Consider the following 144179-nt stretch of genomic DNA (forward strand, 5'->3'; position numbering starts at 1 on the left):
TGGACACGGTCTGCAGCAAAAGGTGGCTAAAAGCCACTTAAAAAAAATCAATGTCAGTGTAAATGTACAATATATTAAGAGTATTTTCACCACTTTACTTTATCATCAGACAGCCTTTTATAACAGGGAAATGGTGTTATATGAGTCAAATATCACCCTCTCTCCAAACCAACCAAACTCCATAGATGAAATCACTAATTTTACCTCACAGACCAGGGGAGTTGCTGATCTACTGCTGCCTCAATCTTTTAGTAGATTTGTGTTCTTATGTGACTTTAAAGTTTTAAGATGGTAGTTCAGATTCATCAAAGTGGCACAATAACCCAAATAAACTGACAGATCGAGGCAGCAGTAGTCCAGCAACACCCACGTCCTGCAGGGTAAAATTACTGTTTTCGCCTCTGGAGTTTGGTTGGTTTGGAGAGAGCGGTATTTGGCTTGTATAATGTTGATTTCCTGTTAGAAAAGATTGTCTTACAAAAAAGTAAAGTAGTGAAAATATTCCAAATACAGTGTACACTTAAACTCATATAGATTTTTCTAGGTGGGGCTTTTTTAAGTGCCTAAAATACTTTTTGCTGCTGACCCTGTGCACAGCAGGACATTGCTAAGCTTCTGTGCTGGTACCTTGGATAAGTACCTTATGCAACCCCACTTCAAAGAATACGTACTATCCCTTTAAGTTAACAGCCTTGGCTTTATCAACAAACAAGAGTATCGAACACAGAGCAGAGAGGGTAACATCAACAGCTTGTTTACTGACTCAGACTGTGGTGTCACATGAGTCACTTGTAGGACTTTTTCCGTGTTTTGCTCTCGACAGAATTAGGTAAACTGTTTTACTTTGGGAACCACACACATTCCTTTTCCTCAATCCCTGAAATATATTTTTTGCATTCATTACTCCCTGCTGGCAAGGTCTTTGAAATATAAGAGCTTTGTCGTGCTCTTAAGAGTGCATTTGGGTTCACTGTCAAATCCGAGCCAATTTAGGCTCCTTTTGAACACTTGATGGAGTACACATTAGAAATGCAGCAGCAGCTGCTGAGTGACCACAGCAGTGTGGTATTCATGCAGCGCCAGGCCGAGCAGGACAATGGTCTCATCTTAAAAAATGTCTCTTGAAATAGCGTTTGGATGTGTTTTATGACGGAAAGCCTCAAGTCTGACAAATGCCATGTCAGATGGATTTTCCTTTTTACAATAGAGTATTGTTTCCCTCTTGTTTTTTGGATGCATTGCTGCTTTTAGTTTGAAATATTTTTAACCAGCTGCTGAAGTATGTCCAGGATTTCTGTGATTTATTGCAAAAATATTTTCCTGCCATGGACTTGGAAAACATAATAGGAAACATCAGCAGGGGCCTAAATATAGACGGAGCAGACGGCGCTGTTGCACTGGGGCCCCTGGGGTGGAGGGACCTATGGAGAGAACAAGCCCCGCAAGTGACTGAGACTGTCACCTCAGAAAGACGCCTGTGACAAAGAAGAGCAAACTAAAAATGGTGCCATTTGCTATGTATGCCCTCGAAAAGGAAAACGCATCTGAACACTGTAAACAATCATACAGGAACTTGGTGGAATTATCTGTTAACATAAAAATACAAGTTTTATTTATTCACATCAATCAAAGTATTTTTTTTCAGAACTTATAAACATGAGTTCTCCTAACATGAAATCTTTTGACTTGAAATGATGAGTTGAATGAATGAATGAACGAACATCAAATTACATTAAGTTTCTAAAGAAACATGACTGGCACATCAGCAGACTTCCCAGCATGCATTGTTTGAGAGTTGAAATTCTCCCGAGCCTCTCTTTAAACTTAGAAAATGTGAAAGAAAGTCTATTTTTTTGGTTACGTTTGTTGGTTCAACTTAGTATCTTAAGCTTATTGAACATGTTTTCTCAAATACATCTGAATTAATATCAGATTTATTTGTTTAGAAAAATTTGTTTTGAATCATTAAAAAAATTACCTCAGCTTGTCTTTTCAAATTCAGTCAACTTAAAATTTTAATTCAGTGCTGACACAAACTTTTTTTTAATTATTTTTCTACCTTATGGATTAATACTGGAGACATCAACACTATGACATAATGGAATTACATGAAGCAATTTAGTTCACTAAAAATGTGAAAGCAAGTCAAAATATATTTTATATTTTATATTCTTAAAAAGCAAAAAGACTTTTCGCACACTTTCCTCTGCACTCGCGATCAAAGATTTAATAACATCACAAAGGTTTTTTGCTCTTTGATACTTTAGATCCTTCAAAGTAGCCAAGTTTTGCTTTGATGGAAGCTTTGCGCTCTGTTGGCATAATCTGAACCAGTTCTTAGAAAAAATAAAGAAAAAACACTGAATAAAAACAGAAAACAGGCCCTTTTTTCTTTTTCTTTTTTCAGAGTATCATGGTTTTCATTTCTTGGTCAAAGAGTAAGTAGTGATCTATAAAAAAATATTTAATTAAATTTTTTTTTCTTGGTATTTTTGTCATATTCAGATATGCATGATGATTGCTGGGTAGTATGTATGATGATGTTGTCTCATGTCACATCTCTGTTTGATCATGTGATCAGACGACCTGATATATGTTAGCTAGTTTGGGTGCAAAATCCAACACATTGTCAGTAAAGTACATGTATGCATAATGGTTTGTGGTTGTATTTTTGTTTGTGCGTGCTTCCTAACTAGTACCTAACGTGCACCGGGGCCCGTTGTAACCGCCTTACGCCAGCGAACATTTCTTTGTTCTCGCTGCTACTTTTTTTTTAGGTTCAGTTCAACCCAGCAGCATCAATTACTCAAAGAGCACCTATCCTGACACTGTTATTCCTCCTCTTGTCTGCAGAGAAGCCACTGCCGCAGGGTCCCCCAGGTGGTGTTATCGGGATCCTTGGCGGTGTCGTTGCCATTGGACTCATCATCGGTGTGGCTGTTACTGTTTTCATGGTCCATCGGCGGCAGCAGAAGACCCGCACCGAGACAGATAATGACCTGTGAGTACCGAGCCTCTGCCAGAGAATATTGCAGGGGGCTGGACAGGTGGTAAGATTAGGTGTGCACTCTTGTCAGCCCACGAGAGAGAGAGAGAAGCACTTTGAAAAGGACAAAACGCCTTTTTTTTTCGGGGGGAGAGTTAATGTGTTCAGAGACAGAAGAACACACTGAGAACATGTCGCTGCCTCCTTGTCGTTCATTCTGAGAGCAGGTAATCTGCTTTCCTGCAGGTCCCTTTATGAAAAACAATCTAATTGCACCCAGACTTAAAGCAGCTACGAGGAACTTTCATATTGTGTTGATTTTGGAGGCCTCCGTGGACAAAAACAGTGTTTCCACCACAATAACCACAAAACATAACGTCAAAAATAAAGTTAGATAAAGACAAATCTCCTCCTGCTTCCTTTTAACATACTACTCACTGTAAGTCAGCCTTGGAAAATAAAAACACAGGCTTGTCTTATCTGATTCAAAGACAATCCAACCCACTGGCAGGAATTAAAGGGATAGTTTGGAGTATTTGATGTGGGGTTGGATGAGGTTCTTATCCATAGTGAGTATATTATCTACAGTGGATGGCTGTCACCTCGCCTCCAGTTTGGAGAAGTTGCAGGAGCACCAGCATGGAAAGGCCCACCTACCAGTGCACTCTGTGTTTAGCATATTTTCACCGCTTTATTTTGCGAGCAGACAGCTGTCTCCAATTAAATATTTATTGAACAACAGATTGAAGTCAGACAATTTCCAATTAAATAAATATTTTCCTTCCATTACACTTTTCCAGCAACAAACAACCCTCCCCACCTCCTACTCATCCTCCACCAGCCATTACTTTGAGTGTCCATAAGGTACAAGTGCAGCATCATATAACACTGATTTCATGTGAGAAAATACAGCAGAGTAAAAAGTGGAAAAGTGTGGAAAAAGTTGCAGATAAATTACAGTGACCTTTGCTGCCTTCTGACTGTTGTTCATAAGAATGGATTTATAGATAAAAATTAAATGGTAGTTTTACTGAGGAGATAACAATAAGAATGAAAAAAAAAATGATAAAAGTAATGATGACAGAAAAGGGAGAAAAAAAGAGGAAAGAGAAGAAGAAAAATACAAGAGAGATGTTGATGGCCGACCTAATGTACGATGCATTTTGTGCATGTGGTGCTATTCAAGCAGGAGTCTAATCACTAATAACTGAGCATTTACTGAATAGACGTGTTGTGTTTTCATAAAGATGTTATCTCTATAAGTAAGCCTGCAGCAAAGTGTCTCCATCAGACAGCCTCTTCTGTTGGGAAACCGTTACATCAGCTGAATGTCTCTCTCTCCAAACCAGCCAGACTCTACAGACAAAATCATTTTAACCTCGCAAATCACAGGAGTTGCAGGTCTACCGCTTGTTTATGATGCTGTGTGACTTTGGTGAATCTGAACTGTCCTTTTGAAACACAGAAGTCACAGCATAACACAGGGCGAGGTAACAGCAGGGGGTGTCATAGTGGGGGGTAAAAGTGGAACTGACTACCCAGGGCCCCAGTGGGAAAAGTCCTCATGAAAAGCCTGGAATGAAAAAGTTGTTTTTCTTTGATTTTTTTTTTTTTTAATTCAAAGTAATTTAAGTGTAATAAATAAATAAATAAATTAAAATGGGCTTAATAGATGAGTTGAGTGACTAAACTTTGTATAAAAAATGTGGAGCCTCTCTGAGGCCCCTCTCACACCCCGCAAAAGACACAGAATGGTTTAGTCCATCGTTCCTGCAGTGGGATTCATCTCTAAACACAGCTAATCAAGCCGGTGCCTACTGATGTAAAATTGACTTCACTTATTTAAAATAAATAATGTTCTCTTCTGCATGATACTGCAAGCACATCTAACCATAGTACAGTGCAGGCAGTGACTGTATGATACAGTATGATAAGATGATAAGAAAAGAGGGTTGAAATGTGGTGAGACTTCAAACTGTGCAGACTGAAGCACAGATCACAGGTTATTATGACTTGGTTTGTGACCAACGACCACGACGGATTCATGTTAACTTTTTTGGCTCAATTATTTGTTAAAAATAGCACGAGATGGCCCAGAATTCAGTGCTGCACACCCAACAGCAGTACACGAGAAAAACCCAGGTAAAATAACCGATTTTGCCTGGTTGGTTTGGAGAGAGTGATATTTGGCTTGGCTTAAAACAAAGGTTTCCAACTGGAAAAGGCCGTCTGATGTCAAGGTAAAGCAGTGAAAATATTCTAAATATAGCTGTTCGCTGAAACTGATACTAATTTTTGTAGGCGGACCTTTTTTTTAAGTCGCTAAAACACCTTTTGTTGCTGACCGCGTGCACAAGAGTTCATTGCTAAGCTTCTCTGCCTCTCTAAACTAGGGGCACGCCAACATAATACACCGACTATCAATAAGTGCCTCAAACAACCCCAGTTCAAACAATCCAAACTATCCCTTTAAGAAAAGCTGTATAAGAATAATCTTCTCCCTGATTGTGTCATAAACTTATGTAGGTCATACAGAGGCATCAGTATTAAATTGAGACTGTTTCATAACCAGTTAAAAACTCCTTGTAGTATGTTCACTTTTGCAGATAGAGTTGATGATTATCATTAAAGCGGCAGCTATGAAGCGATTGCTTGATTGTAATGTTGCCATAGTGAACCCGTTTCCCACATTAGAACACTATTCTTTTAATCAGGACTGATTGCAGGAGCATGTGCCGCCGTCTCTTCCTGGGAAAGTTTCGCCACTTCTGTCAAATCTGACGCTGAAGTGTTCAGCTCAAGTCTGAATGTGTTTGTCGATCGTTTAAATAGAAAAATTACAGCTCAGAATGAGTTTTAGAATAAATAACACTTAAAGCGTTGCATAAATTAAGCCAGGTAGCCTGCTGGTAAAGATAGATCCTCTATCTGACTTTATTTACTCCTGCCTTCCCTCCTTTGGCCAACCAGGTAATATTGTTCCACCTGCAAACCAGGGGCCATGACAGTGTTGAACATTGCCAGCTGCTGCCCGATCACAGAGGGGAAAACAGACGATGCAGAGGATGCAGCTGAGGGAATCACAATCAACAGAGCTGTGAAAATCTAAAATATATTCTTGTTTTATTCCGAAGGTGATAAAAGTCTCTGCCATCTGTTTAGGAAGAATTGCAAGAAATCTGTTTCCCAAGAAGACGGAAACAAGCGTTCAAGTTGAATCCAGCTAATTGCCTTTGTCTTAAACACCTGGCCACGACAGATAGCTCAGCGGTTGCCAGGGTTTCCACGATGCTCTTGGCTATACTGAATATACAAACCACATTCCCAGTGGGAATGCTCCTGCTGTGTGTAGGGTTTGGCTATTTTTCCTCTCTGGGAATATAACCAAAACAACTGAGGTTGGGGGTGTGCAGAATCTGGCTGAGGGTGCACATGAGCCTTTAATCAACTCACATGATGAGATTACAATGCTTATTTTAGAGGTCTCCCCTCCAGAATCATGTAATTGATTTGATATTCAAAGCAGCAATGCTAACATCAAGCGTCAACGAGAGACGCCGTGCCAGGCAGAGATGGGCATAAATACATAAAAACTATCTGGTTACAAATAACAAATACTTACTCATCCAATGCTGCTGCTATGAGAAGCGTATTTCATTAGAATACAAGTAAATGTCATTCAAAATACAAAAATACACTATACAAACTGATATTATCACATTGTAGGGATTTTATAGCCTCGATATGGGTCTGACTGTAAAGTCTGGCCTGTCGTGCTTTTTATCCATCTAGATTGTTTTGGTGTGAGCTGACAAGTTCAAGTAGAAATGTCTGCCTCCTCTCAAATATAACGGGACTAAATGGCACTCGGCTTGTTGGGCTCAAAGCAACAGAAGAGTACATTTGAAAAATTTAACAGCAGTGTCTCTTTCCAGAAATCATGACCTGGTTACTCAAAATAATCCACAGATATTGTTGTGTTGTTATTTTATCTAGGAACTACTTTCTTTCACTGGGAGGCTGCTGAGTCTGCTAGCTAACGGCAGCTACAGTTAGCAGCTATGGGTAGCAGCTAAAGTTAGCAGGAGTATAAATTGACCACTTTCCACAACTTGTCTTTGGTCAGTTCTTAAATATTACACTTTTGACATATTAAGTAACAGCCCATCTTCAGAAGAATGTGCGTGATGGTAGAAAGTGCAAGCAGCTCATTCTGACTGATATAACCATTTATTGTGTGGCGGCGCCCCCTACTGGACATATTATGCATGACAGGAGAAATATAAGCAGTGAAAAATTCGACATTTGGAGGAAGTGAGGTGAATGAATATGTCAAACAAGCACAGGACTTACACCCAGAAGAGTTATAAAAAGTTTTGGGTAACTCACAAACATGCTACAACCTTTTTCTAAACCTAACCCACTGCGATATCGTATCGATTCATTGTACACCAATACAATATTTGAAAAGTCAAAAAGTCTCTGATCAATTTCAGATAATATCATCTGTGCATGTATCACAATCAGTTATATTTATGTCAACTCAAAAAAGAAAGTGAATTATTTTTTCACAGTTTTATGGCCCCACACATTTGTGACGCAGACATACTACAGGAATTTCAAAAATAAAGGCGTCTTACAGATGATGGTATAGATCGATATTGTCACTTTGTCTCAATAATATATAGATCATTGAACATTAATTTGATCGCTATCAATGTATCATTACACCCCTTGTAAATGCCAACTCATGTCCTATGATTTATGTACAGAGTTATGTACGAGGATGTGTTTTAAATAATGCAAATACACAAACACAAGTGTTTTGTTACAGATTAAAGAGGCGTCTTATTTTTTCTGCCCAGCACAATACAGAATACTCAAAGGTAATTAAAAAAGTGTTATAAATTTAACTGAAATTCTGCCCATCTCTGGTGCCAAGTTTTTGGCCTTCGTCTTGGCGCTCTGCAGGTCCTCTGCCAGCCGAGTCCGCGGAGACCCAGAAACCACGCTGCCGCCACCTCTCAGGAATACTTTTTAAGACAAATGAAGCACACAGACTCTTACCTCTCCCGATGCTTTCTGTCTCTTTCTGCCTCCCTGCTAATCTATCTTTCTTTTCTCACTCTGATGCCAAAGTAACTGCTCTCTGTTTCCCACTCCCCTCCCTCAGCATTGCTGTTGCTGCTGTTGCTGATAGTTGTGTGACACAGGCTCCAGAGAAGCCAGAGTCCCCCACAAGGAAAGTAGAGGCACCTGACCCCAGTCTATCCCCCGCTGAACCCTGTCCTCCTGGATCCTCTATTCTATTGCCTGCATGTAATGGTGGCCTGCAAGTGACATACTTGAGCACACCATTGTGAGCGCTGAAACGTTCATCGACACGATCATTTTACTAGACATTCACGCTGGACTTTGACGTCTGGAAAACTTTTAATTTCTATTTTTTTTTTGATAGCGCTCAAACAAATTGAGACGTTTGAAGTGGAATTCAAACATCTCTATTTGGTGCGTGATAAAAAAAAAAAAAAAAAAAAAAAAAAAAAAAAAGCATCCAGCTCCATCAAATAATGCAGTCTGATAAACAACTATGAATGAAAATTAAGCTTGCTGAAAAAAAAAGGGCCAAGATAATTCAAACTTAATTAAAGTCTTTAGATAAAATATCCAGCTCCACTCAGACTTTATCAGATCCGGGGAGCTTGGACACTTTGTGACGAGATTGAACATGCATATCAAATTGTTAATCAGAGGGAAATCTGTGAGCTTATAGAGGCTTTGTTTTACAAAACTCACTGATAATGTCTTTGTGAACAGACCACATTGTGCAGCCTCCCTCCTCAACCTCTTGCTCTTTCCCCTCCTTCTTCTGTGCATGACTGTCGTCAAATTATATGCATGACAAGAGTTATGGCCGTGTCAGTGCTGTGTAACTGTTGTTGGTCGCACTTTATTTTACAGCACACTACTAAGACGTAACAAGCTGTACTTTTTATTAAATTAGACAACAACTGGAAATAATATGTTCTTTCTAAGACAGAATTAAACCTTTCATTAGATCCTTATTAGATTTTATTAGAGTGTAATTTGAGTTATATTACAACAGAACTGTACTGTAAACTAAAGTGAAATCACATATCCACTACTTCAAGACAGACTACTTCTCTGATCAGATCACTTTGTCTGCCTAGAATGTTACAGTAAATCTGTGCAGTCACCCATAGACGACATATTCCTCTACCTCCACAATTTTGGCCTTTACTTGGTAGTTCTGGTTAACACATTGCTTTGTCAATGAGGAAGTGGCAGATGTGTGATTTCACTTTAGTTTACAGTTCAGTTCTGTTGCAATGAGTCCCTAATCACCCTCGAATAAAGTCTAATCAGGGTCTAACATTGGGAAATGACACACTTTAGTTTACTGTACAGTTATGTTGAAATGTGTCCCCAGTTACCCTCTAATAATGGTCTAAGAGTTGATATATGTTAGTTTATAGTTAAGTTCTTTTGAATTATGTCTCCACTTACAGTGTAATAAAGTCTAACAGGGAAATAGTACACTGTAGTTTACAGTACAGTACAGTAGTTATGTTGTAATGCATCTCTAATTACCCTCTGATAAAGTCTAACAGTGGGACATAATACACTTTAGTTTACTGTACAGTCTTGTTGAAATGTGTCCCAAATGACCCTCTAAAAAAGTCTAAGATTCGGTGATATACACTTTAGTTTACAGTTCAATTCATTTTTAATCCATCCCTCATTACCCTCTAATAAAATCTATTAACGGTCTAACATTGGGAAATAATATACTTTAGTTTGCAGTGCAGTTTTATTGAGCTTATTGTGTAGCTTATTACCCCTAAATAATGGTCTAAGATTGGAAGATAATACACTCTAGTTTACAGTTCAGTTCTGTTGTCATCTGTCCCTAATTACCCTCTAATAAATCCTAATAAGGGTATAACATTAGAACACAATACACTTTAGTTTACCGTACAGTTCTGTTGAAGTGTGTCCCTTATTACCCTTAATTGACGGTCTATGAATGGAAGATATTACACTTTAGTTTACAGTTCAGTTCTACATCCCTAATTATCTTCCATTAAAGTCTAAAAAGTGTCTATTAAAGAGCCTAATATTGTATTAAAAAGAGCATATTATTACTAGTTTTGTATAATTTGATACAAAGTCCTGCTAGTTGTGTCTTATTAGTGCACTGTAAAATAAAGTGCAAACCTGTTGTTATTGTTTCCTACTTGTAGCTCGGCATGTATATATTAATGTAGTGAAAATGTGATTCAAAGCTCTTTAATTGTCCAGATGAATATTTGTTTCCATTCTACTGTGGCAGTTGTCATCAAACATGTTCAGTGTCTTATGAAGAAAAAAAAAACTGTTTACTTTCTTTGAAATGTTTAATTATGTGAATGCAGTTGAGTTGCAAGAGAATGTGTTGGAGATTTTTTTTTTTAATGTAGAGAAACAGTGTGAGAGATTCATAGTTTTATATGAGTGTGTGATGTCAGGGTAAAAGGGGAAGCATTTAGCCAGACTGTTTAATTCTGCATGTTGATGAGCCGTTAATCAAGCCTGGGCATTTGATAACATGCCTGACTGCACCGCCAGTCACGCCTCTGTTTGCCCTCACAAAGCAGCACATGATGTGACTCAAAATTGGTCAATCCTAATAAATCACTGGCCCTTTAGAGGCTGCACTGGCACAACAGTCAACTGATTATCAAAATAGATGGGCATTGTCAAAAGCGATGTTCTAGGAATAATGTGTTCATCGCTCTGTCTTTTTGCCCGAGCGTGATGTATGACCTCCAAAATGCCGAAAAGCACTGCCAATCGTGGCGCCGTTTCCCCCACCAACCCCCTGCAAAATGAATTCACTCGCTAGTGCTCCTGACGTGCAGCTGGTGTTGACACAGTTGCAAATACTCGCTGGTATAAATCACTTCGGTGCCAACTTGCTGGCTGTATTTACCGCCATATCTGAAAAGAATCACATGCAGAATGTAAAAGGATGATGGATTTATTATGAGCTGGATGTCATTGTCACCAAACACATTTTATTTCTCAAGCGTTGGTACGAACTGTTCCACCTAAGGGGATGGAAATGTTTTTTCAAGGACTGAAACGTTGTGCCATTGGACGACACTTGAAATTATTGATAAATTCTGCAGTGAAGTGAAAAAAATGGGACATTGCAGCTATGAAAATAGATGTCTTCTTGGAAGAAGTGACTCGTAGAGATAGAATTTGTTCCCGTGTACCCTTTGATTTATAAACCGGTCACCAGTGCTTTTCACCATTGCTGTGTGGAGACCTTTAAAATGTGATAAATGGTAGATTCAATGTTGGACACCTTCTAGCTTTAAGCTGTAACCAAAGTAGGACTGTCTTTCTTGTCTCTCTTCAACATGGACTTTTATTGTGAATTGGAATCATTCACTGTTGTTTTTTGAGTAAAGAATGGTGCTTGGTTTTCTCTGTACAGAATGTGCAAATGTCTGCAAATCACCTTTATTTTCATGTTTTGTTTTTTTTTTTGTTTTTGTATAGCAGTGTATGTAATCTAGCATCCATGCCAAGAAAAAAGGCTGGAGACTGGCAGTGTGTGTATAATTGTAAAGTTAAACGTTCTAAGAAGCGACAAACCTTCCTCCAGCCACAGAAATAGTTTTTGATAAACTTGTCAAAGAACAAAAACAGAAGTGATTTTTGTTTCTTTTCGTGTTTTGTTCTTTCTTCTCTTGTGAGAAAAAAAAAAGCTGAGCTCTGCAGAGTAATTGTTGTCCGCCTTTTGAAAAGATCGGAGCGAGACAAAGCATGAAAGTAATTGCCTCCTAAAGATCAAATCACATTTATCCCGTCTTGCAATTAAAAGTATCATTAGCATTTAAATTGCCAAATAAGATTGTGATCAACAGAAATCAATGAGAGCACCGAGGATCAGCTCAAACACTTCACATTGTTTTCCACGAGCAGGGACTGTGGTCATATGGCGGCTCTTTAATCCAAACGCTTCTGGGGATGCGACACTTCACTTCTTTTTCTCTCACGCGCAGCAGCAGCAGGAGTGTTTTCTGACTGTCACACTGCAGGACGTCTTAACTCTGATTATCTGCAGCTCAAAAACCGCCTCATTGTTGCAAAAATTTCTAATGGAAAGGTCACTTTTATGTGAGTGCATTGTAAAAGTCATTTTCTGTTGCTGTAAATCTTCCCCTCACAGATTACTCTTCTCAGTTTAAGGATTAGTTATGTTTTCTCCTCGCTATCCCCCTTAAATCTCCCCTTAAGCTGCCCTGAGCCTTTTGTAGCCAACAGAGCGAGGAGGAGCGAGGTCTTCAAGGTGGATGTCTGAGTAGGAAACAGTGCAAACTTGAATGTAGCTTATGGTTCCCTGCCCAGCGCTTTCTGCTCCCCACAGGCTTGTGGTGCTTGTCAGCTTTCATTAGTGTCCGCGTCTCACACAAAGCCAACGCCCACATGCTGCCTGCATCACATTCGGCTCCGAGGAGGAAGCCTGTGTGTAATCGCACAGCTGAGACGCACACGAGGTGGTCATCGTGCTGCATCTGACTAATGACGGATCGGGAAGACATTAAGTGCAAACTGCAGAATTGGTTAGACTGTAATGCGTCGGGGGAGATAATGCACGAATTCGGAGGTGCTGAATATTTTACTCCACCATATGGCAAAGCATACATCATGGCAGAAAACAACCTTAATGCATATTTAATGTTACACGGCCAATCAACCCTGATTTTAACTTATACTTATTCTTCATTTAGGTTAATACGTAACATCTTTTTACTCTCGATGACAATCCCGGCCAGTGAAAAGGTTACATCTCCGCAGTCGGGCGCTTAGAAATGTTAAAACAAGAGAGGCTGCATATATTAATCAACAACATTCAAAAGAAGCAAGAAGAAAGAAAGAAATATATATATTTAACATCAAAGGGTAATCTTATTTAGCTTGAAAGCAAGCTTTGAATGAGGGAGAAGTCGTTTAATTATTTAGCAGGAGCCGTTGTACGGTGTTATTGCAGAAAAATGCATTCACCTGTGAAGCAAACATCAATGACTGCTGCCACTGTGACGCTTTTTCTAATGAATTATTCAAACAATAAAACCTCACATTTTATATCAGCATTTCAATCCAGCTCCAATTAGTTTGTCACATGCACATGAGCTCATTTTGTACGGCTCGATTTGCATGTGTTGCTCACTCTGTGTCCCAAATTCTACATGCTAATTCTGAGATACTGTAGGTCTGAACATGTTGGGTGCTCACAGCAGAGAGGTGGCAAAAGAACAGGGGGTGTCATGACTCTCCAAATCCATGATTCGATCCGACTTTGGTTTTGAAGGTCATCATTCGATTCAGTGTTTTGTTTTTTTGGACATTGGACTATCACATCTTGATTTGCAAAGATCAACAGATGATTGTCACGTACATTTTCAAATTCTTCTTTAAAAACATAGTATATATGGTGTCAAGTGTGATATAACAACTAGTAAGCTACACTGTTTTCTCTTTTAAGTGTGTGTTTTTTCTTCAAACATGCATAAGACACCACAAGTAGGTGAAAAGTATTGGCAGAATTGATTCTGATTCTGGCTTTGATTTGGAATATTGGAATTGAGAGCTAATTTTGTAGATTTTTAATATCGAAATTGTGACATTTCTATAAAACAGTGTAGGTAGTACTGATGAGAAACCTGCTCTTTTAAATAACCTGCTATACATGCAATATAGTTCAGGGAATATGATAGATCACAGATAAAAACTGACAGAAAAGTGGGACTGAGAGAAGAAGTGATAACGGTGGCAGATTGAAACTGGGAGTAATTGTTGAAACATGAGGTCTGTGCTTCCTTAGAGACATAAACAAAAGCAGCTTCTCATTTCCAGCTGATGATGGTGGATTTTTTTGGCTAAAATAATGACTCACAAGAAAGTAAGTGTTGCTGGCTGATGTAAGCTAATGCTAATGCTAAGTTCTTGAGTCAGCTGAGATGTTTTGATGTTTCATTCTGACACGTTTTCACAGAAGAACCCTGTGAAAGTGTAAATGTAAAATTGTGTACATGAAATAACGTTAATGCTAAAAAAAACCCAACTGAGGCTAAAACTAGCTTACAGCTCAGCAAACATTGATCGGATGATGAAAGACAGCAGGTATATCTACATGACAGATGACAGAAATACACTCATTAACATGGGAAAAGGAAGCACAGTGGACTTTGACCCAGCTGGACCGTGATCGCAGAAGACAGCAGGGGTAAGAGCTAAGCTAACCCCGCTTAGTCCTGAGACAGCGAGGCAGAGTGAGATGAATTGTTTGACTCTGCATCAGCCCACATCCTCCTCCTCCTCAAACGCCCACGTAACTAATACTAAACCTGTGGTATCTAACAAGTTTGTCTGGAGGTCTGGAAGTTACTGCACTTAGTTAGCTAGCATTAGTCAGCTGGATACGCTAACGTTCACAGCTGAGGTTAGAGCAGATGAAGACAGAGTTTAGTCCGTTCCCCAAATGTGTGCTCTTGTGTTTCATGTTTCTGAAAGACTACAGAAAAGACATCGGTGTCCAGACTCATGTAACGCCAAGCATCACTCTTGACAGCTCTAGTTACCATTGCCAAGCTATGATTGGACAGTTATTGTTTGGAGATGGGTCAATTACAAATCTGTCTGCTACTTCAGTACCACGGAAAGCACCTGGGATTTATCAATACACGGCACAGTTAGACTGCTGATGTTTCAGAGCCACGGTCGGGTCCATAGATTCTAACTGTCACAGACCTCAGACAGATTAGACTAAACAAGGTGGTCATTTTGCTAAATGCTACATGGCGTCCCTCCTCATCCTCTTTGAAATTGCTTCCTGCGTTGACGTCCACTCGAAGATGTCTACATGTGTACTTTTTGAGTGCTCTATCAATTAACATTGTTTCCCACAATGCATTGCAAAGGGAATGGAGGAGCTGCTCACAGCTTGAAAAGATGAAAACATATTGAGGACAATGTTCATTTCAGCTTCAGGAAAACCTCAACAAACAAAAAATATGGTTTTATTCTGTTTTAGCTATTCTCTTCCCATCTGTTGTAATTCTCACCTAGTTTTCTGCTGCGATCTGGCAATGTGACATCAGAATTGAAAAAAAAGGGTAAGCTGGGACACTTATGTCTGGCAGACAGACAATCATGCAGGTTTTATTAAAACTTTCAGGCTACCTAAACTTAAAATGGCATCCTTTTTTTTTTTATTTCCTTGAACTAAACCAAGGAAGTCAGTCTTTAACATTTTATGCTCTGCTTGGTGCCAGACTTTGGTGCCAGTTCTATGAAAGCCTGTAGGAGATCCATGAGGAAGCACTAAAACCTAACAAATGAAAGAACACACGTCAGAGAATAGCAGATTTTTCCAAATGTGCGCATTTGTTTATTTGTTTTTGGTCTCAGAATAGGACTCAAAGCTTATCATAAGCCTTTTTTAAAAAAAATATTGTTAACAAAATCTGTATTATTCCTTCTCTCTTCCTTTTATTTCAATCCAGAGGCTGCATCACCATAATTGACAGTGCTAATAGTTGATGTTGCCCATTATTTTAAAGCTGAAGGTTAGTCTGAAGGCTACCAATGCACAATTAATAATCAGAGAAGATTTGAAAACATTTAATTTAACTACCTGATATTAGCCCTGTCAATCACGGTAAAGCAGCCTACAGAATTAAAACGAAGAGAGAAGGAAAAATGCAGACAGTATTAACTTATCCTAAACTCAATAGCCTTCAACAGCAACTTCATTGCATGGTGAGCATTTTAATCTGACTCACCATGAGCCCTGGAAAGTATACATATAATCATCTTTGGATAGTATTTGGAAAATGCAAATAAACAAATGTGCACATTTGAAAAATCATTCAGTAAGTTATTCTCTGAAGTGTGTTCTTTTGTTTTTTTAAAGGCATTACTTCATCAAAGGTCATCCAACATAGATATGTTAGGTATTTGTGTGCTTCAACCAAAGTCTGGCACCAAGCAGAGCATAAAACTTTGTAGTTGTATAGTTTTATATGTAGTAAATTTGGGCTCACACACTATTAATAACAATACTGTTATTTTGACAAACTGCTTGCCTAAGAGCCTTATTATGCTACGTTTCATTATACTTTTAATTGTCACCTGGTGCCTGATTTTTGTATTTTCTTTTAGATAAATAAAAACATTTCCACTATCTTGAAAAGACACAAATTGGTGCATTTAAAAAAAATCAACAATTTGCAGGAAATTAAGTGTCTGATGCTCAAAATTTCCTGCTGGATGGACCCAAGCTTAGCAAGTGTTGAAACAAAACTCACGCCCTTGATCTGGCTAAACTGTCGGCTTGTTCAAAACCCCGTCTGATCATCTGACTGCTCGTTTCTCAGCACATCAGACTCGTGGAGATGTTACTGTGTTAGCAGATCTCAGCAATTACTTTGGTGAGCTCAACATCATCCCCCAGGTACACTCAAAGATGTCAGCGTGGATGCTGAATTCGCTTGTTGATGGACGTTATAGTCCCACAGTTCAATACTCACAGCTGGAAAAATGAGCCTCTCTGAAAATAAAACATGAAGTATTAAATCTTTGGAAAAACATTTAGCTTTGTTTTTTTGTTTTTTTTTTAAGGTTAATTAGCAGCACTTTTCCAACGTCAGTTTGTTTGACTTTTATCAGTAAAGTGCTGTATATTTTATGCTTTGTTGTATTATTCTGTTGTATAGAATTGGGACACAGCGTGAGCGACTGACACACAAACATACTGTATGTTTGTCTTGGTACATGTGTGCCTGAGCGCTCAGCCACACTGTATGTTTGCGCGCTCTGCACACACGCCACTTCATCAAACACGGATGCTACATTTCGCCCTGTTTTCCTGCTGTTGTGTCAACCAGCGGTGACAGTCTATACGCTGACGGCCTCCTGAGGCTGTTGCTTGTGCGTAACGTGATTACAAACGGAGCTGAATCAAATCAGGAAAGGGAGCTATGACAAGGGGGGGGGGGGGTTACCGTGGGGTGGGAGTCACGAGACGAGAGAGTTTCTTCATGTTTGGTCAGATATAATAAACCCACTCTGCATATGGGACCCCGACCACACTACCTGTTTGAACAGGCTCCTTCACGTAATGTGCAATGAAATGCAATCATCAGGGGTCCTATGGGATCAGATGTAAGTTGGAAAATGGAGCAGGATCTGAATGCAAATGCTGCATCATACATAAACATGGTATGATCTCATCCTGCTTGAATAAATCCGCTCCAACATGAAGATGTTGTTGAAAACATAGTAATCAGTCAGTCATTCTTGAGAATTGGGACATTAGGGGGTTTTGTATTTACTCTTCAATAATGCTGGAAAATATATTTTAAGAGATCAAACTCTAATGAAGTATATTTTTTTTATTAAATGTAGACGTCAGCTCTGTCAGGTGGAAAATCTAAAGGAGTTGATGTCTGACGGAGTTGACCCAACATTTCTTATTTTTTTGATTTAGAAGGGCTACGGTGTTGACATGCAGGGACACATTTGATGGCAATGTTGTTCAGTAAATTCATCTAAAAAATAACGTTTGCCAGTGCTTGAGCAGTATTCCCACCTTTTTTCAAAACAGGAAGTGAGACAGGGGTCTTTAGGGTGGAGCTAACCTTTTTTGATGCCTGATTAAATGTTTGTGTTTTTGTAAAAATCTGCCAGTTGACTGGAAATCTGAACTTTGAAGGGCCAATATTTTCATGAAAAATCTATTTTAAAACAAAGGTGACTATAATAGCACATTTTTACACCCATGTTAGTAGATGTTCTTAGTTTTAGATTTTGCAGATTTGCAACACGTTTAAATTGTTTGAAGTTGTGAATTTGTCTGAGATGAGTTAAGTTAAAGCAAACCAAGACATTTAATTAAATTACATCTATATCATAGTTATACATCCTTAAAAAAAATTTTAACCCACATATTTGAATTAGATTGTTGATATTAATGTTTTTTATTTACAGGTTTTTTTGGTAGGATATAGAATTGCAAACCACTAATCGATTATTATTTGTTTATAAAATTAATCTCCAACTACTTTGATGATTGGTTAATCAATTTGAGCAATTTTTTAAAGAAAAGTTAAAAGTTAAAATTCTGATTTCAGCTTCTTAAATGTGAATATTGTCTGGTTTCTTTGGTCATTGTTCATTAGGAAACAGTCATTGACATTTTTCATCATTTTCTGACAACTTATAGACCAAACAACTAATCCATTCATCAATAAAATAATCAACAGTCAACAATAAAAATAATTTTTGGTTGCAGCCCAAGTGGGACATGATTTATCCCAGTTCTCAGGAATGGCTGAAATCTGGTCGAAAATGCCACATTTCTGTATAATAAAATGCCAATTAGCTCAATGCACGAGGTTTTCATCAGCTTTTTATTCCAGCAAATTGAAGAAATGTCATGATTTGGTGTCACGGTGTATGCACAGCGCAGAGAGAGGCTGAAAATTACATTTTGTCTCATGAATTTCTTGAAAGCAAATGATCTTGTCGGATGTCACAGCTTTCTCTAAAAAAAAAGTTCTCACCTGTATCAGAATCCAGTCAGTCATAAGCAACGGATTACAATACTTTATAATGAGCATGCCGCTGTACCTGCGGAAACTGCATTTTCCACAAGACTCGTAATTATCTGTCTCAGAGAAAATGGATTCCACTCATGTGAAGGCCCTGCAATGGAAGAGGTTATTGTAGACGAGCTGCACGCTGCCTCCTCTCCTCTGTGAGAGCGTGCCGTGTGCCGCTCTGTGCTGCAGGCAGGCTGAAGAGGGTGCCACATGAATCTGGCAGTGGCACGGCAGCCCCTGTCTGGAGACAAGGTGATACGGACTGGAAATAATGAGCGTGAAAGAAAGAGTTAAGAGGTGCACTCATGCACAAATTTTCTGCACATTAAAACGCCGGCTTGGCCTTGCGGAAAAGGTCATGTTATTCAATAAGGACGTGAACCAGTGCGAATGGGAGGCGGGGAGGAGCCGGAGATAATGCGTGTAGGTACACAGCTCAGTGTCTGTGCTCCACTTCATTATCTTTGATCACTCCTGATATCATGTCAGAATGCGGCAGATGACATCTGACTGCCAGCGTGTTTGAGGGAAGGGCTTTTCTTTGTAACGATTTCAGAGCAACAACCCTTCTGCTTCCTTGTCTGAAATAATTATCCGGATGCACTTCAAACGATTTCAGCATCAAGCTTTCAATTACTGCTGTCTTTCCTGTTCACGATTTAATTTTCCTTTTTATTATCACATCAACGACTGTGTGCCGGAGTGGCCCTTTAATGCCAGTGAAAATTCGTTCCTGATTTGAAGAAAACGGTTGTTTGCTGTTCTGTTAATGGCGGCATGTGAACGAGCACAGGTGTTCGGCTGTTTGTCCCCAGGTGTGTCAGCAGAGGGGCGGGGCCAGCGCCTCGGGATTAGAGCCATGTTACACTCTTAGAAATAAAGGTGCTAACTAGAACCATAAAGGGTTCTTCAACACTTTTTTGTTTCTGTTGGAATCTTTTATAAAGTTTCTGCTTGGAACCCTTCCAGAGAGTTCTACCTAGAATCCAACAAAAAGGGTTATACCTAGAACCTGCTGTGACAGGTTCTACCGAGAACCCTTCTGTGGTGTAATGGTTCTACCTTAAACCCTCTGCAGATGTTCTATCCAGGACCTTTCCACCTTCTAAGGGTGCTAACAAGAACCCACTCAAGAAACCTTTTATATTTCAAGGGTTTTATCTGGAACCCACTAAGGGGTTCTTCCAAGAATTTTTTTGTATTTCAAGGCTTTAGGGGGTTCTACCAAGAACCTTTTTATATTCCAAGGGTTTTATTTTGAACACACACAGATGGTTCTACTAAGAACATTTTTGTATTTCATGTATTTTATGTAGAACCCACCAAGGAGGTTCTACTAAAAACTTTATTTATCTAGTAAACACTTAAGGGGTTCTTCTGAGGACCTATATTCTAAGGGTTTTATCTTGAACAAATTCAGGGGTTTCTGCACTACTACTTTTTTGTATTCCAACGGTTTTATATTTAACACACCAGGGGGTTCTAACAAGAACCATTATATGTTCTGAGGGTTTTATCTTTTATACAGTCGAGGGTTCTACTAGGAAAACTTTTTATATTCCATGGGTTTTATCTAGAACATACTTGGGGTTCTACCAAAAAAACTTATATTCTAGGGGTTTTATCTAGTACACAACTAGGGGTTCTTCTAAGAATCTTTGTATATTCCATGGGTTTTATCTAGAACATACTTGGGGTTACTACTGAGAACCTATTTAAAGTCCAAGAGTTTGATCCAGTGTACACTTGGGGGTTCTACTGAGAACCTTCTTATATTTCAAGGGTTTTATCTAGAACACACTGCAGAGTTTCCTACTGAGAACCTTTTTAAATCCCAAGTATTTTATTATGAAACACTTAAGGGTTCTTCTGAGAATCATTTATCGAATGCACACTTGGGGGTTCTACCAAGAATCTCACTTAGAACCCACTCAAGGGGTTTTTATATTGTGGTACAAAAAAAATCCTTGACAAACCCTACCTGAAAGATTCTATAAGGATTTCGACAATCCTTGACGAACCATTTCTTAAAAAAAGCTATTCTTCAGAATTAAATGGTTGTCGGTGGAACCTCAGCCCTTCAGGGAGAACCCTTTTGGAACCCTTATTTCTAAGAGTGTAGTCCCGGGGATCCAGAGGGAGGTGGAGAGCAGCAGCCGCCTGTCGAGCTCTGAGTCTCAGCTCAGGACGACATGTCAAACAAACAGTGGCAGCGCAGTAGGCAGGCAGGGTGTTTGTCCGCGAGGCTCAATCCACCCTGAGGACTTGACTCACACATGCCCTTCTCCCTGCCCTCCTATACCCCCTTCCATCCCTATCCCCTCACCTCAGTGTCCAATTACAGCCCACTCTCATTAGCACAGTGTCTCTCCAGCGAGAGCCTTTGAAAGGGCAGGGGGAATGGCTGCCGCCGCAACAAAGCCCGCAACACGAGATCTATCAAAATCCAAGGAAAGAGTGAAAAAGGCAAGTGCAGGCAGGACTTCTCATTATAGAGTGCTGTAGAAGGTGAGGGACGTAAAGAGTGACGATCCCTCGCTGTGCTGAGTGTCATGTTATCTTTTCACTCTCTTAACAGGACCGACCTCCCACCCGCCCACAAACCGGCCCCTCCCCCGCCCAAAAAGAAGAACAGCGACATGAAGGGACACTTGACATCCGATGACATCCAGGTAAGATCCTCCTTCGCCTCCTCTTTTCTCATTTTTGTCCTCTCTGGCTGACACAGCCTGAGATTTTTCCACATTCCTTGTCTAATATTTCTGGCACTTTGTTACATTTTTGAGTGAAAGTGATTCAAGCCCCAATTATATATTAACCCTTTCATCTCTGCAATAGAAACAGTCCTGTGGTGTCTTAAGACGCTTCATATCCATAAAATCTGTACAGCCTGAGGGAAAGGTGTATGTAATTACTGAATTATTGAAACTGTGTCATTAAAAGAAAATCCATGAAATTTTGAATAAATAAACACAAAACTGGTCACCACAGTCGTACGGAAACTTTATATATCCAATGAAGACTGCAATGTCAAAGTTGGTAACTCTTTTTATACTTTTCATTGCTTAAATATTTGTAAAACCTGCAGACAGACATTTAAGGCGACTGGAAACATGAACAATTATTTCTCAACACAACTACTACCTCAAAACTACTGTCTCAGTCTCTCTCTGATTTGAAATATCGGCCTGCTTCTCTGCTTTCCTCTGCTCCGCTTTCCCCACATTTTGCACCGCATCTAACGTAACGTAACATAATCACGCCGTGAACTTGTGACATGAGCGTAAAACACAATTACACAAATGACGGGAGCCTTTGCTTTCAGCTGCAAAAAGAATTAATACTCTTTTATCTTCTATTTTAGATTTAGTTTTAAACTCGATTATCCAAACAAAAACCTCCTGAGCTCCATTTTGAAAGAGCTTAACAAAAAACAAATCAGGGCATGCACAATTCAACATGCATGTGCACAACATTCATAACACGTCTATAAAACAGCCATTTGCTGTCTGTATCTGACGTGGTCGGAAAGCCATTTTAACACCTTAATACCTAACAATAGCGCATTCACACTCAGGTCATAACGAAGACGTGCAGTGCAGGCCATGAAAATAAAGAGAGGAACAGCACTGAGAAATGTATGTAGGGCTTAGAGTCCTTGAACGCCTCCCGTTCATACCCCCTAGTGTGGCCCTCTAATGTTGAGCAGGTAACGCTCCCATTTCAAATGGAAACTTCCAGCTGTTTATCAGTCGGTATGTGACTGTGCAACAGATTCTGTTCTGAAATAAGAAGCTTGCAACCCATTCTGCATCATGGGATGGGAGGTCCTTAAGTAGAGCTGGATCCCCCAGGACATACATCGTCTAGAAAAGGGAGCCCCGTGATTTGTGAATCTCAGCTCCACAACATATGAGTCGATGTCCCCTCCTTATTTCGGCATCTCCAGCATTCTGGGTTTTGTATTAACTTGACTCGTTACGGATCGGTGGGTGTCCATTAGACTCTGTTCAGAGTCTTGAATTTGGACGAGCCTAGTTTTGAGTTTCCTGGATCACTTTTTAAGCTTTTGTAAGATCCTGCTATGTCGAGGTCTGCCTCCCAAGTCAGTTCAAGAGCGGATGTGCCTGTTCATTACAGCTTTTAATAATGTTTTGGTTTCACATGGGACATGAACCCCGCTCTCCTGGGTGAAAGTCCTGTGTCTGTTTGAAACATCCACCCCCACCCACCTTCTTTATGCGTAGACTGTCTCCCTCTTTATTCTACGTCAACACCCCGGGGTGCCTTCTACAGCCATGGATGGGTATACATTCATCGTCTGATCCGTACTCGTATCGGTCGACAAACAAAGTTCAGGTATCGAAATCAGTTATTGGGAAGGAAAGAATTGTATCAGAACATACTCTTTTTTTAAAATTATTTTCTTGACTTGACAGTTGGACTTTCTGGCTGGTGTTGGGATATTATTCATGAGAATACAGTGAAATGTAAGTGTGGTAATGTAAGTTTCTTGCAGAGCTGTTTCTCACCCTCCTCTCTGGACTGCTGCTTGTCACACAGTTCCTTCAACAATCCAGTCACAGTACAATTAGCCGAGGGTGCCTGAACATCTAAATATAGAAATTGTCTCGTTCTCTAAGTGAAGCCGCTAACACGTAACGTAATTACCAATCTGACGCTAATTAATATCCCTCTTAATAAAGTAAAGTCATGGTAAGTGGGTCATTTCTGTCACATAAATATTAACCTCATACTGCAGCATTTATATTAAAAAGAACCTTTTTGTTTGAACTCAGGGACTGGAATGAATAGGCAGCATTAAAGTCAGCTCCTGAGTTTTATGTTGGGTAAATGCACCATATGTCTGAGCTGAGATCATTGTGCATTATATTGTGTTATTTAATTCCTCTATATTTAGACCATGTTAGATAAGTGGTGTAGATTATAAAATGCAACTTACACCTTCGTTTTACAGAAGTGTTTGTTTTTTCTTCTTCAACCGCGAGACTTGTTTTCATAATTTGAACAAGTAGTTTTAATTATGAATCAGAGACAAACTGAAATGTCAACAGTGAGTGGATTAGTGAGGAGAATCAGATCACTGGTCTGCGGCGAAGAGGCGAAGCACTCACCAGCCACGGCGAAGACCCGCATTCAGCCCTTGACACTGACAGTGGCAGGCACTCAGGTTCAAGGGCCTAGAATTGGGTAGGGATAATTTGGAACCAAAAATTAAAAATACAATCACTGTCGGTGTCTAGTCAGTGCTGGTTGGGGAGACTCAGTGTTGTGACAAAGCGCGTGTGCTAATCACAGACAGAAAACAATGTGTTTTTAAGCTTTGATTTGATTGATTGAGTGATCAAGATTACGTTCTCCCCCTCAGATGCTTCACATTGGTTCGGTCCACTGCCTGTCAATAGCCATGAATCTCTTTTTACTGAAAAAAATATTTAATATATGAATTAACTGAGTTATTTTATTGAATCTCATGAGTTTTTCAGAGCATCAGGGATGCAAAGAGAAATATTCGTAGCACTTATATTGCCTGTAATAAGCATTAGTTAATAGGTAGCAAGGCCCTTATAAGGTGCTTATTAATATTAATATGTGTTAATAAGACTATATAAGTGTTGATAATAACATAATAAACATGCTTATTGTAAGATGTTATAAGACTAAACTTGTTTACAGTTTATAGATTGCATAAGAATGTTCATGAAAGACTTATGAATTTCTTATAATTGTTTATAACAGATTACAAACAAATTTATTGAATTTAATTACCTTTTATATATCTTTCTTAAACCTTTACTAAGCTTCTGTTGTTGCTTTATTAAGAGTTCTGCAACTTTATTATGCACTTATTAAGAGTTAACTACACATTTTGGGGGTACCATACCTAAAGTGTAAACAGTGCTTATCAAGGTTAATTGATCCTTTAATATGCACTTACTAACAGTTAACTAAACATTTTGGGGGGGCCTGATCTAAAATGTGAATAGAGCTTATGAAGGTTGATTATTCCTTTATTATGCACTTGTTACCAGTTAACCATTCTTAACTTTAAGGAGGGAGGAGAGGAGGAGAGATTAAGAGTAAGGTGTTACCAAATAATAATAAATAATGAGTCTATTTTTTGTCATTTATTCCTGTACATGCAGTAATCTTAGTCAGCACTCCTCTGGCAGCAGCTGCACAGTGTCTCCCCTCGCACACACACAGTTACCGATATTTAGTAATTAGTTACAATTACTAGTTACTTCTCCAAACATAACTGTGTTACTTTACCAATTACTTTTGCATTACTTTTAAACATCTGCTTCAATTCTCTTATTAATGCATACATAGCTTTGAACTGTGGTATAGCTATGATATTTTATTTGAGCTATATTAGCCTTATTATGTTAGTGTAGCTATAATCTCCTCTATTGTAGCTCTAACTGGGAAATGTTTATTGTCCCCACCAACCATGGCATGAAATATTTGCTCCTGCTTTGGTGTGCAAACATGCAGAGGCTGGAGTTAAAAAAAAAAAAAAAACCTCCAGGTGAAGTTTCCTCCTGGCAGGTGAAAAGAAGCAGAAAACACGATTGACATGTCCCAAAATCCACACCGCACAGTCATTCTGAGCAGGTCTGAGCAAACTCAGACTCAGACTACACTTGAAAACAGCCAGCGTATACTGTATACTAAATATGGTTGATTTTTGAGTGTGTTCACAGCTGGGAAAAATCAAACCTAATTGGTGGTGAAACAGCTCTGGTAACTCCACTGAAAAAAGAAGAAATAACAGCTGCATTTTGAAACAAAGCATTTTGTTGTTGTCTCTTTGCTATGTTTGACTGACGGTGTCAGTCTCAAGTCACAGTCTGATGGTCTTTGCATCATCGACGTCACGCCATTTCCTGTATAAAGCAGTCAAGTCTGGTGATTTCTTCTTTCAGACAATAAAGATTAGTATAGAGTTCACAGTGTACACAGATAATCTGCAGCGTGGAACTGGGACACAGCTTATATGTCTTAGAGGAGACACATGGCTGTCCACAGCAGGGTTAAAGGACAAGTGTGTAGGATTTAGTGGCATTGTGTGTAGGTCAGGCCTATTCAATTACTTTGTTTTAAAGGGCCAGACTTGAAAAAGAGGTCAGACATTTACATTTTTCTGTCTGACCTGTAAAGCAAGGATTTTTTTTCTTTTTTTTAATTTTTATTTTCCACTTTATTCATTTTTACAGTTGGAAAAGAAACATTTTGGACAATAGTACAGGAAAAAAAAAAACAAAGCACCTAATCTCTCCTAGATTAAAGGTGGCTTGTTTTAATAAACACAATATTGCATTGAACATCTGTTCTCACTCAGTTTGACTTTACTAAAATTGCCTCAGTTTAAACAGCCTGGGTTAACAGTTTTTAGAATAAATCGTATCTCTGTGCTTCATAGTGGACTTACACAAACAATGAATGGACTAATTAGCCTGCTAATAAAAAGATGATCCTCTCATAAACAATAAACACATCAACTTAGAATAATAGCAGGTTATTTAAATAAAATGATCAGAGTTTTAATCATATGGTGGCTTTCAGGGAAGCCCTATTTTCCAGTGTGCACATGCATTCATGTATGCATACAAGTGACAAACGTACTGTTACTACTACGGACAGTTAATATTGTTGATAACGTTTAATAGAAGCTAAATAACAACAACACAAGGCTGCTGTTGCAAAATTAAAGAATATATATATGTTAATCTGAGGAACAAAAAAACCTCCAAAAACCAGAATCAACAAGGGGAAAAAGGCAGCATCTTTCTTTTTCTCACACACACCCCGTCATGAATCATAGCCTCCATCACACTTCATTTAGCAATCTTGCGTTTTTTTTTTTATCTACATATAAATAAAGAAACTTTTCCTGTTTAAGGCTTTCATGGAGCCTGGAATCAGGTATCAACATTATCATCTGATCTTTGTGAATGTAAACTAATGAGCTGTCGAATCAAACTTGACTGTTTGTTTTTACATGAGAAGACTTTGCAAGTACCACCCAGAAACAGCTGTTTTGCAGCTTGCAACTCACTCTGCAATGAGTAAACAAAAACATAACATTGATAGATTTTTACTGTTATTATTTATTTAAGGAACCTGAGCTCCTCCTAAATGTCTGAAAGTAGGCTTTTGGGTGATCCGAGCTCCCCTGTAATTCAAACTATGACATTGATCTGCTTTTTTCATAACTATAAATGATAAAAGGGCGGGATTGAGGTTGTTAAAGGGCTGGATTTGGCCCACAGGCCACCAGTTGAATAGGTCTGGTGTGGGAGAACATGTAGTGCCAAACAAAACACAAAAGGCCCCATCTAGAGCCAGTGTTTGGGCTGCTGTAGAAACATGGCAGTGCAACACCATGGCCTTCTTGGAAGAGGATCTGCTCCCTCTGTAGATAATAAAAGGCTCATTTTAACATAACGAAAATGCAACAGTTCTTATTTTCAGGTGATTCTAAAGAAGGCAGCTGCACTGCTTGTTCTTGTTCTTCTTTAATAACTTTAATAACTGGATCCTCGTCTGTGTGACCAACACTTTTTTTTATTTTATTTTATTTTTTTTGGAAACACTATTTATGAGTTTTCTTTTATAAGAACAAATGACAAGGACAAGCAATGCTCCCCTCTCACCCCACTCCACTTTTCCAGACACCTCCTAATAACACAAAAACAAAACACTAATGTGTAACTAACAAAAGATGAATCTATGACAGAAACACACAAAAAACAGCAGCAGCGCTACTGAAATAAATAGACAAATAAAAACAACTTGTCTTATGCTATGTTAGTTCTAATCTTTGGAGGAATGTAATAAAAGAATTCCAGATTTCCTCAAACACTTTTTGTCTATTTCTCAGTATATTAGTTATCCTCTCCAATACCACACATGATGCCATTTCATTTGTCCATCCTTTGATACTATTTGTTTTCTTCCAATAAAGAGCAATAAGCTGTTTGGCTTGCAGGATGCACATATCTATAAGAGTATATTTTTTCTTCCTGTGAGCATTGGTTTTAATCAGCTGGTGGAAACAGAACAATATTATTTTGTCAAGCCTGCAGGAGAACATCATAAACAACAAATAGTATCGTATAATGTACGAATCAGGAAGACTTTTCTGGTTTTGCATCAACCTATCCCAGTGGCTCTCAAGTGTGCTCGCTATATATTAGCCCGGAACACAAACAAGTGCAGCAGTACTGTATAGATATCAAAGGTAGAGTACAGTGCTCATGAGTCTGCAGAGGTCCCAGTGAGCTCGCAGAGACCTTTACTGTTGTCAAGGACTGCGGTACAAAATAATTGCCCATTCCAAATTGGGGAGATAAAGTGTGGAAAAGAATTATTAGAATCTGAATAATTGAAGATCCACCTAAACGGCGAGTGGGCCACCGCGTATCAGCACTGCTGAGACTTTAAATCCAACTTTATGATATTCTTTATGGCTCCAAGGTCAAACTGCCGGACATCTGGGCAGAGGAAGTAATGGAGGGAAGGGAAAGTAATGTGCTCTCCTCCACACACAACTGCTGCAGAGGAGTGCTTGAGCAAGGCACGCAATGCCGGACTCACTGGTGATTAGTGGAAAGACGAGGCCGTAATAGACACTTAACAGGATTTAATGTGTTCACTTTTATGGCTGGAGTTGGTTTAAAAGAAGCTGCACGCTCAGCAAGCTCGCATCTGGAAAAATAAAGGTAAGCAAAAGAAAGAAATATCACAGCAGGTTCATGACAGGATGGGTAAAGTACGCATGAATAAACAATAATCACTGATGCATAAACAAGAAGCATCACTGCTCTGTGAAGACGCATGTACCGACCGAAATATTGAGTACTAACAGACCAAAACATTTCAACCTTTCGGGTTTGCTGGTATTTATGGCTGCAATTCAGTCTGCACAGCAGGTCGTGACGTAACAGCGGCTGCACCTTCAATGTTCTGTCACACTTCATCATCTGACAGGACAAATCATCCACAATAAAAAGAAATTGTTGGGGTGATGATCTGAACCGCAGCTTGGAATGATGAATCAGGAAGTCTTTGGTCTCACCATCCACCCCTCAGCTGGACGACTTCCTGCCCTAGAACCCGTCAGTCATGTCGATGAGCTGCTTCTTTAATCGACACTGAGATAATCAGCATCTGTAGAGCCACCAGACAATCTGTAATAATAACACACCTCTATTATTTCTCCTCTATATTTGTAAACTGCTGCAGGTTTAGCTTCGCTATGCTTCATTTTAGGACTTTTTTTTTGAAGACTAATAGGGCACACACTTTCCAGACCTGGTTTCATTTTGACTGACTGTGACAGAGAGAGTACATGCTGGCCTATATGATCATAGTCTTTTATAAGAAGGAACACGTGTTCACCATTAACTAGTTGCTTATAAGCATGCACATTAGTAGCATCTTAGCTCTTTATTAGTCATTATAAAGAACTTATGAATGCCTTATTCTCCATGAGCATATTCTAACACCTCTCACAACCTTTTGCAATTTAAAACCTGCTTGAGATTGCGAAAACAAAAATAAGATGAAGACCACCTTCATAAATAAATGAGAAAAAAGACATTTCACCACAGCCAAACTTTGCTCTGCATTCGGCTCAGCATCTCTGCCTGCTATTATGAATCCAAATTGAATGCATTCCGGGTCATATGTCTTTGCGGCGTGTTGCGGCGAGCTTTTACTGGCGCACGGTTGTCTCCCACCTCGGTTTTTCATTTCAAAAATGATCCATTTTTGTGTCAGCCCTTTAACGACCTCAGTCCTGCCCTTGTGTCTATCTACAATGTGTTGTGATTAGTGTGATGCTAATAAAACATAGCTGGTCACTGAAATTATTTGATAAATTTGACGATTATTTTCATTACCCCTTAATCTGATGATTAGTTTCATCATTAAATCAATTAATCTATAAATGGTCAATTTTTAAACAAAGTGACATCTTCAAATTGCTTATTTTGTCCGACTAACTGTCCAGAACTCAAAGACTCTTCATTTACTCTTTAAGAAAAGCAGCAAATCCTCACATTTAAGAAGCTGGAATCAGAAAATGTTTGACATGTTTGCTTGAAAAATGACTGAAACGATTAATCGATCATCAGAATAGCTGGCAGCTAACTTTCCTTCCAGTCAACTAATCGACTACAGACAGCAACTGATTACTGTCAAGGATGGAGGTGTAAACCTGCCACTAGAAATGTCTCTCACATTAAAAGCAAAAACAAAAAACAAAAAATGTAGTTTGATGACATCATGAAGTAGAGTGGGATCATGGGAGTTGTTGTCTTTATTATTAAACAATCACCACAGCTGTTTAAACTATGTACAACATGGCTAAGTCTGAGCTAATGTTCAAAGACGGGGTAATTAAACACGTGTTTAATGGATTTCTCTGGTTACGGGGCCTTCATATGATAAGAAATTTGTTCCAGACTCACCGCGAGATAGGGCAGAGCACAGTGCTACAGCCACTACGTCCTGTCTGCCTGGTATACAAATGGCTAAGCTACCTTTAGCTCTGGATGTAGCAAAGTTCATAAACTATATGAACTTATAGCCTGACCTGACTGTTCACATTTCACCAGGCATTCCATTTACTGGCGAGATCATAGTCTGTTTTTAATGTTGTGTTTTAGAGTTTGGGGAACCCTGAAACACTTTTCTGTGGTCATGTCTGGAAGGGAACCCTTGATTTGTAAAACCCACGCACGATTTTTGTATGACGTTCCTTCATCGTGACGTGAAAATGATCGCTCTCATGAGATCGTCCACGGGTCTGGGGTTCCCTTCGAGACTTGACCATCAGTCTCTCCCTCCTCTGCTTGTGTCACTTCCGCACATCTGTGGTCTCTCCTGGCTGCATCGTCACATACAGCTGTTATGTCACTGGTTGCGCTTTGAAAGGTCAGCGGCAGATCTGAGGGTAGCGGTAGTGGACGCCACCTCTCTGTCCGTAGGAGAGCAATGGGACAGCCAGCGCAAAGCGTTTTTACTGATGATCGTGTGTTGGAGCCTTTAGAACATCACTGGAAATGTTTGGGGTAATGTAAGCACACAACTCAACAAAATAGGTCCAGTCGATTTTAGACATTTTAATACAGAAATGTTAACAGCTTTTTATTTACAAAGAACAAAATATTGTTTTTTCCCCCTGTTTTCTGATAAGTTTGTTATTTTTATGGCTTTTAGAGCCTCCGCTCAGCTCTGACCTCTCAGTCTAAATCTCCCTGAACATCAATGAAAACCCAATTTTAGGAAAAAGCCTGGATTACAAATAAAGAGCCTCACAGACACAGACAGGTAATGCAGTATATTCTGTTATTGAGCTGGAACCTGAAAGTGTTGGATATTACAGCTTTATTTCAGGGCAGGTTGCTAGGTGACTCTGCTGGCCTGAAGAAACGGGCAGCATCATGTTTTTATTATCACCCAATGCACAGAGCAAAAACTGACAATGCAGCTACAGTATCAACATCTGCGCTCGCTACATCACAAACACGCCGTCTATGTGTGGCGTGAGACAGACACACAGAGACAAACAACCATCCAGGGGAGCTGATGTCTTTGTGCTCCCAACAAACACCCCCTCCAGCTAATTGCATATGAAGCCTTGTGCTCGGCTCACCGTTCGACCACCCAGCCATTAAAATGTTCACCTTTTGATGTAATATGAATGGAGAAGCTCACAGCAACCAAGTGCATATTTACTGGCATTCAGCAGCTATTTTAAAGTGTAAGAAAAATGGGGATCAAACAGACTTTGGCAGCTGTTTGATCTCAGCAGCACAGAGGTGCAGAGGGGAAACACAGTGTTCGACATCTATAATATAATTCTCACATTTATTACACTGATAACTTCATTGTTCCAGATGACTTTGATTGCTTTCATTCACTCTCTGATTACTTCTCTTTGTCCAATGTGCAGGTTTGACAGGTTTTGTGAGTGTTCATTCGCAATTACAAAATTATTTCTTTCATGTCGTCAAATGACTCCAGATCCCGTTCAATACTGTAATAATATGGAAAAAAAAAAAAAAAAAAAAAAAAACCTCTTTAAAGGTACTTGAGAGCCAGAGGCATTAAAACTTTGCATTGTGATTGAGTTTGACAGATCAACAAAGCCTGCTTTGAGGAAAGTTTAAGACTGAGGACCTGTTGAAAGGAAACCATAGAGGAACTCGTTACCCCCTCTGTCCACTCTTCTTACATGCTGCAGAAAACCTCATAGCTGCACCTTGAATTTTAGAGCAAGAAGCTTAGATGACTTAGCCCCCAACTCGTCTGCTGAATGGTGTACGAAAAAAAACAAAAAAAAAAACAGCTGTCACGATGCTGTCATCTGTTTTATTTTCATGCTGCTTTCAAAAAAAGAGCCTTGGGTTGCAAAAACTGTGTAAGTGTAGTTTCATGGTGTGACTCACGTTGTTTTGAGATACATACTGTATATATAAAGTGAAACAGGATTGGTTCCATCAGCTTCACCCTTCAGTTCCTTTTTAATGTGCCCCGCTCTCATTTATCATGAATTGCTTTAATTTCCTGCTGAATTTTCTGTAAAGAATTTCTTCTCTCATCACTGCAGGAATAACATCTTTAACTGGTAGATTCTGGTAACACTTAATTTGAAGGGGTATAGATAAGAGTGTCATTATAATGTCATAACCATGTCATGACACCTGTCATATACATGAAGGAGGTCTTTATGATTGTTGTCATTCAGTCCATTATGTCATTTTTAATGCTTTATTCAAAGGGGTGTGCATAAGATTGTCATTTTGCTGTCATAACCATGTCATGACACCTGTCATAAACATGAGGAAGGCTGTATGAATGTTTATGATTGTTATCATTAAGTGTCATTTGGACAATTATGTTATTTTTAATGCTTTATTGTAGGGTGTATGAATGTTGTCATCAAGTGTCTTTTAGTCAGTTTTGTCATTTCTAATAAAAAGTTGACATTGTTTGAGATGTCTTTGTCATGACAACCTGACATAACCTGATAATGTCTGTGTAATGACAACTTGACTTTAACCAAGCCAGTAATGTCTTTGTTATGGCCACTTAACATTAACCACACCATCATGAGACCTTCATAAGTATGTCATAATTATTTTCCACAATCCTCAAGTAAAGTGGTACATTTTTGACTTTTCATAAAGATGTTGTTAAATGTTATAAGGCTAGGTTGATGACAGAGTACAGTAAGTCAAGCAAGTCCAAATGGTACCAATTTAGCTGGAGCGCAGAAAACGATTCCAGAAACTGTTACAAAAGCATTTGACAGTGTAATAAAACCTAATGACATCTTTATGACAAGTCCAAAAAGTACCACTTTCGTAAAGGTGGAGGAAATTATTCATGATACTCTTATAATGGCCTCATGACAGCCACTGTCTAAACCAACCACATATGACAGTTTAATGTCATGTCAAAATATGAAGCTTAACAGTTTCTTTAAGTTTGATCATGTTAATGTCAGCTTGTCATAGTAAAGACATTTTTAATTAGTTAATAACAAGTTGTCATACGAATTACATCTCAAATAATGTCGACTTGAAATTGAAAATTACATTGTTGACCAAGTGACACTTAATGACAATCATAACAACATTTGCAAATACTCAATGTCATGTCATGGTTATGACAGTGTAATGACAGTCTTATGCACACCCCTTCAGATAAAGGTTAACCTCAATATTTAAGAAAATAACATGTAATAATCTCTTCATGATGAAATTCACAAAACACAACATGCAACACAAAATCCATTGAATAATTTGGCAGCATTATTGTTATAATGTATTATGTATTATAATGTCATGTTTGAACATAATCCTCTGATAATCTAATGTAGTTTAAAGCATAATTTCTGCTTTAACTCACAAGCTTCTCTAAATATGAAAATAAGAAGTTTAGACCTCCTGTTTGTTGTAATGTTCAAACTGTTCTCACTGAAATAGTAGCCTGTGTATTTTTCATGAGAATATCTCTTAGTTCTTGTTACAGAGAGTAAATAAACATTTCACACATTAAATAGCCTTTTTCGCTTCTGAAATGTGAAATTTCGACGTCTGAGACTATCTCCAGTTTCAAATCCTTGAACACTGAGTAGATAGTCCTCTGGAATATGACAAAGCCAAGGCACAATTGAAGAAAATCTCCATTCAAAGGCGTCTCTGGTGGTGGATGAGTCCAAAATTCGGCTCAGAAACATCAAGCCATTGAAAAGAAACGCGCCAAGTAAACACCAAACTGGGATTTTACATCAAGACATTGAGTCCAGTCTGTGATGCTGTTGAAAATAGTTCATATTTTTTTGAGCTTATTCTAAAAAAGATGAGGCAAGATATTATTTCGAAAATAACATTAAAATATAAAGGTTATTTCAAGGAGCCCCATCCATATATCAACAACCAGTGTTTACTAAACCGTAATTAATCTGCAGCATATCTATTTTGAAATCACATGTCACCTTCATGTGTGAATTACCTTTTCACTTCTTTTTCCTCCTGTGGCTGTGAATCATAGCTTCCTTCTTCCGCTCGAACATCTCTGCTCCACTATTTCAGAAGTTTGCATCATCACCTTTGTGTTATATGGAAGTGATTAATTTGACAAAAATAACTTTGATGCGCACATAAAGTTCAGCAGAGCAGCTGAAGTTCAAACTGCTGTCAGGCTGATTTGTCACATTTCAGATCTTATTTCTGTTCATTACCACTGAGAAAACAAATGCGAGTAAATTAAGTAAAAAAAAGCCTTTAGAACATAATGTTCTGCTGCTGAAGTGTTGTAGCTCTGAACTAAAGTGCATGCAACAAAGGTAGTTCAGCGACAGGCAAATTTAAGGATCCCCTCCACTCAAAAATGTGTTTTTTTATGTTTGTGTCTCCTAAAATGTCTGATCTTGACTTTACTGATTTGAGTCTGTGCACAATTTGTCACTAGAGAGGTGTTTTCACATCCCTCTAAGGAAGAGATGTCTGTGCACTTTACTAAAATCTGAAATTCAAACTAAGCGTGCTGTGACTAATTTCCCTGTGGATTAAATGGTGACTAGTTGACTGGTCTAAAAGTAAGGAAACGGTCAATGTTTTGACAACTCATCAAACAAAAAGGTTGAACATTGTCCAGAAAATGTGGTGATGATACAAATCATTCGTCACAGACCCCTCAGTCAACTCAGTTTCTTCCAGTGGAGCATTTGTTTTTTTGTTTTTGTTTTTTTCTTCTTCAGAAGCTTACAAAAATGCAAAGGGGGTACATGTCAATGAGAATTTAAAGGGAATCATAAATATAATTTTATATTAGCTGGTGCACTTATTAAAAAAATTCTCAAGACAGCACGTTCTGGTGGTTAATTGATGAGAGAAGGAGAAATGAAAGGAAAGAAAATGAAATGTATTTATTAGATAATGTATATATATAGATAATGTATATATTTAGATAATTTGAAACACGTGTACAGGTGAACTTTAACCTTGATGAAGATTGTAGAGCAGCTCCAGTGCAAACTGGTTGACCTGCCTGCTTTGTGGAGCTCATTCTGAGTCTTGCTGAGCTCTCTGTGTCTCCTGTAGGTGGTTCATCTGGACAAGGAGGAGGAGATGCAAAAGCTTCCTCTTCAGCCTCCGTATTACGACATGGCGCCCTCTGAGTCGACCCCCTTCACTGATAAACCGGTGAGTAGAAATGCCACGAGCGGGTTCAAAGGAGCTTCTCTATGAAGAGGGGGGCGGGGTCGTCCACAGCCGCTGCCTTTGGCCAGCAGTGACCGCTGTTGAACTCTGTGTGCCAGTGTGCCTGGCGGTATTTGAGAATTGATTTTGCAAATGCAGTGTAGCGCTGCAATGCTTCCTGAATGTCATGCAGAGTCTTTAGCGTGGCTGCTTCCGTCTTTGCTCACCTGGTATTAAAAGTGGACGGCGGCCTTTTCTAACAAGCTGACCAGTAAATCCACTGGGTGCTTCCACTAAGCTCCTTATCTCATCATTTACATCACCTTCTATCTAAACCTGGGCTGGCTGGCGTCCTCCCTTTGTGTGTGTGTGTGTGTGTGGACTATTTCACGTTCTGACCCCGCCGCTCACCGCCCGCTCTCCCCTCTGCCTCACCTCCCCTACACTTCCTCTAATCCGCCGTAATGACTTGTGTGTTTGCATGGCAACTGTGTGCAGATAAATTGCAGTGTGATGCTCGACAGTACATCATCGCCCCTGAGTGTTAACTGTTGACTATGAAGTGTTTGCCTCGTTGTATCAGATGCCTCTGCTAACTGTGGTGAGCCTCCCTCAGTGGCACACATGCTTGAGTGTTTTTTGGGGCTTTATTTGCTTTGGCTGGAGTCTTGGCTTTGAGTTAAAGAAAATAAAACTCTTTTGGACTTTTTAGACAGCATTGTGCGCATGTGTAAGCTTGTGTGTGTGAGAGCAGACAGGAAGCCTTTCAACTGTGTCTCTCCGTGGTAAATGTCTGTAGCAGCCATACAGTACAGCAGTAAACACGAACAATCTGCTTTAAATTGGTTTTACTGGTGCCGCCTGCATTGATAACGAAGGTAAGTGGTATGTTGCCTGTGACAAACACCTTCTGTCTGAGTAAAACAAAAAGTGCAATTTACAGAGGGACTGAAAACACTGACGTAACAGGTGTTAATCTCTGTTCCTGAACCTGCCATCTGCTCTTTGTACCTGCACATATAGTTTGTATAAACCACAAAGTGTGTTGAGCTGTTTATCAGTTTTATCCTTTATCAGTCAGTCAGTGCGATTAGATATCACCTATTCTTGAGAAGTGGGACAAAAACATACTTTTGATTTTACTCTTCAGTTATGCTGAGAAAGTATGTTTTCAAAGATAAAACTCGTGGCTATTAAACCTTGTAATCAACCAGCCTCCTAGTGATTAAAGTTTTTATTAAATATCTTTTTTTTTTTTTTTTGCAGCTGTGGACTTGAATTTTGTCAACTCCGTCAGACACACAAAATCTTTTAAAGCACAAAGAACACACATTAGGTTCACCATGGATTTTTGTTGTTGTATAAACTCATTTTATAAATCCTTTATGAACATACTATGTATTTAATGACTACAAAAGAAGTTGACATCAGATACTGGGGCTTATCCAGACTTTTTTTTAACTGGGTGGTCCAAGTGGGCGCTGACTTATTTTTTATTTTATTTTATTTTATTTTTTTAATTAAGTACAATGACATTATTCAGTTATTAAAGAGAACTGAGATTTATGTCGCCTCCGTCAGCATAAATGTCAATTATGAGGGGAGGATTTTATTTGATGTGGGGGGTAACATGATTAATTTTTTCACAATAGACACAACATTTTTGTTATTACAGAGAGAGTAGAGTATCGAAAAAAGGTACTGTTGCGTACCAAATTCCAGATACTGGTGTCAGTTCAAATGTGAATGATATCCAGTCCTGTATCTCACAGAGCTGACGTCCTGTGGAGTTGACTAAATGTTTTCATTTCAGACCATAGTTGCAGTGAGCAGCCATTTTCTTTTTTTTTAAGTTGCTCAGAGTTCCCAAGGGTGTTTTCTGGCACAGAGCAAATTCAGAAATTGAAAAACTGAAGCATACATTTTATAAAGTACATATTTCATGTATATAAATCCTCAAATAATATGTTTTCATTAAAAAAAAAAAAAAAAAGAGTAAGTTTTTTTTTTTTCGTAGGACATGATTTGTCCTGATTCTCAAGAATGGGTGAACAACACATTCAGACTTGCAGGATGAGGTTGGTATTTTTTTTACTGTCAACAAATCCCACAAAAAGACCAAAACTCTTAATTAATTAATTAATTAATTTATATATTCATTCCTCTGAGCAACATCGCTGTCCAAAAACACACACTCTCACACGTGTGAAATGTTCCTTTATTACCAAGAACATGACTGAGTCGATCCTTCACACACCGTCCTGGCAGCCCGTCCTCACCAGAAAAACAGCCGTCTGTGCGAGCGAGTTTATTACGACTCATATTTATGTTTATTGTTAGGAGATGACACCAAATTTGCTCAACTGTTATTGGAGTGCAGAGCAAAAAAGGGGTGGGGCTTAGGAGGGGTTAATTAAACATTTTTTCATTTATGTATGAGGTGTTGGTCCCGCTGCCCGAAATACTCCCTATACCACCAAGTATTGCTAAAAAATAGTCCCTAAAAATGCAGTGTTGCTTCCTGTTTGAGTAACATTAGAACCACATGTATCCATTTGCTTTATTTAGAAATGATTTCCCTCTCTTTTTAATATATTTGTTAGCTGTTTTTAAAGATTCACATCTTCAGCTGGTTTTGGTCTTTTCGTGGGATTTGTTGACAATGAGAAAAGCTTATTTTGTCAACCTGTATTAAACAAATTTTACATCCAAACAAGCACATTTTAAGTTGAATTAACCCGCTTTTGTTACAGTGTACATGATTACTGTGTAGTCCGTTTCATATTTCTCTGAAAGCTTTTATGTTGAATCACTTACAAGCATTCCTTAATAGCTGAGTGGCTGAATGCTAATTACTGTCTGCTGTGTTTGGTAAAAACTGATGCACACAACATTAAACTAAACTTCCTCTTTAACATCACATTAAATAGAGAACTAACTGTTTTGTTGTGCTTTACTGATGCTCTTGATTAACTGCATCCTTTGCGTTTTCATATCCTTAAAACTTCTGTTTTGCACTAATGGTGTGGTTTTTAAACGACTCATATTTCCTCACCAGACTTGCAGGGATAACTCAATTACTATCACCGTTTTCCCTGGACGAATTGATTTTGATTTGCTGTGTAGTCATTCAAGGATATTAAACTATCATCTTCAATTCTATGCTCAAAGGAACCGGATGTTTAAGTCTGATAATCCTTGGACACAGAGGGTAGATTTTCCTCAGATTTATTTCTTATCTGTGAGAACATGCCACTTAAATTGAAGTTTAGGGCTGCTCTTAAGATGAATAGGGTATCAGTGAGGTTTTCAAAACACTATTTGTGGGAGACATGCATTGACTGCTGAGCGTCGAGTGTTACTAATGATGATTCTCTAGGGGCAAAACACTATCTGCCAATTTTGAATGCGATGTGGCTGTAATTTTCCCCCTGATTGCACTCTGGTCATGACAAATATTCCAGATATTTAAATATCCAGCGAGTGCGGGGTGTGAGCGGTGGGGAAATATGCGATGTTGGAACGATTGCACAGTAGATTTTAAATTATTTATGTGGAAATTCTGTAAAAGATTCAATCGTTTCTGTGTAATCCTTTCTCAGGTGGAAATAAGGTGCACTGATGCAATGGGGGGACAACAGGTATCATTCCATTGCATTCCCCTGCCTCACATCCCCTCACCGTCCATCAAGAGATGCTGTTTACGTAGATACAGGACGGCTGACATCTCTGCTCTGCATTTACTTTATCAGAATGCCTCTTTTTTTCTACTCCATTTCCGTTACTGGAACAGGCAAACGGACTAAAAGGAGAAACATTTGGTCCAATTACTGACTTTCTCATGCAGTCTTTTCACTCTCAGAACAGAAAACAAAACAAAACGGGACATTTGTCCATTATCTTTTGATTCCTGTCATTGTTCATCTGTAATTCTATTTTGTTGCTATTAAATATATTTGTCCTCCTGTGTGCCAAAAACCTTGATACTCCATCACCATGTTAACATCCATCTTTGGTCGGATTATTAAAAATGGATAAACCTAGAAAAAAAAATTCAGCTGTGACTAAATCAGAAGCAATTATTATCATGCTTAAGGAGAAAAGGGCAGATGAAATCAAAACCTCATTTGCTTTAAAGGGAAAATTCAGCACTTTTGTGGATGTCCAGTCAGGTCTACTGAAGCAATAAATTCTGCTACAGTGCTGCTACAGTGGTCAAGAAACCTGCTGACAGAGCAGTGCTAGCGGTACCACTAGCATGTACCAGAATGCATTGCATGTGAACTTTTGACGCCCACGCACGTTACCGTGTTTCACCACCAGAGCCTATTGCCATGGTGCAAAATACAGTGAGTCTCAGGGGGATCAGAGATGCCTTGATTGACACTTGAGACTCCCTTAAGTCTTACCAGCAAAGGGGCTCATCTGAAAAAATCTTTAAAATATCCCGTATTTCAAGTATTATCAGTCCTGTATTTGTTCACAAATGTGAATACAGAAATCCAAATGATGTTCAGTTTATAAAACCTAACATTACCCTGAAAATCAATGGACTTTTTCTGCTTCAACATCATGGTTACACTCTTAAAAAATACAAACTCAGCATACATTGAGTCAAGAAAATGTCCAAGAGAAAGTTAAAGTTAATCACGTGCTAACTTTGGATTCACCTCAAGAGAGCTCAGTCAGAATAATCACAAAAACGTAGCAGAGCTAACACTGGTGCAACGGCAGCTACTAGCACATGAACAGGCGAGTTGGTGGCTCCTTTTCCACCCGTTCATTCGTCAAATTCAGGAGCTGAGAGCTGCTCTTAGGGGTGCAGAGGTGATGCAGCAGCAGCTAACATAAGTGACTAGCTGTTGACGAAGCAGGTCGATGAATGGAATCATAGAATATTTTTTGTTATTTTGCTATTTTTTGCTATTGTACTTTAGCTTCAGCCTTCTTGGTCAATATAGCCAACACTGAGAAATATATTGCTTCAGTTGACCTTCCTGAGTCAAGTGCTAAGTCTTCAGTTAGCCTAAGTGTTTCTTAAGTTAGCAAGGGTAGCAAAATGCTAGCTAACTAGCTAGCTAACAGTGCATGTAGTTATAGTTAGTGTTAGTTAATGTTATCAAAGTCCTAGCTAACTAGCTTGCTGGTTAATAATTGATCTACATTAGCTAACAGGTTAGCTAGCATTTTGCTAACATTAGCTAACTAAGATGTGAATATTTGTTGCTTTTACAGGTCCCACAGAAACATCTGTTAACCATCTTCATTATTTTTTTCTTCAGTGTAGACAAGTCTAGCACATAGCATGTCTAAGTACAGTAAACAGGAAAGGAGAAAGTTGCTCAACTTTATTGGGAGCACATAGTAAAAAGGGGCGGGTCCTAAGAAGGGTCAACGGGCTACATTAACCCTCAACTCTGACTGGACATCCACAAAAAAGGTGCCAAATTTTTCATTTAATGTTGTCATGTTACCTTGTTGTTTTATTTCGTTTTGTCTTTCAAACCCCGGTTAACATTGTTAGCTGCTACAGGAACACATCACAATGTATGTCCACCAGTCTATTGTCTTATCAGTGTTATTATCGTTACTATTGTCTTTTGAGTCTCTCTTCTAGAGCAGAAGACAAAAATCCAAGGAGTATTTCTGAATTGTATAAACGGTGTTGAGAGCCTTCATTGTCCTTTATCGATTAACCCATTAAGGTGATTTACTCAATCATCCACTCGGCCAAGTGCTCATCGAGTCAATCAGTCAGTCAAACATTGGACTTGTGTTTGTGCACGGCGGTCAGATGCTGGTTAAATGAAGGTCTTTGTCTGTGTTTACATGCACGCTGATATTCCAGCGCTGAGGCAGCCTCTCCAGCATCTCCATGATTGTGTAAATCACCTCCATGTGCTGCACAGTAACTGTTCCAGCCATAATCAGTGGATTCATACAGCCATCAGGACACATACATTAGTCATAGTTGTAGTTTTTTGAAAGACCGTGTGGACACGCGTTCACCGTAATCCAAGCATTAGAGTTTGCAACACTGCCCGGTGTGTGTTTGGTTTGTTTAGTTCCAGCTATTGTTTTGTTTAAATCCAGTTTTCATGCCCATCATCTCTGAGCGTTACATAATTTCTGAGAAATGCACACACGAGGACCAAAAATCACAAAAACAAATTTGAAATAAACTGAATAAAAGCATCTCTCTGTTGCACATGTAAACACTCTCTATTATCTGACTCAAAATAATAGAACAATGTCATTATGTGCATGTAAACAAAGTCTGGAGTCCTTCATCTCTAACCTTTTATTTGTGGTCTTGTATTATTTTCTGTGTGACTGTTATTTTCTTTCTAACATCACCATCTTTCTGTCACTTAATCTGACATTTTATTTACATGTTTCCATGCTTTCACATCTTTCTTTGCCATCCTCTCCAACACCAAGGAAAGTAAAAAAAAAAGAAGGAAAGGACATTACATCACTTAAGAACTACAAGTCTTTCTATGCTCCAGACTTTGGTATCAGTTCTATTGAATCTTATGGGACATATAATGTCAATCATACTATTTATACTATACTGTCAGTCAGTATGCTCTGCTCTGAAGTGTGTTCTTTCATTTCTTTCTTCATCAAAGGTCGTACAACGTAGATATGTAGGGTTTTAGCGTGCTTCTGTAGGCTTCAATAGAACACCAAAGTCTGACAACAGAGGTGGCAAAAGTACTCATGTTCTTTCCTCAAGTACAAGTACAGATACAGAAAACTTTTTTACTCAAGTAAAAATGAAAAGTACACACTCTGAAGTGTACTCAATATATAAAAGTGAAAGTCACCCTCTGAAGGGGGGCTGCTTCTGTAAACGCTAACTGAACGTCACCTTTTCTTCATAATTGAGTCGTCCTCCATCTGTTTTGTCTTGTTTCGACTTTTTCGTCTTCTTGATCTGCTACATCTTGTTACGTCTTTTACGTGGTTTGTCTTGTTTATCTTTTTTTGTCTTATGTCTTTGACATCTTTCGTCTTGTTTCATCTTTAAAGTTGTTTTTCATCCAGTTACGTCTATAAAAGTTTGTTTTGTTATATCTATTTCGTCTTTTGTCTTGTTACGTCTTTATCGTTTTTTGTTATCATGTTACATCTTTTACATCATTGTTCTCCTCATTCTGTCTTTAACGTCATTTGTCTTTTTACATCTTTTGTCTTGTTACATCTTTGACGATGTTTTTTGTCTTGTTAGGGTTTTTTTTACGTGGTTCTTAGTGTTACATCTGCTTCGTCTTATGTTTTTTCTTGTTGCATCTTTTATGTCATTTTCATCTTGCTATGTGTTTTACATGGTTTGTCTTTGTCATCTTGTTACATCTTTTACATCATTTTATCTTACGTCTTTTACACGTTTTTTCGTCTTGTTACATCTTTCACGTCTTTCGTCTTTTCACGTCTTCTACATTGTTTTTTGTCTTGTCACATCTTCTATGTTGTTTTTGCCTTGTTGTGGCTTTTACATCTCTTTTTTGGCTTTTACATAATTTTTTGTTTTGTTATGTCTTTTTCATCTTTTATTTCATTTTCATTTTGTTACATCTCTCGGGCGTGATATGCCTTTTCTATGTATTATTGCCCATTCATTTAGGTTGAGCATTACTTACATACAGTTACTAAGTATTTTTACTTAGTTACTTCCCACCTCTGTCTGGCACCGAGCAGAGCATAGACTGCTCTATGGTGATGTAATGTCCCTTCCTTCTTTTTTAGCTTCCTTGTCCATCACCGCTGCTCACAAGCTCAAAATATCCCCATGACCATCAGATCATCAGTATTTTCTCTCATATGTCTCTCACACACTCTCAGTCTGTCAGTCTCACTTCTCTCTCTCATAATTTTTGGCTGCCTCACTCCTCACACACCTTTCGCCTCTCTTGTCTCCAGAACTCTGGCCACAAGGACTGTGATGTCCAGTATGCGGAGCTGGATACTGCAGCTTTGGCCTCCTCTCCCAGCCCACGAAGCTCTGCTCACACTGGCCCTGGGGATCTTGTCGAGTATGCAACCATCCAGCCTAGCTCACACTAGCGCATGCCATTATAGGCCTTTCCCCTCAGACTTTGGCCTCAAGGTACACAGACTGATGCACTCCTTTCCCTCGTTCATCCCCCTTTCACGTGCACAGACCTCCCTTTATGTGCTCCACATGGTTCCCTTGTCTACCTTCCTCTTTAGTCTTGGCCGTCTTTTGATTTCGCCCTCGCTGCTCTGCAGAATCCTGGATCGAGGCGGAGATATTTTCAGGCTGTTATTTCCACACAATATAGCACTCGTGGCAGAGACGAGCAGCTCTTTGGCGCAACAAGAGACACAACACCTAAATCAAGCCTGCACATTGTTGTGAGCAATCATAAGATCAGCCAAGTGCTCTATTATTTCCAGAGAATGTCATGTAAAGTGTGACTCACTGGCAAACAAAGAAGCTTTTTCAAACTATTTTTTATTTTTTTAACACTTCATCCTTTTCTCGTCTCTCAGTCTCTGTATGCATGAATCCTAACCGTAGAGGAATCTGTAGAGATAGTGCCATGTGCCATGTAAACGTTTAACTTTCTCTACTAATGGGAGATGTAGCTGCATGAGTCTTTTGCATGAACATCGTAGAGGAATGTTGAATCGTTCTTCGTGCATTTTTAGTTAGAAAATTTAACGCTGCCTTAGGGTTTTTAAGTTGCACAGATTCTTAAAACTAGAACCGCCTGGGGTCGCTGTGCACATGAATCAGCCAACAGGTAGAATTTACTCACTATTAGAATGCATTGATTTTCAGGGTCTGAGTAGGTGGTGATTTGTCCATTTTTAACGGGGGGGTCTGTCCGTACAGCACAGACGCTAAATGATTGAAGAAATATTATAGGACTATTGTGGGAATACTACAAGCAGCAGTGTGTTTACAGATGATTTTCTCACTCTTTTTGGACCACACATTCACACTTTTATCGTGAAGGTGACACTACAGTGTAGAATGGTGTATTTATAATATATACTTTATAAAGATCCAAGATGAATCTGATCATCACACTCTACTTCATTCAGTGGATACGCCGAAGACTTGATGATGCAGGTCCATCATGCACAGTGGTGGACAAAATATGTTGCCAATAGCAACATAACATGAAAATGATGCATTCTCTGTAGGGGTGAACTTTACTTATTGGCTCTTCCTCTACAATGTGTATTGTTAAATTAACTGTAACTTACTGGCAACAGTAATCCAGAAGTTGCTGTATTTCAGACCACAGTAAAGTCACTGTGAAACAAACAACAGTAGTTTTTAGAATACTGAAAATAGTGCAGTGAAGCACAGTACTATACTGAAAATGTTACTGCAATGTGTTTGAGTGTTTTTTCTATAATCTACAGTAAGTTATATACCACTGTATTTATTACAATAAAATACTGTTATTTAGCTGTTGATCTAAAATCAGAAAAAGGACATTGAAAACTGCACAAAAAGCAGAAAATGTACTGTGCAATTCGAACAATACAGTGATAATAATACAGACCAGTAATACAACAATACAACAATATAGACAGACCAGACTTAAATCCAATAAATTACTAGCTAAATCTAACTAAAGCCAGTCATTTTAGCGGGGTTTATGAAAAAAAAAAAAAAAAAAAAAAAGGGCCATGATATTGTAGTTAGCATTAATGGGCACACAGTGTTGTGGGTTTGAATCCCAAAGATGGTCTTGGTTCCACCTTGTGGACAAAAGAAAACACACAAACCAGTCAAAATAAAATCAAAAACACTTCCTGATATTAATTTTATGCAAACATCCGAAGCCAAACTCAAAGCTCCTTTAAATAACTTAAAGAAACTTTGGCCTTCAGCCTAAATATACTATCAGACATTACAAAATTAAATGTGCAAAACAGGTATTTTTGTTTAAGCTATTTCCATGAATTCAGTCAGTTTCTCATTTATTGACAGGCTAACAGGACAGCTATGCTACGCTAACGTCAGCCAGGTAACATTAGTTATGGGTCATTTATTGGTGACTTTGGTAACATTAAAGTCAGGAGATTTACATTATGCCAGTGCAATTCCTGTTTGCATAAAAATATTCAGATTCACCAGATGTTCATCAGATATTAATGATGAAGCAGATGTCAGGTCAGCAAACTGAAGTGAGTCTGAAGTGAAATCTGCAAGGAAAATTTCCTGAGGTGTTAAAATTTACAATGAAACAAAATCTTGCACTCAATCAGGGACAGTATTTCCTTTTCACGATGGAGACCTGTGGTTATTTTTCACTGTCACAACACAGTCTGGAATAACATACTGTACACAGCTCATACAGTGAAAAATACAGTAATAATACTGTGAAAACAACAAAAATCATTTACAGTGGGGTATTTTCTTGATTTATCTTTTCAACAATGGCGGTGCTACATAACACACTTTCAGGAAAAGGAAAAGATTGGGGGACTTGACTGTTTTATTAAAACAAAGTTACATACAAATTTTACCCATCGGCAGATGCAGTGTTAACGACAATTTAAGGCAATATTGAAGCCATCTGATGTAAAATATTTTTCATGAACAGCCACAAACAAAATGCGTTTCTCAAGTGATTATTCCACTCCTGACAACCTTGATTGGTTTGCAGGGCAAAACAAGCGCTCATCTACGAGATGCCGCTCTGATATTTCATCTGAAGCCTGCGGGAGAGAGCCGCACAAATCCTTTCATCACACACAAATACAGTCCTCTGCTCCTCCCGAAACAGCCGTTGTACACGTACAGCAAAGTGGGATATGAGGGGGCACAAATCGCCACCTTGCTGCCCTGGTGAGACTGGTTTCTATGACAATTCCTGAAGGCAGGCAATTCTCCAGGCAATTCAAGAGGCTTTCTTGAGGCAATTGTTGAGACATGCTGAGGCGCACGGCAAAGAGCGTGTCATTGAAATACTGTAGCAGCAATTCTCTTCTCATTTACAGACACTTTTATCCCGGGGAAGTAAGTGTAGATGGTAAATACATTATTGCACATAAAGCCTTAAAAAAATCAAATCTATCACTGGAATTAGTTATTTTTTCTTGAAAATATTATGAGTGATAGGCAGAGGAGCGACAGGATGAGCAGGAGAGACATTATGACTGTTTGTCATGTTGACCTGCAGTTTTGGATTCACTGTTTAGGAGATTTGCAGGTTTGACACCATCAGACAGGCAGCAAGAATTATAAGCAACGTTAGATTTTCACTCGCTGGCGGCTGCAGGAGATCCTGCTTGAATACTGACCAGCGGAGTAGCCAGAAATGTTGATGTCAGTGAACCTGCAAACACATTCATCAACCCAGCAGCTGTGATGCTTTACATGTAAAGAAACAAAGGAGGCGACAGGTCAGTGAGTCCATCGAAGCTGCTGGTTGCCAGGAGACAGTTCGTACTCCACTTAGTTTTAACTATCTTGTAATTTAGCATCAATAATACAGACTAATACACAAAAACTCAATTCAATTAAAGGTTCTTTGACCTTCTTTATGAATAATAAAATCATCTGTTGTTACTGATAAGCTTGAAGTCAGTTGTTCACCAGATAAATGCAACAACAAAACAGAAGAATAGGTTTATTTTTATCTCTTTATAAATGCAGATTTTGTACAGTCTGACTTTATCACTCGCTGGAAGCCATACTTGCAGACCTTGAGACCTCAAAAATGAGATAGGAAGGATTTCAATAGCCATAAAAAAAAAAAAAAAAAGCGTTTCAGACTTTGTTTCCAGACTTTGTTTCCTATATTATGGTGACTTTTAAATGAAAATAGATAATAAGTACACTACAACAGCTTTTTTTAGGTTGAATAATTTTAGTTTCATGTTTAATTCTCAGGAAAGAATGCAGAATAATTTGTAAATGTCCGGCATAACCTAAAATATCATTCATTTAGTTTTTGCCCCTAAAAGAAAATTGGCGCAGGAGATTTCTTTCCTTAAGAAACAGAAATTCTTCTTAGGTCTGGTTTGATGAAGCTGTATTGTTATCCAGAGAGTCCTATAAGGCTTGTACAGTGTCAGAAAAAAAACAAGGTGTGGAGATTTGGCAGACGTTCGGAGAAATGCAGGAGAACCGTGATCCAGGGAGGAAGCAGGGAGAGGCCAGTGAAAAACCCATGAGTCTCATGGGAAAATCGGGAGGGTCTGGCAAGTATGCTGCAAGCTCAGTACAGAGGTGATTACAGAATGACAACAATAAACTTTTCCCATGACTTTGTCTTCTAGGAATTACCTCTATGTATATATTTATGTGCTAATTAATTTTCCCACTTATGTTGTGGTAAAAAGAACAGATAGCTGCGTGGAATAAGTGCTATATATCTGTAAAACACAGGAGTCATGGGGAGGAGGGTTCGGGTGGATGATACTCTCACAGCACAGACTGTAAAACTCTTTGCTTAAAGTGAGGGAGAGATTGTGGTTTTGGTTAAACATTAATAAAGTAAACATGTCAAATGTTACGCGTCAACTCACTGTTGACATTTCTGATATTTAACTAAGACCACAAACTTTCCTGAACGTGAACCGAGTGCTGCTGGTGCCTGAGTATAACCTTTAAAATGTCTCGCTTTTAGAGACTATATTGCAAGAGAGGATATTGCAGGGAAAACAAATATAATATGTTGTCAGTGAACATTTTGCTGATATGTACAGTATCATGTTCATCAGCTATTTAATTGACTTCATATTTGCATCATGTTAGTTTAAAAAAAACAACTAATTTTTGTTGCTTGCATAAAGTTAAATCTTGTAAATTAGCTATCTAACGTGTTGAAAAGAAAAAGTCCCTTTTCCCTTCATTTCACTGCCTTAATTTTTCATGCAATAAGGGTAGAAGTGAACATCATCTTTAGTGGAGCGGAGAACAGCCTCATTTCGAAATACCGTCATGATTTTAGGACCGCAGGTAAAAGTGAATTAGAACAAGAGATATCTACATTTATTGGCAGTTTTTAAACCCTTTTAGGAACATTAAGTGATGAAATAGTGAAATTATGATGTCTTTTAACAAGCATGCGGGGCATTTTCCCTTTTTCCTTTACAGAGACTTTAAGTAACGTGCTTATTCTAACCTGCCTGCAGACCGATGCACGTGCAAAACTGACACTAGAGGTGTAGCATCACAAGCTGCGTTTCCACCCAAGGGACTAAATCCACCACAGTGACCAAAAAAGTCCTTGCTTGCAGAATTTTTATTTCAGCCAACATTTTTAAAAAATCTGCAGCTGCAAACCAGCTTGTTTTTTGTTCATTTTGCTTCGACTGGTGTTGTCAAAAATATAAATTTTTTGCAGGATTGATGCTCTGTTACCAGCTATTTCTGCTCTTTTTTCTGCTCTTTCTTCTACCTAACAGGGAGATGACAGACACACTGCTGCTGTTCACATGTTTCTGCCTCCTCTCATTGTACTCACAGTGCTCTTCTTCTTCTCACCACTCGTCTCATTTGCTCCTGTTAAATGTCCCTCATCATGTTTTAACCTTGTTATATTTATCTTTTGATAAAAATCGAAAATATTTTTTAAGGTATTGTATCAAAATTAGATATTCCAGTGCCATGACAAAAGTAGATTTGACTCAACATGGCGTTACAGAATAAAGCTGACAGATGGACGGGCGATGAGGTCCAGGCATTTTTGAGCATTTAGACTGATGATCAAATCCAGCTGGAAGCAGAAACAACAGCCCACAAAGATAAAGTGTATGCAGCATCATTGTTGTATGGTCACATGCAAAGAAAGACGGCGCTTTTTCACATGTAAGCGTCATGACAGATTTCCAGAATCCCAATGGATCTTCAGACAACAACGGGCTGGATGAACCTTAACGTTCCTTGAAAAGTAGTTCTTCAGACTAAAAGTTCAAGATGCTTTGCGAGGAAAGGTGGCTTTAATTTGAAGCTGTGGGCGACTGACCAAGCTGCCGTATTTGATGAGCTGCGAGTCAGAACAATAATGGGAATGCTGTGAAGCTGCTGTTTGAACGAGAAGCTGCTGTTTCAGCGGCGGCCGTGGCATCTTTGGATCGGTTTTACAATGACGCGCAGTGTAGCAGAAGCATCAGCAGCACTGACAATTTAAATACACCGTTTTCTTATTGCTAGGCTGCACTGATTATACCATTCAGCAATAAGGAGACAACCTCATGTATGTCAAACAGTACATTCAGTCTAATTATTGAGACTAATGCTTAAAAATTAGGCCTGTCCCGATTTAATCAAGACATTAATCTAAATGTTTCTGTCCAAATATACATTAAAACATTTCAACTATAAGGGAAGACATGCATGTTTCTACTGCCTCCCATTTTGAAGAAATGAGCAGATTTAAATAATCTTGCATACAGTCAAAACCTTTTTGCAAACAGTCCATATTAACATTCCAGACTTATCTTTGGTATTAAATCTCTGGCAGCTGCATGAGGGAGGAAGTCTTCCAAAAATATCCATAGTAAAACATAATTTATTCTGGCTTTGGATCTTAAAAAATCTTCATTTCACTATCTTAATTTTTCATGAAATAAGGGTAGAAGTGAACATCATCTTTAGTGGAGCGGAGAACAGCCTCGTTTGAAAATGCCGTCATGTTTTTAGGACCGCAGGTAAAAGTGAATTAGAACAAGAGATATCTACATTTATTGGCAGTTTTTAAACCTTTTTAGGAACATTAAACACTTTTGCAAAGTGATGAAATAGTGAAATTATGAAGTCTTAACAAGTAATACAGTGGATATGAAAACCTGCATTACAAAAACGGTGTATAATAAACATTTCTTTGAGATTTTCATGCTATAAACACATTTTTCTCCAACACTGGGCTTTAGCAATGTTTGCAATCTGATACCTAAACTGGAAACATGTTCATCCATCAGATGACACAGTTCTGCGACAGAGCAGACAAATTAATGAATATCGATTCGATTCTTACGTCAGTTTCACAAGGTGTTCAGTCAGCAGCTCTGTAATTGATGGGATACTGTGGCAGCAGACATGAAAGTGCTCCAGGGAATTGCCTGTTGACATCCCCTGTTTGTAATATGGCATTAAGCCTCATCTCGACGGGCTCCAGTCGGCAGGTTACACCATTCAATAAAATCTTTGTTTGCTGAGCCAAAGACTGAACGACGAGTTCATATCCGGGGTGACAAAACCCTCATTTTATTCTCTGAGAAGAGAAAGGCTTTTAAGTTCACCTTTGGTCAGTTTCTTAAAAGTAATCATTGAAGTAAATCAGCCAACTTTTAATCACAGCCTGACTGTATTTTTCGAGCATCCATTTGCTTTGACAGAGTTATTACATTATCAGATATGAGAACCTTATTTGGGCCATACTTTTCCAAGGTTATGCTATCTACCCAACATACTGGTGCTTCAGAAAAGACTTCAAGGTGAGCCAGATTTCATTTAGATTAACCCTCAGTTTTAAATTTATGCATTTCGGGACATTCTTCTCGTCCTCTTTTGCTTTACATTTGTATAAAGTTGGAGAAAAATCCCAAAGCTTTTATTTTAGCGGGAGAGAGGAGACCTGCCAGAAAGTGACATGGTGGCTCAACTGACCTTTTTGACCTTTTTTACTTTTTGAAAGACTGCTAAACTCAGGTCTGAGGCCAGAGTCAGAGAGAATCAGGCATCTCATTTATTTTGAATGGGGGTAGTCCCTTTAGGCTGCAGCAAGGGGCGCTGCAGAGGATGCTGGGGAAAAAAATGCAGCAACATGCAGCAGAAAAGTTTAAAGGGTGAGATTTTGTTTGGTTTATTCTGTGTAACCAGCTTTGACGTCTGGGCTTGATTTGCTGTTATGCTGCAAAAAAGCATCAGCAAGTCGCTTCTTTTGGTTTGTGTCCATTTTTTTAGAGAGAGAGAGAGAGACAGCTGTGGTTCTGCAAGGTACACACTGACTGTGTCTGAAGACCCTGGTCTCCTGGATGAAAGTCATGTGCTTGTTCCACTTCCTTCATGTGTGGACTTTCTCCCTCTTTGTACTACGTCTCGAGTCTGTATGACCTGCAGATGGGTGGCGACGAATGGGAATGTAATCAGGTTGTGTTTGCAGTTTCATGTAGGAACTATTTTCTTTCTTCTGAACTACACCTGCCTGTTTTCTCACCTTGCCAGCTAACTAAGTGGAGCTAACATTACAGCTTAGCTGAGGAGGACACCATTAATGTTTACATTTTGTGCTGTACTGAGCTTCTTGTCCATTAGTAGATGCACATTTCTGTGCTGTGATATGTTTGACATCTAGTTTGTTTTTATATCCGAGAGAAGGCAGACATATCTCTGGTCAATATCTCCAAAACGTGGCAAATCACACCAAAACAATCCAGGTTAGGGATGCACAATATTGGATTTTTACCCAGAAAAGATATGCAGATATTTTCCAGCTCATTTTTGCTGATTGCTCATGCAGATGCCAATATATGCACCCAGTTTTTTCCAGCTAATTGCAGAGAACATCAAGTCTCTTACGTAGTCAAATTAACATAATGTCTACCCTTCTTGTGATGGTCCACTGACAGATGCAGACGTAAATGTTCACATTAACTGGGCAACATGACGAAACTGACAGCTGACAGTTTTTTTCCCCCCTTTGTTCTTCACACATTCGCCATAACGATCAGGATAATGGCTCTTAATATGGAAAATAGCCATAGATTTGTACTGTTGAAGGAATGTGATTTCATTTCATTTATTTATTTATGTAGGGAGAGTGTGTATAAAGAAACATTTACATGTAAAAATGCAAACATAATAAACATCACAAGAATAGAAAATAAGTAAAACAAGAAATAGACAATTAGTAATAACAAAAATGTACTGTAACTGACAAAGACACAAACAGTACAATAAATGATAATGAGATGTTGCTTAAGACAAACCAGGAGAAAAGGAGAATGTAGGAGTTAAAGTGCTAATTGTTGAAGTGACCGGTAATAAAGTGCTGGTGTTATTGTACATTGTTCTATTGCACAAGGTTAGCATAAAAAGTATTTCCCAAGTGCTGTTAAACAGAGCTAGGAAATTTTAACACAGCTTTTCCAAACATCCTAGTTATATTTTGGATGCTTACATTATTTTACTTTGCACACAGAAACAAAATTATTTCACAAAAACCAAAAACTACCAGGGTCAAAACTATTATTCCCCTGATGCTAATAGTCAGTTGTGTATCCTTTTTGCTGGATCACAGCCTGCAGTCGTTTCTTGTAGTTTTCAACAAGTCTCAGACACGTCTCCTGAGGAATCCCAGCCCGTTCTTCCTTGGTGAATCTCTCAAGCTCCTCCAGATTTGATGGTCTTCTGGCATGGACCTCGGTCTTCAGTTCACCCCACAGATTTTCAACGGGATTTAAGTCAGGGTTTTGTGCAGGCCGGTCAATAACGTCCTTCTGGAGACAGTTCTTCACCAGGAGTGACGTATGTTTTAGGTCGCTGTCGTGTTGGAAGACAAAGCGACGGCCCAGACCCAGTTTTGCTGCTGACTGCTTGAGGTTTTCTTTCAAAATCTTCACATATCCTTCTTTCTTCATGATTCCTTCCACCTTGATGAGATTCCCAGTTCCAGACGCACTGAAGCATTTCCACAGCATAATACTCCCACCACCACGCCTCTCCCTTCTTTCTCCCAACATAGGCAACATCTCTGTGGCCTAAGAGCTCTAGTTTCATCTCATCTGACCAAAGGACATTCTTCCAGTATGCACTATCTTTCTTCAGGTTGTCCTTAGTGTACTTCAGTCTGGCTTGAAGGTGTCTCTGCTGCATAAGGTTTTCTTGGTGTGCACCCTTGCAGTCCATTCCTGTGCAGGGCTCTAGTGATTGTCTTCTTTGAGACTACAATTCCCGACTTGGCTAAGTCACTCACTAGTGTCTGGGCAGTTGTTCTGGGTTCTTTAGACACATCTCCCACTAGTTTTCTTTCCAGAGTCTTTGAAATCTTTCTCTTCCTACCTCTGCCAGACTTCTTCTGTACTGTGTGGTTCTCTTTGAATTTCTTGATGATACTTCTCACTCCAGTTCTTGACACTTGGAAACACTGTGATAACTTTGTATATCCTTCTCCTGCTTTGTGAGCATCAACAATTCTTTTTCTCATGTCTAAACTGATTTCTTTTGTTTTTGTCATGATGTTTTCTCAAGAGACAGCTGAAACCCTTCCTGAAGTTTTTATACTGTGTGTTAATTTTTTTTTTTTTTACAAGCTTTGAGTATTATGGGAAAAAAATTAAATTTCATGGGGGTAATAATTTTGTCCTCAGGTGTGTGTACAGTATGTATGCTTTAACTGACAAGACTGACACTGAGCAATTACTGCAAATAGCAACTTTGCTATCCATTTCAGACACGTGGAAAAAGCGCCACATCACGGACACAGAGTTGTGATATTTTATTTTAAAGCCTTTGCATCATGCATCCCTGGTAAGAGGAAAAATATAAGTTTTTGATTTTGGGAGGAACTGTGGCTTTAACTGACTCCATAATCAGATTTTTTTTTCACGCTTTGGCCGCTTACTATTCAGAAACGCAGCAGAAAATCCACAAGTACACAAGAGAAGCACCTGTAGCCTTCTGTTGCTTTTGTTTGAATACTTGTCAGATCTTCACAGAGGAGTTTTGATGCCGCTGTCGTCTCTGTTCCTGCTGCGAGAGCAGCTGTGAAAGCTGAATGGACATCCTGAAGCACGTTTTGTCTGACGTTTGATTTTTGACTGTTGTTTGGTAGAATAAACGCCACGGTTGAGACAGGCATTAGGTAGTAAAATTGTGTCAGAGTCATCGGCACCTTGTTCATTTCCTGCCACAATTTTTGTTTATTAGGTAGGAGCAGCCTTGGATAGACGACAAGATTCTGTCGTCTTTTATTGTTTTTGGGACTTTTATGTTGTTTTTGAAAAGACAGAGATGTGAATATGAGAGGAGAAGTGACAAAAGCAGGCAGGCTGTGATATCCATTCATTTGCATAACATTATGCTTTGCTCCTGAGTAGAAATGGAAATAAATTCAAATTATTACTGGATGAAAATAGGAGCACATTATAACAAAATTAAAGTTTTTAAAATTCTGTTTTTTTTAAATTATGGTGCTCTTTGACATGTCTTTTGATGATTGATTTCTGGGTGGATGTGACTTATACTGTAGCTGACACTGAGCCTCACGTGAATAAATCAAAGCAACAGCGCCAACAAGTCCAATCACTGTTCAGCTAAATGTTGAAACAAGTGATACACTTCATTTAGGAAACAGTGGATCGATTGTGATCGATGGTGCTAGTCTCAGAAACAAAGCATGCACATTTTTCATTTACAACCGCTTCCTTAGGACGGCGCACAAAAGCGACACACATTCACTCAGCTACAAGTCTACAAGAAAAAAGCTTTTGTGTCAAGAAGTCAGAATTGTTCATCAAGCTAAAAGGCAGCACAGGTGCATGCGAGGATAGCGCGACAATAGTGATGTTCAAATGCCACAGAACAGGAGATTTACAAGAAGAAGTGCACTAATCCAAGGAGTGTTGGTTTCTTCTATGATACACTAATGGAACAACATCAGTGAGTAGATCTATCATCCCTGATGTCTGTCAAAAACACAGGTTTCTCCATGGAAATACATTTATAATTATTACACTGTAGTGATGTGATGTTATGAAATAATGAGTATTACACTATCACACTTTAAAAAGCCACTTCTGATGCTGTGCAAGGTTCATCTAATAAAGTCCAAGATGGCAAAAGTGTTGAATGTAGAGGGAGAGTTTGGATTATTTTAAGTGGGGTTGTATGAGGGTTTGGAGTAGCAGAGAGGAGCACCAGCTCAGACGTTAATTGATGCACTGCTGTGGACAGGGTCAGGAACAAAAGTTATTTTGGCCACTTAAAAAAAAAGTCAATACCAGTCTAAGTGTATGTGTTTTTTTTGTTTTTTTCAAAACTTAAAATATGTCTGAAAATGCACATTAAGATTAATGTAACACCATATTAGCAAAGATAAAAAACAACAAAATAAACAAAACAAAATATTTACTTTACACAACATGCAATCATGTGAGCTGGTGGCAACTCTGAACTATTATATATACACACTGGCCAGTTAACCTTATCATTATTTATTAATATATATCATATATTATTATATTACTCATAGGTGACCTTGTGAAACAACTGGATTCTTGAGATCATGTGTGAATCCATATTGTCAGGCTCCAAGCTATCTGTTTGTGTTCATACCTGTGGTGGTGTGAGTCAGTCAGCGTCCTCAGAGGGACTATCGGTTTCAGGTGCGCTGACAGCAAGAAGTGTCCATGGAAACGACTCATCTCGAACAAACAATGGTGGCTCCTGTAGGGGTTAGCATTTGATAGCATCAGTTATGCCAGAACGGAGAGTATTTCTTCATTGAAAAAAGAGCACTGAAGGCTTTTATCTTTTATTTTATTTTTATTTTTCACTCTTTTTCCTGCCGCCTTTGGTTTGGTGAGTTGATTTAATTGGTTAAAGTTAGCCTGTGTTAGACGTGACAGATGGCTCATCCAGTCACCTGCCGTGTTTTGACACACTGACCAGCCCTCCACCTCAAAAAACTGCCTCTGAAAGTGCAGAGGGTGAGGCTAACGCACATTAGCCACGCTACAACTCTGATGTTAGCTAGTGCAAATGAGAGAAGACCCAAAAATATTCAATGGTATATATGTAGTAAGGGGTCCCTGCTCTGTGTCTCTATCAGATAAAAGATCCATGGCCTGAAAAACACTCAAGAACCCTGGTGTATATTATTGTGTGACTTCAATGAATTCGAAATAACCTTTTTAAAACACCAGAGTCACACAATAACTTAAACAAACAAAGCTATCAAGGCAGCAGTAGTCTAGCAACTCCTGTGTTCTGTGAGATTAAAAAAAACTATTTTGCCAAAGGAGTCTGGCTGAGAGAGAAAAGGCTTCATTTGCCTTTTATAAGAGGATAAAAAAGGATGTCTGACGGCAAGGTTAACTGGTGAACTTCAACCAGGGATCAGCAACCTTTACTCTAAAAAGAGCCATTTGTATCCAAAAAGGGGAAGAAGAAAAATCTGACTGGAATCCCAACAAATTAAACTCTGTTTTTCTCTGAGACTGTTTTTTAAATTCAGTATCTAGCAAGCTTATGGAGTTTCACGACTAACCACTGGCAAAATTGAGAGGAAAAGGTATCGAGCTGTGGCCCATGACGCACATCTTAGTTGTTGAAATATTAAAAGCTTTTTTTAAGTTTAGTGTATAGGCTAGACAATTTAAAAACTTCAGAATGTGAGAACCACTTTAGGCCTTTAATGATGAATGAAAATTAAAAAAATAGCATTTCAATATAATATGTTTTTTGTCAAAGCCACAGGAGAGGGGCAAAAGAGTTGGATGCGGCGCTGGAGCTGCAGGTCGCTGACCCCTGACTTAAACTAATATTGATTTTTGTAGGAGGATCTTTTTTTAAGTGGCTAAAATACATTTTGCTGCCAACCCTGTCCACAGCATCACATTACTTCGCTTCCAACAACGTTACTAATGCGGTACGCTGACCTCATACAACCCCACTTCAAAAAACCCAAACTATCCACTTAAAATAAATTATGATAAAATGGGGACACGAAACGCGAACAACAGGATGCAAACTCAGTTCATGATAGCATCCTGCAAAGAAAGAGATGCATTTGTGCTCCAGATGTTTGCTGAGCATCTCTGTGTCAGCAGATGTTGCATCTGTAAAAGTGTTCAACGACAGAACAAAATGCGAGTGAGAGCTGTGGAGTTAAGTCTGTGTGTTTAATCAGCTTCTGTCGTCTCTTCTCAGTTTACATTACAGAGCTTCTGCTGAGACACTGGTGAAGAACCGAGGGCTCAGTCACTGTTGGTTTTTCACCTCCTGTGGGCCGAGATTATTTCAAACAATCTCTAGTCCTGACATTAATTTAAACATAAGGAGAAAATCCAGAGGGACGGGACATTCCTCTCTTTGTTACCCTAATTTTGTGACTGAGGCAGATAAGATGTGTTTAATTTTACATAAAACTCCTGACTGGTGCCGCTTTAATTCTTAAGGTCTCAGAAATTCTTCCTCTTTTCCCATTAGTGCCCTTCTGTGCATTAATTTCTTCTTTAAAAGCAAGCATATTTCTTTAGATAGGCTGTTATCCTAAATCATCAAAATCCTTGGCACACAGCCCAAAGTTTGATGTTAGAAAAAATGGTGGAAATGCAGAACAGAAACAGAAACAGACAAGTTCAGCTTGACTTCTGCTGAGGTTCAGCCTGTACACAGTCATGAAAAATGTATTGATTAGCTAAAGTTAAAGGTCAAACTTCAGCAGTTGCCAACTGGGGGGCATCAGATTTTAATGAAATTTGGGAATAAAAACAGATTTTTAAAAATTATTTTTTGTCAGAAGCCAAAAACATGCAAATAACAGGCTGAACTTTTCTAAAAGTTTGGAATTAGATAGCGATTTAAGGCCAAGAAAGGGGACAAGAAATGTAAAGCCTCAATGAAATGTCCAACTGATGACCTGAGAAGTAGATTAAACAAAGACACATACTTCTTTGTAAGTATAGTTCTTTGTTGAAAGTATTTGTGGAGGAAAATTCTGTTTCTCAAAATCATCTATTCTTTGTCTTATGAGAAATAAATGAGATTATTATTGTGAGCTCAGTGAAGTCTCATCTGTTTGTCATAATCCGCTCCTCAGGAGAAAAAAAGGAGCAAAAGAAAAGAAAAGCAGGAGGTCTTTTGCGCAGGTGTCCTGGAGGTTTTTCCTTGAAGACAACCAGACTTTAATTTGACCACTGAGACAAATTTAAGATCTCGTTTAAGATAACCGAGTTTTCTTTCAGTTCTCACTGTTTCCTCAAGAGCTGATTATTTGAGACATATTTAAGATCAGTGCAGTCAGACGAAAAACATTTTAAGATCTGAAGTTGAGCTCAAATTAGTCTCGGGCTGAAATGAGACAGAGGTGCAGAGGAGACGAATTTAAGAGGAAATAAGAAAATAGTCAAAGTTTCATATCGGTCTTCACTTGAGCTCATTTATGTCTAGGAGACACTGGCTAGACGGAGACGATATCTCATTTTGAACTTTTCCTTTCCTCTGGGCTGCTCTCAAATAAATGTAAACAGAGTGTTTGTGTTCGGTCAGTGTAGCAGATATTTTTCTCACAGCAGGTATAGAAATGTATGTGATTCTCTGCAGCTCAAACTGCACTGTGGTGCCTCCTGGAAATGTATTTGACCTTATTCACTTAGTGTTCCCTCTCTGGTGGAAAGAACCCTAAATACCCCCCGCGCTCGAATTATATGACATGTGTATACACACACACACACACACACACACACACACACACACACACATATATATATATAAATATATATATATATATATATATATATATATATATATATATATATATATATATACACATATATATACATATACATATATATATACCTTCATTTAATAATATATATGCCACTTACATCAGGCTTGGTGTAACCTAATAAATTAATCATCATGAACTGAACAAATAACAAAACAAACATTCTGTGGAAAATCAATTTGTATGATCTGTTTCTATTGTAGTTATCTTTGCACTGCACTGACATAGTAATTTCAGTGCAGTGAAGATGTTTCTCTTAAATGTCAAACACTCTGAAGACAAGGCCTTTGTTGGGGTGGGTCGGTCCTGGGTAGGTTTAGGCCTGAGGAATCGGACTGGGTATTGTTAGTGTAAGAATATCAGGGTGAGCCAATCAGGCGCTAAGTAACACCAGCCCGTTCACACTAGAAAACATGCACGTGGTCGATTGTGCGAGCACCCTATTGTGACCCATCTATCAGTTTAATTTTTGGTGGCGACCTCTAGGGGGTGCAGTACATATGACAAGAGAAGTGTGAAGAGCTAGAAAATCCACATATGGAGGCGGGGTAGTTGATGGATGGATCAAACAAACAGTTCTGCGTGAAACTGAAAGTAAACATGGAGTTATTAAAAGTTTTACTCAAGTTTTTGTTATTCATGTGATTTCCATCAATATTTTTCTAAACCTACACACGTAGTTTTTATGACTAAATCAAACCAAACTGCAACAGGCTTACAACACGTATGTGTAAGTGTGTAACGTCACGTGACTTGACTTACTTAACATAGTCAACGTCCAGTAAGTCACTGCTGATATTCTCCACTGGTAATATTGCATCATCTTACGAGTCATAGGTAATAAACGTACTCTGCTGTTTATGTATGAGGATGTGTTGGTAGGGTGGATCACGCCTTCGCCATCCTGGGGGGGGGGGGAATGTGGCGTCCAGTAAATATACAGCTGCAGCTGCCAGTGTTAGCCCGTGTTGTAGTCAAGACCACCTAAACTGACTCAGGGGTTGAGACCAAGTTAAGACCAAGACCAAGTGCTGTCACATGACTCATGACTCGTTTTCTTTTGGGCATTGTGGTTTAGGAGCAAAGTTACATAATAAAGGGGGGCAGGGAGGGGTGACACCAGTTAAGAGTAAGAAAATTTCACATTAGAAATGAGTCAAGTTATTGGTTGCATTTGTAACGGGAGGATTTACATCGAGACACACTAATGATGTTAACGAACAAATCAGACAATGCACAGGCAATTTAGTCCTCACATCTTGACCACTCTTGAGTTCTCTTTGTCTGAGAACGAGGCAAACCAGAGTGAAAAATGCGACCAATTCAAAGTAAAAATCTTCAAAAAGTTGTCTCGAGTGCAAGCACTACAACACTACGGTTAGCTTAGCTTAACATAGACTGAAAATAGGGAAGACAGTTTGTTTGCTATAACAAAAAATGACAAAATCTGCCTAGTAGCACCTTAAAAGATCATTAAAGAAATAGCCATACACATCCATAAATCCACAACATGTCTTTTTTAGATTGTGTACTGAGTAAATGAGATATAATTTGTTAATTTGTGAACCTTAATGGTCCTGATAGGCACATTTGGTTACTGGGCTAGCTAGCTTTCCCTCTGTTTCCAAACTAAGCTAACCTACTGCTGGCTCCAACTTAATATGAAAAAAAGGCAGATTTTCTCTGACATTATTTGCTTCTTGCAACTATAGTTTTGATTTTTAAAATGACCAGACTTGATACATGCAGTCACTGGTCTGAGTGTGGATTAGTTAAAGCATTTCTCACAGTTGACTGGATTTTTCTTCAAAGTGACACTATCTCCCTGACATGGAGTCAGACTTTTATCTGCAGCAGTTTGCTTAAGTTTCAGGCCTGAATCTAAAATATCTTGAGACAAACTTATAAGTTAGGAAAAGTGTTCCTCAGACTGTTGCTTTTAATTTGACTTGAACTCACTGAAGTCCTCTCAGAAAGCAAAGAAATTATTAACCTGACAAAGTCGAACATTTTCCTCAGCTGCCTGAGCGGTCCTTGATACTGACCTGAGCAGATCACGATTTTCAGATGCTTCCAGCATGTGTGTCAGGACAGGTTTACTTGCATGTCTTCCGCTTTGAAAACACCAATTCACCTTCACACAACATCACCGCTCACCCTTTTGTCGCCCTGAGATCTGCTGTGCTTACCGTACCGTTCATCCCTCACAGTGTCAGTTTAAATTAGAGCCTCTGCTTTTGGGTACTGTTTCAATCTTTTTATCACTCAAAGTGCATGTTGTTAATGCAACTGGGGGCTATTAATTTATATGAAGATAGATTTTCAGTTGAGATGAAATAATTTGAATTTTATTATTCATAAGTTACAACACACTTGTTTTGTTGGGCTTTTATTCATAAGTTTGTTTATAGCCTGCTTATTAAAAATTCCTTGTTTTATTCCCCATGTTTTACCCATTAAATAGATATTTGTGCTCTGACAGCTTTATTGTGTAATATAAACATTCACAGTTTTATATTTTATTTAACAAATGCAACCGTTTGTAGGCAGATTTAAGTCTGTTTGTGGTTTTTGTTGCTCCACCAAAACATTTTCAGAGTTGGGATCATCGTTTTCGTAGATGTAGAGATGCTTGAGGAGGATTCGTAAGTTCCATTTTCACTCTCATCCTTTTCTTTTTTCTTTTTTGTTGTTGCATGTACTGTCATCTCATAATCATGTTTCAATCATAATCCTTTCTCTTTGAGAACATCAAACACATTCAAGGAACTCTTTCAAAAGAAATGCAGAGTGTAAAGTCCCAGAAGCAACGAGACTAAAACGGCTTAATAAACCTAACAAGACAAAAACAAGGTAACAAGAGATAACAAGACTAAAATGACCCAATAAGATGAAAACAACGTAAAAAGACCTAACAGGATGAAAATGAGGTAACAAGATTAAAACAGCACAAAAAATGTAAACAGACTGAAATAATGTGACAAGATGAAAACAGCATAAAAAAACATAACAAGACTAAAACAACGCAACAAGACAAAAACTGCATTAAAAGATGTAACTGGACTAAAACGGCTTAATAGATCTAACATGAGAAAAACAACTTAACAAGACAACAAGACTAAAACATCGTAATAAGACTAAATCAGCATAAAAAGACCTAACAAGACAAAAACAAGGTCAAAACAAGACTAAAACAGTGCGAAAGATGTAAACAGACTCAAACACTGTAACAAGATTAAAACAGCATAAAAAGACGTGACAATACTAAAACTGTAAAAGAAGTAAAGAAACTAAGATGGTGTGAAAGACATATCAAGACTACAACTGCGTAAAAAAAAAGAAAATGACTAAACGATGTAACAAGAAGAAAATTACATAAAAGGAGTAACACGACTAATACAATGTAACAAGACGAAAATTCCATAAAAGACTACATGAAACAAACGTAAAAGACATATGACAAAAACTACAAAACAAGACAAAAACAACGTAACAATACATAATACAAAATGACGTAAAGATGTAAGAACACAAAAACTGTAGAGAAAAGACGAGGTTCAGGAAGTACATTTCAGCGCCTGTTCTTTTTCACTTTCACTTGAGTAAAGAAGTTGAATCAGTACTTCTACTTTTACTGGAGTCATTTTTACCCAAGTATCTGTACTTCTATATTTGTAAAAAACGTCTGTGCTTTTACCACCTCTGGCAACACTTACAATAGTGGTAAAAAGCAGATATTAAACGGTTTAACAGCGTACATCATAATTCCATTTTAGCAGCAGCTTAATTTTTTTAACATTGTCCACAGAATTAAGTTATCGGTCCAGAAATATTTGCCAAACAGTTGCTAATCAAAATTGTCAGGATTTTGCTCTGAAAACTATGAAATATCATTAAAAATAGCAAAATAGACTGTGCAGTGAGGCTTTAAACCCTAGCATCTCTTATTCAGAGCAGTCATTGTGTATACTTCTTAGACTGTTAAGTTTTGAAAAAGTCAGAATATTAATTTTCCAAAAAGCCAACAACTAAAACCAGCGGAGCAGTTTAGGACTGGAGGCACTATATTCTTGTTTGTGCAGATGAAGATCAGTGACCTTACACTGCCACAAAGGTAATTTAGTTTCTCTCCTGCATAATATAATAATATCACTTGTGTTGGAATGAGCAGGGAGCAGACTCTGGATAGCGATGTCAATACAAATTTAATTGCAGAGTACAGTTGTGCTATTTGGAACTTGACTCTCCACCCACCCAAAACACATGTTGGTGCATCATTTTAATTCAGTAAATGCATTAAAGCGGAGTATTCATCAAGTCAAATCCCATGTCACATCAAGTGGGATGTATGATTGCTTCTTCTTTTAATGGATTAAATCTATAACTGCTATATATCTGTAGCTATTTGAGTGTGTTGTTCACCCACAAATAACAATTTTACATTCTTCAGCCAGTGCCAGAACCTTGATTAACAACTTGTACTACTACCACCAAATGATGAAAAATAAATACATAAGCCCACGCACTTCTCCACAAACTTGTTGAGTCTGACTCACAGCTGGGTAACATCAGCATTTCCAAGTTTACCCAGCATGATGGGTGACACCACGAGGACACGGTGTACACAGCTCCATTAAAGATCTTAAAGCTATTAAAACTTTCAGGCAGCACTCGAAGCTTTGTGTTTTGAATTCTAATAGATGAACACTCAGACAATGGAGACCTGGAGCGACACAAAGTAACACGTGCAGCAGAATAATGGCCGCCGTTGTTGAGGTTTGGTCTGAGTGAGTGCGACAGAAAAGAAACAAACACATTATACAAAGTGTGCTGTGAGAAGAGCTTCTCACAATTCTCATATTCAGTCAAGAAAATATGATAATTACTATAATATCTTTAATTTATGAAATCATGTAAACAGCTTAAAGGAGCATGTCACCTATTTTACACAGAGACCAGTTTACTTCCCACAAGAAGTTCTACTTTGCCTGTGAAAAAAACTGACCCTTTTGGAACCTTCAGCTTTCTCATTTCCTGTTTCCTGTCAAGTAAACTAAAAAACAAACACAAACAAAACTTTGATTAGTTTCTTTGTTTCCTGTAATTATATTTGCCATGTGCTAGGCTCATTTAAGACATCAAATTTGTTGCTGTTGGACCTGTAAAAGCTACAGTCATATATGTTAATAATATTAATAGCTAGCTAATTTACATCAGTCATTAGTTAGCTACTTAGCAAGTATTTTGCTGTGTAGCAAAATATTAAATACTAGCTAGTTAATCTGCATCAATCATTAGGCAGCTAGTTACATCTGATAAAGCTAGCAAAACACTAGCTAACAAGCCAGCTAATCTACCTCAGTCATTAGCATTTGTAAACAAGGATACAAGGTGATTTATTTATCATTGACAATAACGTTGTTAAATTGGAGTTTGTTGTCATTCCCTCCTTGATTGATTAATAATAACTGATTGTAGAAAAATATTGAACAGATTAATTAACATGGAGGAGTGCTGTGGATGAATTAAGTCTCACAGCCTGAGGGAAGAAGCTGCTTTTCAGTCTGGTAATACAGCAGCGGATACTTATGTATTTCTTGCCAGATAGCTGCACAGTGAACAGGCTGTGGCTGGGGTGGGTGCTGTCTTTTAATACCCTTTGGGCTCTGCTCAGGCACCTTCTCTCCCCAGTATCACTGATGCTCAGTAGATGGGTACCAGTGATGTTCTGGGCCGTTTTAACGACCTGCTGTAGAGTTTCCCTGTCCTGGGCCCTTCACATCTTGTGCCAGAGTGTGATGCTTCCAGACAGGAAGCTTTCAATGGACATTAGCTAACAAGATGTGACTGTATGTATGTCACTTTTGTAGGTCCCTTAGCAACGTCTTTTCACCATCTGCAAAGTTTGGTTTTCTTGTCAATAGAGACGAGCCAAGCACAGAGCAAGAAAAAAGTTGACAGAGGTTCAGCTGGGTACCAGGTTTGCATTACTTTATTGGCACAGAGAGGAAATGAGCAGGACTTAGAAAGGGTCAGATGACCAATCAGAATCAAGTATTCAACAAACCTGTAAAAAATTAACAATAATGTCCCACTCACTGTACATGAGGCCAATTCAGTTGGTTCAAATCTGGCTCCGTGATCATTTATGTCCCAGCTTTATTAAAGTAATTATTAGACTGCTGGAGTGACCCTTTAAATACACACTAGCTGTGGTTATTTGGACAATATTCCTTCAACCAGATTGCAATGATTCTGATTCAACTTAACTGTTAACATGGACACCAAATAAAGTGATCAGATAAGATGTGTTTCCAGGCCCCAAAGCATTTATTGAGAATATAACTTTTATGATGTGTTTTAGTGGTTCCACTCCTTGTTAAGTGTCTAATCTGCTGGAAAAATAACAGAAGAAGTTGTTCAGTCTCTTAATACATATTTCAAGATCATCCATAAAACTGTAAAATCAAAAACTGGCTGGTTTGGTACCACTTTTGTCATTTTGACTTTTAGCCTGTAACTGACTGACTCCAGCTTAATCTTTTTTTAAAAACTCATTGTTTTGAGCCAAGGTTTCCAAAAAAAAAAAAAAAAAAACAAAGAAAGAAAGAAAGAAAGAAAGAAAGAAAGAAAGAAAAGAAATGGCGAATGTGCAGAAAGAAACCAGATTTTAAAAATTTTCTCCGATATGGCCAGATCAGTCTGGTCCATTCCAATCATTTTATTCTGATTGAAGTATTATTCCAATTATTGGTGGAATTTTAGGGTCCATATAAACACAGCTACTCCTTTGCTCCAAATATTGATAGTATTGATTGCATCATTGTGGGTGTTTAAGTGTAACCAATTGATAAAAGTGATTATTTTGTATGTTTATTGCTAACAGATGTAATATCCAGATCCAAATCCAGACTGAGAGAGCTGATTTGCTTCATTAGAACCGACACAAGCCCCAAACCAAACACCTCCACTATTTTCTGTATCTGTATTCAACCTCTCTCACAACTGTGGAGCTTCATTAACTCCAGCTGACCTAAACCAGTCTGCACCACCATCTGTATCAGCACCTCTCTGATTCAGGAAAATGTGGCCCTCAGTGTAAAATGTTAATGACTCATGATGGACTTATGGCACATTTAATACCATGTTTAGTTCTGTAATCACATTTTCTTTACTGTTAACATTAAAGGGAGGACACAAACAAACAAACTGACAAGTTTATACAGATGTTGGCAGAAACAGACAAAGCAATACTACACTAAGAATTCAAAGCGGCATAAAAAAAGCACATATATGTAGTAGATATAAATTGTTACAACCCTTTTTGCCGTCAGGGTTGCTCAGTGTAGACAAACGTGCATGAATACGAATTAAAACGGTAAATGGTTAAGTTCGAGTTTGTTTACTTCTAATCATTAGGAAAATACTGCTGTGAGTGTGACATGATCAAATTCTGTTTATAATAGTAAACCACATAAACTGGGCTGCACCAACAAAGATTAATTTTATCTAAGATTAGTTCTAATCAGAGTTTAGCAAATCTAGGTTAAAAAATGAATAAATCCAATTTCAAAGTTCAGCAGAGCTCTGTTTCCCAGTTTAAAACTAATTTCAGGTCATTAAATCCAAGTTTACTGATTTAAGTAGAGTTTAATCAACATGGAGATACTTGCTGACCCAAATTCAAATAAATTAATCCATAAAAACGAAAAATTCCTGTACTGTTGTAGGTATCGAGGGGCATTAAGTTTACATCGATTGCTAGCTAACTAAAAGATTTGCTAAACGTTACATTGTTTGCTAGCTAGCTAAAAAGCAAACTAAATAAATAAATAAATGATTGTTAGATTGTTTGTTAGCTGGCAAAAAACATAAAAAAGTTAGTTATATTGCTTGATAACTAGCTAAAAAGTAAACAAAACATTACATTATGTTCTAGCTAGCTAAAAAGCAAAAAAAAAAGTTATATAGTTTGCTAGCTAGCTAAAATATAAACAAAATGTTACATTGTTTGCTAGCGAGCTAGAAAGCAAAAATGCTATATTGTTTACTTGCTGGCTAAAAAGAAACAAAACACATTGTATTGTTTGCTAACTAGCTAAAAAGTTAGCCTACTCATGATGGCTTGGCAGAGACTTATTTAGCAGTCATCCATCTCAAAAAGTCTGTCATTTTAAAAGTTAGATGTCCTCAAGTTTAAGGTTAAAAAGTTAACACTGGATCACATGGATTGTGATTAAAGAGAGGTTTAAACTGAATATTTTTTTAATTTAAGCTAGTTTATAGGTTTGCTGTCACATAATTTAAAGGTAAACAAGATTTAATTGGGTTTAAAAATAGATCCTTGTCGGTGCAACCCAGCCTCAGTGTTCTGTTACTATAATGTTCTAATGTGATGACAATCCTTTTTCAGGTTCAGTCAACCTTCCTCAGATAACATAAACCCTGTGACCCTGCAGTATTATTTTCTTTCTTGTTCTTTTGTCTCCTCCCTTCAGGACTCTGGGAGGCGTCCAGAAGAGCTGTTGAACCCGGCCGAATACATCAGCTACCAGCGCGTCTGCAACATGGAACACGAGTCTCAGCCCGTTCCAGCCTATCCTCCTCCTGTTACCTTCCTGCCTCAGCACCCCTACCAGCAGCAGCCACCCAACGAACCCATGTACTCCAACACCAGCTTCTCCACCCCCGGCCCACGAGCTCCATTCACGTTCCCCAAGGAGCAATCCGTGTGACATGCCACATAACTCTTAGCTCCGCAAGAGGCGACAGGATCATGCCACAGTCGCTTCATGGAATCAAAGCTCTGCTGAACGGATGTGCATCCATCTCCACCACCTTGCTTCTGTTCATTTTATAAAACACGTTTTCATCTGACGGGATGAAAATGTAATTTGTGGCCCCGTATCCCCTGTGTATTGTGCACTGCTTGCTCCACTGAGGCTGTCTGTACTGTAGGACCCAGCTCACCATGTGATGTTAGCATAGCCGGCACCAACTTCCCTTCCTCCTCCTCCACTCTACCCTTCACCCCTCACGTGCCCATGCATCCTGTTTGTTTTTGATTGCTTCCTCACTGCTGACGAATTAATGATTAAGAAGCTTTTATCAATGAGACTTTTAATAACTTTAATAACAGCCTGATATATAATTAAGCCTGACGTGTGTTGACCTGAGAGGCCGCAGTGCCCTTCAGCTCAGAATGTTTAATGTTGTGTCCTAGGAGATATATTAGGCCTTGGATAAAGTCCTAACAACTTTTGTGACATTGACATAGTTGCTTTGTAATGTAGCGCTCTCCTGTCTAGTCTCCCAATGATTCTGTATGTTAGACGTTAGACATAATATATAACACTGAGTGTTTCTATTGTATCTGGAAGCTTTTGGTATAAACTATGCTCATGTGTACACGCTGAACAAAGATCTTTTGAAAGATACATGTCATATTAAACTCAAATATTTAAGAAAGATCAACTGAGGCTTCTCAAGTTTAGTCTTTTGTTCATCGAAGTGAGGACTGACCAGAAGAACAAGTTTTTCTCCACAAATTCAAATCCATTGGGGCTCCCCGGTGCAGGTTTGGATTCCTGCCGACAGCGCCAAATCGAGGAGGAAAAACAGTGGTGTTGTCGGCAGGATCCCAACCTGTGCAGGGAAACCCCAGTGGATTTCAGCTGATGGAGAAAAACTTCTGAACAAAAGAATAAACTTGAGGAGCCTCAGTTGATCTTAGTTTAATATCTGAGTATAATAAAATCCTTACTGGCTTCAAGATACAATAGAAACACGCAATTTTACAGTTTGTCTGACATCATACAGAATCATGTATCATCAGGACACTAGACAGGAGGGCGCTACTCTACGTAAGCAAAAATATCGATGTCACATAAACTGTTAGGGCTTTTTCCAAGGACTAAGATATATTTTAAGACAAAACATTAAACAATTCTGAGCTGAAGGGCACTGAGGCCTCTCAGGTCAACACATGTCAGGCTTAATAATAAATCAGACAGTTCTTAAACGTTATTAAAAGTTGTCTTTACTCATTAATAAAAGTTGTCTTAAACATTCATTCTTCAACACTCACCTTGGAGCATTTTGATTTTTTGCCAACCGTCTTTAAACCGTGTACAGAATTGTATCACTCAAGATGTTATTTTTTTTTCTTCTTCTTCTGTTTTTTTGTTTGTTTGTCTTTTTTTACATTTTCCCACAGTGGTAGTGACCTTTTATAGCAATGTGCTTCTTTTGTTTGTTTTTTTTTTCTGTTTGTCTGTCAATCATATGCTTGCTTCTTTGAAAGTCATATACTCTACTGTATGTGTGATCGAGTGTGTTTTGGTGAAAAAAAAAATAAAAGCAACAAATGCCATTTGATTTGTGATGCTAATTATCAATCTATAACGACATGGACTACCCCTTTAATGACAGTTAATGACAGAGTTGTTATGCGCAGATGTGAATTGGCGGTCTCCCAATTGAATCCTTCATTACCTTCCATAATAGCTTTGCTCTTGTGGAGTTTGAGTGGAAATTTCAAACTATTAGAAGCGAATGTTATCCTCATTAGCTATGAAGAAAAACAAAGGGCTTGAGATCTGACAGTATCTTCTATTTCTCCATGTATTATTATCCATCCATCCACGTTATAATTATAATTATTATGATTATTATTATTATTATAATTATTATCTACCAGTAGTTGCCAAAGACATTTAGTTTCATTCAGTTTCTGTCCATTTTTGTTGTTTTCATGCCAGCGTTTACATTAAAACTACCTTGTCTTGATGGGAAATGAACATCGTTGATTGGCAAATGTGCTAAACTTTCCCAGTTTACATTATCACTTGCCATATGCTGTATTTTCCATATCTGTATGTGAAAACCTTTGAGTCCCTCGTGGCGGTTGGTTGGAGGCTCATTGCATTGTGGGTCCGCGTTGTGTTTGCGCGGAGTCATCGACCAACAGGTGTTGTTCTTTATGCGGGTGCAATAGGTGAAGACAATCACATACCTGGGTTGTCCTGGGAAAAAAAAAACGAAAAAAAAAAAAAAAACTGTTCAAAGTAGCTACTATCAACAAAAAGGAAAGACTTTTTTCGAGGACAGCCCACACGTTTAACATATTTAAATACTTTTTTGACTATGATTTGTATTAATATAGCCTAAAGAGTTTTTGAAACAGTAAGAAACACTGCAGAGAAAAGCTTGCTACTGTATTTTTGTAGAGAATGCTTAGTTATATACAATAGCACGCCACTTATTTTCAGAGTCCATTTTTCCACTGTGACTGTTAATTTCAGACCATATATAAGCTAATGTGCTTGACGAGCCAATTTCAGGATACTGCCTCCCACACACAAGCCCTCTTAGACACAGACAGTTCACATTCTTTGCCATGTCGGATGTATATTTGGAGAAAAAAAAATAACAAAGAAAAGAATTACTCGTGTTCGTGCTCAATGTGAAAAAAAAAAAAAACTTGAGGTGTTGAAGGTAATTTAGTGTTAACTCTTAATAATGGTGGTTAATGGGATGAGTAAAATTTGTGAGACTTTCTCCTGTGCTCACCTTGTTGTCTTGCAATGGCTTGATATGTGTGCTAGCATTTAGTTTAAGCAGCGGCCCCGAAAACCGCTGAAGGAGTTTGATATTGCTGTACCTGCTGTGCGAAAAAAAAACCCACTGAAACACTACTTTGTCTTTTTGTGACACATTTACTATTCATGAAATCCTTCCTTTATATTATTTCATCATTATATTACTATAATTATGTGTAAGTGCTACGATTTGCTGCTCAAAATGGCATTTACATGTTCATTTTTAATTTCAATTCCTTATGTTTTCAGTCACATTGAATTATTTTGAATGTCCTGAAGATAATTGCCATGTTTGTTTTCACCCTCAACCTTGTTGTTTTGTGTTTTGTACGACTGTAACATTTAGTTTTTATTTTTTTAAACATATACAGTACATATATATAGACCTAAAGCACATTTCTTTTGACATTTATTATTGTACATTTGTGGAAGGATAATCCCTGAATAAATATTAGGGTTATGAGCTCTTTTTGTTGCCCAGGCTGAAATAATGACATGATGTGAAACATTTTAACCTGTTCTCTTTTTTATTATTTGGAGTTATGTTTGATGTAAATATTAACAATGTATCTGATGTGTGGAAAAAAACAAGTCATGCAGTTTAACATTAAACTTCACAAACTACCTGTTATAGTTATTTTTATTCTGTTGTCTTACTTTGTTTTAAACTGCTTTAAAGGTCCAGTGTTTAAGATTTATGGAGATCTATTGGCAGAATATGGCAGAAATTAAATATTATATACATTATTATGTTTTAATTAGTGTATAATTAACTGTAAATAAAATTTGTTGTGCTTTTGTTACCTTACAATGAGCCATTCATATCTACAGAGGACGGCACACCCTCTGGAAGGAGAGGGTGTTTGCTATCTGTGAGCTCACCACTAGATGCCACTAAATCCTACACACTGATCCTTTGGCTTATTTCTTTTTTTGGCCACTTGGGGGCAGCAGAACAATCCAGTAGACACAGAGCAACATTAGCTGTCATTTGTCCACCTGATGAATGCAAGTCCGGTATTCACTGTCCTTTTAGCTCAGTTTTGGTCTCCACCATCTCCTGAGAAAAATCTCTGGATCTTTATCTGCTAAATGCGCCACTGTGTTCACCAGCTAGTCACTATTTAGTCTGTCTGCCATTTTATTAGTTTGTCAGAGCTTTTTCTACAAAACAGCTGCCTGCTAGTGGAAATGAAGTTGATGAGAGCAGAGTTAGTGGGCTGGAAAAGAAAACTGTTGGCTACAGTTCGCCATTTTTGGCCATTTTCCACTCATGTCACACTGAGGGTGGAAAGCTCAACTGCTGTACTGCTGTGTCGCATTATTATTTCACCACTTCCTGACTAATCAGCTATTGAAAAGAAATGGATAGTGAATATCTTGAGTGACATTGGGCAATATTTCAGGTTAAAATTACATTTGATGACCCATAAGCTACTGTGAGACAACAGCTAACGTTAGCATCCAACCACTTTGTTGCTAACATTAGTATTTAATAGTGATTTGATATGACAGGAGAATGGTCAATTAATCCTAAAATACCATCATCTTTGACACCTTTAATCAAGCCAAGACAGTAAAATGCACTAGATATAATCAAGCTAATCCAGGCTAACTTTAATGTTAGCTGTCTTGCTGGCTCTTCACTGAGCTCAGAAATTTTCTGGTTCAGTCAGGATCATTCAGATTACATCCAACACAAATGTTTTGTAGGAGAAGGAAAAATGTAAGACCGTTCTAAGCTAAAATATCGCTAACCCTGTTTTAGCTGCTTAGCTTACATATTTGGACAAGAGACAGCAGGACAGTAACCATTATGTTAGCCTACATCAGCTTGATTACACCCAGTGTTTTTTACTCCCAGGCTTAAATAAATGTGTCCAGAATTATTTCACGTTGTTCCTGTCATACTTTGTAACACTATTAAATGGTATTGTAAGCTCGGAAGTGGCTGAACGCTAATGTTAGCTTTTGTCTCATGGTAGCTAATGGGTTAACAAACGGGATATTTGAGCTTAAAATATGACCCGACGTCCCTCCGAACCTTCACTATCCATCATCTTTTCTGCTGCTGATCAGTCAGAAAGTACTGACTTTATATGACCTTTAACCTGGAACACAGCAGTGCAACATTTGAGCTTCACACTCTGTTACTTGGAGGAAAATGGCCGCCATGTGAATATGATGAATAGACTAAAAACCTCAAACCCATTCACTATGGATTAATGACCTCAACCAATCCTTTTCATCTTACACATAGATTTTTGATTGACTATTTATATGAAATACTGATTATTGCAAAAATCACAAATGTCTCAAAAATGTGGATTTGCATCTGCTAGCTTGTGAGCAAGATCTTTCTGTTAGCTTCTCTGGCTCTATCATGATCACTCGTCAGTGCTGTGATATCACCTTATAAATTTGATATGGCTACTGTAATGTGTTAGCAAACAGTTTACACATCCAGCAGAGATTAATATTCATCTGGAGTTGTGTTTCTGTCCAGCTGATGAATGTCCATGAATGTGTTAAATAATGTTACACTATAATGTGGAATCTAATAATGTCAATATTTACCAATTTTTACTTGAACACCATAAAGTGTGAACCTGCTACAATTAGCTGCTAGCCAAATGTAACAAAAAAAAATGTCAACAAGCTATTGTATCTTAATTTTAGCTTCGTAATTAATCACACACCAGCACTGAGAATACGTTCTAAGACTAAATAAGCTCTAAATCAGTCATATCTGATCCATACTATCTCAAGTCATCACTCTAACAATTTAATCAGCTCTAGCCAGTTGTTGGTTTGGCTGCGAGAGTGTTTAGCCTCCAGCAAGCCCCCAGGAGCAGAACTGGACAAAGTCAGACCTGCATGTCAAGCACTTCATGGCCCAAAACATGTTCTGCCATAAACATCCATTACAGGAGCTAAAAAAAATTCAACATTATTAATACATAAATACATAATAAATTAAAATAATAATAATAATAATAATAATAATAATAATAATAATAAAACTGAATATGCTTAATTTTAAACTTATGCAAAATTGCTTTTGGATTTAGAGATTTTTTAAGACAAAGTTTGCCGACTGTTGTATCTTTCAGTCGATAGCATCTTCAAACATTTTGGACTTTTTCATAACACTGACAGCTGGCTTCTTAAAAGTAGAAAGTTTCAGAAGAACTACGCTGCTTCTTGCATTTGGTAGCCATAATGCATAGGTATTAGTGTCTGACTCTCTGCACACATGATTGGCAGCAGAATTATAGATATGCAGGTTTTTCATGAGGCTGCTGGTGGCTTTTGGACCAAATGGCTTGTGATAAATCAGTATAATATCTGAATGCCTGTGACATTCAGGGAAATTCTCCTTTTCTATAGTGTGTGAGGCTGAAAGTCTTTTTTTTTGGGTTGCAGCATCAACCTTGTTTGTGAGTGTGGGGAGAAAGTCTGCAAATTGTTGACCTGAGCAGGCTAATCTGTTCTAATGTGGATGGTTCTTTGGCTATAGGCAGCACACCACTTAGCGTGCACGTTATTATGACTAACTATTGTGTTTAAGGAAGTAATTTGGCCTTATTATGCTACACTTATTTATCCAGCCCTGCGTCATCTGCCCCAGCAGTCTGCACAGTCTGTCTGGTATCTAAGAACTTCCTTCATACCCAAACCACTCAACGGCCATAAATTTATTAGAATTATTTCTTTCCTTTTTGAGTCATGAAAAATATGAAGGCATGTTCCATTAACAGGTCAATCCCATTACAATACATTTACATAAAACAAATGCTGCCTGGAGGGAATAAATTGAAAAAAAAAAAAAAAGAATGTTTTGGACCATCTGCAGTAATGTGATATAATATGTGATAATTTGCTAAAACATGCAAAGACACCTTAAAAGACCCTTTAATGTAATATAAGGCAGTCAAGAGCCAATTGACACATTAAAATGTCTAACTAATCTAGAAGTATTAGTAGGAGTTATGTTTTTGATATTGTTAATCCTGAATCTGAATATGTTATTCAGAAAAGCATAAATAATGCAATGAAAATAGATATATCTTCTATCCAAAACTGCTTATTATTATTTGGAAAAAGTCTATGATTACCTCAGCATAACTGAAAAGTTTTCATCTACTTCAATCACATTTCCTTCAACTAAGGGATATTTTCATACTTTATATATTTTCGCTGTAGGCTTTCTATTTTCAACGAAAAACAGAGGTAGTGGTGGACTTCAGAAAGTTCATCAAACTTAGTTAGAATAAAGAGAGCGAGAGATGAAAAAAAATTCTAATTACATGCCAATATTAAATAATTTTGATGCTTGTAAGGCGCAACAATTATTATGACCAATGAATATTAGGTTGAAAAATAAAGCATTTGCCCAATTTATTGGGATTGCTAGTATAAACCACGCCTACTTTTTTTAATATACAGATGCAGAAAAAGTTGTAAATCTCTTTACAACTCAGGGAGGAAAAGCAATGAAATTTAGCCCTGGAGCTCTGAGCTGAGAATTATTTACTTACATCTTTAATTATTATTTTATAGGTTTTACAACAAGCTGAGAGAAGAAGAAAACAGGTCGGTTTTAGCTGGACTTTCTCCGTAACTTAAAGCTGTGTACAAGGTTCGTTATTAGAATATAGGTCAGCTAAATTTATGTAAATTATTAACATTAAAATAACTTTAACTCTCTCTGGTGGTCAGACTGTAAAACCAAACTCCATTCTAAAAATATATGTTTTAAGAGAGGGCAGGCTTTAGTCACAGTAAAAACTTTAGTTAAACCATCTGTGAGATTCTTTTCTGATTCATGTGGATCTATAGGCAAAATCGGCTCACGTCATTTACACAGTAACAGTGTTAACAAACCTGTGCTTTTGCCAAATGAAAGTGACCTGTGCAGTTCAAATTACAGATAGATGGGGGCACATGAACAAAAACAAAAAGTGCTGTGTGTATGTATGAATTATTTAAAAAGTGCAGTCGTCTACTATTAAATATATATTTTTAATTACAGAATTTATTTTGAAATAATTTACTGGGGAGTGCGACCGTGTTTTTTAGAAGTTGAATTGGATGTGACCCCATCCCCCTCCTGGGATCTGCACCAGAGGATTCAGATACAAATAACAACGTCTCTGTGCACCTCAACTAACTATGTTACTGAGAACTTGTTTGCTTCTCAACTGAATAATGGAATAGCACTGACCTATTTATGGACTTTGTCTAAATACTTCAGCTTTATTGCATTTTTTGACAGTGTTCATATTAAATTTTTCAGAACTATTTTGTGCATAAATAATATGACATTCAGTGGATGTTTGTCCAAAGCACCACTGTATTTTTCATCCACAGTGTATATTTAGCAACAAGCCTAAGTGATCCTTTAGGCCAAGGCTGAATGTTTTCATAACTATTTCACATTCTTTGAAAGTTACAGAGCATTTGAAACAGTGGGATATCTACAGTAAAACTGGACACCATTTGTAGTACAACTGTATAAGGAGATAGTGGTTTTAGAAAATGTAGCCTTCAGGGACGCTGAAGGGAAAATATATTCACAAAATCAACCTCTGGGGAATACTTAAAGTTACTGATATAGTAGAATATAGTATATAGCCATGGGTTGTGAGAGCTGCAGCACTTTTTATCAGAAGCGAATTCATTCAGAGAGTCAGTAAGTCAGCAGAAGTGCTCTGTCAGTGACACCCACACAGCGTTTGAGGCGGCTGATCAAAATGAAAACAGTCCCAAAGTATCCGAACTGAACACTGAATCCGCCGCTAACTTTTACAAAAGCAGCTTCCGTTCACTGCAGGTCCCAAACACATCTCCACAACGTGGTGAATATTTACACAGTGTTATTTTGACATTTCTTCGTGGCTCAGTATATTATCAGAAAAATGAGACCACTGCAAGTTTAGGTGGTGTATCCTATGGGTTTCTCTGAATGGGGTGGAATATAGAGCAAAGTGAGCAGGACTGAACAAAAACAACATAAAGATTTCACTTCATACACAGACATGCCAAGATGGTGTGGCCCCGAGTGAAAAAAAAGCTGGAATGGAAATGGAAATTTCAACACAGTTTTGATTCTAAACCAATACAGAGGAACAACACCACAGCACTGTTCAGTTTCAGCTGTGAAAATGCTGTCATCATCCACTGATTCATCATCTAATTAAAACAAATATTTACAGGTAAAGCCAACATCTAACATTAGCCAAACAGACCAGCTGCTAATGTTCTATACAAAAACCGACTGTTAATGTTAGCTACACAGACCAACCACTAATGCTAGCTGCACAGATCTACCACCTGCTAACCTTAGTTACACAGACCGACTGTTAACTGCACAGACCAACTGCAAACGTTAACTACACAGACCAACCACTAATGCTAGCTAAACAGACTAACTACTAACCTTAGCTACACAGACCAACTGTTAGCCTTAGCTACACAGGCCAACTGCTGATGCTAGCTACACAGACAGAGTACTAGCGTTAACTCCACACATCAACCGCTAATGCTAGCTACATAGACCAACCACTAATGTTAGCTACACAGAACAGCTACTACCATTAGCTACACAGACCAACTGCTGCTTCATAATCTGACAACAAACATTTTATATAAGGCTCAAAGAAATTCACTACATTTGATACTTAAGTATAAAGTAACAGAAAGTAATCAAGTTACATTACTTTAATACTGTGATATTCAGACTGACTACATTTTTAACAGGTAGTTGTAATTGTATCAGAATACATTTTTAAAATAACCCTCCCAGTCCTGCCCAGGTTACCTTAATTAGTCACTGATTAAAAGCCCCACCTGTCGGCACTCTTCCTGACACGAATCAAACGCACCTGTGTTGGGTGGGTTTTCTTCTGCTCAGATGCTGTTGATTCATCTGAACTTCTGTCTTCCGGGAAGTGTGAGAGGACTTCCTGCTGCGTCTCATCATTTCTGCCACAGTTTGACAGCAGCTCAACATGCTTGAAAACTTGGAGGAGCGACGTGGGACAGAGACTGTTAGTGAACTGGTTTTACTGGGACAGAGGAGCTGAGGACTGGTTTTACTGGGACAGAGGAGCTGAGGACTGGTTACCGAGTGGTGAAGCAAAGAAGTTTCACGGAGACCGGACTGTTGAGGAACACTCACACGACGACGTGATGACGTTCAGACAGGTAAGTACAACCGTTGCGTCGCCTAGCAACGTAGCTTAACGTGTCTGTCTTTGCATTAACGTGTGTTTATGGCTGCAGCTGCTGTGTACTTTATATTATTGATATCTGTGTTTTGTTGTTTTGATGATTTTATCCTGCTGTTTAAAGTGGTTTCATTTTTTGTTTCACCCGCCGTGGTGTTTTTTTTATTTGTGTTTAATCGTGACTTTTGTCTCTTCTCTGGTTATTTGTCGAGAGGCTGTACACATGAAGGTCCTTGTAAATTTATAATTGATAATCAGTGGTGTGCACAGGCTGTAAAACCCGTCAGATTTAATTTATTGTGTATTTGGACATCAGGACTCTGTCGTGTGGTGTTGCTGGATTGACCTACACAAACTCACTGAGATATTTTACTGTAAGGAGTTTTTTTTTTTTTTGTGCAAAACAGACTCTTTTGATTTATAAACCTTTTTTTATTCAGTTTCTGATTGTACTTTACCCCTCAGTTAAAGGGCTGGTGGGGAGGTTCAGTTTATAGAACTCAATTTAATTAAAAATAAAAAGAGAAAAATGTGGAAATGTCATAATTCAGTATATGCCAGTAAATTAACTTGAAGCTTTGAATGCCCAACAGTTGCATTGCCAGTGAATATTAGATTAGAGAATAAATTTGCCCACTTCAACATAATTTCTTGTATATTTTACACCCACTTCTGGTCTTTTATCTGAACACAGAATAAAGACCTGCAAGCCCACAGGACCTGACACTCTGAGTCTGTTGTGGCCTGGTTTAGCCCTTTTTTTTTTTTTTTTTGTTATAAACAGACTGAGCTAAGGTCGGTCTCTGGTTCGTTTAAGTTTTCTACTTTTATTGTATCTGTATAGGTTACATGCAGAGCACAGAGTGTGAAATATTGTTCTATTGATGATATTTTAAATATTTTACATTAGAATTTTATTCACATGCCTTTAGGGATGTCAAGCCACCAGAAGTTTAGTCATTGACACTAGAGCTGCACAATTAATCGAAATTGCAATCTGGCCAACTGCATTATACAATTTGCAGAACCAGAACCAAATCGAATTTTTTGAAAATGTGTGAGGAAACAGCATTATAATGAAGTACTGTGCTGCAGAGATGCCTGGCCTACAAATCTTTTTCTTCAGATGAAAGAAAACACGTTTGTTTGGTACAGACCACAACAAATAGCACATTGTCATGATTTTATTTTATTTTTTCCAGTAAAAATGAAAATTGTACTGTTAAAATGATCATTTGAGGGGGAGATTTACTGCGCCTGCCACAGACCACTGTCAGGAGAGCATGTTGCCATGTCTGCAAAGTACTACAATGCAAGTGATTTCTGCTCAGACATGAAGTCTGTTGCTTTTCTCTCTCATCTTCTCCTTTTTTCCTCTATATTTAAACAGTTAATTTGAACAGAACATAGTACACATCTGTTGGTCTATATTTTACTTTTTGGCCTGGAATTCGGCTGCACAGTGCAGAAAAAGTCTACGGTTCCAAGATTTAACCTATTTTGTTGTGCTTTGAGTGCCCACAGTATCACCTGAACTGATGGAGCGCACTGGATGCACTGCTGTGTGCACGGCTGCAGCCAGCATGTGTGTGTGTTTTAGACGGAGACAAACGGGGGGAAAGGACTGTAGAAGGAGGACGATTGCATGCAGTCTTTCTGGAAGCCATTACTCTGACCGCTGCTTTGTCACTTCAATCATAACCCGTGGTATTTTCTGGAAAGTTGATCCGAACCGGCCTGCACGCTCTGTGGGCTAACTGGGTCGATCTGCCCATCGCTACTTTTTCTTTTGGACGAGTTGAAGCGGAGCTGTTGATGCAGCTGCTCATGTCGCATCATACATGTGTAGTTGTTGTTCAGTGTTGGTAGGCGTTCTTCTTCTTCTGCTGGCAATGGACAGCAGACTACAGCACTTGTAGGTGCTGTCCATGTCATGTCAGGAGGAAGTCCATCTCCAGTACCTCTGTAAATGTAAAAGAAAAAAACGGGTACGGTCACATTTTGGCATCAATTTTGAAGAATCAGTTCTCATGACTTCCCTACATGCACCACATGTGACAGTTGCTGTCATGTTTAATGCATGTTGACCACACAGAGCATCAGAGAGGAGTGTTGGAAGTTCCCAGAAGTCTTATGTTTTGGGAGAAGCTGCAGTTTGGGAGAGTTTTGATTTACTGATTACTGTTACAAACAATAAGGGCACAGACCAACTGCTAACATCAGCTACACAGACCATCTACTTATGTTAGCTGCACTGTACAACTTAGTTAGTTATGCAGAAATCCAGCTAACCAGCTAACCTGAGAAAACTACTACTGCTGATAAGGAAAGCAGACATAAATCACTATTTACTTATTTACTGCTGCAGGTATGTAGGTTGGCCATTTTTTTAATGCAAATTAGATAAGTAATTTACAGACACATGCTAAAACAAGTCAGGATGCAAAGTTGGACTTAAGCATATGTACTGCACGCTATTTGAAAGTGCCAAATGATGTTATTGTGCACAGATTGAAGAGACCGGGCTGGAAACACGATTCGTTTGCCACATTTTACAGAAAACACCTTTCATTTATTTTCTTATCATTTTTACAAATCGTACTGATCAGAAAGCTGAAGAATTAAAAGGGCGTTTCTGCTTGTTGAATCAAGTTTCATTTTAAATGCAATCTCTGCTGCAATTAAAGTTTTTGATATCTGACTTTTCTGAGTCTGTCACAGAAAATATTTTGCAACATCTTTCACTGATTGGATAATTCTTGTTTTCTCTTACCACCAGCAGCTGCACTTTGGTAGTTTTCTAATGAGCATATAATGATTTAAACATTTCATACTGGTACTGTGAAACGGTTAATAAGCAAATTGCTCCATTATTATTCAGAGTCTGTTTTTTACATGAGAAATGTGAGGTACACAAACAAAACATAACACGTGATGTGCTAATGACTGCAACGGACAGACAAAAACAAACAACTGTACAATTCAGTGACATGTCATTTACAGCATCATAATGATCATACAGTATTTGACACAGTATTTGTGTCTAGGTTGCTGCACCAGGCTCCATATTGTTTTATAATGAGATGTTGTTGTGTTACGGTTTCTACCTCCTGCAGATTATTCCATAATTATGGAAAAAAAAAATTTCATGGTGGTACACGCATCATGTCTGACCTTCACGCTTGACTGGCTCGAGTTCTGAAATAAACAGTTTTCACAGAAACTGACACACAAAGCTTCTAATTATTCACTTGTTTCCCATCAGAGTGAGGCATGATATCTTTGAAATATCTGCATCTGGAATTTCACCTTTGTTTCATTTGACACACTGGAATTAAGTGTAGAAATAGCTGCCAAGGATGCTGTGCACAGCTATAAAAAAAATGTGTGTATGTATTTATGAAAATAAGGTGTGGGCAGCATAAATGGTACCTGTGTGAATATGTTCTGAATTTTGTCTGTACCGTTACACTGTGGGGACCAGTTAGTCCTCTTAAAATATCTCTGTGCTTTGTGAAATACATGCTAGTTATAATTGTACAGTAATAGCTGCCATAATTTTAAGAAAAATTATAACGTGCATCGATTCACCTCACACACACACAAGCAGTTCTGTTGGTCCAGTCTGTGACTGTTATTAAAGTCTGTAATTTGTTTCAGTTATTTTCCTCACCCCCCACTGATGCAAAAATATCTCCATGCCATGACAAGTTTAAGTTTTAAGTCTAGTACTCACGTAAAAATACTGATTCTCTAGTTCAGGGAAAAAAGGCTCGACACAGTAATTAAATTAATATGTGTCACAGTTATCCTTTTGAATTTGAAGTCCAGATTTTCTGACAAATAGTCTACTAAATAGGATGGAAATTAGACTAATTTTAAAAAATGCCACTGCTATCGTTATTCTGAAGTGCTTTATGTGTCTGATTTTTGGAAATTGAATAAAATGTTGAAATATTAGTGAGACAAGGTTTAGATATTTATTTGCGGTAAATTATTTTTTAATTAATCAAATCATAAAAAAAATCTTTAGACTAATCAATAAATTTATCATTAGATTAGTTAGCTAATCTAGAAAAATAATTGTTTAAAAAAATAATTGAAGGTCAGGGATATGCACAGATGTTTCAGGGTAAGGCACTCGAGCAAAAAAAAAAAAAAACGTTACTCCGCTCATATTTATTTACAAAAAAATAAGTTACACATATTAGGACATCGTTCACTGCCATACATATTTAGTTATTTCAAAATCCTTGCACTCATCCAGATGTTTAAATCTCTGCAGGGAGTTGGGTTTGAGTGTGTATCTGATGGAGGTCAAAGCAGGAGTTGCAGCGGCTCGAGCGATTGTGCAGAATTAGAACTCAGTTGCAGTCGTTGGGCATCGCAGCACACTTTTAATTCATAGTTTTCACGTGTTGTCATGTCCGTATGGGAACGCCCCCTCGGAGGGCAAAACAGCGCCGTCCCCCGCTGCCCGCCAGCATACGAACTGAAAGTTCTGTGTTGTTTCGGACAGCTGTTGTGCAGTTGGATGAGGAGACAAGCCTGGACTGTTTCTGCAGAATCCTGTATGACAAAGAAAACCGAGAAAGGAGGAGATTGCAGATTTGTGCCTCTGTCACCGGAGAGGGCAAACAGGACAGCCGTCAGAGTGCACACGTATTTACAGCGATCTCTTTAAAAAAGTTTTGATGAGGTTTATGTTATGAGATATTATGTTAACCTCAATAAATGATACTGCCTTGTCATTATTACAACACTAACAACAATGACACTAAATAGCTAACGTTAGTTAATTAGTAATCTAATCCCCTTTGCTTTGACAATGAAGACTTTTTTATCCTTTCCTTCCCAAACGGCAGCATTATTGACCCATCCAGATCAAAAATGCATATAAATGTCTGTACTTTTAAATGCTTTCATGCAGATCAGCAGTGTGAGGTGAGGGATTCTCCACAAGACAGATGTAAACATTGTTGAAATGGCTCTCTGGTAGGGACTTTAGTGACTCAAATACGGTGGTGGATGATGTATATGGATCGAAAGTGCCCAAAACTTGTAGTTTGTTTTCATATCTTTGTTTTTTTTTCTAGTTGAGATGTGATCCAAATATTCATGGCCTGAAACAGAGGGAAATTTTGGTAGCCTGTGCTGTGTCTCTATGGAGAATCTGGTACGAGCCTCCATGTTGGCCCACTGTTTTTGCCCACTGTTTTTGCCTTGAGCCAAATTTAAAAACTTAAATATACAGTTGGAAAAGGAAGTAAGAAAAAAAAAAAGTCTTGCAAAAAGGGCACTTGTGTCATCAGAAGTCAAAAGGTGCTTGAACGCCACCTGGGATCAGTCTGTGCACGCGCCTGACAAAGACACAAACATCACCTCAGGGAGCAGCAGCAGCTACAATGATGCTATGTGACATAACAAGATATGCGTGAACCATTCAAAGGCATGAATTGGTGACAAAAAATAATGAAAGCTACTGAAAATCCTCAGAGGACAACGTGACATAACATTATCGAGTCTCTCCAATATTCAGTTAAAACCAGACAGTTATGTTGTTGTGAGTCTGTGTGTGTGGGCAGCAGAAGCTGCAGCATCCTGCACAATATCATACTTGCAACAAAGAAAAAGCTCATTTCCTCATTACTGAAGGACAGGTTAACTTGAGTGCTTTCTCCTGAGAGATGCAAGAATCGCTTGAGAACTCATCCAGAAAAGCCCACTTGATTGGATTGGGTGAAGTCTCCTGGAACAAATCCTCTGTGTCACTTTTATGTAACACGTCGCTCTGCTCCTCTTTTGCTCTTCCCTAATTTGCTTTGTCTGTAATATCTGGGTAACAGACATCTCAGTAACACAGGCTGCAGCAATACCAATCACAGCACGACATTAGAACACGGCGGGTTCTGCAGGTAGATTAGCTGTTGTCTGTTACTGAATGAATACCCAAGAAATCCGCTGACCACAAAAGTTTCTAATTTCAAATTCCCCAGAGGCTCGAGGGGGAACAGGAGCAGGTGGCTTGTTTTAAAAAAAAAAAAAATGTCTTCAAAACAATAATTGGACTCAGTAACAGGAACACGTGTACATTTCTTTTTGCAGTCTGATAGAATAACACCACAAACTGAAAAGACCTCTGAAAGTCATAAATCTGACGCGCCCTCACATCTAAAGACAATTTGTCAGAAGTCGCAGAGTTATAAGTCACAGTTTAAGATTTTGCAAAGACTGGGGAGATTATTTTTGTCTTGTTCCCACTTTCTGTACTGTCTGTACAGTTATTTCCCAAAATATTGATTCTGATTTTTCACTTTCCTATAATAATATATTGGTTGGCCTCAAACAAATCAATACTATGTCATGAATTTGATCCTAATGATGTCCTTAAATCTAAATTTTCCAATCAGAGCTGATCAGATATTCTGAAAACAAGACAGCCATCAGAACATTGACTTTATATTTTCTTTTTAACAGTTTTACATCATGAACTGATTAATGATTTCTCTGTTTGTTTGTTTTTATAAATGTTGCTGTTTGTCAATTTTTTTAAAACTAACTAGCTGACTAAATAGCTAAATAACTTACTAAATAGAGAAGTTCAAATGAAGTGTTAGCGTATTTACCATATCAAACTAATTGCTCATTTTCTTGTTTTTTAACAGAGTAATTAGTTTTTAGTTTTTACATGGCATCCCTATGACTCCATATAGTAGCGCTCAAGATCTGCAGAGAGAGACTGAGAGAAAAGCTCTAATCTATTTTGATATTTACAGGCTATATGATCGTGATCCAGAGAGAAACTCACTCACACGCTAATAAGTTCATATACAAGGAAAGTTTCACTACAGCTGGACTCCTCTCTTTCAGCGAGCGAAGTCCTTCTGTCACAAAAACTCACTGACTGCCTGCACACAGTGATGGAGGTCTCATCGAACCTCACCACTGGCACGAGCACGGACTGAGTTTTAGGACCACCTTACACCAAACGATTGGGACGACCGGTGCGCGCCTCGACTCCAGCAAGACTTGCGTGAGTCTTTAGGTGAAAGGCTGCCAGTTCAAGCATCACAGAGACAACTCATTCTCACTCCCAACACATCAAATATAGCAGCTCGTGTCAGAAGGCCTGCACTTCAAACCATGACTGCTACGATGACCTCTAGCATCAGTTTTGCATGTCTTTTCTGTCTGTCTTTATGGTTGTGAGCCTCCAAGAGATTCTTCCTACCTTTTCTGTGTCTGATTTCTTGACCATTTGATCTACTCTGTGCTAACTGACGCAGCAGCCGTCAAAAATAGACTCAGTGCAAATTTGAAGTGGAGCGGAGAGGCACTGCTGGTTGAATCGCAAGTATTGTGTAGAATGGTTGCGATCAGCTCCGGCTGACGTGGCGCAGCTGTAACGTGATGCAGCAGCGCCTGGTGTTATTTATCCATAAGAGTGCGGTTTAAAAAAAAATCTTGAAGAAATAAGAATGGCGTTAGAGAATCGTGATCTCAGTCCTTGGGGAGAAAAATTGTCATTGACATATTAGTAAGAATCGTGCAGCCCTGTGCACTACATGCTATTTGACAGTGCGAAGTCGTGTTATTTGTGTGTAGGTTGGAAACACAGTTTTCGAAAGGGCTCAGTCGTGTGTGTTTGCTACTTTTAGTTTAGTTTGTCACCATTTCTAAAATGAGCCGTAGAGCAAAAGCTGTTGAAATAAATGCACTAGAACTTCACAAAAATGTGCAAAAATAAAGCTTAATGTTGTTAAAGAAGGTTTTCTGTTAAGTGCAGGGCGACGAATAAAAGATCCTGTTTTATTCATTGAAGCAGGTTTCAGGTTTTTAAATGCAGCCTGCAAAGTTCAATGTCTGACTTTTTTCTGAGAGTTTCATGGAAGATATTCTGCAACACCTTTCACTGAATAATTCTTGTTTTCTCTTACCACCTACAGTGGTAGTTTTCTAATGACCACAAAATGATTTCAACTGTTTCACACTGCTACTGTAAAACGGGTAATAGCCATCAGTTAGGCGGCTATCGAACGACTATCCAGTAACTTAATTCATACTGTACAATATGTAAGTGACAGTTTGAAGCCTCACTAATAAACTAACTTGAAATTTCTCAGTTAAAAGTAGGGCTGGGCGGTATGACAAAATTTTCATATCACGGTTTTTTTAAAAATCATATTGGTTTCACGGTATTTGACGGTATTTTTTTTTTCATGCAACAGTGTTCTTACCCACATTTTCTTCTACTGAGAACAGAATTACTGCAGTTGATTATCTTTAAATAGCCCATTTTACTGTCACAAGGACTGTATCATGTTTTTTTCATGTCCAGACAGGTAAAAGCATGACCCCTTCAAAGTATGGTTACCATCACATGGACGACTATACAATTAAACGTCCCCACCCACGCTAGTCGGCACCAGAAATACTAGTCATTTAAAATATTTAAAAATGAAATATTTGTCAATATTTCATTCATGCATGATGCCAGTTATCTGTTGCCGCACGCCACTAGTCGGGGCTGTGTCTCTGTCAAACAGCAGCCCCTCTCACCCAGCGCGTATGAATCAATCGCCGTGGCAACACCAGATGTTTACATCAGTGAAGTTGGACAGATGAATGTAGACTGTGACAGAATAAGCTGATATATATTCACTCGACTGGAGAAATGTGACCGCATTAAGCACAGACACAGACATAAACCTGCAGGCGGAGCTGCTGCTGCTGCTGCTACTACTAGCTGCTAACATTAGCCACACTGTGTGTCAGGCTAGCTGCTAACGTTAGCCACACTGTGTGTCAGGCTAGCTGCTAACGTTAGCCACACTGTGTGTCAGGCTTGCAGCTAACGTTAGCCACACTGTGTGTCAGGCTAGCTGCTAACGTTAGCCACACTGTGTGTCAGGCTTGCAGCTAACGTTAGCTCTGGGTCCTTTACCTGCAGACACTGTGACCCTCTTCGGTCTAAAAAGGTGAAGCATAAGCATGTAAGGTTTGTAGCGTGCATTTCAGCGGCATTTAAAATACGATTTGTCGATTGTAGACTGTGATTAACGTCTTCAAATGGCTCTTAATACACACAGTATTTTTTTCGGACAGTGTTTAACATTATAAATTAATAAATTTTGCCTTGTGTTTTCTTAGTGACTCTTCTAAATTAAATTTGGCATCTAATCAACAGAGAAATTAGTTGTCAGGAACATCCCTGGTACACACGCTCAAGCAAGCATACCTGTGGTGTTGGTGTGCAGCAGTGAAATGGGTCCCCGCTAAAACACTTTGCTGCCGCGCCCGTTCTGGACGCTGTTTGGGCTATTCACCGGTATGGCAGTATATTAAAAAATCATATCATAATGAAAATAAAGACCGGTTTTCGGTACGAACCGGTATACCGCCCAGCCCTAGTTGAAAGCCAGAAATAAAAAGTGTTTGCAGAACTTGAACCCCAGTTGCCTGAATAAAGGTTTCTTGTCCATTTAAGAGTCTTTGTGGTTCTGTACAATATGTACCTTTTGGAAGAGTTGAAGCTGCACTCAAAACAGTTAAGTGCCCATTAAGTTACAGCAAGAAACACAATTTCATTTCTTTATTCTACACAAAGAACTTGATTGAAGAAGGCGGCACACAGCCTGTACAGTTCTTATTCACGTTCTCAAAAAAACGACTTTCACGTTACACGGCCGCCCCCCAGAAATTATGCTCAAGGGGTATCTACAGCATCATAGTTTGAAGCATAGTGACACTGACCAAGCATTGGGAGCAAGAGGAGGCTGACAGTGTATATATGCATGCACAAACTCCAGTAATAACACTTACAGGAGGGCTTGATATGTAGCAATATCAACAGTTATTGTTAATTAATAATTATTCAATGGCTTACTTGTAAAATGACCACATATGAGCTTTTTTAGCTGCAGCATCCTTGTTGTAAGGAATCCAAATGACTGTTACAGGAACAATGAATGTCTTTTCATCTGCCACCGCTATAATTAAAAGTACATTGTTGATTTAACATTGCATTTCTGCTACATGGTCGGGTAAGCAATGGACATTCTTTTAAAAAAAGTATCAAAAAATCAATGCAGCAGAACAAGAGATATCTTTTTTTATTCCATGCATTCCTTCCTACTTTAAGGAAATTAAATCTGGCACCTACATTACCCAGAATGCATCATAACCCCTGGCAGTAGAGTTGGAGATTTGGGTGGGTTATGTTGGTAGAAGCCAGCATAGCCTCCAGCTGGTTGCTTCAAGCAGAGCAGAAGAGCAGGCCGCAGCTCACTTCTCTCTAACTTTGTAGTCTTCAGACCCAGCTGACATCGCCTCAAGTGACATCACATGAGCACACAAAAAGCCCTATGACTAAAAAAAAGTCTTTTTATGCAGTTGCGCTCCCCGAGACCTGTAAACAGACTTTGATGTGTTAAATCAGCGCACTTCCCCTTTAAGGTCAGGCCAGGTTGGAGACAACTGAAGATGAGCTTGGATGCAAACAACGGTCTCCAGTGGCAGAGACAGATGCTTTATATGCCCGACCGTCCACCACTGACCTCCACTCGAAAACGCAGCACTCACCACCCACTTTACAGGGAGCCGTTTCTCAAACTGCAGGCTGGAGGCAGACAGAAGAAGAAGAACTCGAGGTACAGATGCCAGGATGTTCTTATCCAGGGATCAAATGTGGTGAAATTACTGCTTATATGCAGCATCCTAAAATCGGAGGCACTTCTAGGAGTCGAAGCTGAGCTCGGACCATCTGGGGGGAGAGTTCAGGGAATTTTTTTTGGGCTGTAACTGTACTGCCTAAATATCATTTAATTTTACTAGAATGTATGACTACTGCAAACATCAGGTTTCATTTGAAGTTTAATTTTTAATAGTAATGTCTGACTGCCGTAGCGCTGTTGGCACTTCCTGTTGTGCAAATAAAATAAACTGAAAGCCTAATGACAGTAAACTGAATTGAAACACCTGTTTATTTATACAGTTTAAGGAATTTCAGGTGTTTTGACAACATAGTTTTTCTCCAAGTATCCTTTATCCTTTACTCCAGAAAAAAATGTGTCAGATATGTATTTAGGCTTTGCTCAGCTACATCAGTCAATAAGCTAGTGGTTCTCAAATCTAGGGGAACTATATGGTAGGGTGGTGATATGACCCTTAAACAATATCATAACATTTCAGCATATTCTGCAATAACAACATTCTTGATGGTATGACAAAATATAGCTGTTGATCTCTCCTGGCAAAATGTTCGGTTCTCGCCATACTCAACTGGGTGCTTCTGCTTGAGATGGTGAGATTAGATTGTTGTATTGATCTCTTTTGTTGTTACAGTCTTGGGTTTATTGTACATCTGACTTTTTGTAATCAAACTATTTGCACACTGTAGAAGTCGCTTATATATATCCTATATACCCATATAGGATATGAAGTTTTCTCATCATGAAAACAATCATAGTGATACATTGTGAACAATATCATATAGCACAACCTAGTGCATGGTCACTAGTAGGGATGTGCACGATTAGTCAACTATACGATTGAACGTTGCCACTCTTGCTAGTCGGCACTGGAAATACCAGTAGAGCAAACTAGTTATTATTCAATTCATGCACAATGCCAATTAATTGTTGCCTCTAAGATGATATACAGCCGCCCACCACTAGTTGGCATTGTGGCACCATCAGACGGCAGTCCCTCTTGACGTACGCCATAAGCACGTACGCCCCGATGGCCCAGGCAGCCCCAGATGTTTATATCAGCAAAGTCGGGCAGATGACGGCTTGTAAAACCAGAGCGGTTTGTCAGTGTTTTAATCTAGGAAATGGGAATAATTTTGAATGTAGACCGTGAGAGAATGAACTGGTATATAATCACTTGACTGAAGCAACATGTGACCACATTCAACACAGACACAGATGCTAACCTGCAAGGAGAGCAGCTGCTGCTGCTGCTGCTAGCGCCGCTAACGTTAGCCACACTGTGTAGCAGGCTGGCAGCTAATGTCAGCTCGGGGTCGTGATCCTCTTTGGTCTGAAAAGTTGAAGCATTTACTGAGCTGTTGTCATGATTTGTAAATTAATGTGTAATGTTTGTATTGCACGGCGCAAAGTGCCACACATTTCAGCTGCATTTAAAATACAATTTGGTGATTGTAAACAGCAGCTTGCTCTGCAGCTTTAAATGGATCTTAATACACACAGTATTTTTTTGGACATCATCAAGTAAAACATTGTGCTCCGTTTTAACTGCTTTCTGAGTGTTTTCTTACTGTTTTTTTCATTTAATCGTCAGGCAAATTAGTTGCTGGGAACATCCCCAGTCACTAGTGGTACTTTTGTTTATGTCTTGCCTTGTTGCTGCAGTTTTGTTACTTGCTGTGTGAACCCAACAGCTGGGCAGGAGCAGCTTTGCACACCATGTGTCTGTGCCAAAAGAGGGCTGCAGATGGACTGGACTTGTATAGAAGAGGACGTTACCCACTTCCTGAGTCTGTCCCTCTACATCCACACACTGACACACAGCAGGCAGCAGCGAGGGTTGGGGGTGTCTGGGAATTAAATTGTTTCAGCCCACATTTTGTGACAATTCCAGATTTATTTTTTTGTCTGTCACAATGATTCAGGACTGTCAAAAAATATTCTAAATCTCTGGACGACAACGGTGCCTGAAACCTCTTATGTGCCACCCACAATGACGCACATTAAATATTATACAATAGCTGCAGATGTTTTGAACGCGTTACACGCACATACACATGTGTATTGCCTTTAAGAACTTTGCACGACGTAGGACTGTACTTCTGAGAATAGTCAGTTATTTTATTCATTTGAACAAACGACAGAGACTGTATTTCTCAGTTTCTGTACAATAACCTGATACAACAATACCACAAACTCGCCTCAGAAATATCCTCACTGCAGACCTGATCCAACACCTCCATGACACGTTTTAAGCCTCAGAAAGACTGGATATTGTGGGCCTATTGTATTAGATTGTACCGGATAATATTGAACCAGTTTCTGCTACTTTGCTCACCTCTTGTACTTCTGCAAATTGACCAAAATGCTAACAAGTTCCCCGGTTACCACATGAGGTGGCATAGGAAATGAGGGAAGCTAAGCTCTGGCACGCTGTATGGGAATTACCAGCACACCTGCAACATGTCTGTGACCAATTACACCCGGGCTCCAGGCACCGAGTGCGTACGCAGGCTTTAAAGAGATTTCTGTCACACCCAGAACGAAAGACGGGAGTGACCAGGAGCATATTAAAGGAACCTGAAGTGATTTCTCATTTTTTCTTATGTATTGGAATAAGCAGGGAAAAAGCATCAGTTGTGACAACTGTTTAGTGGATGCATAAACAATTCCATCTCATTTCTCCAATAAGTTGGCCGAGGCAATTTCCTTTGAACACTTGACCTTTCAAACAAGCATATTAAATGCATCTGTTTTGCTCCGTGTGTGTGTGTGTGTTTGTGTGTGTGTTGACTGTTAATGCATCATACTGTAGATATGTTCCTGCTTTTACTGAAACGTCAGCAGTCACAATCAATGTAGGTCGACTCTTCACGCTTAGAAGAAAGGGTTCATCCTGAAAGACTGAGGTTCTACCCAGAATCATTTGCTCCCTAAGACCCTTGGAATACAAAAAAGGTCTCTGTAGAACCCCTTGGGTGGCTTTTAGATTAAACCCTTGTAATATAAATAGGTTCTCTGTAGAACCTCCTCATTGTACTCTAAATAAAACTTCTGGAACAGGAAACGGTTCTCTGTAGAACCCCCTCAGTGTGTTCTAGATAAATCCCTTGGAACATGAAATGGTTCTCAGTAGAACCCGAGTGGGTTCTATATAAATTCCTTGCAATATGAAAAGGTTCTCATTAGAACCCCAGAGTGTTCTAGATAACCCCTTGTAATATAAAAGGGTTCTCTGTAGAACCCCTTGGGTGTGTTCTGGATAAAACCCCTAGAATATATACGGTTCTCTGTAGAACTCCCTGGATGGGTTCTCGTTGGCACCCTTTGTAGGTGAAAAGATTCTAGATAAAATCTCCAGAGAAAGTTCTGGGTGGAAACATTACATCATGGAAGGGTTCTCTGTAGAACCTCTTTTCCAGGTGATACCTTTCCCAGTTGGTTGCATGTATAACCTTTTTTTTGGGGGGAACACTTTGAAAGGTTTGTAAGTGGAGTCTTTATAAAAGGTTCTAACAAGAACTAAAATGCCCTCTCCTGTGGGGACAAGGTGCAGAACCCTCTGTGGTTCCCTGTAGCACCTGTATGTCTGAGAGTGCGTCTGCAGGAACAGGGACAGGCAGTGAAGCAGCAGCTCAGACGGACATTAGGCTCATTTTTTCTCATCAGCTCTCTGCTGCCATATTTTAATATTGTGTTAAGCTCATTGCGATGCAGAGAAGAGAAAAGGGAAACAGAGATGAAATTGACTGATTCGCTGCTTCGCACAAATGGAAACAAATTCCACGTGATGTTCTTAGGCAGCGGAGGGAGATGGGCCCTTTCCTCGCGGTGGCCACAACCAATAAGCATTAGCCCTCCTCCTATACATCATGCCCAGTCCCTATAGTGGAACTTTTTTCCTTTTCCTAATCACATACTGTTAGGAGAACAGTTCTGCTAAGCTGACTCTGGCTGAAGTTTATTGATACTGCACCTCAAGTTTTGCAGACTGATTCATATTATTTGGAAGTGGTTCTCTTGTCTGGTAATTCATACGACATGACAAGCCAAATAATGAATAGGAGATAACATTTTTTTGGCCTGGAGGGAGGAAGCACAGAAGCAGAACAGTTAAATATCCACTCTCTCTCTCTCTCTTCTTTTTTTTCACATCAGTGCAGCTCATCAACAAGAAATTAAATTTACTCCTGAGGATCACGCAGAAAACTTTTTCTCCCCCTCTCTGCAATAAAACAAAAACAGGCACACAATGCTTTTCCCCTCGTCACAGCCGCAGACGGTAATGGATTTGATTATCTCCGCTATCACACGGGTCACTGACAATTAGTGATTGCTTAAAGGTAATCATGTCAGTCTGTCTGTCTTTTTTCCACTAAACCCAATGTGGGCGGCATATGGAGCAAACTGTAGTCCAACTTTTTTTGCTTTGTTGCACTTAGTTGATGATGTGTACTCTTTTTGATTGAAAAATGCAGCTCTTAAAGCTCCGCCACATGTGATTTATCTTCCTGTTTATGTTTTTAATCAAGGAGAACTACTACATCATCATTACTATGGTTACTAGTACTTTTTTTTTTATCATCGAAGGACCAGTATGGAGGATTTAGTGGCATCTAGTGGTGAGGTTGCAGATTGCAAACAAGTGAATGCTGCTCGCTAGAGTCGAGTACTCGCCAGGTAACCAACAAAAAAGTTCTGTAATGGGTAAAAAATATGTTTATATAAATGAATGAGTACAGTCATGAGTAAAAATGAGGTAAGGTATCGTGTGAGAAAAATATTGTAACACAGTTTGGTTTTTTTATTTCCTGGAAAAATGAGAAATGAAAATCATTGTGCATTATTTTTGACACTGAAATCATCTGATAATTTCGAGCCTCATCTGGTGGACGGGATTTTTTTTACAACATAAACCTTTGATGTCACATCACTGTCGGCTGGCTGAAGCCTAAAATGGATGAAATAAAGGCAAAAATAGCCAACAGAGAGCACCGAATTGTCAAGAAGTAGTCGGTGCCATGTAGGACATTTGGGAGAAATTTGGTGGCTTCAGAGACTGTGAGAATGATGTTGTCAGTGGCTTTGCTGCTTGTAAAAAGTGCCAAAAAATATTAGCTTTTGCCAGCTGCCAGCTGGGCACACAGTCAGTGAGGAAACACTCCGACAGCTGTGGGAGCACAGGTGCTGTGCCAGTGGAGAACACAAGCGAGTGTATATGTGTTAAATCACAGGTCAGGTCATGGGGCTCTCATTAACCGATCCTCACAGGCTGACTTGGAGATATTTGCGGCTAACGAATGGGGTCGGTTCTGGTCCTCAGCTGCGCGGGTGCAGGCAGGGCGTGGGTTTGGACTGTGCACGACTTCACCACCGTCATGCAAAGCTATGAAACTTGCACCACAGGTCCTATCTAGAGCCAGTGTTTGGTTTGTCCCCACTGGGCTGCTATAGCAACATGCTGGTGCAACATGGCGACCTCTGTTGAACCCGTGTCTTCTGTAGATATAAACCTCTCATTCTGAGGTAACAAAAACAAAATGATGAAAATGAAAACATACTTATATTCAATTACTGCCATGTTTTGCCAATAAATACCCCTAAATCTTACACACTGGACCTTAAAAAGCGGCTAAAGTAACACGTGGCGGGAAGCAACGTGTCACGGGCTGAATGCAGCATTAATAGGGTGCTTTTTAACATAATTGTGCTGTTTCCTCTATGTGATTTTCTAAGTATTAGGCATTGCCTTTCTTTACTATTTTCTGTTAATAACTTAATGACATGCATGTCAAACCACAAGTCAGCGTCTTATGGTAAATGACAGATGTTTATTGTTTGGTTTCTCTGAGCTAATGAGGTGATTACTGTGTGCATGCACACAAAAGCAGCGGAGAAACGAGGAGCGTATAAACGCACAAATGCCAATATAAGATCTAATGTGAGACGCCTGTCATTGTTTTTATATCAATCCTACTGACACTAGTGTTAAAAAAAAAAAAGGTGTATATTGTACATTACAAGAAGGACATAATACACTTCAAAATGTTTAATAAAGTTAAGCAAAGTGAGTTAAAAGTGATCATTCAACTTTATTTGTTTAGAACCAAACCATAAGATTATTTCTCAGCACGTTTTAAATAGAGCAGACCCAGATCGTAGTCTTTACAAACCCAGTTTTTCCCACCAAGAGGAAGCACTGAGGCGACTGTGGCTTCCTTTAAACAGACAGTAACCACACGTAACCCTGTATTCTGAGAGCACAGCGTTCTAGTGTAGTTAAAGGGGGTGCTATGAGCTCTTTAAAGCATAGGGATGCCTGAACATTTGGAGCTTCGTATGTGAGGATTCTATTCTGGATTTTACAAGTCTACATTGATTCATGTTTCATTTAGGTCAGTATTTTCCTTATTATATTCACAAGTCCTTGATTGCACGTTGGTTTGCTCTAAGATGTCCTTGGACTATAAAAGATGAAACTCCTTCAGTGATTTCTAAAGACTGCAAACAGCCACAAATGATGATACAACAATAAAGGTCTATTTTTGTACAGACGCTTTACTTGAGAGGCCGCATATTCTTTTTTTTTTCTGCATAGAAAGGATGGACAGGTGCTTCATGAAATGGGAAAGCGATGTCAGTGGCTCTTAAAGGCAAATTTATACCTTGGCCTCATAGTTTGGCCTTTTGTTTCACACATTTTTTGTGTTTACATTTAAAGTTCCCCTCCACTCAAAAATGTGTTTTGTGCCTCGTGTTTATGTCTCCTAAAATGGACTGTACTGATGTGACTGTGGTTGTACTGAGCGGCTTCCTGGAATAAATGTGTAACTGTGTGAATGTGATCAGGATGTTCCTGCAAAAGAGAGCATCGCTCTCAGCGAAGCCTCCCTGAATAAATAAAGGTTAAATAAAATGCAAAGTTTGTCACAAAAGAGGCGCTTTCTCATTCCTCTACTGAAGATGAAGACGTCTGTGCACCTCCCTAAAATCTGAGAGGAGTGTTCCCTTCTCTGAGAAAATCTGTTTGAAAAACTCTGCCGCAGTGTCATTCCAGAAATCATGACCTGGGGCCTCATTAAAGGAAAAACTTTCTAAGTACTTGTCCTATCTTAACTCAAATGTCCAAGATAGGAAACTTCTTATTATAGAAGTAATCCCTAAACTCATGGCTGTGTCTTGTTCTGTTAACTAAAGAAATCCTGACTCGAGCTGTAAACTTCAGTCAGTACTCGTCCTGTCACGCCTGTGTCTGTGTTAAAAATGTACACGAGACTGTCCGTATCCATGACAACAGCTTGTCACTGGCTAGCTTTAGATTTTACCTTTTTGGTGAGTCATTGCGTCTCGGAGAGGAAAGAGAGGAAAACACCACCTTTTTTCCAGACGGAGCATGTCAGTCAAATTCAAAATTAACTGTCTTGGCAGTCGATAAATACCCATTCATTCGTGGTCCGGGAAATTTATACCACCATCATCATCATGATTTAAATCATAATATTCTGTGTTTGTGTTGTTCCCCACCTTCACTGTCATACAAGCCTATCAATAGCTGTGCTGCCATTTCTAATTTAGGAAATTCTGCAGCAAAATCCCTACAAAACTAGAGCTACACAGTTAATTGCAATATTATCAAAATCTTAATATGGCCAAGTGCAAGATTCAGATTGCAGAACCAGAACCAAATTGCAGAAAATTGTGTGAGAAAACAGTATTATAATGAAGTACTGTAGTGCTGCAGAGATGGCCTGGCCTAAAAAATCTTCAGATGAATAAAAAATATTTGCATGATATAGGCTGCAACAAAAGTCATGTTGTCATGAATTTAATTCAGGTAAAATGAAAATTGTGATGCAAAAATGATCATTTGCACTAATATCTAGTGCTAAGCAACATATTGATATTACACTGCATCGTGATTTATCGTAGATTTTGCATATTGTTAAATTGTGATATGGCATAAGTGTTGTCTTTTCCTGGTTTTAAAGCCTGTATGCAGTAAAGCGAACTTTGTCTATTTCACTTACCCCATTTAATGGCCATTATTAATCAAAAAATCTCATTTATTAATATTTTGTGAAAGCATCAATAGTCAGCTCTACAATATTGTTGCAATATCAAAGTATTTGGTCAAAAATATTGTGATATTTATCTGTTTTATGTCATCAGTTGCAACCTACATACTCAATAATTATCCATATTGACTGATATGAAACTTGAATCATATCACATATCACAATTTCAGTCAAAATAATCATTTTTACCATATTGTGCAGCACTAATGTGTCTCTAAATGCAGTTAGGAAATACTTTTCTGTGATAACAAAAATCCTAAATGTCATCCTAAACTGAGATAAGACAGGATTTTAGACTACATCTTGTTGTGAGCAGCTTCTTGTAGAAACTATTTTGTTTCTCCTGCTGCATCACCGTGCATAAGAAAATGTGCATCTCCTCATGGACGAGAGGACGCCGTTGATGTTAGTAGAAGCCTCTTGTCCAATGAGTGTGTACATGCTCCCTGAGTGTTGAGAGCTCAGATAGCGGCCTAATTGTAATTCCCTCCTTTGTTATTTCCTTGTAAGTGCTCCTGACATGTTTAATCTGCCCTCCTTAAGATCGTCAATTAAGGTCACAGCCGCAGACACGAGGACAGCGGAAATGACACTCCCATAAGTTTCTGATCACACCCATCGCCACTGGGATTTTCTGCGACAGGGGCGGGGAGGAAAATTGCTTTAACAGAAAAGCCAGAAACTAATTTACACGAGATCAAAAGCATGAAAGAGCACTTCTGTGGAGAGATGATAAGCCTTCAAGGCCACTGCCAGAGCCCCAGGACAGTGCTCTGGTCTCAGCCATGTGGACACTTTCTCTGACCACCTGTGTCCATCATTGTCCATGAGACAAGCCACAGGGATGCTTTAACAGGAATGCCAGAGCAGCTGATAAATGGAGAGCAGTGGTGAGGAGGCAGATAAACAAAACACAGTCAGAGATAAGGGGTGCGGGGAGGCTGCTGCGTGCTATCGTGTAGAAAGTAATTTTCATACATTACACTTCAAAAGGTTCAGGCTACGTGTGTGTGTGTGTGTGTGTGTGTGTGTGTGTGTGTGTGTGTGTGTGTGTGTGTGTGTGTGTGTGTGTGTGTGTGTGTGTGTGAGAGAGAGAGGGAGAGAGAGAGGGAGAGAGAGAGAGAGAGAGAGAGAGAGAGAGAGAGACAACAAACAGGAGTTATTACTCATGATCATTCTTGAGGCACAGTAATATTTTGTTAGCTCTATTATCAGGGTAATGTGACTCTGACCTTTGACCCTTCTTATTCTTAGCTGCCTGTGATGTTAGAGATGAGACGTTTTAAGCTAATTTACCTCTTTAACTCTTTGGACACTCTGAATAATAGAGTCAGGCAAAAGCTTATGGTGTTAATGTGAATTTTAATAAGCATCTCATAATTATCTTTTAGCACTTTATTTAGCTTCTATTTTAGCACCAGGATCATAGTGTTGACATTTGTTGCTGTAGATCAGGGGTGCCCACACTTTTTCGGCTTGTGAGTTACTTTTAAAATGACCAAGTCAAAATGATCTACCTACATTAAAAATGAGGAGATGGCTCCATTATATTGATGACGGCGATCGCGTTGTTTGTTTCATGTTCATGGAGATGTTTTGGACAGTCTGGACATTGGCAGCCTAATGAGGAGCTTCATCAGCGCCAACCCGGAGTTGTATGACACCGGTCAGACACTTTTCTTTTCTAATGCTGCCGCCGCGCAGCACACGGCGCCTTTACACACAGAGCCGTGACAAATTGTTTATGGTTGACAAGGTGATCGGCACCATGGACAGTTATACAGACAGATTTTTGCAGTCTTAATTACTAGGGGTGGGGGAAATTTCCGATTCTTAGATGCATCGCGATTCGGACGTGGACGAATCTGAATCGATTCACAAACGTCCAAATTTCGATTATTTAAATCTGTTAATTAAAGTGATACAGAAGCTTCTAAATAATGTGGAACTAAGAAGCGCGGTACGCGTCATCGCCGGGACACTTTGGGACGCGCACCTGGAGCGACACGCGCACAGCGGAAAACAAACATGGCCGACCGGCAGCCACCTCGCCATGAGGTCCGAACAGCTCCTTCTAATTTAAAAGCAGCCGCGTGGAAACACTTCGGCTTCTACAACGTCGACGGCGGAAGCGAACTGGACAAGAGCCACGTTATATGTAAGCTGTGTCGAGCTAAAATAAAATACTTTGGCAACACAACAAACATGAGAAGCCGTAACTCGATTCCACCCGACGGAGGAGTCGGGGAGACGGCAGGCTGCTGTTGCTGCGGCTACTAGTGGCTACTGTTGGTACTTTCCAGTTTGCACATATTTCCAATAGTTTAATAAAATATAATCGAAATGAATTCTTATTACAAATGCACTGTTTTTAAAAATTGCAAGTGACGAATGCTTATTCAGTGAGACAAAAAGAAATGTGTTTGTGAAAAAGTGCATCAATATACATAAAGATGCATCAATAATCGTTTTATAATCGAATCGTAGCCCCTGAATCGTAATCGTAATCGAATCGGCAGGTGCCCAAAGATTCCCACCCCTATTAATTACTGTGCGGGTATTTTTTAATCATTATTATCAATGCAGGGAGTTGCGAGTGCAGCGCAGAGCTTTTCTTTTCTCAGCCCCCCCCCCTGCTGAGAATATGTTCCCGCGGCTATGTCTCACACTGGCTGCCCTGTACGTCAGTCAAGTGGCAAATGCCATACTGGGGATGGATGATAGGCTAACATCTAATTTTCTTGTTGAATGGCATGCGATCTACCCACACTACCTTTGCGATCGACCAGTCGATCGCGATCGACTTATTGGGCACCCCTGCTGTAGATGCTTTTACACATGCTGCATTTGTAAGATATATTACACCCAAGGGTGAACTTTACAGTCACTCAGAGTGTAAGAAAATATTGAGTATCGCAATATTATGTTTTGAGACTGCATCCATTCTCAAAAATCTTTTGTCTTCTTGTGTTTAGAAATGTGCACGATTAGTCAGCTACATATTAAACATTGCCACCGTCAATAATCAGTCAACTTTTGCCTCTAAGATGTTATGCAGCCTTCCGCCACTAGTCTGTGTTGTGGCACCATCAGACGACAGCCACTCTCGCCGTGCGCCATAAGCACGTACGCCCTGATGGCCCAGGCAGCCCCGGATGTTTTTATCAGCAAAGTCAGACAGATGATAGCTCATAAAACCAGCGCAGTTTGTCAGTGTTTTAATCTAGAAAATGGAAGTAATTTTGAATGTAGACTGTGACAGAATAAACTGGTATATAATCAGTCGACTGGAGCGACATGTGACCACATTCAGCACAGACACGGACGTTAACCTGCAAGCAGAGCAGCAGCTGCTGCTGCTAGCACTGCTAACGTTAGCCACACTGTGTAGCAGGCTGGCAGCTAACATCGGCTCCGGGTCATTTACTTGCAGACACTGTGACATTTCAGCAGCATTTAAAATACGATTTGGTGATTATAGACTGTTAACGGCTTCATAACAGATCTTAATACACAGCATTTTTTTGGACAGTGTTTAACATTATCAATCAATAAATTGTGCTCAGCTTTAACTGTTTTCTGAGCATTTTCTTACTGTTTAACTAGTCAACGACAGGGAAATTAGCCACCGGGAGCATCCCTAATTGTGATACATATAAAGATTTATGGTAGTGGATTATTAAGTGTTGTGTTTAAACCCCTGACTGCGAGGAAACAGTGCTGTTATCACTCTTCTGTGTTCTGATTTCATTTTTCACTCAAATTTTATGCATGTTGGTGTGCTCTTTATAGTATAATTTAAAAAATAGCAGTATTTCACACAATATCTCAATATATTGAATTGTAACCCCTGTACCGTGATACATACTGTATCAACAGATTCTTGCTAATATGCAGCCCTCAGTTGCACCAATAATGACGTTAAAACTCACCCTTGAGTGTAGTAATTTGATTACAAAGCCATTACTAATAAAAGAAAAGATAAAATGTGTTCATATTGTTGGGCAATCCGCTCTCAACTTAAAAAACAACTTTTTGTTAGTGTTTCTCTGTGTCTCTGGAAACACTGAATAATAACTGGAAAGCAGTCAGTCACAACAGTAAACTCTTATGTAATGAACCCTAGTTTACCAGTCTAGCAAGTAGGCTGAGCCTCACTCTTTGTCTTGACCGCAAGCAAGTCAGACGTGTTTTTTACTTTCATGTTTCTCACACAACAGAAAAGCTTTTGTTTTTATCAGTGCAGCTGTCTGCAACCGGCGCCGTGCATCTTGTGTCCCAGCTGCATCTGATGGGTGTAAATGCGAAGCCTTCATTTAGACTTCATGTCTGAATGTGAGGCTGGTGCCCAGTAAAGAGGCACTGGAGATGTATTTTATTATAATATTTTATTATATTATATTTATTTATTATATTTTGTTATCATATTTTATTTGCATTTAATAACTGAAACTGCATTTTAGTTGTAAATGTTATTGTGACATTTGAAAGAGTTTATATGACATGAAACAGCTGGAACCTCATCACTGAGATGCTGGAATGATTCCTAAACATCGAGCACAACCATAAACTGCTCCCTACCAGAATGAAAGCTCTTTCAGTGTGAAAAACACATTTATGGGATCCGTATTTCCCTCATATCTGTGCGCGACCTTTTCTCCTCTTCAGATAATAGTTGTTTTCCCCTGCAGAGTTCACCATCTGATCCTCCTGCTCTTTGCACAGACTGAAAGACCGTCACACAAGGACCGTCCTTCTGTTACTAACGGCCTCATTTGTCCCATCATATAAGACCGACCTATCTGTCCCTCCGTCCTGTTCAGTCAATTTATTGTCATTGTGAATAAGAAAATAGTCGGAGGGCCACCCTGCACCTTAAAATAACTTTCTTCATGGACAGATTTAGCTGCTATTAATGCAAACTTGCAAGCCGTTTGCAGACTCACAAGTCCAAAAGTGAAAACGTACTGAGCAAAAGATGAAGGTTTTATTTTCCAAAATTCACAACATGTTTTTATCCTATGAAATATTCTGTTTTAGTCCATATTTGTTGGAGTTTGACCTTTCAAAAACATTCAAACATTCAAAAACAGAGGCCACACCTGAATTAAAGGGGCGGTGAAGGAGCAATCCAACCGCAACACAAATAACATTAATTACAGAAAGTGAGAAACAGTCCAACAGGCCTACTGTGGTTAATGATTTATTTTACATGATTAAAAATGTTTCAAAAACGCCCCCGTCTCATTTTTATGTACCTGTTGTAGTCAGCTGGCTTTTTTTTTTTTTGTGTGTTCCAGCTCTGACAGTCACAATGTTTCCATGGAAATGCCGGCACAGTATTTTGAGTTATGAACATGGTGTGCTGTCGTAGTGATTTGATCAAATTCTAAATGTGTAGTTTGGAGGTTCTCAACTTTTTCTCAGCCACGGACCCCTTCCAAAATAGAGCATATCCCAGCAACCCCCTTATTAATGCCCCTGGGAATAATTTAATGCAGCCAAGTCAACACAAAATACCCATAACATGCACAGACACATACATCAAGAGAGTGTGTTTCACTCGTAATGCATACATAAAATAAAATGCAGTTCTGATTAATAGAAAATATAAGCTAGGCCTAATAAAAAACATTAAAAGCAAAATGAAAGGTTGAGCCTGGGACTTGCAACTGACATTTTCATAGTCAATTAATCCGTTGATTCTTATCTCGATTAATAGATTAATCAGTCCTGTCACAGTCTTGTTAGTTGAAAAATAGGTCCAAACATTGGGAGGGACATCCGTGTGCTCCACGTTTTGTACCTATGTCATGTCTTTCCTGTGATGATCAATATGTTGATCTTTTTCTGCACTAATTGATTAGTTGTCTGGATCATGATTAAAGAAACCAAAAAATATTCACATCTAACGAGCTCGTTGCAGGTCTATCATACTTGACTGGTGGGAAAATGATTGATAGAAATCTAGATTGTTAGACTGGAATGAACTATGAGATTTAAATTTAAAAGTTAAAATATTATTTAAATTGAGAGAAGGAGGTTGCGCTTCAACAATGGGATTCTCAGTGGAGTGCTAAACCCAAAATCCAGTAAACAACTCCAAAAAATCAAAGTCTTCATCAGAACGCTCTGATGAAGGCTTTGTGCTGAAACACGTAAGCGTTTGTTTTTGTGATGGGAGCCAAATAAAAAACTCAAATGTGACTATTTTGTCCTTCCAGACTTGAGATGTGCTACCTTTTTTGATTTTTTTGGAGTTACACAAAAAAAAAACACACATTTTCTTTAGGATGATTTAAATGAATGAATTTAAGGGTCACGGACGCCAAGGGTCGAGTCGACCAATCAGATTGCTTGATCAGAACTACTTCAGGGTTCAGTGTTACCTTTCGTTTTTTCACTTGCCTGGTAGGATCTGAAATCTACTTATCTGAAGTGAATTTTTACCTGCCCCTGTTTAAGTTGTTTTATTCATTAGTGGTTAAATAATTTTAAAATTAATTGCCGTGTCTAAAATATCAGGAAAATGTCCATCCCAGTTTTTCAAAGTCCAATGTGTCATCAGTAAAATCTAATTCCATCAGTCTAAAACCCCAAAAGTTTTCAGTTTAATATGATTAAAAACAGAAAACAGCAGGAAATCCTCACACTTGAGAAGCTGAAAACAGTATTTTCTATCATTTTTGCACAGAACAAAGGAACACTTCGCACATCCATTAGATGAGACAGGTGTGTAGGAGAGTAGAAAAAAAAAGTTGCAATAGGATTTATTTATAGGGACGCACTTGAGTCAATGTATGCAGTTTGAATAGGGTAGAGGTGAATTTGATTATTGTTATTTAACATATGTACATATTCACTGATGAGTTACTTTCTTTGTTGTATCTGTAATGTGAGATTCTATTTATTCAGTGATGCTGTTTTTATCTTTCAGTGTTAATGTAAATTAAATGTGCTTAAATACATATGTAACCTGCAATATTTGCTACAGTATTCATGAGATTTCCAGTTATATTTGTTATTTGGTGAATGCAGTAGTATTTGCACATTGCACATTTTTATTTGTCAATTAATCAGTCGATTATTTTCTGGATTGATCAGTTGATAGTTCTTTGTTTCAGAAAATGATGAAAAATGTTGATCAGTGTTTCCCAAAGTCCAAGTTGACGTCCTCAAATGTCTTGTTTTACTCACAACTGAAAGTTTACAACTGTTTACTGTCACAGCGGGGTAAAAAAAAACAAAAAGAAATCATATTTGAGACGCAGAAATCAGAGAATGTTGACTTTTTTTTCATACTCATACAGATTAACAGCTTAATCGATTATAAAAATAGTTGGTGATTAATTCAATAATTGATTAATCGCTGCAGTTCTAATAATGTGTTTAATAAGATTTTTTGCGTGTGTGGAATGTGATTGGTCGCAGACTAACAACCACTGTTTACTCCAACATCCTAAATAAACAAATGCTATATTGCAGGTTACAAAGTTTGTGCAGGAGCCCCATTTTTAACTGCCTTTTTTGTATGAAATCATACTTTAACGATTAATAGATTATCAAAGTAGTTGAATTCTTCTTTACCACTTGCCTGGTCGGGCAAGTGGGTTGCCAGATTTAGCCCGGCATGACATTTTTCTTTTCTCAGGCAGGCAGGCAGCCCTTATTGTTGATCCCTGCGCTTGTTGTATATTTTGCGTGGGTTTTTTTTCTCTCACAACTTTTCTGCATCTGTGCTGCCATTTTTGTGTTTGATTTGTAAAAATTTACATTATTTAAATGTCATGCTGAATCATGAATAGGCAACTTTTGAGTGTTTTTGAAGAAATATTTATCATATTTTCCACTGTGGCATTTATACTGATAGCGAGTGATTGGCAGGCTTTCATGTGCTGAAGCAGCATGAGTCTGCAGGGAGCCCATATAAGGAAACACGTGTCAGTGCAAGGGAAAAAAAAAAAAAGTCATTTTTCATTTCAGATTTTCTTTTGCTTCTGTCCACCAGCTGCTGGCAATCCTGCACCTGAAAAGACACAGAGAGCAAGAAAAGGAATTTAAAAACCACACAGACCAGGTGAAACTGTAACCTTAACTCTGCCAGCGTCGCTCATCTTTTTTTTCTTTTTTCCCCCTTAGCACTCTGAAGTCCAATCTCAGCCCCCTTGAATAAACTCTGCAGGAGCTCTGGCTCCAGCTGACAATTCGACAAAAGACTTTCATCAAAGTTAAATTCTGATGGCTCCATTTGAAGGTGACATAAAAAAGCATTCATCCAAAAATGCAAAAATATGAAAATCAGGTACTTATTAAGCAGCAGTGAAAAAAGAGACCTCATGCTAGACTTCTCCTTGCATTTATGAGAAGTATTTATCTATGTGGGACAGTTAACTATGAATCTTGATCAAGATTAAATCTAATAAAGGTATTTATCAGCTTAAACACTGTGATATTTAAATAAAAGCTGAGTTTCATAACAGTTTATCTATGCACACTCACAGAAGCCAACAGGAAGAACCACATTTATTAATGCACCTGTCACCAGTCATTCACCGTGACCTTAAATTTCCCATCCGAGAACTTAATAGAACTTCTGATAAATGTCGAAAACACGCTGCAGTTTATCACCGTCCACATGACCTGGTTGTAAAGCTGCCATAATTGACGAATGTCTAAGAATGGTTATTTTTCAATTCTGAGCGCCGCTATCACTGCAGTGCTATATTTCAATTAACTTATCTTAGACCCAGAGAAAACGTGCTCATAAAAGGGAGGACTGTATCATTAAAGTGAATAAAAGTACTATTATCCAACTGCAGATAATTGCCATTACCAAAACCCTGCCACGGTGCAATTCGTTCTACACCTTATTTAGTTATGTGATGTTATTTAATTTCATTTAATGGTCATCTCACTTTGGATTGTCATTTTATATTCAACTGCTCTTCAGATGTGCTTATTAACCATTTAAGGCGGTATACCCCCGAGGTGAGGATACGAGAACAGTTTATTAACGTGACTTCTAACTGAAAGTTTGACTTCTGACAGTCAAGATGAGAAAAATTAAGGCGTGAGAGGAGAGATCTTGATGTCTTTCATACTAACTCTTGTAAAAGCTATCATCTAGGTGCACTTAAGCAAAGCACGAGTCTTAAAGTTGCACAAGTGGAGGTCAACAGGAAGAGGAAGATGGAGACGCCAGGCAGCTGCCCGTCATGGAAAACAGTAGAAGAATAGTTTGAGATTTTTGGAAAAACAACCATTTGCTTTCCGATTGAGAGTTAGACATGAGAGTGGTATCACTCCTCTCATTTGTCTGTTACAGGGATAATTTAAGGGGGAAGTTGTATGAGGTACTTATCAATAATCAATGTATTTATTACAAAAGATGGCAGACTATTCACCCCCGGTTAGGAAAAGCAGAGAGGAGCACCAGCACAGAAGCTAAGCAATGTACGTCTGTGGACAGGGTCAGCAACAAAATGTATTTTAGCCACTTAAAAAAAGGTCCACCCCCTAAAAAAATCAATATCGGGTTAGGTGTACGCTGTATTTTACTTTGCTGTCCTGTCCTGGCTGGAAATCACAGCTCTAATTTTACATTACAGAACACAGGAGTTGCTGGTCCACATCTGCCTCGATCTGTTAGTGTGTTTGTGTTATTGTGCGACTTTGGTGAATCCAAACTATCCTTTTGAAACACCAAAGTTACACAAACTAGCAGATTGAGGCAGTGGTAGACCAACAATCTGCACATTCTGCTAGTACATGGAGCTGGGTTGGTTTGGAGAGAGCGATATTTGGCTAGTGTGACATCAGTTTTCCATTAGAAAAAGCAGTCTGACAGCAAGGTAAAGCAGTGATTATAGTCTGAATACAGTGTTCATGTAAACTGATATGTAAAGAAGTTCATAACTTAGCTTCAGTGCTGGTGATCCTCTCTGCTTCTTCAAACTGGACTCGTGCCAGACACCATCTACTGCAGCTAACACATTGGTTATCAATAACTACCTCATACAACCACACATCAAATAATCCAAACTATCCCTTTCAATATAAACTCCAGCCCACATGTGATTATCTTAACTTAGATTAGCATAAAGACTGGAAACTGGGGAGAAACAGCTAGCCTTTAACAAACAAGACATAAAGTTTTTGGTAGTAGAAATAGGGTTGTGCAGCAAAACTTGGTGCTAACGTGGCAGCGGTTCCTGTACGATCGGTATCTACCAGAATGAACCACAATGCAGATACCTGCAAAACATTCTCTGCATGGCCCTGCCGAGCCAAATGATCAAAACTGTGGCTGTATTTCACTCGAAAGGATTCAAACAATACGTGATGTGCGACAAGTGTTTAAAAATAATTGTGTGTAAAGGGGGGAAACATCTGGTGATGCATGGGGACACACCTGAAAGCAGAGGCATGCACCAGGTTAGACAACCTGTGTGACCCCATGAGTAGCTCATCAGCCGGTCGATGTGGTTGTGGGATGTGCACAATTATTCGACTACATGATTAAATGTCATCACACTCACTAGTCGGCACCAGAAATACTAGTCAGTACTAGTCTCCCTGACCCTGGAGATGACGAGCAGAGAAATAAAACACAACATGTGAAATGTCTGATGACAGCAGACTTTTGTCAGGTCGGCAGATATGATCATATTCCTGCAAAAGAATTAAAGCGAAAGTTGTTAATGTAAAAAAAAGTGCATTGCAGGTTGGGTTCACACATCGGTTCAGGCACCGAACTGTTTCAAAAGTATTGTTTTAGCACTCGTATCGGTAAAAAACCCAAACGATTCCCACCCCTATTAATAAATCATCTTTAGAGGTGTCAGCAGGCTGATTCTGTCACCTTCGTTTCCTCCTTGTTTTCACATTTCAAGCTTTAAGTTAAGCTAACTATAAGCTAAGGAACTATTCCTTTAATTAGGGATGTCCCGATCACGTGATCGGAAATCGGGGCCGTAAACGTCACAATTTACGGCAGGCGGGGAATTCAGACAACATAATAGTAGTTAGCTGGTAGTTAGTAGGGTAACGCAGGGCAAATGTGTCACCTCGAGACAGCGAAAATGACTGCAGGTATTTTAAACTGGACAGCGAAGGCAGTACAACAGCCACTTGTAATGTGTGCAAATTGGGCATTTCGCATGGTGGAAATGTGGATGTGGATGTTCTCTTTTTTCCTTCTTCTTATTAATGCATTGCTGAAGTAGTGGATCGGGACTCAGTATCGGCAGATACTCAAAATCAAATGACTCGGACTCTGACTCAGGGGCAAAAAAATGTGATCGGGACATACCTACCTTTAATAAATACTACATTCCTAGGGGTACAGTATGCAATCTAATAAATAATGTACCCACATTTTTAAATTATACAAACTATGTTAAGAGATTCTGAGGATTGTCAAGGAAAAAATATGAAATAAAAGATAATGATCATAATTATATGTATAATTAACTCTTTCTTTTGTTAGTAACAAGCCCAAAAAAGTCTAATTCAGTTTTCTTACCTGCTTAAAGAGTAGCTCATCAGACCAAAGTGGAACAGCACTGAGATGATGTTTTTTTTTTTAGAGCTGGAATAGCTCTCTATAAATGTCTGGTTTCTCCAGTATAGAGGAAAACAGAGCAGCTTGGATGTATTGCTGTTTAAGCAGGAGAATCTGTGGTAAAATTAATAGACAGGAGGTCGGCTGGTTCAGTCGAACTGGTTAGAGGATCAGCCCAGGTCAGTGGGAGGTGGTGACACTGGTCAGCAGCCGGTCGCTCTGCGGCTTCACTGTGTGACAAGAAGGTTGTGAGATTTAATCAATGGGCTGACCGAGGCCGCTTTATCTGATCAATAAACAATGTCATCTGATTGGCTTCTACCTCAGATTGAAACAATTTGAATATGTAAGTTTTTCAAACAAAGCCGTCATCATCGTCATCATCATCATCATCATCATCATCTTCATCATCATCATCATCATCGTCATCATCATCATCATCATCATCAGTACCTTTGTACTAAAAGGGCTTCCGGTTTGATCAAACATGCATATAATTCATGCGTGTGTGTGTAGTCATGGTATGTTGTTGGCCTATACTGTGAACATGAAATTATACGTCTCTGTAAAATATCATCTGGATTAAGTGAAGGCTTTTATTTTTGTAAGTATAGGATGGTATTTCTAATGTTTTTCTGTACTTTTACTTAAGTATATTTCTAACACCAGTACTTTTACTTGTAACTGAGTAATATTTAAGCAATGTAGCAGTACTTGTACTTGAGTACAGATTTTTTGTACTCTTTCCACCACTGCTTAATACACAGAATTTTGTGTTTAACATTATCAATTAGTAAATTGTGTTCAATTTTCACTGTGTTCTCAGTATTTATTTACTGTTAGACCAGTCGACAAGTCTAAATTTAACTTTGCATTTAATCGACAGTGAAATTAGTGTCCAGGAAAATCCCTAAAGACAAACCACCAGTGTTGAGCCAGCAGTATGAGAAATGTATGTCTGAAAGTATGAGCACACCTAAGTTTTTGATGAAAAGTGGATCCATTAAAGATAATATTATCACAGTCCTGATGCTAACTTCTATTAGCCCCTTTATGTGTTAGCATTGAGTTAATGGACTAAGTACTAGTTATTTATCTATATAAAAAAGTTGAGTCCAAATCCAAAAATCAAATCAAGATGCTTTTTTCTCCCACTACTCTCGAGTTGTGGTGAGTAGTTGGGGAAAATTGAACCCCCAGTGGAAACGGACCATTCAGTCTGATATCAGGCTGATGTGTTTTCTTTGCTGTGTTTAGTTTTTAATTGTGTTCATATTTATTAGGGCCGAACCAAATATTTTTTATCAGCTTCAAAGCTTCTACCGTTGTGATGGTGATCGACATCCAAAAGAGTATTTGAATTGATCAAAATCAGGCTTGTGCATGTGAGTGCAGAGAACAGTATCGACCAGTGAAAATCATTTCTGCTCCATATGCGGAAATGTGGTCCCATTAGCTGTGAGGAGCACTCAACCTGCTCCTTAAGTTGAATTTCCAGAGGAGGCGGGGATGGAAAAAAGGGTAGCTGTTGATTACATGTAGTGGTAATGCACTTCCTTTTGTTTTACCAGCATTTTTAGACTAACAGCCAGTTAATAACTGTAGTTTTAGACCCTTCATGTTCTTTGTCAGCATGATTTTGTGTTACATAATGACTAAATTGGCCCTGACCTTTACTTTGAGAAAAGTTGTAGATAACTGCTCAGAAAAAAAAAATCATTTGTTCCAGCACCTACCGTGACGTATAACTTTGCTTTCAAAAGTTTCAAAAGCAACAAAGAACAAAGGACGAACAGCACACAGAAACTGTACATGTGAGAAACTCTCATCAAGCTCACAGTGCTGCTTTAGGTAACATTAGTTTGTCTGTGTGCATATTTGAAGATTCATGCAAATCAGAAGAACTTTCCTATTATTGATTCTCACAGAACATTTTGGAAAATGTTTTTATTGCCATATTTTACATGCTGTTGAATTTAAAAAGGTGTGTGGGGGGGTGGGAGCATTAACAGAGCAGGTCTCCACAGCGGGAAGGAGCAGTCAGGCTTGGAACAAATGTGTTCAGGGCTATTAGAGAGCGCAGTGTCATGTAGGCACAGCGGTGTGAGGAAATCAGCTTTTTATAGGCAGTAATATTTTATCGATACAACATAAGGTGTTGGATAATGTCACTAGCAGCCGGTGCTCCACGACAGCTGCAGCTGTTAACTGGAATTGTCAGGGAAATTTCAACGACTCTCTTCAAACATGGAAGCTTTCGTGCAGACAATAAAATCAGAGGCTCAGTGTCTGCACATTTTCTCTGTGAAAAACGGTGTATTATTTCAAAAAATGGCTGCCTTTGAGTGGATTTGAGCATCTTTGTTAGTGAGATGAAGACTAATTGTGGCAGAATGTGACTGTAAAAAGGTTATTATGTTATTTAAAAAAATCTGTCAAAACAATACCATGACAACAAACAAAATGACAGAAAAGAGCAGTGTGAGAGCAGAGGCGGGAAGTAACCAAGTACAAACACTTAGTTACTGTACTTACTTGAGTTTTTATTTTTCTGACAACTTTTTAAAACACTTAATGAGGACGTGGACATGTAACAAGACAAAATATATAGACATAAGAATAAAATAATGTAAAAAGAGGTAACAAGACAAAAACTACAAAAGATGAAAACTGTTAAAAGATGTAACAAGACAAAAATGACTTAAAAAATGTATCAAGATGAAAACCACATAAGAAGACGATGAAGACATAAGAGGATGAAAACGAAGACGTAACAAGACAAAAACGACAGAAAAAGGCATAAGAAGATGAAAATGACATGAAAGACTTAACAAGATGAAACTGATGAAGACGTAACAAAATGAAAATGATGTCATAATGAGACAAAACTGATGTTAAAGACATAACACGATGAAAACAATGTAACAAACAACGTGATAGAAACGATTAAGACGGAAACAACATAACGGACATAACACAATGAAAATGACTTAAAAGACACAAGATGAAGACGATGAAGAGGTAGTGTCGGCCGTGGAGAAAAACATAGGTTCAGTTAACTTTGCACAGAAACAAAAAATGTTTTAGAGCTTTATTTTACGTTTTACTGTGAGTACATTTCAGAGCCTGTACTTTCTCACTTTTACTTGAGTAAAGAAGTTGAATCAGTCCCTCTACTTTTACCAGAGTTTTACATAGTATCAGTATCCGCATATTTTTTTTAATATACTGTCCTTTGTATGTATTGCAGACTGTATCCAGCAACACACCTAAGTCTACAGTATAATTAATATCTGTGTAGATGAATGACAAGCTGGCAGCTACATGGGAACACAAAGGATGCCGGGACTATATGTGTGCCATGTGGTTCTACGTGGATGACATTTTGAAAAGGTCGTCCCCTGCGACAGCCTCTGCATTACGTCGGACCGCTCGTCAGTAGCCTTTTGGAAACTTAATTCATCACGTGCCAGATTAATCAAGTTAATAAATTGCGCCAATTATCTCAGCGCCAGCCCATTACTAACTTATGTTAGCTGACAGCTAACTTCAGAGTAATGGATAAGGAGCTACAAGGAGCTCTTTTCATGAATTTCAAGCTACATGGTATATAATAAGTGTTGAGTGAGCAGCAGCATCACTGATACAGCTCCAGTGATGTAATATGATTCACCGCTGAAGTTTTTCCAACTTATCAAGCAGCATCATTAGGGACGATAACAGTGAAGACGAAGCTTTGAAGTATTCAGACATTTTCTGTTCTACAGTTAGAGATGGACACCATTTCAATGAAATGTGGTTAATCACTTTTGAGTACTTTGTAATTTGTCTTTCGCATGGCAGAAGAAAGTAAAATGTAATTCGTAGCAAAATATTTCTTATATGGACAACAGTTGGACTAATCACAGCCTTTGACTAAATGTCCTCTTGGGTCCAGCTAAGTGCTCATTATGAATTACTGTATTTAATTTGTTTGTTTGTTTGTGACAAGTAGCTTGAGGAAAGAAGCTGCTTTGGTGTTTAGTAGAACATTTCCCAGATTTTGCAGCTAAGGCAGGCTCACTGAAGGACACTAAAATACAACAGAAGAAAAGAGCAATTAGCAAACACATTTGCTGCTACCCAGCATGCACCCCCTTTCTTAAGTGCTGTGATACTACAAGTATTGCAATTTGATATTACAGTTTATTGCGAGTTGAATCATACACTTTGAGATTGTATATGACCGATATTTAAAAAAATGTCACTTTATGAGTTTTATTTCACCTGCATCATTGCTTAAATTGCTTACTTTCTGAAATAAACTTAAGCAGTTCCTGCTCATCCTGCTGGTGAAAATAATAATAATAATAATGACTAAAATAAGATGTTAGGCCAAATGAAAAGAGCACTGAACACTGCACACAGCACAATATTCTGCCCCTGCCCCCTAAATAAAACCCTGACATGAAGCGGTGGGGTCTTGAATCCTGAAGTGGTTTATTTAACAATAATGACCTGCTCACTGTACATTATCCTGCATATTACATGGTTACTTACCCCACAAAAAATAATATTTGGCACATATTTATGCGATACAAAATATTTTAATATGATTTCATGGCTTCATTCCGTGATAGTGACCCACTCACTACATTTTCCAGCTTGTTATGTGGTTATGTACCAAAAAAATCAATAATTTGACACAAAATATATTTTTTAATGTTTTTTTGGCTTTATTTTGCAATAGTGATCTGCTCGATATAAACAAAATATCAAAATATTAATTTTGAAATGATTTTAATGAATTAACAATGATTTTATTGTTCCTCCAGAGTCTATGATCAGAACTGAGCCCATAGCAATGGTCTGTTCTTTATAACAACAGTCGGTTATACGTAATTAACAGACCTTAGAATGCTGTGATTGACAAGTCAGAATCAGGTATTTTAGCAAAGCCATGTAAGAAACTTATTTTAATCCAAACCACAATCTTAAACCTATTTAAGTATTTTTATTTCCTAAACCTAAACAAGTCATTCTTGCGCCTAAACCTAACAAAACTGTGACCGTTTTACAAAGTAAACCACATATGTAATGTCAGATGACTGCCGTTACGTAGTTAAGGTCCATTAAGCCTGTTGCTGTCTGTTATATGTCATTTTGGGAGTAACTGATAATTGACCTCTGCTGTCGTTTAGGTATGATGATGTGTTGACCTTTTTAAGTTTATCCTGAATATTTCTCCTGTGCTCCAATTTTCCCTTAAATGCTTTCCCTTCCACACTTTCCAGTCCCGAAACCCATGACAGCCCGGTTAACTAATGTCAGTTAGCTCACCCCCTGTGCTGTCACCTCTCTCATTATTCCTGACTCCTGCCTCTGTCGCTGTCTCCTTCTGGCCACATACAAAAACGCCATCAAAATCTTTTCAAATTTTCCGTTAGTCATCTGTGCCCATAGAATTGGATTTCATTCTCACAAAGCCAGAGTCATCGGCAAACACTTACAGCTGATGGCTCACAGAGGAAAAGAAGAGCTCAAAGCAGCATCACCAGCTTTTCCAAGGAGAAGCTGACACTGGCAGCAGCTCAAAAACGCACCAGAGCTCATAACACGATGATGTACTGCAATACTGTCATTACCATCATCAAGATTATTTTTTCTGACTGAGAAGAACACACATCTCGATACGTGTACAACGATACAATGGATCTTACTAACTATTCATACAATATGATTCAGCCCTGTCATGATACAATAATGAATAATGAATATATTTTGATTCTATTAATGCTGTATTTGTAGGGTTTTATTAGTTGCAAAAAGAAATCCTGATAGTTTTACTAAATCAAGTAAGTAACAAGTAAGTAAGCAACAGAAAGAGTGAGTCTCATTTGTAAATGAGATACTGTAGCCTAAATGAGAAAGTATGAACAAACTTTGAAACTGTTTAAAATGCATTTTAGCAGTAACATGATCTTTTTCTCTGTTTCTTATGAAGAGTGCTGTGGTTTTGATTGAATTTGACTGTGTAGATGAAGAGGGGTGTGGAGGAACAGTGATGCTACGTGTTACCTGCTCTGACATCTCTGTGGGTCGGGAGACTTATGGCGCTGTGTAAATGCTTTGCCGCAGTGTTCGTAATCTTTCTTTTGAAACCTACACTTGCACGTTACGAAAGTTTGGTGGTGCAACGTCAGTTCTTTCATTGCCTGTTTTAAACAAATGAAGAGGGGAGACGGGGGTGGGGGGGTTTGTTTCATGTGAGCAAAGCAGCAGGTGTCCAGTGACAGTGGTGCAGGTGGGAAGACAGAGGAAAGTTACAGCAGCAGTTCATTGATGCCAAAAATGAAACATACGCGTGTCCTAATGAGATGTATTGATACGCCAGTGCTGCATCAAAAAAAACTTTTTTCAATTCATGTTCAGTTTTTTACAGATACAGTCTGAATAAATGCACTTGCATCTGATGCTTTCAAGCTTGATGCACGAGTGAATCATTGCATCTCTGGTTATTTTACATACAAAATGTGAATGTGCAGGAGATTGACTAGTTACCTGAATGAACCTTGGACCAAATGGATGGATGACTACGAGTCTTCTATGGAGAGTTGCCTCAGTTTTGTAATTGTTAGCTTGTTTGCGGCACTGACTGTACCTGCTGTTGTGACTGTATCTCGAAATCTTTCACATAGAATCTAATCTTTCTAAGGGAATGACATGTGAGTATAGATGAAGAAAATGGTGCTTATACATATATATATAAAAAAAAAACCATGAAGCAATGACTGGAACATTGAAAACCCCAAGCAGAATTTGTGCTCCAAAGATCCACTTTAACAGTTTGTTTTGCTTTTGAGATGATACATTATATAATACATCTCTGGATGTCTAATGTTTTGTGTGTTTTGAGCATTATTTTAACCTTAAGCCAGGGCTGCTATGATAAATTTTGATGATGCTGAGATAAAAGTAAAGAGAAAACATTCACATTCAACCAACATTACCATGTTGGCCGTTATGTGGACTAGTTGAGTAACATTTAAAAAGTGTATTGCTCTCAAGAGGGAGGAACGTGGACCACATGGCCTTATAGCAGGCTGACACTGGGTACAATATGAGGGATTCATATGAATTCACAGGAGGCCCACGTGGGCTGACTTTAAGAGCCTAGCATTTTGTCAGCTACCACTTTTAGTTGGAACAGAAACAGTTTGCACCAGATTTATTAATAAATTCAACTATTCCCAGTGGTGGCTAACCCATGTGGAGCTGAAATGAACACATTAGCAGTGCAGTTCCTCCTCCTGCTCCTGGTCCTTTCACCCTGGAGCCATTTGACTAGCCAACAGTTGTCCAGTTAGGTTTAAAGCCCTGCTGTAGGCTCTGCAGACTGCCCACTTTCTCTCTGAGACAGACTAAATAAGTTCTCATCACGTCTGTTTGATTAAAAACAAGTGAGACAAATGTCTGTGCATCAGCAATGTGTGCGATTTTGACTTGCTGCTAAATGCTTTAGTAGTACCTGAGATGTCGTATTACCTGCAAGACTTACCAGAAGCTAGCATTGTGTAGAAATATGCAGTATCCTTTTACAGATGTGAAAAAGAATCACGGACCAACAAGGGCTTTAGGTTTTATTCTGCTACTCTAATTGAGTAATCTGAGTAACTTTTGATCATCCATTTAATGGTAGAGTTCAGTATACAGTCTGTTATTGTTAACGGAAGTAGCTACAGCCATGCTAACAGCTGTGTTAGGATGTACTCAGGTTCAGTAGAGCTGTGAGCTAAATGCTAACATCAGCATGCTACCATGCTTGCAGTGAAAATGCTAATATGTTAGAGTCCTAAAGCTGGTAGGTATTTGGTCATAAAAGTATTGGATAAATGAATATTTAGCCTGATGATGGTATTAAATGAAATGTTAGGGGATCTCCAAAGTTATTACAGTTCATCCTGAAGAGGGACATGTATGTGTAGACCAAATTTCACAGCAATTCATCATCAAATGTCAATCGTATGGTGGAGCTGGAGGTAAAGTCGAGGAGATTCACCCTCTGGGGACCCTGAATAACCATACCAGATTCCATGACAATCATTAGTTGTCTACAACAGGTCAAACCTTTTTTTGATTGTGGGTCATGAACCGAAAAATATAAGGAGTCATGGTCCAAACAGGGTAAACACACCTAAACGCCGTTCATGGACCTTTATCAATTCAGAATTTTGTTTAGTCCCATTTTTCTATGAAGGTTTGCTCACTTGTTCCTGCATAAGTTTTAAAAGTCTGAGTCAAATTCTACTCGTTGTTGTTTACTGAGCTGTAGGCCTGTGACAGTTCAGACCGTAACCTCACCTTGCCCCCTCCTCCTCCTAAAGTGCTGTCTGGCACACAAACACCCTTTTCTCCCTGGCACCCACTGACATGGACATCCTCCAAAAAAGGAAAAAAAAAAAAAAAAAAAAAAAAAGGAAACAAAACACGGCTTGAGGCTGCAAAAGGGTTGTGAGTTAGTAAGATTAACACATGTGCTGCAGGCTATTCATTTGCAAGACACAGTTAGCTGGGAAAAAAGTTATTAGGCCTTGATTTAGGCAACCTATACAGAGCAGTTTATTAGAAATTTGCTGAAGCTATATTGTAGTTTATTTTTTTAAAAACTCACCCTGGGCCATTTTTAAAAAGGAACCAAACTGATAGAGCTACTGACCTCGATGCTGTCCCTCTACGATTTCATTTTATCATTTGTCATTTTATTGTCAAACAATAAAAACATTGATCTCATTATCAAATAAAATGCGGGTTTAGTGGAAACAAAATAAAATAAATAAATACATAATATTAAATAAAATCCAGAATATATTAAAGAATCTGTGATAATTAATCATCAAGCCAGTAGAAACCTCCATATCGACCCAGTATTTCCCTTGTGGACACATTAATGGAGGATAGCAGATTCCAGCGGTGCATGACTTGTGTACAGAAATTCCCTCCAGCAATCACTGACCTCTGACTGACACCTCACCTCTGTCTTCACTGCTTTGTGAACACTGTGAAGGAATTCATCCATACAGTAGAGCCTGTAGCTTCACTATATTTGAAAGGACGCGTTCCACCTCTCCTCTATAACATGTCCATATTCTTTTAATTTTAATCAGAGATGAAAAAAGCTAGACGTATAGAACAGATACTAACTAACTCACAAATCTGAATGAAGTGAATAGGTTCTTCCTGTTGAAGCTCAGTGCCTGAACGTCGTGGTGAGAAGGTCTCACCTTCCTGACTCTTTATCTCGTTCCATAAATCGACACATTCAGGCAATGCTGAAGTACATAACACGTTTTTTTCACAGAACTACCAGCTGTCAGATGAATAACGTCAGTTAAATCCTGACACTAATTCTCGTCCATGTTTGCTACAGGGCTGAATGATTTTGAAGAAATGTCTAATTGCGATTATTTTGACTGATATTGCAATTTGCGATATTATAGGTAATGATCGAATTTTAGATCATTATTCTTATTTATTTATTTTTTTTTAATTTCTTGCAGGAATCAAAAACGAAAATGTTTTTTTAAGTCTGTAGACTCTGATTTGTAGAACCGGACATCTCTGCCTCACAACATTCATTATTTTGAACGGTTTTTAACACATATTGCGCCTCCTACAATTTGAATTGTTGCAGAAAGCTGTATTTCAGTTTCAATAAAATTTCAATTAAGTTTGCAGCCCTAGTTTGCTGTAACTGAATGAAGATGGGGAAACTGTAACGCTCCCATGCAGTGGATCTAAACGTCATGGGAGAATCTTCCACCTCTGGTCTCTCATACGTCTCATATTTAGGAGTGCACACACGCCGGCCATGCATGCAGCCTGTTGCAGTTGCTAAACACACGCGGAGCCGGTCAGCCCCATACATACACTATGCCACTGGTGGAAAGAGTGCTGAAAATCTGTACTCAAGTACAAGTACTGTTACATTGCTAAAATATTACTCAATTACAAGAAAAATACTTACGTACAAGGACAAAGTATTCGTCAAAAAAAATACTCAGCGTATTAGTTACTTTTAACTAACAATGTCACCGTCACTTCTCCAGACTAGGGTCCTACATTGTGTGTTTTGCTTTTTTTTTTTTTTTTTGGTCATTTTAAGTTTTTATTTCCTTATTCAGCAGATGTCTCCGGCAGACAAAAAACAAAATTATATGAGGATGAGGTTACTGCCATGACTATTGATTAAATATCCATGAATTCATTTTTAACTGGTTGAATTCTTAATGCAAAATCAATTAAAGATCAATCATTAACATCCTTTTTTTTTTTTGTTTTTCATCCATACGTCCTGGTTTTCATTGGCTTGTTTACTATCAGATCACCTTATTGGCCACTCAGTCTGCAACTATGATTTTAAAAGTAACTAAGTAGATTATATGTCATAATGAGTACTTAAGTATAAGTCAAAGTACAGACTTGAAAATCTACTCATAAAAGTACAAGTACCCCCAAAAAACTACTTAATTACAGTGATTTGAGTGTTTGTAATTAATTACTTCCACCCCTGCACTATGCAAGTTGCATTGGGCCCTACGCAGTACACACGGGCCCCGCCTCCCCCTCGTTTCAAAGCAGGTGTCAACTTTGAGAGGATGAAACAGACCTAAAAAATTTTATCATTCGTTCACAGTAACGTTGCGTTGATGTGATAGTTTTCAGTGCATGATGCAGTGTGTCTGTCTGTGTCCTGCTTGCAGCCTCATTGAGGGCTGTTCTGTGACTCTCTGCCTGACAGATGTGAGAGTGAAATACAACTATTTATCATGTTTGATGAATGCCAACTGGTGTTTATTATCTGCAGCTCGGAAAAAAGATGACCGCATCACGCATGAAAGTGCATTCATATGTGCATCCTCTCTGTCCAGACAGCATATGAGTATGATGTAACTCCTGAGAGGTGCAAATAATTTTAAAACAAGACGATGATCATCTGTCTATCAATCAAAGTTTAGTACAGCCAGGAGTGTACAAAGTATTCAGATCCTTACTTTAGCAAAACTACAAATACCACACTGTAAAAATACCTGCATTCCTGCATTCCAGTCCTGCATTCACAAAACCTTACTGAAGTAAAAGTATGTAGGTATTATCAGCTTAAAGTATTCATGTTGCAGTAGAATGTTCCCAGTCAGTGTTATTCTATCTAATCTAATGCATTTAGATAAATATTACTGTTGCACTTACAGGTCAGTTAGAAAAGCCCCATAGCATAATTTTGTTTAGGCCCCGGGGAGGTCAGGACCGGCTCTGAACACACACAATTTGATAAAACATCTAAAGAATCAACACAACAGGGAGTTCAAGGGGTTTGTTAAAGCTTACCCTCGCGCCGCCATTATCAGTGAGAGACTGGTTGTCTGTACAATTGTTTAAGAGTTCATATATAAGTGAAACAAACTCATAGAGTCCACCTTTAGACTGCAGCCGCTGTCCAATAAGTCCTGCTGGGTGTAAACTAGTTGAATGCATCGGCCAATTAGTCCAAAGTCAAATAAAAAACACTGCTGCCACAAGTCTGTAACCCTCTTTTCTTGGTTGTTAGAGTTTTCCTGTCTCTCTGTCTGTGGGTAATAAGCTGACTACAACTTCTCTTGGTATACTCTTTTTTTTTTTTATTCTCCTCTTAATCTTCAAAACTGCATGACGGTAACATACGCCCACCTTCATCTGTCGGGTTCGCAGCAGGGTGAACACTGTTGCACTCACACCTGTCCCTCCTAAACAACAGCAGATAGCGACAAATTAAATCTTAGGCAAGACGGCTGTGAACAGGCAGCTTAAATACTACACATGTAAATTTATAATTTAAAATAAAAGTTTAAGTGCTTTAAATGATAATTAAATATTTATTGCATGTAATCTCACATGCACTGTAATTCTGCAACTCCATAATAATGTTGTGGAAATACATGATGCACAGATTATTAAGGAACACAAAATTAGCACAGTAACTTTATACAAATAACCCAAAAAATGTGACAATTTGTTACATTTAGAAAGCGAGGAACATGTGATGAAAATAAAATGTTTTTAAAATCATTGTAGAAATTTTAATTGCATTATTAATTACCTGTATTTGTCTCAGTATTGGCAAGTAACCAAATGTAAGTACTTGTACTTCAAAAAAAAAAAAAAAAGTGGTATCAGTGCATCCCTAAAGAGGAGTCACTTTTTGACTCCATTGGTTGGTTTTGATCCGTTATCCACATGGCTTCATGTCCCACCAGAAGCTGAGCGTTTTGCGCACCAGATTTATGTTATCTTGCTCAGATTTTGTTGATTTGGTCATTTATTTCCCTTGATTTTTGTGCCTCTACTAATGGTAAGTAGGCTAAGTAGTTTAATAGTTTGTTTCTTTGTCTGTTTATTTGATTGAGTCTTTTATTTTGAAAATTGACCAGACTTCCTGTCTGCTCAAAAACAGATTTGTGCACATTCTCTGTGGAGCAGAGCGGAGCGGAGGGCCACTATTGGCTCCGGTGGCCGTGATGCAGCAGTCCCGCCCAGTGGAATCAGGCCATTATGTACCATGATACTTATGTGAATTTGTCACCCACCCGTATAACGTAAGTGGTCCAAAATGTGCTGCGGCTCTGCATTTGCTTTTACCACCAATCATCCAAGCAGTTGTAAATGGAAGGAGATGGAGGGGAAAGTCTGAAAGCCAGAAATGTAAGCACTTGGCAAAGTAATAGTTGAGTCATTGGCATTGATCAGCATCCCTCCCATAGTGTGGATATTGGATATTATGACCATTTTTGTGCTTCGGACAGTTAAAATCTCACTTAATGCACTTTTAATAAACCCCGTGACACAAACAGAAGAGATGCTTCACTGGCTAAATCCGGAGCTGACAGATCTCGGCGTTAGTCCTGACCTAAATGCCTGTGTAAGTTCTGCAGAAAGTCTGCGACACTGAATCATCTCAAATGTGCGACCGGATAAATGCATTTTTAAAGCCTTTTCAAAAAGCCGGACACACAATAGCTCATTTTGAGGCCGCAGTCTGTGGGCACATCGGCTGTGTCGGGCCAGACAAATGCGGCCCGGAGAGAGTTCTGTTTTTTCTCCTGCTTCCTCCTCTTTTGTCAGTCGTATCAGCGATGTCGGACAAAGCGTTTCATCTTTTCTACCCTTGAAGAAGATACTGCAATGTATCAGTGTATTCCAGCCACCAAGTCAGTGCTGACTCTTTTCCTCAATAAAATGCTTGTCAAGTGTGTCTTCTCTCTCCCCTCCACCCTCACTCTCTCTTTTCCCCATGGTGGCCTGTAAGCAAACAACACAATGCTGTGAATGGAGGCTCAGTGCTCCAGGTTAATGTACTTCATTAGAGGTTCAGTTTTGCATGTCTGGCTTAATTTAACAGGCCGGAAAGCCTTGGGACAATTCTTCTGACATTTCAAGAATGCCAGGCCCGGCATAGGAGGCTCATATTTATGTGAAACCGTGGAGAGAAAGAGAGCAGGGCTGCAGCTTACTCTGCCTGTTAATGATGGTTTGGAGCCTAAGGAGACAGGATGCAGACGGACCGAGGGAGCACACAGCTGGAGTAAAAGAGGAGGGGGGGATGCATTGCAAGGTAATGCTCTGCCGGGAGGGGGGTCATATCTCCCCCATTCATGACAGCAGCAGTCATTTATATACAGAGCTCCCTTTTGGTTTACTGGTTTCCACTAAATACACTGTTTTCCCACAAATGCTCTACAGTAAAGATGGAAACATGGATAATAAATGAGAAAAAGAAATGCTATTATTTATCATACTGCGTGTACAGCATATGTATGCGCAGGCATTATGAATATTAGATGACTGTATTCTTCTGACACAGATTTTTATGGGGCACATTTTGCTAGACCACGTATGCAGAGTAAAAATATGCATGGCATAAACTAAAATACAGAGCTGCTGGGATATTTATGAATGCATATAGTCTTCTGATGTCTTGGAAAGATTTACAGCTCATTTATGTTTGCAGAAAAAGAAAACAGTATTTCCCATTTCTTATGGTATTCTGATTAATCAGCTGACTAATTAACCATTCGCTAAACCCCAATCCGATCAACAACTGTCCAATCATAGATTAGCAGCTGTAACCAGGCACCTTTGGCGTTTCACACCTGCAGGGTGCTCGAAGAAGAGTGATACTTGGGGGTGTCATGAGTTTGGAGGGTGGAGGAATGGATTAAAGCTATAAAATGTAACATTTCTGCATTAAAATGAAATGCTAGAGATGTGTTACATTAGGACTGCTTATTTCCTTGACTAATTGTTTGATTAGTTGTTTGGCTGTGACATGTTTGGGGTGAAAAATGTTGATCAGTGTTTCCCAAAGCCTAAGATGACCTCCTCAAATGTCTTGTTTTGTCCGCAACCCAAAATTTAGTTTACATTCACAGAGGAGTAAAGAAAACAGAAAATATTCACATTTAAGTTTTTTTCTTGAAACATTTCTCAGACTGAGTGAGTATCAAAATAGTCAGCATTTAATTTAATAATGGATTCATAATTGATTAATTGTTGCAGCTCTGTTACATATTATGTTGAGGTTGTATCCCAAACCTAAACCTATCCCATAACCTTCATGAAAACATGGGATATGTTGGGTCAGAGAGGAAGCGGAAAGGAAGTCCAAAAACATGACTAAATGTAACCTGAATAAAACTAATATTATTACGATTATTACTATTATTATTATTACTATTATTACTAATATAATCTCGTCCATGAACGTTATTTCTCTTGAGTCATGTCAGATAGATTTTAATCAGTGGCTGTTTAACAGTGAAGACAACAACTCCCATGATCCCACACTACTTCATGATGTCATTAAACTTTTGTTATTGCTTTAATGTGAGAGACCCCTGGAGGCAGAATGTACATATTGTACCAGCTTACTAGCTTACTACCTGCAGTTACATTAGGTCCGGCCAAACTTGTGTTATTTTCTCATGTGGGGGGTTTGAGGAGGAGGATGTGGGCTGGTGGAAAATCAACGTGGGCTGATGATGACACATCTCTCTTTAGCCTGCACGCTTACGTTTAAGCCGGTTTAGCTTAGCTCTTTCTCGACTCTCTTTCTGATGCATTCACAGTACAGCTCACCTGGCTGGGTGACCGTCTGCTGCACTTGAAAGTCTCAAGTGTTTTTATCACGTATGTATTCCTCTATACATCACCTATATGCTAGTACCTGACCTAACAATGACAAATGTTATTTTGTAGATATTCTTGGGTATTTTTAATGGTATTTCAGAGTTTTTCTTTGCCTCGAGAGTGGACAGGAGTGTTTCTGAGCGTCGGGTCTCACTGTACAAAAGCACCACTTCTTTACTGATTTGGGTGAAACAGGATGATATTTTAAGGAGAAAATATTTTCTGGTTTCCCTCTGATGTCCTCCTGCTGCTGCGCTACAACTCGGTTATGTAAGTACAGAATCAGTAGCTAACTGTGACTGTTAGCTGTTAGCTGCCATTAGCAGACAACAGAACCAGGATTAGCAGCCTCCCAGTGAACACAGCCTCAGATACTGATGGGGAATACACTATTCAGGTCGTGTACAAAGTTTCCAGATGGAAAGATAGTTTTACCTGTTGCTAAAGTAACTAAGCTAACTGCTAACTTGGTAACACACAGCGCCAATAAATGTTCATGATGACAAGTCCCTTGTTAACTGCTTCTAATCAAAGAGCACTTTAATGAGTGTGTTTCTGATGTCGGTCATGTTCATATACTTGTTATATTTCATCATCTGACTAATGTTTACTGGTATGTAGCTTTAGCCTCAGTCTTCTAGTATCAACTTTATGTACACGGCACTTAATTAGCCCAACTTTTTAAGCACAGTAATACAAATGGGTATGCAGGTACTAAGAAAAGAGAGAAAAATATATGTAATATAATATCCATACTTGTATACATGCTACGTATATATGTTACCGTTTCAAAGTTCAGAATAGAAAAAAGGATGTAAGAGAAAATCTTGTATATTTTATGTTATATATATATATGTATATATACACACACACACACATATATATATATATGTATATATATATATATATATATATATATATATATATATATGTATATATATATATATATATATATATATATATATATATATATATGTGTGTGTGTATATATATATGTGTGTGTATATATATATATATATATATATGTATATATATATATATATATATAGTCTCCCATCCTTAGTTTATTTGGTTTGGTTTGATTTGCCATAGACATATTTCCTTTCAGTTTCTGAAATTGAAAAGAATCATCCAGAGAGGGAACAAATGAATGAGAAAAATTAATAGAAAATAAATAAACGAAAGTGCTTGAAGCTGTTCGACTTCACGTCTTCACAGAAAGGTTATGTTTAGATGTCAAGACACTTAACAGAAATCCAAAAAAAAAAAAAAAGAAAAAGACAGATAAATCAAAATTGTGAATGTTCCTTCAATTCATTATCTTAATAAAATCCAGTCTCAGAGGTTTGACATATTGCACACATTTTTCCCAGTGTCGTTTGAAGATGTCCATCTTTACGTTCAGAGAAAAAGGAACTCTTTCCATCTTATAAATCGCTGTCATCACATCTATCCAGTTATTTATAGTAGGTCCAGGATGCATCATCCATCTTTTTGTCAAAGCCTTTTTTTAAATGCATGGTTTTTACATCTAAAGGAACTTTTCATGTCTTAAAATGAGAACCCTTCTTAAATATGTAAACATTAAAAAGTCAGCTGGAGACGGACTTCTCAGCTGACTCAGAGAGTTTACGCATTACCATTAGCCAATGGTGGAAAGAGTGCTGAAAATCTGTTCTCAAGTACAAGTACTGTTACATTACTAGAATGTTACTCAATTACAAGTAAAAGTACAGGTGTTTGAAATTAAGTAAAAGTATTCCTTGCAAAAAGTACTCAGAGTATTAGTTGCTTGTAATCATTGATGTCACAGTCACCTCTCCAAGTAAAGTTGCAAATTTCATGTGTTTTCCTGAACCAGTTGTTGAAAACGTTAATAATTTTAGGTCTAAGTTAAATTTTTCATTCAACAATTGGCTCCACCAGATTAAAAAAAAAAATGTCTAGGCCATGGATTAAATCTCTCTGAACACATTTTTAAGGTTAAATTCTTAACGCCAGTTAATTGGTTAATGATTAATCATCAACATCCTTACTCCAAATGTGTGCTAGCGCAGCATTTTGTTTCATTTTTCATTTGTATTTCATGGTTTTCATTGGTCCATTTGTGATCGGATCAACTGATCAGCTCCAAAAATACAGGCGAAAAGTTTGGATATTCATTGAAACTGCACTCAGTACTCAACTATGATTTTAAAAGTAACTAGGTAGATTACATAGAGTAATGCATACTTAAAAAATAGTACAAGTACCCCCAAAAATTGCTTGATTACAGTAATTTGAGTAGTTGTAATTCATTACTTCCACCCCTGCTGTTACCTCACCTTAGCTAGCTACGCTTAAGAAATCTGCTAACAAGACAGCAAGGTTAAGTTTTTAAATAAATTCACCAGGCGCTCAGTGGTACATCTTTATTTTGTCTGAAATCTATCAGCTGCTTTATTATTTTACCAGCATTTGGCTGGTGGTTGACCCGATTTCACACCCTGCGAGAGAGTCGTCATTTTAGCCGACAAAATCCAACTTCGCCAGCTAGAACTCAAGAGCTGCTTTTGTTTACTTCCCTGTGGAACTGCAGGCCCGGTGTTCAAAAAAAAAATTACTGCCAATTTCAACGTTCAATCTGCCACCGTTATCACTTTAAACTGCAGATTGGAAAGCTTGAAAGACAGGGCAACGGTAACTAAAGAGGGCGGGACTTAGCGATGGGCTGGAAAACACAGTGACACGTTTCTTACCAGCATCATATGAGCCCAGATATTACACCGTCTGTGCCTGTGGGAAAATTCATTACTAATACAAATGAAGCAGAGTCATTGCCGCGGTGAAGAATGTGCAATAAAGAGCTGTCATTGTTGCATTTCCCCTTAATGATCGTAGTGACCACGAGGCAAACAGGATGGACTGCAAACAGACAAATAATGGGTGCAGTCAATCCAGAAAAAGGTCATCTTAACAAATTGACAAACGTGGCCGGATAAAGACACCGAGGGTTACTTAATGACTTAGGCATGGTGCTGTCCTACAAAGCAGAACCCGCTCATTATTTCCACTGAAGGCAAAGGTTATTATATTGCCGTGTCCTCCAGACGGAGCAGCCGCTCCATCAATAAGAGCCAATTTCCTCTGATGTGTTAAGAAGATCCCCATCAGGGGTGATTTTTAGAAACTGGGATTCGAGTTTTCTTCAGGTTTCCCAAAGATGGAAGAGCCAGATCATTAATACTGATGTAAATGTGATGAACATTGTGATTTGACTGAGGTCACAGAAGAAGGAATCCACATCACTACGGTGAACAGAAACATGTGGAAATGTATTTTACCATTTAAAGTGTTTACACTCAGCTCAGTCTTTTATAAATGTGCTCTTCCAGGCTGTATTATCCATTACATGGAAGAAAATAGCTTATTATTCTTTGTTAATTACGTTGACCCTCATTTTTTGTTTCTCTAGTTCTAAAAAAATCCTTATCTATATTGTATATCTGTTCAATCTAATTTTATTGAACTGTATCTAATTTAATTAAATTTTTGTATTTTAATTTGATTTTGTCTCATTGTTACAGTTTGTAGAGCTGAAATGAACTAATCATGGTGGGCCTGTGTTAAAGCGCTTTGTGTTATTGAGATGACGATAATTAATAGGCTGTTTTAATCAATATCGTGAAGAAGAAAGGATTCACAAATAATTTTAACTTGCTATTAAAATGCAGGATGATTATTGTAAACATATCAGCGCACTCAATAAAGCTACAATGCTGCTACACACACGCTTTCTCTTTAGGGCTGCGACGATTATTTTAATTGTCGATTAATCTGTTGATTAGTTTCTCAAGTAATCGATTATGTAATACTGTCGCAATCTTCCATGTGCGTCCATGTTTAGATGTACGTCCATGTGCTCCACATCGACTTATTTTTCAAGTCTTTTTATTTGCAATGAGTTTTGTCATTATCAATCAATCTTTCGATAACTTTCTCCACTAATTGATCAGTTGTTTGGTCCGTAAAATGTAAGAAAATATTGATTGTTGTCTCCCAAAGCTCAAGATGCCGTGATCAGATGTCTTTTTTTTTGTCCACAAGCCAAAGATATTCAATTTACTGTCAGATAGGGGTGAAGAAATCAGAAAATATTCACATTTAAGAAGCTGAAATCAAAAAATTTGTACATAAAATAGTTGGTGATTAATTTATTAAATGACTAATCGTTGCAGCTCTAATTCATATAGGTAATTTTTGGAACATTATATAAATTTTGCTCAGACTTATCCTAACCCTACCCATAACCACTACTTGCCTAACCCTAAGTCTTATCCTACTCATAACATTAAACTAATCCTGAACCTAAAGCGCTGGGATAAAAATCAGTGTTTTTCACTCTGGGGACACAGATTTTGACCCTAATTAAGTGAAGTGAAGGTGAAATGATTTAAGTGTGTGAATCAGAGCTTTTTGAAAATTTTCAGGGTATTTTAACCGTACTGCGATAATCATGATAACTGTGATAATTTTGGTCACTGTGATACGAAGTCTTCATACCAGCTCTAATGCCTTCAGTCTGATAATTTAGTTTTGGGAAGGATTTAAGGAGAAAATACTTAATATGGCACCTTTTTAAAGGCCTCTCTTCCATCACTCCTGTCAGCTTCTCTGCTGTGGAGTTTACTTCTGTTTGCAGAAGTGTATTTATTTTCCTGTTGTTCTATGTTCTGAGGGTCCTAACCATAATCTTCTGGTCAGACAAAAGGAGTTTTGGCCTGATTAACTTAAGACTTACCTCTCCTGACAAACTTGGTCTGGGACCTTGGTCGGTACTGATGTATGCCCCAGATTATCTGGTAATGTGAGGGGGATTTATAGATCTGGCCTCCTGACCTGCTCGCAGACTCTCTGGGATGGCCCCTGATAATTTTCAGACATTTAGGAGTTAAAATCTTGGCGATATCATCAGGACATTCCAGTAAGACAGGCAGTCTACAAGGAGACAGAGCAGCTGACAGTGTTGCCAAACAACAGTAAACATTTTAGCCCCTGGGGCTAACGTTAGCTAGCATGCTACTGTTGACTGATATTGAAACTGACAGTTAAAATCTCACCTTCAGTTCTCACCCATGTTGACTGCACCTTTCCAAACGGTTTCTCATCCAGACTTGTTTAGCCTTTAGACTTGTTCTTACTCACTGCTCAGCATCACTGCAGTAAGATGTTGCACCACGTCAGCCTCAGTTTTGGTTACATCTGCTTCCCGATGAGATCACACGAGAATGCATACGCCATGAGATTGTGCGCCCTCTGACACGATCATCTCAATAATATCCTGTGGTGTGTGATGTGCCATTATTTTCAAATCTTGCAGTGTATGCATGTTTTAGATTAGAAGGAAGAATTTCTGTGAAGCTCTTCCATATTTGCGTGATGCAGCGCAATTTCCAAATCAGAATTCCTGCAATCTGAGCCTAGCTTTAGCAATTATATGATATTTAAACAGCAATATGTAGCCAATGCACATGTTAAAATGAGTTTGAACAAGTTAGAGCCATCGACTGTATATAAAACAGGTTGTAATTCTATTTAATTTGCTGTGCAATCCATGGTTGAAGTGAGTTGTTCCCTTCCCCGTCCTCTCCAGACAGGCAGAGACCAGCAGGCTGCAGGAGCTCTGCAGGAGTGCAGGATGCGCGCAACATTATAAATTGACAATAAAAAGCGACAGAGTCCTACACTGCAAGTCCACTGCTCTGAAATTACACACTCTAGACGATGAGCTAAGTGGCTGCCTGTCTCACTGCCTGCCAAACACCATTAACATTTTTCTCAATTTAACATGTTTAAACATCTACTGCTTCTAAAAGATGATTAATTATTTCTGATGACTCGTGAACAGACACTTGCTCATTCGGCAAAACTTCTGCATTAATTTGAACTCTGATTAATGTGAAATGGACACACAAAGCAGTTATTCTGATGTGATCTGAAATGGAAATGTCAAAGGGGGACGCTGTAGCTGTAGCATTCATGCCAAGTGAGATGATTATTTCAACTTAACGTGTTAATTGTGGTCATTTTATGATTTATTACAATAAATGTGTTGTCTCCTTTAAAGCCGATGAGCTTAGGACCCCAGGATCGTAGGACCCATATAAATCTGTGGATGCAAAATAGGAATGACTGCTAATTTCTGCCTCTGCTGTTAGCATGTTTCTACCTCTTGCTAGTGGCTTTGTTTGCACTATAGATGACTTTTCTGTGGCTGAGATTTTGCTTGTTGTTCAGCATTGTGCAGCACAATATATTCATTCTGTTTGGTTGTATTGTTTTGAAATATGGAGGGTGATATTATGGGCTGAATTGGTTTTCCTGTCGGTTGCTGCCCTTTGTTTGTGGATGTTATATAGCTCATTGTAAACTATTGTATATTGTTTGTTAAGATGTAAACAGCACTGTTGTTTTGCCAATTCACAAACCAATAATTATTTGCCTGTAATGTACCTTTGGAAAACTCAACCTGGCTTTGTCACACTCTGGACTGGGAGTCAAATCCACATTTTCTGCACACACGTCACATTCAGCTGCACATTAAAGAAACATTTAACTGAAAGAAGAAACTGAAAGCGCTTGATTTATGTGACAGCTTGCTTTATTATTCCTCACATCATAATTACATCTAAACTGCTGAGCCCCTGTTCTGCTGCTGCTGCTTAACTCAGCTGCTCTCATTGCCAACCTTATAAGATTCACTGATAGTCATCTGCTTTTTGAAGAAGAGATTCTCTGCTACATGCCATTAATTCTGCTCATGAGATGAACCCTTTGATTTTTAATGTGTGTAACTATCTGCTGCATTGCTGACATGTCTTAACCTGCTGCTGCACAGTATGAGCAGTGCAGGCTTTAGATTTATACATTTCATTTCACTGGATTGTAAATTTTCTGTGGTGGTGAGAGCAGCTTTACTGGGAAATGGTCACATGGAGTCTGGTGCTGCTTGCCAGCACATAGTCTGTTGGATTCTGCTTAATAGCTTGTGTCGTGCTCTGTATTTAATCTGGTTTTGGGGGTTTAGTTTATGATCACGACTCCTCAGTTTCTGTGAATGTCAGCTGAGAGTGACGGTGTCAGATCTAAACGTTGTCACTGCCCCTCGGCGTCTCATACTGATCTACAAGCTTCCCTTTTAGCGTCTGTATGAGACGCTGGCCAGAAGGCCTTTTTTATCACGTGGTTAACATCAGGGGTCAAAATTAACTTTTTCCTCAGTGTCCACAACTGTCCAAAATTTGGCTGTCCCAGACTGAACAACCACTGTCCCAAATTAAAGTTCTTTTTTTTAATAAAAAAAATATTTTTCAGTGATTCGCATCACTTCATTGACTCACACTGGTCTGCCATTTAAGTTCTAATGTGACAGTTCCCTGCACTAATATACAGTAAATAAAACACTGAGGTCAGTAGAGCTGCGACAATTAGTTGATGAATTGATTAATCAATCAAAAGAAAATTTGTTTCCAACTTGTTTTATAATAGAATACTTATTTCAGTAATTTTTAATCAAAAATGTTAAATATTTGCTGGTTCCAGCTTCTTAAATATAAGGATTTGCTGCTTTTCTTTGTCATTTGTGGTAGTAAATGAAGAGTCTTGATTAATCATGAAAATGATTGGCAGATTAATTAATTAAGAAAAAGGTGCTGATTGCAATGTTCCTGGCTGGTTCTGATTTTTTCTGGGTCTGACCTGGGATTCTGATTTTAATTTCATCTTTCTAAGAACTATAATTGACAGACTATACAAACATTTTTGTAACATTTCTTTTACATTAAATTAAACTTAAACTTTTACATTTTTTCCAAAAGCGCTCCAGGTTACAGCCAGGCCCTATTTTATTATCATATTAAGATTGTACCAGAGGGACAACAGTCTTGTCAGATCTCGAAGGAAATGTGTTTTTACGTGATCTTGTGTGGAACAGATGTGTATAAACCAGAAACAGAAGCAGCGCAACAGTTTTCTGCGGTAAATCTTTTCAGTGAGGAAAAACAGAAGAAGTGAAACGTCTGGATGAGAAAATGTTTGAGGAGACGCATCAACACAGGTTGTTTATTCTGCAGCCAGAACAGGAGGTGAGATTTTAATTAGCCCGAAAAGCTAGGAAGCATACCGCTGTGACTCTCTGTCTCCTCTTAATCCAGTTCTTGGAATCTATTGCTAACACCAACTTCATGCAAGCTTGTGTGTGTCTGAGGCTGTGACCAGCACTGTTGAGGCTGTGATGTTCTTGTCTGTGTCGCTGTGTGCGTGATGTGACCATCGTGGGGAGCGTTAGACCTATAGAGAACAGGATATGTGACGCTCCTGTCCGGTCAAGAGTTCCGGTCTCTGGCCAGTCGATCGGTGCATCCTCAGTATCACATACTTTTAAGTAAACCCCCTAGACTGCCACCCTTACATGTACTTTTATATTTCCTTCATAAATAATAACAAATGATATTTAACTTTTGACTTTTTGGTCTTCACATAAGTCATGAACTCAGGCCTCCTGGATTAAAGTCCTATGTTTGTTTTGCTCATATATCCAACCCATCTCCTCCAAACATAGACTTTCTTGCTCTTTATACTACATCACCTGACACCAGTGCCTTACTTTGAGACTTGTATAGAAAACTGCATGGTGAGTGGCCTGACATACCGAATCTTACTTGTCAATAATAAGGCTGATAAATCAATAAGAAACAATGAAGTAATGATTTTTAATCCATGTCTTCATGGCCTCCATTAGATAAAATGCTGATATTTTGCTAAATAAACTACATTTTTTATGAAAAGGCATTTTTAGTCACTGGCCCAATTTATCTTAACATGTTTGATAAAATGGGTCATTCATTTAAGCTAAAATGGGCCACCTACTGAGTTGAGTTTTAGCAGATATTTAATGGTTCCTCTTAGTAAAAAACTATTTATATTAATATATTATTGAGTGTGTGTGCGTGCGCACTTGTGAGCATTCATTTGTAGGATTTAAATGAAATGTTAAATTGTTAAATTATGCATATGTGTTTTGAAATTAAAGATAATTTGACTCTTTCATCAGAAATGACTGTTTCACCGTTCACAGTTTGACAGGCCCATTTTACCTCAACACTGCTCAACTCAAAACTGTGGGACAGCTGATGTGTCAGGAGCTGTGAAAACAGTCCTTATTAATCACAAGAACACAGTTAAATGTCATATGAAGCGCAAGTTTGTTAGTGTCCCATGTGATTAAACACAAAAAGTGGCCCAATTTAGCTGATGTCACCCTGTTTGATGATGTGTGAATATAAAAGTGGCCTGAATAAATCTGTTTGACTCACTGAAATGTTCGTACCAGAACCTGTCACGTTTTAACTTCTCATTGCTACCTTGGTGACTGAACCTTGGCTTCATGTGGGCGGCTGTGTGTGTCTGTGATCTTAGAAGACGGAGCTGAGAGAATCGCAGCAGCAGTTGTGTGAGTGAGAGGATTTCCAGCCCCTGTTTAATAATCTTGGCTCTGGTTACATTTGCCATTTGCCATTTTTTTTAATCACATTAAGACACACTGGACACATGAAAATGGGATTTTGTTCACATCTGTGTTCAGATGCTTTAAACCAGTTTTGGCAACGACTGGGCTTCCATTGTGGCAGATACACAATGCAGACACACACACACACACACACACACACGTAATTTAAAAGGATGTTGAATGCATAAAGCTGTCATTAAAATTTGATCTGTGACGTCAGATGATTGACAGCCGGCATTGTTTTCACACAGAGGTCACCATGCCGAATCATCCAAAGAACCATCGCTAATTATTTAAAGAGCAATTTTAAAATGAATTTCACATTCTCTCCGTCACGTTCAATCAGACTAAAAGAAATCCCAGCTTCAAGTCTTCAGTATGCAGATACAGCGCTGACTTCTTAAATTTGTCTTGTTTTTAGCAGCTCCCATGAAGCTCTTGTTAAATCTCCTCTGGAACCTGAAAAAGGTGAGTGTTTACTCTGTATTCCAGGTACACAGCGCTATTTGAACAACAAGGTCATCCTCATTTCCATTTTCCCTCACACAGTGTAGTTCATTAATATTGTTAGCGAGTCGTCCAAACCAAATCTAGTGAAGTGCAGGTGTTGCACTGCATATCTGATTTACTGTAAAATGTCTGATACTAATTAAAATGATTTCTTCATATTATATTCTCTAACATTAGCGGAACAGGCCAACCACTAATATTAGTTACATGGACCAACCCCTAACATTAGCTACACAGATAGCAGCTAAAGTGAGCTAGACAGACCCACAGTTAATGTTAGGGACACAGACCAACTGCTGACATTAACCACACAAACCAAGTGCTAATGTTAGCTACACAAATCAACCACTGATGTTATCTACACAGACCATCCGCTAGTGTTAGCTACACAGACCAGTGGCTAAGGTTAGCTACACAGACCAGCCACTGACATGAGCTACACGCAGAGACTGCTAATGATAGCTACACAGAACAACAGATCAACTGCTGTTTGCTACACAGACCAACCCCTAATGTTAGCTACACAGATGAACAGCTAACATAAGCTTCACAAGCCACTTGCTAATATTAGCTACACAGACAAACCCCTAACCTGTACATTCATGCACACATAACACGGGAAGAAATATCTGGATAAACTATTCATAAACCTAACAACAAACATAAAATATTATACTCAACTAAACAATTTCCCCACATTTGGTACTGAGGTAATCTGAAAGTAATGGGCAGTGATCAAGTTACATTACTTTAATATTGTGGTACATGTATTAGGTTACTGACTACATTTTTAACAGGTAATTAGTAATAGTATCTGAGTACATTTTTAAATAATTGTAAATCAGTGATTATTATTAGCATTTTTAGATGTTCTAGGTTGCTCAGACTCATCTATTTAGCAACTATTGACTCATTTACATTTTCATTACTTGTGGTTTTATCCTGCCAAAACCATAAATTAGTTGTCAGAATCACAGTGAAATGAGGAGAAATTAATCTTTCACGGTTCCAGCCCACTCTGGGTTTTCACCTATGTTATATTTTAGCAATGGGGGCACAGACAGATCCCAAATAAATATTTTACACCTATAAATAATTCTATTTGTTTCTTCTCCCTGTGAGGAGCTGGTGCTACCTGCTTTGCAAGCTCTGCAGGCCTCTGTCACACATCCTGAATAGTACGTGCGACACCTCAGACGGCATCTCCAGTTTAGAGTGCAAAGTCAACATTGAGAAAACAGACGGCTTATTCTGCAGTAAAACGATGGAATATATATTACCCTGAGGGCGTTCTCTCTTGTTTATTTTGCTTCAGTTTCCATAATGTGCCCATTACAGCACTTCATCATTACGAATAGTAACTTAAATGGCAGCAAAGTCACCTCCATAATGCTATATAAACAAGGAAATCATATTTTCCCTGCTGTTCCTGAATTAATTAGGAAAGGTAATGCATTATTGAGGAATGCAAGACGAGGTTACCATTAGGGCTTTGTTTGATATTCTGTTCACCAGCTAGACTTTTGTTTTCTCCTGCAGTCTGTTTAAGCTTTTCATGTGGGCAATGTGGGCAATGTTTTTGGCGTGCCTCACAGAGCCGCTTTGGTCCTGCTCTCCCTCAGTGGTTGATGATACTAATGAGGCAGTTTGTGAATATTAAGACCATTATTCACTCATGTTGCGGTGCGCAGAATGTGTTCCAATTACTGGATCTTACCTCTGGCTACAACAGAGTTAAATGCTGTACTTACTTTTCTCATAGGAGTGGAATAAAAATGGAAAAAAATGTCCCATTTATTTGTTTAAATTCAAGTGTAGGAAGCAGTGATGAGTTCAAAGTGGAAATTCTCGACTCAAAACAAGCTCAGCAGGAAATTATACAGACAGTCTCACAACAATGATGAGTGCAACAATGTTGACTGACCAAAGCCAGCAGTGGTAATTATGACAATAATGACAATAATGACAACAATGACAAAGACAACAACACCAACAACAACAATTATCGCCGTTATCGCTCACAGTGTGTATACAGAGACAGGGCAGCATTTACCGCACCGCTGAGACATAAACGGCTGAATAGCCAGGAGACTTGAGATGGAAGATGAAGCCTGTTAAGTGGAGGAGAGTGGTAGAGTGGAAGAGTGGTCATTGGACCACAACTTCTTCTCATTTGCCTCACCTTAGAGGGGAACAGTTCAAGCCTCCTCAGTGGGGTGCCTCTCATAATATGAGTGTGTCAGTGTGAGGTGTATTATAGGAGCTCAGCTCTTTGAAGGGAGATGTAAGGCCAGAGATTTGCTTTTTAACCACGTATTTGTGCAGCGTTAATTTCTAAGGACATGAACAACCATCCGTCCAAATGCACACAGGATGATGCATATGTGTGTACATAGTTAAAACCAAGTATATCTCCGGCTTAAGATGTGGGGTAACAACAAAACTCTCATTGTGTCTGCTGATGGAGTCCAAAGCTTCAACAAGTCTGGCACTCCAACTTTGCCAGTCGAGCCTTGGTAGGGTCACTGAGCAGGTTCCCCCGACAGCTGCTGCTGTCACTGTCGAGTTTTGGAGCTGCTTGGGCTCCTTCAATGCGCCCAATAATTCAATGACAGGCTAGATGTCCAGGCTGAAGACTGTGGAGATGCAGAAGTTGCACCGCTCATTCTTTGGACAGGACAGTGTTAGTGCCTGACTCAAGGCTGGCAATCAAAAAGCGATTTATTTAACTCCAACAGAGGGTGTGTAAGTAGGGGAGTCATCAGTCATGTTTGAGGTGTGTGGATGGGTAAAGATAAGGTGTGTGTTGTCAGGTTGCTGGCTGGAGTGGCTGCAGCAGCTCTCTCTCTGGACACAGATCCAAGCACGCTTGACCCTAAAGTCCAGTTCATTTGATAAGTGTGATCACTGTGTACCATGCTAGGGCAGGATTTGTTGATCCGTACCCAAGTCTGCTGTCGTCTGGACCTCCACAATCTCCTTTGCAGCCATCTCGGTTCATTGATGAGTAAGATGGTACATCGAGCCCACCAGAAGGACGGCCATGTTGCTAAGTACTGACACTGGCTGATCAGCACCAGCCTAACAGCAAACATGCTGTCCCTCACACTGTTCATGTAGGACAGTAGCAAAGGCTAACCACCCAGCCAAAGAGAAGATTGGATGAGAAAGATCCTGACTGAATCTTCACTTTCAGCTGTCAATGGCACAACAGGCAACTGCAGGTGGTTTGACCACCAGCAGGGTATCTTACCCCTGCTTTGCATGGTGGAAGATGGGTACAATGGATGGGCAGTCAATGCAAGGCCTCTGTCTGGTGGAGGGTCGGGTACAAGGCTGCAAGGAAAGTCCTACTCTAGGCTCTTGGATGGCAAAGCTATGGGGCAGAGTGGTATCCATGCTCTTGGTGACTGTTCTGGAGAGGCTGGGCAGATCACTGAACAGGTTGTGTTGTGTTGGTGGCTCCTCCATGAATACAGTGGCCGGGGATCTACTGTCCCTACAGAGTCATCCTTCTCATTATACTCAAGTCATCCTAATCAAGTCTCATTATACTACCAGAACTGCTATTGTGTTTTTGCAGTTCTCCTGGGGCCCTGACCTGGTGCCTTCAGCCAAGGCAGCAGAAGAAAACTTCTTGATCTCTGAGGTTGTGGGCAGGAACGAAGACCAACCAAAGGTTGCTGGTGCTCAAAGACATTACTCAACAACACTAGAGGGCGACTAGAGATCACAAGTGTAGATCCATGCTCTAAGGTGACTTAAGGGCTATCCACACCAAGAACTATAACTATAACTATCTAGAACAAGTTTAGAACTATATTTTCTTAAGTGGTAGATCTTGATGTGATGGGTTAGTGTGGGTGCAACAGTGCTTTATGAGTTGTTGCTACCTTCTGATTGGGCAGTGAGTGCAAAGATTAGGGATGTTCATGCTGGTATTACGCCATTTACCATTTGTTGGGGCCGCAGCTCTGACTAGTGGCAGATGGCTGCATAACACCTTAGAGATAACAGTTAACTGGCTTTGTACATGAATAAAATATTGCTAAATAGTTTAACCGACTAATATTTCTGGTGACGTTTAATCGTGTAGTTGACTAATCGCATACATCCCTAACAAAGATCTGCATCAGGATGCCAAGATAGAGCCTTGTTGGGGTAAACCTGTAGTAGAGCCTGTTAGAGGGTGTAGGAGGTACCAAATAGAACAACAACAAAACAGCAAAAATCATTTTAAAAAAATGTGTTACATGGTACTTTCAATGTATAACCACAAAGCACCTCACAAGGAATAAAAAACATTAAAATTAGTTGAAAGAAATTAATAAATGATAACATTTACTGAGCCACAGGCAGATTACTCTGAGGTTGTACAACTCAAGGGCAATACCTCTGCAACACACACTTAAAGAGTTGAGATGAAACAAAAAATGCATTTTAAACACTTGTAGATCACATCCCCGGCCATGTGGTGCACCTAATTAACAATACATGCTCAAAAAATATATTGTGGTCCAATCATACTTTACTTCCTGTAAAACAAAACAGGGTACATGCTTATGTAAGCTTGAACCAACCAATTTAAGCCAATAATATCACAACATCCAGCCCCACATCAATCATTTAGGGCAAGTTATATTCTGTCTGCCTATCCTGCTTCAGCTAGAAACTCTCTAAATGCTGTTTCATCTGGACTGTAATCTACAACTGGAGACAATCTGCATGCACTAAAACCTGACATACCACACCTTTAAAAACTCTATGAACTTTGTGATTTCATCCGCTTTCTTTCATCCCGATGTTTCCAAAGCGGAAAATAATCAAACGAGGTTCCATCATATCTTGAAACTCATTGCTGAAAATCATACTGGATATTCCAGTGAGATTTTTTGCAAGACTTCACAAGACTTTGCAAGTTCTGAGAAGTCTGGCTGCACAAACATCATCAGGCACTTCTATTTTAATCATAAATCTTGAATCTCACACTGTGATTTCTAAACTGGTTCAAAAAATAGGACATATTTCAGTTGTTTTCTAGTATTTTTTGGGGGAAACACAAAAGGAATTTTGAAATAATTTCCTTAAAGGCATTTTATGAATAGATTAATGGTTCACTTCTGCACTGTTAATGATACAATATCTGTCTGTACTGAGCTTTGTAAAACTATGTAATTCAGTGTGTCACTGCACCAAACTACCCCTGCGACGCTGTTTTGCTGCATGTGAGACACTGTAAACTTTATAGACACATCAGTGGTGCATGCATGCTGCTATCGCTCCTGTTCTGTCCTCAGAGATGTGTCGTGGGAAAAGGCAGCACAGCCCTCCTGTTTTTATTTCAGCTTTGATTTCAGTTCGACTCAAAGTTCTCCATGTGCAGAATTTCTTGGCCTATGGGGCATCTGAGAGATGAAAGAGAATACAGCTTTGTAATGCCTATGAAGTGGATTACAAAATGTACTGGAAAGTAGTCTCCTCTGAATGAAAGAGGTTAATCTGCAGCGGAGCAGATGATATCTTGCTTATCATTCCTCTAATCAAACAGCTTTCTGTAGATGTGAGCGGGGATCCAACTGATGTCATTCTCAGCATCACTTAAAAAAAAAAGGATCACTCATTTGCAGATAGCACAGTTGATAGCACCAACCCCCAAACAGCGAGTTAAGCTTTAAAGCTGCAACATCTAACTGTCTAGCTCTGTGTTTTTGACCTTTCTCTTTTATTCTGCACTAATTGAAGTTCAGAAAGGAGTCTGCACTATAGCAAATAACAGCAGGGGTGTAAGAAAACAGGAATCAAATGCTGGCGTAAGCCCCTTTTCAAAAATAACTCTCATTGTCTGGCTAATTACAATGCTTGTGCTACAACCTTCAGAACAAAACATATATATTTAACTTCCTTGGTGCCTTCATTACAGCAGGCAATGATAAGCTGGACTGAAATAGATGTCCCACACATACAGACAGTAAATACCGCTTGTCATCGCTCATGGATGTGTCTAATACAGCGGGTGGTGGAGCTTAACACCATCAAGTTTAATTTCACTGGCCACTAATCCTCAAAACGGCACGAGCTATTGGTAATGTATGGCAGGAAGATGGCAAATGGTATGGAAATCCAACGCCTTTCGCTTTTTCAGTCTCACTGGCTCACGACTATACTTGAACAGAGGCTACACAAAGTTGAACATAATCACAATTTTACACCAAACTGAATGCGTCTGAACTAAAGAAGCAAGCAAGTTTCACAAAAGCATCAGAATATGGTGTGAGTTCCCAGGCTGAGAAAGAAGTTCTAAGAAAGTAACACTGTTAACACTGTGCAACATCACAGAGAAGAACAAAACCACAATAATGAGCCCTCAAAATCTAACTTTTACAAGGGGCATTGCATGCTAACAGTGCAACATGACACACGTCTCATTGTTCAAAACGCTGGACTAAAAGACTTCTAACTAGTCTTCCAACTCGTCGATTAGTTTCCTTTTTAGTTTATTTTTGGATTGCACAATTAAAGAAATACACACAAGAAGAGAGGACTTATTTGACACCTCCACCTCACAAGTTCACAACGTCATTAAGAATTCAAAAATACAGAAAAAACAGAATAATACAAAAATAATACAAGTGATGGCAAAGTAATGGTGACAAAATGAAAACACTTATAATAATATAATTTCAAAGCAGAAAATGTGAGTATGTGATAAATTACTAAGTTAATTGCCTTTTTTTTTGATAATCGTTTGATTGGTTTGAGTCTTTTTTTTAAGTTAAAAAAGTCAAAATTCTCTGATTTCAGCTTCTTAAATGTGAATATTTTCTGGTTTCTTTACTCCCGTCTGACAGTAAACTGAATATCTTTGGGTTGTGGACAAAAACAAGACATGTGAGGACGTCATCCTGGACTTTGGGAAACAACGATCAACATTTTTCAACATTTTACAGACTAAACAAGTAATTGGTTAATAGAGAAAATGATCAACAGATTGATTGCTAATGAAAATAATCGTTAGAGAAACGACTTTTAAAAAAGGCACAAACATGTGGAGCACACAGATGGAAATCCTCCTTGTGTTTCTCTTTTTTGTGTGACAAGATTGTGAAAGGATTTATTAATCAGTAAATCAATAATCAACAGTTTAATCGACAATGAAGATAATCCTTAGTCTCAGCCCTAGGTCAAATTCACTGAAAAAAATACTTGCAAGGTTATTAACACTATGAATGATGTATAGTCACTAAAAACTCTCCTGTCCTGTCCAGTCCTTTTCAAAGCTGTGAATCACCTCGGTATTCTAGTGCTGACACTTTATGGTATCGATTGGTTGGTCGTTATGCTCTTGTCCGACCAAATTCTCGTTGGCTGGACAGTCTCTGGTGTTCCTTTAATAAGGAAAGACCTGTTTCTTAAGCCATTATTGTCGAGAGGATTTACATTTTCAGACCTGGTGCATTTTATTTCTGACTGACAGGCTATTTGCTGAACATTTACTTGACTCCACACTAATTGACACCGTGTCAGAGAAGCAGCACATCATCGGCCCCCGGCCTCAGAGGACAGAAGAGCTGAGTGGATAACGTTTATTTTTGTTGGACTGCTTAATGAATGTCTGCTGGTAGCGTTTTAAGCTCAATGACGGACAAATACCAGCTGTTGGTGACTCGACTTGAAACTGGAAAGCTGTAAGTTTTGCCTTGTTTTATAGTATTTGGGGGGAATTTTGGACTAATGTCGTAATATTGAGGGACAGTTAAGAGAACCTGTGTGAATGTTAAGCTTCATTTGAAACAACTAAATAACGTCAGGAGTCAGTTGAATGGTCGAGTCTCCCATCCTCCCATCTGTTTTGTCTTGTTACGTCTTTAACAGTATTTTTGTCTCATTAGGTCTTTTTGTGTCTTTATCAACTTGTCACGCCTTTTACGTTGTTTTAATCATGTTAATCTTTTACTTATTCATTTGTTTATTTTCGCCTTGTTAAGTCTTTTTTGTCTTTTATGTAGTTTTTTGTCTTGATACCCCTTTAATGTCACTTTTGTCTTGTTCTGTTTTTTTAATTTACTTTTGTCTTGTTATGCCTTTTTTGTTGTTTTTGTCTCGTAAACACATCATTTTTATCTCATTACATATTTTTTTGTCATCTTGTTATGCCTTGTTACATCAGTCATGCATGATATGCAGTGATGGATGCACTAAAGACTCGTCTTTTGTATTGCGTCATTGTCCCATCCATTCAGGCTGAAGTCTGTCTCGATGCTGGGAAGGCAGCGTGCTATAATGCAAAACTAAAAATAATCAATGATTCCCCTCAGATGCCTTAAAACTGAAGTAACAAGCCTGTTTTGAAAATGTAAGGAGTAGAAAGTACGGACATTTGGGGGAGTAAACATAAAAAGTTGTCAGAAAAATAAATACTTAAATATTTCTACTTAGTTACGTCCCATCTCAGTACATGATGCTAATTTACTTGATGCCCTAAAAGTAACGATACAACTACATGTGAAAAAGAAATGGTCAAACTTCAGGAATTCATTTGCCTGTCAGCAGTGTGTAACTTTAATTTGCACCATTTAGGCTGCAGGTAGGGTCCACTGTGACTGATTTAGTTAATCTGGAGATAACATGCAGGGTTTTTACAGCATGAGGTGATTAATTGGTTGCAGAGTAGGTAGAATTTCAGATAACCAAGATTTTCTTTGCTTGACTACAGCCTTACTGTATTCTCTGTTGTCAGACTGGCCTCCGCTGGTCTCAGAGACTGTGTTCTGTTCGGATTTGGCCGCGTTCACTAGAAGGCTGCTGAGCCCGGTTCATCTGCCCATTCTCACGGCTCCGGTTCCGGTACTCATTCTGCCAGCATTCCCCGCTGGGTTGGTCCTCCAGCCCGGGCCTGAGAACCTCCTCCTCCCGGTTGTCTGAAGCTCCTGTGCTGGTGGTGTGAAAAAAAACACCATTGCGTCGTCACTGCAGTGTCCCATATTGCTCGTGGCTTCCATGTAACAACCCCCCTGATCCTTTTATTCTGGGACTAACTGCGAGGCACAGAATCCCGAATGGAGTTTGAGGTATTTATTTCTGAGACTAATGGGAAAATGAAAATGGTTGACTAATAGCCAGGCCACACTGCCTGTTGGTTTTTACTTTTGCACTCATATTAAAAGAGTGACTCACACGGGGCTGCATCCATACTTCATCATCATCTGTTTTCTCCTTTGTCAGCATCTATTTTTTCCCTTGAGACGCACAATTTTCGTCAAAAATGTGCAGTGAAATTATCTGATGACAGTCATATCAACATCGTATCACCAGCATGACAAAGAACAGGTGTGGGGCAGCGTTTTTCTTTTCTCTTTCTCTCTTCCTCCCTCTCTCTCTCTGAACAAGGGGAAAAATTACACTGTATTTTCTTCTCTTCAAAACTCCTCTGAAACTCGATGTATAAAGACAGACTTAAACTTAGACGACCTTTCATGTCCCCTGAGAGGCAATTTGTGCAGCACAGAACATATGAAAAAAATGTAGACACATTAAAAGCACATCAGACAAAAACAACAATAATCAGTCATCTGTAGCAGTTGTCATAAATATCATCACTGTCCAGTTAGGCATTAATGTGCATGTAAAAAAAACTGCATACCAACAAATACCATAAAAATAACAATGAGTATTTTGCATGTATTTCATATGTTTTACATCTGCTAGTCCATTTATTTCCCCAAAACACAGTAGCTACAGCATCTTGTTTAATTTAGTTATGAGAATAAATTTGTTTTTTTTCCTTATTGGTTTTGATCTTTGGGTCTCTACAGCTCCGACCAGAAACAAGTCGCTCCAGCTCCACTGAGAGTGGCTGGGGTGTGTCCATGCAGACCTCGCCTGCCTCATCAGCCAACCTGGTCAGGTGACCTGTGAGTAACCTCAGAACGTCCATTCCAGCATGCAGTACAATAACACAAGATGCTCTTGAGAAAGGATTAGTAAAACATGGTAAGTACTGTGTTATCAGCTTTCTAAGAAAGTAACAACACCCTTGTCCTTTCTAAAAAAATATTACATTGTAGTACATTGATCCCAGGAGAGTTTGTGATCAACAGTACTCAAACTGTGACAGGCTGTGCTGCTGGTCGCCACAGTGCAGTGCTCAACTTTTATTTCCAATTTGATGGCAGCAACAGCTCGGCAACAGAAACGCTTCCTGTGTGGATGCCAAAGGCGTGCGTGGCGCAGTGGCTCAGCGAGATAACAGTCATGCAGAGGTACATGCAGGCTGTGTGGCCAAAGTGTAAAATTCTTCTCATTGACTAATGGTTTGTTCAGCTTCTATAGCAGTTATATTCCATCTGGCAAATTTACACTTTTGCAAGATTGCACAAGTTAAATTTCCAAATGCTTTGACTGCAGTCTGTAGGTTTGCATCGTGCAAAAGTTGCATGAGGTATAGACGTAATACGATGTAGCTACACAACAAAAAAACTGTGTAGAGCCACTTCACTGGGATTTTAGGATAAATCACAACATGTGAGCAATAGTTTAGTGTTAGCTTTTGTTTGCTTATCAGTTGCCTGTAATGTTAACAAGAAAGCTAAAGAAGAAGGAGTAGGTCTCAGGCAGGGTATTTATACATTTTATAGTATCTCACTAATGTGTTTCATTTTTCTTTGTGTAAATTTTATGAGCCACATATGTGATTTCTATTGTTGAGGCTGCCGAAGAGGGAGATGGATAATAAGATGCACATTTAAATGAACTGCTAATTAATTGTGTATATACAGTGTGTATGTATGTATAGAACTGAAAAATATAGAATACACAATAGTCACTCATACATAAATAAGATTTAGTGGATAATACAACCTGTGTGGAAAAATTTAAGCTTCA

General features: G+C 38.6%; 1 protein-coding gene across 1 annotated transcript; it reads left to right on the forward strand.

Moving 5' to 3' along the window:
- Positions 1-1029: 1029 nt before the first annotated feature.
- On the forward strand, positions 1030-71095 carry LOC146328423 (uncharacterized). Its single transcript, XM_084716292.1, has 6 exons — positions 1030-1099; positions 2854-3001; positions 21245-21338; positions 35313-35414; positions 43338-43450; positions 67363-71095. The coding sequence occupies exons 1-6, from the start codon at positions 1030-1032 to the stop codon at positions 67391-67393; spliced, it is 558 nt and encodes a 185-aa protein (XP_084572418.1). The 3' UTR covers positions 67394-71095.
- The last annotated feature ends 73084 nt before the right edge of the window (positions 71096-144179 follow it).

This window comes from Lutjanus erythropterus, chromosome 4 (assembly GCF_056507025.1).
Source record: "Lutjanus erythropterus isolate fLutEry1 chromosome 4, fLutEry1.hap2, whole genome shotgun sequence".
In the NCBI taxonomy this organism is placed as follows: domain Eukaryota; kingdom Metazoa; phylum Chordata; class Actinopteri; order Lutjaniformes; family Lutjanidae; genus Lutjanus; species Lutjanus erythropterus.

Excerpts from the sequence above, each read along its gene's own strand:
- LOC146328423 (XM_084716292.1), top strand. The coding sequence starts at position 1,030 with ATGCAGCAGCAGCTGCTGAGTGACCACAGCAGTGTGGTATTCATGCAG. Across the intron at positions 1,100-2,853 it reads CCAGGCCGAGCAGGACAATG|AGAAGCCACTGCCGCAGGGT; the intron begins GTCTCATCTTAA and ends TCTTGTCTGCAG. Across the intron at positions 43,451-67,362 it reads GGCCCTGGGGATCTTGTCGA|GACTCTGGGAGGCGTCCAGA; the intron begins GTATGCAACCAT and ends TCCTCCCTTCAG.